The 144,179-nt window shown below is 36.5% G+C and overlaps 1 protein-coding gene and 1 pseudogene across 2 annotated transcripts; one reads left to right on the top strand and one right to left on the bottom strand.

The window, feature by feature from the left end:
• Positions 1-19,941: 19,941 nt before the first annotated feature.
• LOC131758224 (large ribosomal subunit protein bL9m pseudogene) lies at positions 19,942-21,235 on the top strand (annotated as a pseudogene).
• Positions 21,236-49,888: 28,653 nt separating this feature from the next.
• On the bottom strand, positions 49,889-88,315 carry PCDH10 (protocadherin 10). 2 transcript variants are annotated; one of them, XM_067036679.1, is made up of 5 exons: positions 85,145-88,315; positions 83,455-83,513; positions 82,782-82,888; positions 74,531-74,836; positions 49,889-50,001 (listed from the first exon to the last, which is right to left on the bottom strand). In XM_067036679.1, the coding sequence occupies exons 1-5, from the start codon at positions 87,770-87,772 to the stop codon at positions 49,982-49,984; spliced, it is 3,120 nt and encodes a 1,039-aa protein (XP_066892780.1). In that variant the 5' UTR covers positions 87,773-88,315; the 3' UTR covers positions 49,889-49,981. The 2 variants fall into 2 exon arrangements, with proteins under 2 accessions (XP_066892780.1, XP_058922341.1); XM_059066358.2 differs by lacking the exon at positions 49,889-50,001 and adding an exon at positions 68,514-68,787.
• Between the last annotated feature and the right edge of the window lie 55,864 nt (positions 88,316-144,179).

Genomic DNA, 144,179 nt, shown 5'->3' with positions numbered 1-144,179 from the left:
TTAATAAATAAGTATAACACACAACATTGTAAATCAACTATACTTGAATAAAATAAATTTTTTAAAACTTAAAAAAAATAAGTATAGTAAACCTCTTTGTATCAGGTATATTTTGGAGCACAAATGTCATAAAGGCTGAAAGGACACTGCCATTATTCCTTGCAGCAAAAGAGGATGGTCCAATTGTTTTAGAAATGTCTGATGAAGTCCTTTCTGCTGAATGGCTACCTGGATGAGGATATCATAGATATTTTATTTACTAAGAAACATATATTTTGAAAGTTGATTCTTGAGTTTGAGGAAATTTAACTAGGACATTGTAGTCTGAAAACTCAGAGTCTGCGATTGCATTTATAGGGTCAATTTCACTGGCATTGTTAGAGCCTAGGATAGTGCTGTCTAATAAAATCATGTGAGCCAAATGTGTGATTTTAAAATTTCTTAGAGTCACATTGAAAATGTAAAACAAAAATGGGTGAAACTAACGTTTTAATTAATTTTTATTGGAGTATACTTGGTTTCTAATGTTGTGTTAGTTTCTGCTGTACAGCAAAGTGAGTCAGTTATACATATACATATATCCACTCTTTTTATAGATTCTTTTCCCATATAGGCCATTACAGAGTATTGAGTAGAGTTCCCTGTGCTTATTCGTTACCTATTTTATACATAGTAGTGTGTATATGTCAATCCCAATCTTCCAATTTATCCCGCCCCCCAAAGCTATTTTTAGTAACATATTTTATTTAATACATCCAAAATATTAATATTATTCCAACATGAAATAAATATAAATCATGAGATAGTTTGCTTTCTTTTTTCTCATACAAAGTTTTCAAAACATGGTGTGTAGTTTAGGCTTAATAAACGTTCTAATTTGAGCACATTTCAGGGGCTCACTAGCTACATGTGGCTATTAGTGGCTACCATATTGGACAGTGTAGTTCTAGACAATTATATGTCTTCTTGTATTATATTCTAATAGTTACAAAACATCTATCCTCACCACTTTTCTTCTCTTTGCCATTATGGGCGGAAAATGAGAAACTCCAAATTCTCAGTTGTGTTCAATGAAAGCTAAAAGCAGACTATCAATTAGTTTCCTTTGTAACTGTCTTGAAATAATAATGCAATATCTGGAGCAACTGAATAACCTGGTGACATTAGCATCTCTTCATAGGAGGTTTTTTGGTTTTTTTTTTTTTTTTTTTTTGGTATGCGGGCCTCTCACTGTTGTGGCCTCTCCCGTTGCAGAGCACAGGCTCCGGACGCGCAGGCTCAGCGGCCACGGCTCACGGGCCTAGCTGCTCCGCGGCACGTGGGATCTTCCCGGACCGGGGCACGAACCCGTGTCCCCTGCAGCGGCAGGCGGACTCAACCATTGTGCCACCAGGGAAGCCCCATATGAGTATTTTTTTAGCATGGTTTAGAATAACTGATGAGTGATGAAATAGTTTCTAAGATGATAACAGCAAAAAGTTTCAAGACATCAAAAAATAATTTAAGAACCCATAATGTATTTGAGATTTATAAAAGGATCCAATCAACCCATACAAGTAATTATAAGATACAATGAATTTTATTTTAATACTAAAAAAAAAAGAAAATTTTAAGATTTTTTCTCTGGTCTTCAGAAGACTCCTGAGAAAATCATAACATATTAAACATGAAAACTAATTAGTCATGTTCAAAAATAGAAACAAAAACTAAAATTGAGTACGTTGCACATTACTGGTAGACTGAGGGTTAAAGACATATGGTGGACCAACTTGCCACTCTGGCTTTGTCTATCCCTCTTTTCAGCTTCCTAGAATGTGATGTAATTTCAGACAATACAGCAGTCATCTTGGCCCGGAAGCAGAGTACTCACACTCAGAAATATCACAATTGTTAGATAAAAGAATCTGGTTACTAAACCAGGAGCTACCTCCTGACTTTTTAACATGCGAGATGTCTCTGGAAGTTGCCCTCAATATGGCCTTCTTACAGAATTGTGTACCAACAGGATTATACCCGTGTTTTTAATACTATCCCACCACTCAAAGAGACTTTCGCATAGGACAATAATAAAGTCTGTCCTGAATTACACTGAAAAAAACTCTTATTTATTAAAAATATCCTTCACCCAAGCTCAATTTTCTTCTCCTTTCCTCCCTGTGCTTGTTTAATGAATCCAGACAATTCAAACACCAATCAAGGTTTTGTTCATTTTTAAGGCTACACTGATGTTGAAATGATGAGAACTGGTGAATAATAATTATCATATAGAGCACAATTCATTGTAAAAATATGGACAGATTTTTGAATAGGTGAAGTTTCTATCAGTCTGTTTACTGCCGTCTCCAAAACAGTGCTAGCTCATTCAAATAGGACTATTGTTGTTACACTATGATGTTTACCCTTTGATTTTGTTATGCTTTCTTAACTCTGGGCACTGTATTATCTATATGTGTTTCTCAGTTGACTATGAATAAAACATCAGAAACTAAGTTATATGTTCAGGTAATATAAAATTGGCTTGACATCTTTGTACATATCATCAAATCTAGCAGAAAAATACATTTTCTTCATTTCCAAGCTAGAAGGTGGTTTCTTTTGAAATGAATAGGTCAAGAAGCAAATTGTATGCATTTTAAAATATGGATATAGGAAACTACAAAGAAGAAAGAGAGCATGTAGGTCAGGTTAATGATCCTTTGCTTATCACAACCTGACCAAAATCTATAAATGTTAAAATATTTTTATGTTATTTCCTAAAGTATTTCAAGTATTTAAAAGCTTGGCACAGAAATGCTATTTTATACTACTTTTTTCTAAACACTCTGCCCTATTTTCCTTTTGGTGTTAACACATCTAAGGAAATATGTAAGCATTGGGTTTAAGACTGCAGGGGCTTATAGGAAAAGAATTATGATGACTAAGTCCAGGAAAAAAAAAAGAAAAGATTTTTTGGGTGAAATGAAAGATGAAATGAATTTTTCTTAAAGAGAAACAATAACCAGAAGCATCGTGCTTTTTTTTTTTTTAATCAAACACATTTTGTCTTAGTAACTTTTTACCACTAAATGAGATTAAAGGTGAAATTCATAAATAAGTTAGGATTTTGAATTTTCATGTTGTGATTATTCATTTCTAGTACATGAAAAATACGTGAACCAATACCATTCTTTCATCTTAAAACTAGATCTACTTCTGAACAGACTCTACACTTTGAATTAATTTATTGGAAATTAAGAGGCATAGCAACAAACACAGGAGACAACAACTGCATTCTGAGTTCTACTCTGACCTTTATCTTTCAAAACAGTAACTCTCCAAAATTTCTGAAAGGTTAACTAATCTCTTAAAAGGTCACCTGTCTTTAAACTAGCTACAGTATATAAATGCTTTTCTGCTATCCTGGAGCAATTCATCAATAACTCATTAAAATAGCACTGCTTCTTTCCTGAAGTTTTTACTTTCTTGCAAGGCTATTTCCTCTTGGCCAATATAACATTTAATGTATGTCATAATTTATGAAAATATGATTATATACGACTATTACAGTGCTGTTCAACTAATTAAAACTATTGAGTACCTAGTATTTGCCAGGCACAGATCTAGGTGCTAAGGAAAGAAGGCAAAGAGAAAGTCATAAATCAAAAGAAGCGTTTGTTATGACGTGTGTTTATGTGCCGCCAGCCGCGGCGGGTCCTCAAAGTGCAGCAACAATCGACGAGAGGGGGTAGGGAACTGGATGCACCAAGGTATGGGATCAGAAGGGCACAGACAACTGACGGTTGCAAGGCAAGTTTAATAACAAAGCGTAGCCATCTATATCCCCCTAAAGCAGGGAATTTGCTTAGTCATGCCTTATCCGCATCAGCTGGTTGATTGGCTTCTCGGCTTAGTCACGCCTTATCGGCATCAGCTGGTTGATTGGCTTCTCGGCTTAGTCACGCCTTATCGGCATCAGCTGGTTGATTGGCTTCTCGGCTTCTCCCTCAAAGGCACCAATTTCCCCTCCAGGGTTGCTTTTCCTAGCTTTAGGGAACAACCAGAGACTCCCGGTTACTGAGCAGGTCCCTGGAGCTTTTTGGCCAAAGGCCATCTCGCTTTTTACGTTCATCCCATAAAGTCCAGGACGCATACCAAGGAGAGTACAATCGGGCCCTGAGGCTTATGAGGGTCTTAATGGCGCCTTCCTCAGAGGGCAATGCTCGCCACATTTATGTATAGTAAGTATGGTTATATCAGCATGTGGTATTTAAGCCAATATGGTGGCTCATAAACCCTTTGAAAGATAATATACTTACTTTAATACTGATAAAACTGATGTAAGCATTTTCAAAACTATTTTTTTCTAACTCATTTGGGAGTCTATCCTTAATGTTAAATATCAGTTTATGCAAAATTTTGTCCTTGGAGGTACAATTGGGTATTTTAATGTGATCAAAAGGCATTAAAAGTATAATAGGTTGTATATGGTACCTATGATGGATAAAAAGGGTTCCTATCTGCAGACAAGGATAGGATTCCAAAGTAACGACACAGAATTTGCTTCTATATTCTGCAAATTGATCCAAAAGATATTTTGTTGTTGTTGATATTCTGAAGAGAAAAAGAGATAGTTTCTGTAGAATCTTTGTTTATTGTTTAAAAATGAATCTCACTAAATCCCACTAATATGTATTAGCCACTGTTTAATTAAGGCCCCAAATGTCATTCTACTCAGAAGGGCAATGATAAGCTTTATGAAGAAAGATTTTTCTTCCAAAGAAACAGCAATTAGTCCATCCTTTGGAAGAACAATTGTAGTTGATAATAAAAGTGCAAAAGCAATTTAAAACCCATCTTGCTTAACAGTATTCTGGTTTCTGGCATTTATTAAATTCATGTTTTTCAAACTGTGGATCTGACATATATTACCTAGTTATTCCTAAGCATAAAAGGTTATAAAACAGAAAATGCATCAATAAATACCAGATGTATAAATCACATGTAGTGGAGCCAAGAAGTGCTATATGAAACTTGTGTTTTGATTATGTTTATTTATGTGTCTCTGTGTAGTCATAGGCACTAGGCTGCAATGTAAATTGCATTTCTTACAAAGTTTTTGTTTCAAAAGACACTAAATTAGAACATTATGTGAAACAGTCTGAAAGTATCAATAAGAAATAATGGCTGCTTTTCATAAAAGTATTTTAATTTCACGTCTCTTACTTTTCCTGAAAATAAGCTGAAAGCTTTAGCATTCACTAAATTGGATATATAAAAGTTCATGTTGATTTCAAAAGAGAACTCAGAGTTGTGATTGAAGTTGTAGGAATAAGAGAAAAACAAAAGAAAGTTATTTAAAGTCACTTACCTGTATGGGCGTTCAAAACGTAAAAGTTTGTTCATTCCCACACACAACTTAGATACATTACTATGAGATTAACTTAAGTAAACAGTACACTCAGAATATCATCTACAATTACAGCTATGTTACCTATCTAACAAGATTGTTTTAAATGAAATTTTACATATCAAATCTATACTTTTAAAATATGATATGCCCTTGGACTTCCAATTCAGTGCGGGAAATTGAGGCAATAGTCTTTGACGGTGGTGTTTGCTATTATTGCCTTTTAACTATCTAAATGAAATCCTGTGATGTTTACTTAATTCCTTAAATTTGAATCCTCATTCTTGCTGAGTATACCCTTGTGTCTCTGTTGAAAGTCAAACGGGTTCTACTCTACTCGTATCTTAGCGCACATTTGTTGAAAAGTCAAAGTCCGTTCGTTTCTCCCGACACCTGCCACACGCTGAATTGCAGTCCAAGAGAGCAAGGATGTACTTGTGTATATAAAGTATTCAGACAGTTTAAAGGACTGTGATAAAATAAATATCTTTGTTTCCCCCATACAGGTTAAGAAAGTGAGGAGTTTTTCAGAAGTGCCCTCCCTCACCAGCAACAAACAAGAGGTAATAAATAACTAATGTGAATGTTGTGTTAATTAGCTTCTCCCTTTACAGAAAAATGAGTCACGTATGCTCTCCGATACAGATGAGGTTCCATTTTGGTTATGTTTAGCTTTATATAAATGGAAACATTCTGCATAAAGTCTAGTATTGTCAATCACAATATCTATCTATCTATATATATACTATTGTATATACAGTAGATGATATGATTTCCTGTCCAAATATCTACTTTGTTTTTCTGTTTTTTATTAATTATTTTATTTTATTTATTTATTTGTGGCTGCATTGGGTCTTTGTTGCTGCGCACGGGCTTTCTCTAGTTGTGGCGAGCGGGGGCTACTCTTCGTTGCCGTGCGCAGGCTTCTTATTGCGGTGGCTTCTCTTGTTGTGGAGCACGGGCTCTAGGCGTGCAGGCTTCAGTAGTTGTGGCACATGGGCTCAGTAGTTGTGGCACACAGACTTAGTTGCTCCACAGCATGTGGGATCTTCCCAGACCAGGGATCGAATCTGTGTCCCCTGCATTGGCACACGGATTCTTAACCACTGCACCACCAGGGAAGCCCCCAAATACTCTACTTGATGGCACATTTATTTCTCTGTTGCTATTAGTTTTGACTACTAATAGTCAACAGCCCCTCCCATCCTTTCCCACTTCTCTAAAGAAACTTTCTTGTCGTGACAAAAAATCAGTGACTGGCAGGACATGCTCCCCTCCCTTTGCGGTGACTGTAGATTATGACTAACAGAAAGGACGCAAAGCTGGCCCACTTATGTAAATAGGAGGAAACACTGCCATGTGATTTATGCTCCAGAGCCCTAACCCTGTGGATCAGGCCAAGATTATGCCTCATCTAAGACTACAACTTTGTTCAACATTTCACTGCTACATTTATTCCCTTAAAGTCGATTTTTTTTCCCAGATTCATAGTCCCTGAAAAAGTCACTTTTACCCAAATCCGTGTCTCACATTCCACTTCATGGGAACCTAACCCAAAGCAGTTGGCTGGAGGACATAATATTAATATAGTATGTTATATATATCTTCAGGATTTAGGGCTATAAACAAAGAGTTCTTTAATTTAACACAAAAAGCACTAGACATAACAGCACAAATTGCTAAATTTGACCTCAAGAAAACTAGGAAAAAAAGTGAGTTAAAGATGGGGAGAAAATATTTGCAAACCACATATCTGACAAAAGACTTGTATCTAGACATAGAAAGGACTCTCAAAACTCAACAGTAAAAACAAACAAAAAAAAGTCAATTAGAAAATGGGCAGAAGACATGAGGAGAAATTTCACTGAAGAGGATATAGGGATGCCAAAAAGTGCATGAAAAAAATATTCACTTTCATTAGGCGTTAAGAAAATGAAAATTAAAACCACCAGGATGTATCACTACACATCTATTAGAATGGCTAAAAATTTTAATATATGATAATAACGACTGCCAGCATGGATACAATGAAACTGTGTCAATCATACTTTGCTGCTTGGAATGTAAAATGATATAGACCTTCTGAAAAAGAGTTTGCCAGTTTCTTAAAAAAAAACTTAAAATACAACTACCATACAGCCCAGAAATTACACTCTTGGGAATTTTAGCCTAGGAAAAATAAAAATTTGTGTTCACATAAAAACCTGTACATGAATGTTTCTAGCCACTGTATTCACATTGTCAGAAAACAGACAACCCAGATGCTCTCCAATGGGTGAACAGCTAAACAAACTGTGGTACTTCCATACCACAGACTAGCACTCAGAAATAATCAAAAACTGAACTATCGATACATCCAACTATTGATACACCTCCAGAGAATGATTCTGGGCAAAAAAAGCCAGTCCCCAAAGGCTACATACTATATGAATCTGTTTGTATAACACTCTTGAAATGACAAAACTATAGAAATGGAGAACATTTCCTATAAACAAGTAAGAAAATATCAGTCACATCCGAAAAGGAGGTACAGACTTGAAGAAAATTAAAATCAGACAGTTTGCAAACGAAAGAGCTTTAAAAATCTCTAACTTCATGTAAGGTAAAACAAAGCATAAAGCATTTTGTTGGTATATAGCAATTATGAACAATTTGTGTCAATCACTATAATTTGGATTGATAGTAATAATAATCAAAGTATTACTATTGAGAGATATTGTATAATACCTAAAATGTTGATTACATAAAATGTTATACAATAAAGGAAGTGCATTTTTCCTGCAGTTTTAGTGAAGCAGTATCTGAACATTTATTTTCCCACTGAAGTACTTTCTAAGTAAATAGAAGATTTTCAAAATGAAATTATCTTAACACCATGCTATATGAGAAAACCTAAGATATGCTACTAAATTAGTTTCATAAAGTAGTCTGTTCATTCGGAAACTTAGATCACTGCCTAGTAAAAATATAGTTAATTCAGAAGGCACTTGTACTTATGCAAGTTACTACCACGTGTAATGAAGCTCACTGCAACAGTAATATGCTGAATGGCACCCATTAATGTCTCGTTACGTAGAAGCTTATTTTAGAAGAGCTTCTAATCTCTTTTAGGACTCAGGACTAGGACACAGAAAATGTCATTTTCAGTAGTGACCTGAAGTTGCCAAACTTAAGATAAGTCCTCATTATCAGCACAATCAATTTTTTAAAAGAAATGAACTAATTGTCAGCTTTGGGACCAAATCTTAACGGAGACAAACTATTAAATAGTTTTACATACTCAGCAGTAATCTATAAACCCTCAAATAGAAATTCATTCCTCACTACTGCCATTAATTACTCCAAAATTTTAAAAATTTACATAAAATACATTTGAAGAGTGCTATAAATCAAATATTGAATTAAATGACAGAGTTTATATTCACTTTTCAAGAGAAAAGGCACAGGTAATGAATGACCTATTATGAAAAGGCACAGGTAATGACCTACTATGAAAGACATTAGATAGTCTTTTTTTTTCCAAGTCAAGGATTGAATTGAAACATGGAATCATCTTCCATTATCTCCATCATATAATATTTCTTGAATACTCAACTTCAATACAGTAGAAGTAACAATTTCCCAGAGGTAATTTAAAAACTGGATTTATTTAGTATATTCAATATTCATTTGAAGGAAAGTTATTAGGTATCTCTGTATTAATCAGGATTCATTTGTTGCAAATAATAGAACATCATCACAAATTAATCATTATGAAAAGATTATTTACCTCACCTGGACTCTAAAATTCAAATAAATAAAATCAAATTTCTTTCTCTCTCATTTGTTTACCTTTGCTTGTCTTTGGTTCTCTTCAACTCTTGGTTTAATTTTTTTCTTCTGCAAATAGGCTGCTTCGATTTTCTGGAAGGGTGGACTTTCAGCAGCTCCAGTCTTAACACCCTTATGATATGAAATCCAAAAAGAAGAGAAAAATATTACTTACTAACAGTTCAGAAAATTCTGAGCAATGGGACACTTTTCCTACCTTTGGACCAAAAGCCTGTATCCCAGGTTTAGGTTCAATGAATGATAACCTGACCAGAACCACAGGTAGTGGGAGAGAAGTTCTCTAAAGGAGATGCGGTGGTGTTTTTTAGAAGAAAAGTTACGGAAAAACATGCTACGCAGAAAAAAACAAATGATCAAACAAACAAATAAATAACAAAGTTAACTGCTCATTATCAGCACAATCAATTCTTTTAAAAGAAATGAACTAATTGTCAGCCTTGGGACCAAATCTTAACAGAGACAAACTATTAAATACCTTTATGTACTCGGAAGTGATCTAATAAACGCTCAGATAGAAATTTGTTCCTCACTACTGCCATTAATTATTCTGCAATTTAAAAAATTTACATAAAATACATTTGAAGAGTGCTATAAATCAAATATTGAATCAAATGACAGAGTTTATATTCACTCTTCAAAAGAAACAACAATTTTGCCACTCCGTAAAATTAGTTCAGTTGTCTATATAAAGTTGCATTTGGTTAGATACGTCATTTGTATTTGTGTATTTATTTGCATATAGCAGTGGTTTTCAAGCAAAATTGTTGTCAGCATGAGCTGAGTACTTTTAATAGGAGAGGCACTCCAGATCCGGAAATCGAGAATATCAAAAGGATACCATATACTTTAGAGTATGAACATCAAAGTGTCTTCTCTAGGATTCAAGGAAACCTTTTCCAAAATTTAAATTTCACGAGAGTGTTCTGCACACAAAACACAGCATGAACAAGACTGAGAATTTCTGCTCACCTAGTGCTTATCTATACTGTTGGTTGGATACAGAGACCAAGCAGGTCAACAAAATAAATAAGATGGGTTTTGACTGTGACGTGTTACGAACAAACATTTTTAAAGAAATGATCTAGAAAGGAACTTGCGAATAGTATGTTAGAATTTTAGTGAAGTAAAGAAAGGCCTCCCAGAGGTGAATTTTTACCTAAGACTTGATTGACAAAAAGAAGTCAGTCATGGAAGGAGCCGTGGGAAGAGCAGAGGGGGGCAGCAAGGGAAAGCTGGAGGTTTTAAAAGCCAGTGTAGCTGGTGCTCTGTGAATGAGAGGAGGGTGTTAGAAAATGCAGTCAGATAGGAGGTAAACAAAGGCTATATTATATAGACCCCTGTATACTATTTAACAAACTGATTTTAATTTGGATGCAAGGAGAAACCAATGGACGTTTTAAGTGGGGCTAGAAAAAAGGAGGTTTGGAAGGTAGTGATATGGTTCTAATAAATTTCTAGAAGGCTAGTCTAGTGGCTGTAGGAGGGTTATATTTGGTGAACAACAATGGAGGTAGGAGAAAAGTTAGTAGACTACTGTAGAAGTCTAGGAGTGAATTAGGGTGGCAAAGAAGTCAACCAAAAGAATAGACTTTGAATATAGAGCTGATACACTGACGGTTGTATTGGATTTGAGATATGAAGACAAATTAATGAGGAATGACTTGCAGGTATTTAACCTGGGAAACTTGTGTGGACAATCGTTTCATTCACTGAGATGAGAAAGACTAAGATAGCCATAGGGGTTGGGTTGTTTATGCGATTTATAAAAAAGGAAATCACAGAGCTCTTCAATATATTTATAGAGAGATTTACACTAAATTCACTCATGAAAAAAAAAAAATCAGTCTAGAACTCTTCAAGGTGCTTAGACTAAAGAAATGCATAAAAAGTAGGCCCTCAACTTGAGTAATTGAGGATCCCATGCAGGAGACAGATGTTATCATCTTAGACTTTGTATGTCTGAATCCATCCCCTACCATACCCCATCCTTCTCACTCCTAGCACGCTACAGTAACCTACCTTTATTCCTCAGATGCAAACATACAAAAGTCCTTCCCACTGCTGTTGACACAGCAACAGAAGAGTAGAGAAATTAGAGATCTTCAGTCTATAGAAAAGATGATTTAATATAGTTCTCCAAGACATCCTTACTTATACGAAGGACTCTTACATGGAATGTCTCCTCTGGAACACACCACTGGGAGTTAAGAAGTTAAGACCGGAATAGTATTTCACTGGGAAATGCTGTATTCTGATTTGGAAGAATAGAACAAGTCTGTGACTAATAAACAGAAATACATATTTGAATTTATTTGAAATGGGAAGGGGTAGGGAGAAGTTATAAAGATACACATTATGGTACTGAAGGGAATGGCAATGTCTAATTGAGGAAAATAATGCCTTACTGAAGTATTCTGGAGGTTTCATCGTCAGAAAAATAAATATGCATGATTTTGTTTGCAGACTGACTATATCTTTTTATGGAGACTAAACAGGTTTTGCTTCTAGTTATAAGAGAGTAATACTATGTTACTGTTATATTTCCTCTAAATTTCAATTGTTGATGCAGTTTCGTGCTTCTAGAAAGAGATGGTAAGCACAGTAAAATCTTGCTTTTCACCTTCCATTGCTTCTGAGCCTGGAAGTAAGCATTAGAATAATTATTTAATATTTATTAGGTACTTTGACTTATATACTCTGGGAGCATATGAAGATTGAAACTATAGCTGAGTAACAAAAGGAAGTATAAGCCTGCTGAATTACTTTTTTAATCCAAGAAAATAACATAAATCTAAATTATCCTGGTAATTCCAAGCTTTATTATACAATTTTTGTGTGATCCCATTAGTATGAAAATGGCAAAAAATAGTCTGCTTGGCTGTGTATAAAAACTATCTAGACCTTAAGTGGTAGAATAGAATATTTTAGGAATATTATTGACCTTTCATGACTAATGGTTTGTGATTTATTATTTTACCTCCCTTCCATAAAAATGGCATTTAGGAGAGTGACAGACAGTTAAAAGGAATTGAGGGTCTTTTTCCTGGCCAGATTTATGATGGACTTTACTATGCTTCCAAGGAGGAAAAGGATATCTTCAAGGATGGTCATCTTAGGCATAAATTTAGCCGTTATTGATTATATTCTCCTCTAGTTGAAATAACTAATCTTTCAGCTGATGGTAAATGGAAGTAAAACGTTCTGATTATTTCACTTTGAATTTTAAAAGGCACAGAGTCAACTTTAAACTTAGCCAGCTAAAAATAAAATAATGGAAAAAGGTGTTGTCAGCTAACGAAACAAAAATAGAAATGTTTTCATTACTTCAAAAATAATGAAAATATATTTTAGTAAAGAAGAAATCAACAGTCCATTTCCCAGCATTATTTTGGAAATAGATCATAGAAAGATAATGTAAGAAGACCAGATGGGAAACACAAAAACAAAAATTAAACTTTCAAAATAATTCAGTATAAGGTACGTGGGAACCTCGGAAATAACTCTGTGCTTTATAAACATTTATTACTTACACAAAAATTTACCATTTTTCATTAGTGTTAGGTAGAAAAAAATTAAACCCCAAACCATATCCATATATATATATATATATATATATATATACATATATTTTTTTAATATTTTGGTCTTAAAGAAGTGAAACAAAATAGAAACCATTGAGTGGTTTCGTAGATCTTGTAAAGATAAATAAATCACAAAAAGCTTTCTGAATGTTATAACACATAGCATGTAACTGAATATAAATCAACTGTAGCATATTATCAACTTTTCCACAAATAACTTTTTATTATGACTATAAGAAAAATTACTGCTAATATTTTCCTCACTGGGCCTTGTGCTTTGTATTTAAAAAGAATTCAAATGAACAATTACAAAGAAAAAATAGGCCTTACTTGATGTGAGGTGTAACACTAGTTGCAATTTAGCATATTGCTTTAGAAAATAATAGAGTCAATCATATCTTTTCATGTCATATGATAAAAACTGCACACCACCTAAAATAGGGCTAATATATCATATACTCAATGTAACATTTGGTTAAATAGACCACTTACTCAAATCTCAGAGCCCAATTTAGAAAATCAGAATCTATAATTTCTTAATCAAATACTACTAAACAAAGTTATTCGTGAATTTTTCACAGCTGTGAAATATCAAATATGATCACAGCTCCACAGTCAAAAATAAACAGAATTTATGAAATTATTTTGATAATTGAGACCAACATACCAATATATTTTTCTTATGACTTCTTTCGCCAAAACAAAACAAAACAACATATGTAAAGAGGAATTACGAAATTGAGGCAGTTGACAATTAAAATAGGCCTTTGTGTTTTCAAATAATATGATGAAACTTGGAGAAATCTACGCTAAAAATGAAGACTACCAGTCATAAGATTTTGACCTATTACCATATGTTCCTGTGAATACAGTTTATGCTATTTATAAAAAAAGGAAATCACAGAGCTCTTCAATATATTTATAGAGAGATTTACCCTAAATTCACTCATGAAAAAGAAATATCAGTCTAGAACTCTGCAAGGTGCTTAGACTAAAGAAATGCATAAAAAGTAGGTCCTCAACTTGAGTAATTGAGGATCCCATGCAGGAGACAGATGTTATCATCTTAGACTTTGTATGTCTGAATCCATCCCCTACCATACCCCATCCTTCTCACTCCTAGCACGCTACAGTAACCTACCTTTATTCCTCAGATGCAAACACACAAAAGTCTTTCCCACTGGAGTTTCCCTGTACCTGGGACGCTTGACATGACCAACTAGTTCTCAATCTTAAGGTCTGCAGCATTCACTAACAGTTGCCTACTAAGCATGCCTATTTCCTATCTTTTTGCCGAATATTTTGTATAGAGGAAGAGCTCATGTTTATTTCAAGCTAAATATAACAATAACAGTCTACAGTTTCTTAAACTCCTTTACTATCAGTGCATACATATTTCCCAGTTGTTGGCGATACAATGTAAGCAAAAATGTGTTGTACGCTTTTCTGGGAAACACATTGCTTCCCCAAAAATAAACAACAGATGTAACTATTCCTCACCTCTTTCTGCTTTGTACAGAGGTAGGATGAATGGAGATGCATTGGGTGACCATGAGGCAACAAGCTTAAAGGAGAAAACTAAGAAGCTAAGGGTAACTAACTCAAGGGAGCAACAGCCTACTTCTAGAATTCTTGAATAAGAAAAAAAAACTATATTTAAACGCCATTACTGTCTGGTACAAAGCCCCAGCTAAAGTTCTGTGCTCCAACCTGAGACTTATTCTTGAAAATTCCTTCTGCAACCAGTTATGTTAGAGTGCCTAAACCTCTTTTGTTTATTTCCAAGCATGTACATTAACATGGGATTTTCTTATTTATTTATTTGTTCACTTGTTTATTGTCTGGCTCCAATTCTGGGTGGAATGCCATCTCCGTGAGGACAGGGAGTTGGTCCTTCTGTACACTTAAACCTATCGGGGAGAACACAGAGCAAGTGATTAACTGCCTGAATACAGGAGATAGAGGAGAGATTTTCAAAGTGTGTAAGGAGGAAAAGCATTCCAGGCAAGAAAAATGAATATGGGATAAGACAAGGAGACATGAAGCGGAGATGGCAAATAATTCTCCCTGAGTAGAGCACAGTATGCGGTGGGAAGTAGTATAAGATGAGGCTGAAAGGAGTATTTTCACATTGGAGGGAGTTTATACTTCTGTTATACCAGGCAGAACCTCTGATTAAATTAATAGAGCAAATAATGTGATGGTTATGTACTTTTGAAAGATAAGTTTCAGGCCTGGTATATTAGAAGGGAAAGAGATGAGTCTGGTAACCAATAAAAAAAAAATTATTGCCGTGAGTTATGCAAAAAAGTGAAGGAAATTTCAATCAGGTTAAATTGATTGGGATGGAAGGGGACAGATGTATTAAAGAGATTTGGGTCTAGAATCTGTTTTAGTCATACATTATAAGAAAAAGTTAATTTTATATAGGTATTTCAGAACAAGGAAAACTTTTGGTATAACAGTAAAATTGATTTTATTCATCTTGATTAAAGGGCCTACAGAACAGTAAGGTACCATAGGTAATAATGATTACCAGGCAATAGTTAATCCTGGATTAGGAACTAAGATAAAGTGTCAGAAGAAGATACAAAAATATAGTTATTAGTTAAAAATATGAAGGTGGATAGATACCTTTCAGACAGAGAATGTAGAGGAAGATAAAAAGAAGATCTAGGAGGGAACTTTGGGAAAACCCAATACTGAATAAAACAGGATTAAAAAACATGAGATGTAGAAGTTATAAAGACCTAAGAAAATCAGAAAAGGAAAATTCTTCAGAATACGATTAAAAGAACGCATAAGCATCTGGTGAGAAAATATTTTAAATGCCACTAAAATATCAAGTTAGAAAACAAAATCAAAGTGCATGCTGGATTTAGTAATTAAGATGTATGTATTCTTAGAGCAATCGAAAAATTTCTGTGAAGCATACTTGTTTTGCTACTGATCTGAGTATACATAAACAATTTACTGCTTTTGTCAAAAGAAGAGCAGGAGGAAAAGAGGAAGGGTCCACATTAGTTGGACATCTATCCACACTGGTAAATGTGATAGTAGAGCCAAATGCAGTGTAATTTAGGAGATCAGAAAATGTACTGTTTCTGGCACACACAGCTTCTGGAGTATATTATATCAATGCCTACAGCACAAACTTAAATCAACAGCAGAACTGAATATGACTACCTAGTGCAAAATAAATAGAAGACAACTTGTCAGTCATATAGCTCCATCAGGAACAGTCCTCCTATTCGTTACATTTTCAGTCACTTAAAAAATCAAAAATGACAGCTAATGGTCAATGTTACTGAGCTGGGGGCAGTGGCATGCCTCATTCTTAAAATATGAGAGAAAAGATCCCTCTATTTAATGAGGGCTATTTCCAATTTAGAGTAACATGGTAACAGCTGATTTTGTACCTCCACTTTCTATGCTCTTTTGTGCACAAATGATTTGGCTCTGTCATGGGCATTTCTGACTTCTCTTGACTACTACCTATTTGGCATCAGATGCAGTCTATCCCCACAACAAAATTCTCCAACATTCTGAGAGGAGCCTTCTTCTTTGTGTGTGTCTATTGAATAATTGTGTTCTTTCCAGTTTCTTTAACTTTTGCCTATAATTTAAACTGCATATAGAAAATTGCACCTGTCATAATCATAGAGTTGCTGACAAATTAAGCACACCTGAATAACCAGCACCCAGATCAAGAAATGGAATTACCCTAGTACTCCAGAATCCCTCCCGGTCCCCTTGCAGGTATTATAGAACAAAAGCTAACCATGAACCTGAACTCTAACACAGTAAATTACTTGGCCTCTTTCGTTACTCTATAAATGTCTGATGACCAATGTACTTGACACTTTTTCATATGTTTACTGATTGGTTATTTGGATTTCTTCTTCTATTAAGTGTCTGCTGAAACCTTTCGCCCGTATTTCCACTGGATTTATGTCTTTTTACTATTAGTTTGTAAGAGTTCTTTATTTATTTTGGATAAAAATCCTTTATATGGATCCATGTACTGTGAAATCATCTTCCTTCTGTAGGTTGCTTTTTCACCCTATGTACAGTGTCTTGTGAAGGCAGAAGTTATAATTTTTGACACAGCACAAATTATTATTTCCACTTATCATTCGTTATGTCTAAGAAATCCTATCCACTCCAAAGTCACAAAGATACTGCATGATATTTTCTTCTAAGTTATGCAATCTACAATTGACTTTTGTGTGTGATGTGAGGAAGAAGTGTATCCAGTTGACTCTACTTGTTTCAGTTTTTCCTTATGCAACATAAATGGATAGATTTTTAAAGCTGTGTATTATACAACTCATTATTTTTAAGTACCAGTCTTAAATCCTTGGAACTTTCTTACAATTTTAACAAGCAAAATAATGTTGCAATAAAAGACCCCTGCCATACTGAAACCTACTACAGAGAGTTAATTACAATAGAACACAGAAGATCACAAATTAAATCTGTACCCTCACTGTAAAGATCTAGGAAAGGGATACTCACACAGAAAACACTGAGCTTTGAGGGAAAGGAGGGAATAGAGACACAGAGGCTGGAAGGCAGAGTAGAGAGATTTATAAAAGAGATATATTTAGTGGAGGTTTTCAAAAGAAATCAGTCACACTATGTAATATTAAACATTCTGGTCTGTTTCCCCACCTAAAAATCTTTAGTAAATTTCTAACAATGTCCACTAAATAAAGAATATTAATTTGAAAATACATCAAGTTATTAATCAATGTGGCAGCTCTGTTTCTCTTTCAAATCCTTGTACATATTAGAAGTGATGTCACTTAAGGTGGCCTTGTAATATAAACCCCATCACGTTGTTTGCCAAGGATGTGTAGTCTGATACAATGTCTGAAAACTTAAAGAAATTTGGTGAATATGAAATGACAAATATAATATGAGGAGCAGATTTGCATAAGAGAATTTTAGCAGGCTCTCTTGTTGAACACATAATTTGGTCTACAACTCATTAGATGCCCCAGGATATTTTTATAGTAAATAATAAAAGATATCAAGTTGTACTGTTTCATGTGTATGACTGAAATAACATTGATGGTTTAAATTATTTGTAATACACAAACACATGAAAGAGAACTACATTCTCAAAAAAAAAAAGTCTCTGAACAACCTCAGTTAACTATTAAAGGAATCAACAAATTTATCATTATTAGAGGTTTCTTTTAGAATTTAAGTACGTAGATCAATTACCACTGATGCTTAACTTGCTTTGATGGGAAAATGAAGTCAGCATTTGTTACCTATAGAATTTAATAATAAACTTCATTATGCTACTCATATTTTGCTCCATTTTAGACTTGATTTCAAACTCCAAGGATGGTTTGTCTACTATGGAGCTCACAGCAAAACTCAAACCAGAGAATATGCTCAAGAAACATATATTCCCAGCTTTTAGGAAATAATAGCTAATCAGCACACTATCCCTCTCTATACAGAGGAGAGGTTCTTCTTTAGTGGCCTTATGCTAACAGGTATCTTGTAAACACAAAAAGATGTGTTTGCTTGTTGATATAGAAGTCAATAGTTTAGAGAGGTTTTTGCTTGGTAAAGTTTTTCCTATCCAGAGTAACAGTGGCTTCCTCATCATGGCCCTTTCCTGACTACGGCAGTGTAGTGTTGATAAACACTGAACATAGATAGACAAGACAATAGTTCCCTTAGAAACTTGGTCCTGCCGCATAGCTTTGAAAAGGGTCCCTAAAATCTCAATCGGAGAATCTCTCTTTTCTTAACCCTGTCCAGGATTGTGCGAGAGATTTAATAATCTGTAACAAATTCTTTTCTACTTAACATAGCTGGAGGGAATATTTTTCTTTGTAATGGTAATTTGACCAATAGTGTGTGTTGTAAGAATGAAATATAATGGAAATTGTTTAATACAGTGATTGGGAGATAATCAGTGTTCAACAAATGTTAGTGAGTATCACAGTTATTGAGAGTTCCCCAAATATGTATGAGGTATGAGAACTAAATTATTGCCTGTCATATCAGTAAACAAAGGATGTCAGAGCCATCATCCAACACGTTGCAGATGCCCTGATAGTGAGCCCTGAGGGAACTCGGGAAGGAAACAAGGAATGCCCACGTCTAGCAGTCATCAGACTACAGTCACCCCTGGTGGCGCAGCCTGAGGAAACTCAGGATGAGGAAACACAGGATCCTGGCCCCAGAGAGCTGAGGTGCACATCCAAAGAATGGTTTCAGTGAGCCCAGACTCTCGCATCTTCCCATACCTAGAAAAGTGCTAACTTCCTTAACTTGAGATATCTGGTTTTCTTTTATTAATAGTAATCTTTTGATGTTCTGACTATCTGATTCTGTTGCAAATACTCCTCTATATCCTGGCCTCCTCCTTTCCTGTTTGGAGCAGTCTCTCAGAGTTAAGATACTGTCTCCAAGGCTTGAAGTCCTAAGAATATCTGTCGACTAAAACATAACTCTCAACTTTTAGGTTGTGGGTTTTTTTTTTCTTTTTTCAGTCAACGGGTATAAACTAGGCAACTATATGAAGAACCTAGGGGCAGGACAGGAATAAAGATGCAGACCTAAAGAATGGATTTGAGGATACAGGGAGGGGGAAGGGTAAGCTGGGACAAAGTGAGAGAGTGGCATGGACATATATACACTACCAAACGTAACATAGATAGCTAGTGGGAAGCAGCCGCGTAGCACAGGGAGATCAGCTCAGTGCTTTGTGACCACCTAGAGGGGTGGGATAGGGAGGGTGGGAGGGAGACGCAAGAGGGAGGGGATATGGTGATATACGTACATGTATAGCTGATTCACTTTGTTGTAAAGCAGAAACTAACACACCATTGTAAAGCAATTATACTCCAATAAAGATGTTTTTAAAAAAAGGCAACTGTAGATGAAACACTTCTGAGCAAAGTTAAAAGGCAAGTAAATTCCTAGGAATTTTAGATTACCTCTGGCTATCTTTCACAATTTCTCCTTAAGATCTATTGCAATTTACTTTAATCTGGGGATGGTGACCTCATCCTTACCTTCCTAGCTGAAGATTCTGATGCCCTTCTGCCTCAGTTACAGTTCAGGGACTGCATCAAACTCCTGTGTACGGTCTCCATTCCCGTGTAGAAGAACATGGTGGCTGCGCATGCGCTGCCTGGGGGGGCGGGGGGGGGCGGAGCTCTGCTGCGGGCGGGCGCTAAGAAGCCGCTGCGACCAGGAAGTTCCGAGAGCCTCCAGGTGCGAGATGAAGGGGGCGTTCCCGGCTTGGAGCTTGACCTCAGCCTCTCTCACAATCGGGGCTCGGTCATCGGGTTGCTCCGGTGGAAAGTGCTGCTAGCCCAAGAGGGCCGGAAACCCGCGCCTGCACCGGCAACACCACGTCCACAAGCTGGTGGAGGACACGAAACACCAGCCCAGAGCCAACTTGCAGCTCATCCTCACGCAGCCAGGGGAGGAACTTGGGGTCCGGAGGTGACCTGGTCTCAGTGAAAAGAATCTGTGGGCGGTAACTGACTACTTCCTCAAGGACTGGCTGTATATGCATCTCCTGAAAACGAGAAGCCGTTTCAAGAGGAGGACTTGCCGAGACAAGAAGACCGGCCAGAGACGATCCATTCCAAGGCAGGTGAGGCGACGGCGAAATTTCGGAGACGATGTCACCTGGACGAGGGAATGAAGAACAGTGTCAAATGGGAGCTAAACCCTGAAATACTTGCTGGCCACTTCCTCAGAAATGTGTTGTGATCACCCCGCATGCGTTAAAGTTACCAGAAAAGCCCACCGCAGAGAGGGGCGAATACTGGTGTGAGGTGACGGTTGTGGACAAAAAGTTAATCAGCTGATCTAAGAAAGAATTGGAAAATTTCATTCAAGCCAAATTTGAGGATTATAACCTGGGAAGAGCACCTCAGAAAGTTCTGAGAACCAGCTATTCTGCCAGTTAGAAATCAAGGCACAGTTACAGAAGCTTTTTGAGACAGAGGGCTGAATATCAAATGACGTATTGACAGTTTCCACAATCCAGATCTAAGTGGCATCCTGGTGGGTCATGTGACCCTTTACAAGCTCAAGAAGGAAAGTTATCTTTTAAGGAGTTGTCTCGTTGGTGCTGGAAGAATGTTGCTCTCTTTGGTTGAGCAGGTAGGTATTCCTGACCATGGGGGAGGTTTGGTCAATTCATAACACAGATACACCACGCACAGTGGAGGGTGAAGGGAGGCCAAAGGGCAGAGAAGAAATTTTATGTTTATCATTTCCTTGTCACCACAAAGTACGAATTTTATTTCACACTGTAAATGGGCTTGGCACTGCGAGGGCACCTGTGTCTGTGGTGAACTTTGAGAGGCCCAAGACCAGAAGATATAAGTACTGATTAGCCCAGTAAGCTGCCAAGAGAATGGCCCCCACCAGCTCGCAGACTGTCTGAACCTATTCTCCCTTCAAAATAGCAAAGCAGAATCAGAGGAGCCATGGAGCAAAGGTGGACCAGCACCATGGTATCACTCCCAGCTCGGACCAAATGCGGAATTTGAGAGACCGTCGGAAGACAGCAGACTAGACTGTATATACATATTGAATTGTGCATATATGCCAGCTTCAACTTCCACAGTTATCACATCTGGCCTTGTTGGGGCAGTCCTACTCTAGAAATACCAGGCTGTAATTTTGATAAATTGAGTATTAATAGACCAAAAGAGTCTAGACCCTATTTAGCCTCTTCCTCCATTAGAATTCATTGGAGTAAATGGTAGAGCTAACTCATCTTCATCATCCAAACTGAATGTTTGTACCTCAAGAAAAAATGAAGAGGTGTGTTCTTTAAAAAAAAAAAAAAAAAAAGCTCATTTATGATCACTGGCTTTTGAACAGAGTATTGAGCATATGATATACTTGATGACTGAATGAAGGATAAAGCTTCTCTTTGGATGTACTCCAAGCTTACTTATCTAAGTATTGATTTCAAGGCAAAGAATGTTATTCAGCTCCATCTGATATAAAGAGAGTAAAATCTTCAGGCCAGGTGAAGACAATTCAGTCTTAGTCGGTTTACATCATAGTATTTTTCAAAATTATGGAACACTTGTGTGCAATAGAAACATAGAATATGAGGTTCTGAGCCGTCAGAACTGTCTTACTCACCATTGCGTCCAATGATCTTAGCTCAGGGCCTTGTACGGTGACTCGCTTAAAAATCACCAACCTTGTCATCAACATCCTAGAAACAATAAAAACTCTACCAGTTATCGTCACTTTATAGTTTGTGCATTTAACAAGGCTTGGAGAAAGGTATAAAAAACCCAAATTTACCCATGGGGCCTCTGAGGCTGAGAGATTATCCAAGGTTACAAAGTTAGAAAGTAGCAAAGCCAAACATTAAACACAGGTTTGTTTAAGAAATCTCAAGTTGTGAATAACAGAAAGCCCCTTTAGTGTGAAATATTGTTTTTAACTATGGCATTCTAGAGACGTCGCTACTACTTGCCTTTCCCAACTATCATTTTAATCAACAACACATGGGGATTGACTGATCCTTATGCTTCCCACAACTAAAGCTATTGTGTCTGTTCAAGTTTCTCCTCTGTTTTAAGGAAAAAAGACATCCCGTAGGAATTTCCTACTTGAAGCCAATTTTCTCTCTGTGATTTAAATTAAATAATTGTATTTAGAAAAAAAAAAAAAAAGACACTGTAGTAAGAAGTGGAGGAATGCCAGGAAAAAAACCACACAAATATTTAATATATTTTTATTTTAAAATATAACAAAAATAGTGAACTTTTTTGATAGCTATTACATGTATGTAAAATTTTCTCTATAGGATATGTGAATTATTCAAAGAATTCACAACATTTCATTAGGGGCAATTAAGTCACACTATGAAGACTTATCCAGATATCCCTTCTGTTCTCAAATCAATTTGTCTCTGCTTCTATAGAATTCCAGGAGAAAGATTACATTACTTCTCTGATTAATGCAGAACATCAATCTAAATTGAGTAGCTTCATTCATAAAGCCTTTCGATTTATATTTATTTATACTAAGTACACTAATTTATTAAACTTAGTATACTAAATGCTGGGCATGTTGCTAAACTCCTGGGATGAAAAAAAGTGAATTATTTATAGTTTCTGATATTGATAATACTGTTGTCAAACTAAACCCTGAAAATAGAAAAATCCTTCCCAAGTAATTTAGCGGAACTTGGATGAAGACCCCAAAATGCCTTCTATTTCAATATGCTGAAAAGTTTAGGCTTTAATCTGATGACAATATATAGCTAAGATGGGAACTGGTATTTTCAGAAAAAAAAAAAAAGGACTATTCCTATAGCAATTTAAAATTCCTCTGTGGTTGTTATATTAAATTGTTCATTTATCAATCTATTGCTTTAATATGTAGGCATTATCACATCAACAAAATAAAGTGAAATGGGGGCTTCCCTGGTGGCGCAGTGGTTGAGAGTCCGCCTGCCGATGCAGGGGACACGGGTTCGTGCCCCGGTCCGGGAGGATCCCACATGCCGCGGAGTGGCTGGGCCCGTGAGCCGTGGCCGCTAAGCCTGCGCGTCCGGAGCCTGTGCTCCGCAACGGGAGAGGCCGCAACAGTGAGAGGCCCGCGTACCGCAAAAAAAAAAAAAAAAAAAGTGAAGTGGTCCCCACCACGTTTATAAAGAGCATACAGATTAGTTACTGACAAATTATAATAAACATGATCTACTTATACATAACTTAGTTTCATTTATCTTCTCTAATCTCTACTTCAGCTTATCTCTATGAATAAGTCTTCTCGAATAAACTTTACACAGACCTCACTCCATAAGCTCTTACCTCATAAGCATATCTTAGACAATGCTTGCATCTTGTCCTCCTCATTCCTAAGCATTTTGTATATGATTCTCAGATATCTCTGCGTTCTAAGCGCCAGGAAGGCAAAAGTCATTCTGTGATTCCTTTTCAAATCACTTCTAGAAGAAGTGGAGGAGGATCACGTAAGATCCCGCATGCCACGCATGGCACAGGCAAAAAGAAAGAAAGAAAGAAGAGAGAGAGAGAGAGAGAGAGAGAGAGAGAGAGAGAGAGAGAGAGAGAGAGAGAAAGAAGGAAGGAAGGAAGGAAGAGAAAGAAAGAAAGAAAGAAAGAAAGAAAGAAAGAAAGAAAGAAAGAAAGAAAGAAAGAAAGAAAGGAAGGAAGGAAGGAAGGAAGGAAGGAAGGAAGGAAGGAAGAAAGGAAGAAAGAAAGGAAGAAAGAAAGGAAGAAAGAAAGAAAGAAGTGTAGACATCTATTTATAGAAGTCAAAGATGTCAGAGAAGAATCAGCAGTTTGTGCCATTGAGGAGTAAAGGATGAACAGGTGTTCTCCAAACAAAAAAGTGACTGAGGATCTTCCACACAAAATGAATACCAAGTACAAGGTGCAAAGGGGTTGACAGAGGGTTGTTCAAGGGGAAGTACAATTCAGGGTTCCTAGACTGAAAAATATGAGGCAGACTTGGGAACAAGGAGGGTTAAATTCATTGGTCAGAGTATGAACTGAACTTGTTTGTATTTTATCCAGTAAAACAGTGGTGTTTAAATATTCTTTAGCTGTAAAAGTATTTTAAAATATCGTTTGGCATCTTAGCTATAAAACAGATACAGGTGGATCACCAGTAGTTGAAATGGTGAGCCAAATATCCAAAATCTTGTTGTCTATCCTTCTATCACAACCCCCTCGCCCAATGCACGTGGCTCTATCCCCTAAGTTTAAGGAAATGATACCGAGATAGTGGCTTTACGTTCATGCAAATAATGCCTTCAGTAAGAAGAGGCCTTGGCTCATAATGAGTTGGAAGTGAAGCCTGAAAGCCTCTTAAAGAGCGAGCTAGAAGCCAAGGATACTCAGAGATTGAATTCTGAATGGTGCTAGCTTTAGAAAGCACCTGTAGCACCCAGGACAAGTTCTGTAGGATCCAAGGTGAGACTTTAATTTTCAGATATATTGAGTTTTAGGGTTTGTCCTTAGAACCATGAGGATTTGAGGTAAAGGTACACCTTGGTGTTTGAGTTGGGGTATACTGAGACAAAGTGAGAGACTACACATATAAATGAATCTAGATGTGGAAGGATATAGTTTTAAGTTAGGAAAGTTTGAACATGTATATATACTGAGGGAAAAACCACTGGAGAGGAAGGCAAAGAGATGATTGATGGAGCAAGATGTCCAAGGAAGCAGACAGGAAGAAACGGGGTTAAAAACATTGGTAACTAGATCAGCCTTGGAATTAAAGAATTTGTTTTCTCATCTGGATCTTTGACCAGACCAATGCATAGACCTCTCTGTTACCTGAGCCGTGGCGGTCCTTTTCTCTTGAAGCAGCATGGGTTGACATGCTATGGCTTGTAATCACAACAGTCCTGATTAATACAAACGGTGACATAAATTTTCCTTTTAAGATGAAAGGATGGGTGCCAATAACGTTGAGATTATGAGGCTCTTAGAGAAGTTATAAGGTCTTTTATGATGCCTAAACTATTTCTCTGAACTTGGAAGTAAGATCATACACTGAAAGGTGTGAGGCGGGCAGGCCTGGATTTCAGGCTTGAGGACAGTAGTTATAATTTAACATTTGAAAAGGAAAGGAATGGAAAATAGAATGTAATAAGATTGCAGAGCAATACTTAGTCAATGTGATAAATGATTTGATGAAATTTAACAAACTGTGGAAGACAATGTCAGTCAGATTTTTTAAATTTACTGAAAAACATTTCTCAGAAAAAATATCTCTTCTTAAATCTAGTTTTATGTTCAGTCATATCCCTTGTCTCTTGAATTGGGAATGTATGCATACTTAATCTGCGTGAACTACTCGAACTTGAAAATATAGTTTCATGATTTGCTATTACTGATAATTGTATACATCAAATATTAATCACATAAATCATGGTAGAAAGGTTTCTTATTAGAAAGGGGAAAAAAAATCATTCCCTCTAATGCTTACATTAATTCCCCTCTCTCCCTCAAGGTGTGTTTTCAGTTCCTTTTTAATTAAGAATAAATAATGAATATAATTTATCTGTGTCTTAAAGAGATCCTATTGGCCTCGATTACATGCAAATCAATTACTAATAATCTGTTTTTAAACAAAGAGCATTGTTTTTCACATCATTTCTGAAGGATAATAGATATACTTTTAGATCATTTGGTGAAATGTCTATAGATTATATGTGTGTGTGTGTGTGTGTGTGTGTGTGTGTGTGTGTGTATATATATATATATACATACCATGTAAAGACACATAAATATAAGTGTCTCCATATTTATATATTTGTGTTCGTATACACACACACATTCACTCAACATATTTTCTATGTAAATATAGTATGTGGATGTCTATACTCTAAACACAACTTTGTAAAAACATGTTTTTTTTAAATTTTACTTTCTGATCTCATAAATCAGGAGAGTTCAAACATGTTAATGTGTGAAATAAAAATAAATTCTATACCTGTATTCATTGTACTCCCCTATAAAAGAAAGTATACCCCTAAACAATTTTCTAGAACAGTCATATCAATAAAAAGTGTTTTGTCCATGTATGAAGAAAGAGAAATAAAAAGCCCTTAGTTTTATTTTCATTGGTGCTATTCAAAAGGTATGGTTGAAGAAACTTACTGTTCAACAGCCGCCAACTTACAAATAATTCCTTTACTTAAGATGGATGAACTTTTAAAACATGGCACTTTTTTAATAGATATAATGTCATGAATGCGTTCCCAGTTTCCCTGTATACCACATAAAGACAATTTATTCCACAAGTGGTTGAAATGGTGTATGTTGATAATAGAAAATAATTTTATGAAAGTCAATATTGTTACAAATAGAACACTCAGCTGAAGCTTCTCTATATGAATATTCAAGGCATAGTTGGACAAACTTCAAATATGGCATTCATCCATTGACATTGTCATAATTATCATCATTTTGGATTCTCTTCTACCATTAAATACTCTTAAACTGATAAACCATTTGTATTATCTTCGTATAGACTTAACAATCCATCTCCTTCTTTTCAATAGTCTTCTCTAAAAAGTCTTCCAATAGAAAAATTCAAAAATCACTGACATCATTAAGTCCATGATAAGTGGTCTGATTAATTTTCACTTCTAGAAGATAAATCATTGCTACAAGTATGGCAATGAGAACCAAGAAGTATGTTTTTCAAATGTTATTGAAAGTTACTATTTAGAGGGACTTATTTAATGCTCCAACAGTCGGTGTTTGCCCCATCACCAAAGACCTGGTGAGTGATTTGGCCAAAATTAGAACCCACATGCATGGATTTCAAAGCCCATGTCACTATTTTAATTATGATTCATCTGTCAGGCATGCAATTCTTTTAAGGTATTGCCCAAGGGTTTGCTTTTCTTAAGGTGAAGATTCAATAGGACAGTGTCTTTATTCCTAGCAGTATACAAATGAGATCTTAGAGCTCTGTTGGCAAACTTCCAGAGCAAGAAGTATATAGAATCCGGAACAAGAAGTAGCACAAGATGCCTTGTAATGATTCTTCTCACTTCTTCTATAATCCATCTAAACATATATAACATACTACAATTAAAAGTAATATGGATGTTATACTTATTGTATGTCATGTTCAATAATATAAATTTCATATGAATTAAAGCATGGAATGTGCCAGCAATCCAGTGTGGAAAGTTAAATCATTAGCTGCATATTACAAAGAAGAAAGTCATAGCACAGATTAGTTAAGTGATTTTTCAAAAAATCACACAGATTTAAAGTATTATAAAATGGATTTTACCCCAGACCATCTAATTTCATAACCTGATTTGACATGTGTATAAAATGCACTGCCTGTGGATTTCTGCTACTAGTTTGCTATACGACTTTAATTCACACTCCTCAGGGCTTAATTTTCCTCACCTGCAAAATATGTAACATGGTAAATCAACATTTCCCAAAGTACGTGCCTCAAAACTCTCCTTTTGAAATGCTAATTTTGTGGGAAAAAAGAAATTCATAGTCAATGGTTAGGAATACTAGGCTGAATGTCCACTTGAAAATGAAGATTCCTATACTTCTCCCTTTCCCCCCACACTCAATCTAAGTGAGGGTTCATGGAACGTAATTTAGTAATTCTAGATAAGGGGATCTCAAATTCTGTTTTACTTCAACCTACTCTACTGTACGCTATTCGATATTATTTTATTTATTTTCAACATTGTGACCATCCAGTCCCTATCTCACTTTACACACGCACATATATACACCCACACATACTCAGTGTAGTGTGAGATACCCTATTACAGCTTGAAGATGTAAGAAAAAGCATGCAACCTACAAGTTAAATCTTAAAGTCTTTTTATCATTTCTGATGCTCGGACCATAAGCTTTGTTTAAACCACAAGGCTTTGTGGTTTAAATGTGAGAGGAATTTATAGTTTCTCTTTAAAATTCAGTATGTAATAAATCTATTTTGTACATTTCTAATGAAACATTATTTGCTTAATTGCTTCATTTTATTTTCTCTTTTCCCCATACTATTGAAGGTAGTTAACGGCAGGGGTCCTTCAGGCAGCCCTTATCTCCCAGCTCCAATACTCCCGTAGCCTTATAATTAAGAAATAGTCAAGTACATAAGCTTTTCATAGTTTCATCATCTGTAAATAGGTTAAAAATATCATATTTTTCATGTAAGTGTTGTGATAACAAGCACAGTACTTGTCACGGATGGAACACTCAGTAAGCATTAGCTTTGACTGTAACTTCAGAACTATCTTAGTTTTGATTTTAAGGAGAGTCCTCTACGCTTATCTTGGTTTGTGCTACAGTTGGGAATTGTATAAAAATTCATGGTAGAGATGTTTTTTATCGTCTTTGTCAAGAAAAGTTTTCTTGCAACACCTGCCAGTTTAACTTAGCAGCTACTATTCCCCATCACTAGTAGCTAGAAACATTTTAGTAGACTGTGCAGAATGCTGTCGGCAGGGTGTTGTTTGTTTCTTATTTTTACCCAGAACTTCCACTGAACAGGGAGATTCATGTGAATGTACGGGATGAGTATGTCTCCACCCCCAGATCATAAAAGATTCTCCCTATAAAATGGAGGCTGTTTTGTCTGACATCATTTCCAACTATACTTCGATTCATGACCCTCTTTAGCTATGAGAACTGATTTGAGTCTCCAAATTAACTGCAAAACTTTACCAAGGTCACATCATTTTAAGTAGTAGAACTAGAATAAAATCCATTTTGGAATAATTTCAGAGACATCATGCTGTCCTTGATGCATTGTCTATCTATTTCCTACTGCGTTAAAGTTGACGGAGAGTGATACTAACCTAATGAATACATTGAGTTATTTGTTTAAAGCCTTTGATTTTTTTCAAATCCATGCTGATTATTTCAGAAAAGAAGCATTTTAGATTTTTTGAATTGCAGTGTCAGAGCTAATTAACAATTATATTTTTATCTACTACTTGTTTTATCATCGTTTCCTTTCATATATACTTTGCAAATTAATAAGTGGTTCGCTTTGCAAAGTGCAAAACTTCCTAGACTAGGCTGAGTATGTGAGTATTGTATGCATCACCTACTCAGTTCGGCTTGAATCAGTATTAGTCTCAAAGTGTATATTTTGTTAAAAAAAGTTTTATCCCCCTCTTGTTCTGATTTCAATTATACTTAATATCTGCACATTCAAAAACAGCAGAATTTTAGGGCATTTTTTATCTTCAATTTTAAGACATATTCCTTTCTACTTGACAAACCCAGATGAGGTGGATATTCCATTCTTTTGTTTTTGTTTTGTTTGCATTATAATTTTGTTTCTGTTTTGTTTGCATTATAATTTCAGGAGAGGATATGCACTTTAAGTAGGAAAAAAATCTTTATTCATGGTGGATACAAAAGGACGATTCTAAGAGTTACTTTTACTTAACTCATAGCAGTCAGGATATTAAATGTTCACAGGACATACTCTTTCAGCATGAAGTTAGGTTTTTCTTAGAATCTGTTTTTGAATAAAGACAGTGTTGGTTTCAAGATTTTAAACATTCAAAAATCCACTGTTTCTTTTATCTTCTTGCTGGTGATAAGAAAGAATGTGGGTGCTTTAAATCCTCTTGATGCGTCTGTCACTAGCACAATAAACTCTCCTCCTGTGCTGAAGAGGCCCTTGTCTGTCGCTGGGATCCCTCTGGAGGTGAAGATTGCCATGTGGGTTTTCTATCGACTTCCTAAAATGTAACCTCCTCATCTAGGCTGCTATCTCTAGCGTGACAGATTGGGTAGATGATTCCATCATCAGATCACACTGTGTTTTACCATTTGCGGCCAGGTGTCATCTTTGGAGAAGAGAGTTAAGCTTTTGTCAGAGAGTATTTCTCTTGTTTCACTTAACATCGACTCACCTTTTGGTATTGAAAGAATAAAAAATACAAACTGATAAGGCTATCCCCAGGCCGAGTTTTCACCCTACTCGAGGCAGTCGCAGAAGTTATAAAGATCCTTCAATAATCTGTCAAAAACTGACATCACTGCGTAAAGAGCTGTTCATTTCTATATCTCATTTTGGATTGATGTACGTGCGCTTTTATATCTTCGGTTTGATATAACATTTGGCCTTTCATGTTCTCAGTTTCAGCTACAGGGAATTCAAAGCTATTTCAAAGCATAATTATGCCAATCTGCATATAAAAGGCTATGTGTCCTACAGAGGGTTGGATGGAAAAGTAAACTCTCTCAAAGAAGAAAATTAGAAGTATTTCCCACAACTGAAATTCACTACAGTTAATACATTTTTTATCTGATAAGAAGGTTTTTTTTTTTTTTTTTAAGCCAATTTAAGATTAATCCAGAAAATGATGGGGACTTTTTTGTGAGGTAGGGAGGAGAAGAGGAATGGAGACCTGAAAATTGAGGAGGAAGGCAAATGAATGGTACAAGTATATTATACAAATCATTTGTGAAAATGGTCACATAGCACAAGAAAAATCAGTACTTACTTACAATCCTGTAGCAGACAATAGGATTCTCACTTATATATTGTATTAGTTATCTATTGCTGCATAACAATATACCCCCAAACATATTATTATATCATAATTGGTGTGGTTCAAAATCCTTGGTGCAGCTTACCTGCATGGCTCTGGCTATGGTCTCTCTTGAGATCCACAGTCAAACTCTTGGCAGGAGACATGGTCGGTCGCCTTTGAAGATGCAACTTGAGAGAGAGGGTCTGCTTCCAAGCTCGCTCACATGATGGTTGATAGGCCTTATTCTCTTGCCACCTGTGTCTTACCTCGGAGCTGCCTCTATGACATCTCCACAAGCAATCCAAAAGGGAATGAGAAAGGAAACAAGAAGGTCCCCAAGATGGAAACCACCGCCTTTTTATAACTAATGTCAGAAGTGACATCTCCTCACTCTACCACATTCTATTTCTTAGAAGTGGGTTATGCTATCCCACCCTCCTTCGAGGGAAGAGGGTTACTCAAGCATGTGAATACCAGGAGGTAGAAATCATTATGGACCATCCCAGAGGCTGCCTGTCCCACATAGATATACTCATATTAAGTTGCTTTGGGTACTTTTTTACACTACAAAAGACTTTTCAAAATACAAGTCCTGTAAATGTGGTTTTAAACTGAAAGTAATTGCTATTACACACATTTTGCAGTTTTATTTTGTTCCAATTATTTGCTCTCCAATTATAATCTTGCTAGTTATAGAAAGTTTCATAACTTGAAATTGATGAGTACAGTTACTTAACTCTTTAAAATAATTGTTTTTATCTTTTTTTACCATGAAAAAATTGAGATTAAAAAAAACCTCACAAACATAATTGTGTAAATTCTGGAGCTAACAAAATACTTTGCAGCGAAGTTACGTAGCCTACGGTTATCCTAGTCCCAAACAGTGAAATGTGTCTGTATGTGCCAGCTCTTAATTACCAGCTCCTTAACACTCAGGTGTCAATTGCTGGTGGCAAAGGCAATACCCAAATGGCCTAGTTTCTGTCATGCACAGTGTAATTAAATTGACCTCAAGTACTGAAGCTTGCAAGTTGCCTGATACTGTTTGGACACTAATTTCAGGCATTATTCAAAGTAGAGTAATATGGTGAATAAACCAATGTAATGAAAGAAAGGCTCTATTGGGGTTTAAAGGTGTGTATTTTCATATGTAATTATAATCTTTTACACAATTGTATAAATAATCACCATTCTAATCTATATCAAATATAACGATGCATATCACATATTTGATATTAACCTTATTGAACTAAAATTCCACTCAATCTCAAGATAAGGATAAATTTGTTACCCATCAAAGTGAAAAATAAATTACTGTAATAGTTGCATTTGGGGAAAATGGAATTACATATGATATTTTGTGATCTCATTTAGTGATTTGTAATGAGAGAAATGAATTATTTATATTTGTATTTAGATGATCAATTTCCAAATATGACCCAACATCAAACATATAAGTGATATAGCCTTAACAGCAACAAAAAATATACTAGCAAGAATCCCACAATCTCCCACGAATCTAATGAATCTTCATGACATTCTCAGTCATACTTTGCTCATGAGCCCAAAGCTCATGTTCAAGCTTCCAGTTAAAGATAGAGAGAAAGTGAATCCGTGCACTAACCTTCACTCTTCCCAAAACTTCACTAAATAAAAAGAAAAATTTTAAGTTAAAACCTACAAAAACAAATAAAAGACAAATAAACAAGTGAAGAAAACAACTGTGACAACATTTTGGAAGTTTGGAAGTAGATCAATAAATTATAATTGACTTTGTGGTTTTGAAAATATTTAATCTGTAGCTGGAAGTTTAGAGTATGAAGAAGTAATCTGATTTATCCCACAGAAAATTCCAAAGGCTCAGGAACTGAGAGAACAAATTACTTATGAAGTGGGAGTGAATATAAAAATAAAAAGAACTATAAAAAACGTCATTAAGAAGCAATTAGACTTCCAAGTTGCCCTCATGGACAGTGCACATATAGGTGATCAATTATCCCCTCTGGTTAGAAGACAGGAGAGGGCTTCCCTGGTGGCGCAGTGGTTGAGAGTCCGCCTGCCGATGCAGGGGACACGGGTTCATGCCCCAGTCTGGGAAGAGCCTACATGCCGCGGAGCTGCTGGGCCTGTGAGCCATGGCCACTGAGCCTGCGCATCCGGAGCCTGTGCTCCGCAACGGGAGAGGCCACAACACTGAGAGGCCTGCATATGGCAAAAAAAATTAAAAAGTTACCCTTTGGGCTTCCCTGGTGGCAGAGTCGTTGGGAGTCCGCCTGCCGATGCAGGGGATATGGGTTTGTGCCCTGGTCCGGGGGGCACCCCACATGCCGCGGAGCGGTTGGGCATGTGAGCCATGGCCGCTGAGCCTGCGCGTCCGGAGCCTGTGCTCTGCAACGACAGGAGAGGCCATGGCAGTGAGAGGCCCGCATACCACAAAAATAAAAAAGAAGACGGGAATTATTCTTTAAGGAGGTTAAAAGAGAGATTCCTAGATTGGAAGGCAGCAGGCACTGTTCAATGTGAGATCACATACCAAGAAAACTTTGGATCTTGCATCTTTTCTGAATTAGCTTTCAGAATGCAAATGCCCAAGCTTATACCTTCAGGAAGAAGCCCCCAAGACATTTATCTTGGTGCTTAAATGAAGAAAAAAATACACCTAACATACTGATATTGGCAATTCCTTAATTATATGGTCCAGCCAAAAAAAGATATGCCACAAGCCCTCCAAAGAAGCACAGAGCTGTCAGCATTTTCTGTGTACTGTTCTTAATTCTGAGAAGACAGCCAAGTATCACAGGACATTTGCAAAAAATCTCCACCATATTCCTGGAAACACTATTCAGGGAAAATAAAATGGAATATGAACCATCATCAACACCTTGAGATAATGAGAGAAAATATTGCATACATGAAAACGTTCAAAATAGCTTAAAAGAGAAATATTCAGAAAACAAAAGGAACTCTTTGATTTAAAATAATAATTAAATAATTAAATAACAAGCTTAATAGAATGTTGGAAGAGAAACCTGAGAAAATCTCCCAGGAAGTAGATTTTAAAAATACAGAAAATATGGAAGAAAAAGTGAAGAAAATTTGTAGGTCAGCGGAGGAGTTTCAACTTACAAATAAGGAATTGAAAGAGATGAAGAAAATAGGATAAAAAATGATGAAAGGAATAATTCAGAAAAATTTCCAAAAACTGAGTCTTCAGTTTAAAGATCAAGCTACTAAGTACCTGCAGTGTGGTTGAAAATGATGATGTCTTGATTACTATAGCTTTGTAGTATAGTCTGAAGTCAAGGAGGCTGATTCTTCCAGCTCTGTTTTTCTTTCTCAAGATTGCTTGGGCTGTTCGAGGTCTTTTGTGTTTCCATACAAATTGTGAAATTTTTTGTTCTAGTTCTGTGAAAAATGCCATTCGTAGTTTGATATGGATTGCATTGAATCTGTAGACTGCATTGGGTGGTATAGTCATTTTCACAATGTTGATTCTTCCAATTCAAGAACATGGTATATCTCTCCATCTGTTTGTATCATCTTTAATTTCTTTCATCAGTGTCTTATAGTTTCTGTATACAGGTCTTTTGTCTCCTTAGGTAGGTTTATTCCTAGGTTTTTTATTCTTTTTGTTGCAGTGGTAAATGGGAGTGTTTCCTTGATTTCTCTTTCAGAATTTTCATCATTAGTGTATAGGAATGCAAGAGATTTCTGTGAATTAATTTTGTATCTGCAACCCTACCAAATTCATTGATTAGATCTAGTAGTTTTATGGTAGCATCTTTAGGATTCTCTATGTATAGTATCATGTCATCTGCAAACAGTGACAGTTTTACTTCTTCTTTTCCGATTTGGATTCCTTTTATTTCTTTTTCTTCTCTGATTGTTGTAGCTAAAACCTCCAAAGCTATGTTGAATAATAATGGTGACAGTGGGCAACCTTGTCTTGTACCTGATCTTAGAGGAAATGGTTTCAGTTTTTCACCATTAAGAACGATGTTGGCTGTGGGTTTGTCATATATGGCCTTTATTATGTTGAGGTAAGTTCCCTCTATGCCTACTTTTTGGAGAGTTTTTATCATAAATGGATGTTGAATTTTGTCTAAAGCTCAGCTCCCAGCCCCCACCCTTCCCGGCGGGTGAGCAGACAAGCCTCTCGGGCTGGTGAGTGCTGGTCGGCTCCGATCCTCTGTGCAGGAATCTCTCCGCTTTGCCCTCCGCACCCCTGTGGCTGCACTCTCCTCCGTGGCTCCGAAGCTTCCCTCCTGCCACCCCCAGTCTCCACCAGCAAAGGGGCTTCTAGTGTGTGGAAACCTTTCCTCCCTCACAGCTCCCTCCCACTGGTGCAGGTCCCGTCCCTATTCTTTTGTCTCTGTTTTTTCTTTTTTCTTTTGCCTTACCCAGGTACGTGGGGAGTTTCTTGCCTTTTGGGAGGTCTGAGGTCTTCTGCAAGCATTCAGTAGGTGTTCTGTAGGAGTTATTCCACATGTAGATGTATTTTTGATGTATTTGTGGGGAGGAAGGTAATCTCCGCGTCTTACTCTTCCGCCATCTTGAAGGTCCCCCCCACCAACTTGGAAGTATTTTTGATACCAGTTTTTTTGTTGTTTTTTTGTTTTAATATTTATTTAGTTAGTTGCACTGGGTCTTAGCTGTGGCAGGCAGCCTCCTTAGTTGCGTCTCACCAGCTCCTTAGTTGTGGCATGCGAACTCTTAGTTGCAGCATGCATGTAGGATCTAATTCTTTAACCAGGGATCGATCCTGCACCCCTACATTGGGAGTGTGGAATTTTATCTGCTGTGCCACCAGGGAAGTCCCCTGAAAATGCTTTTGTTCTCAAGAGAACAAGAATTATTGTTAGCTGACTATACCTACGCACGATGTTCTGTGACGTTCAGTCTGTCTTTGGCAGATGGCCTCTAGGACTTCTGCCTTTAAAAAAAGAGACAACATAGCCCCTTAACTGGTCATTTGGTGCTTGAGTCCCCCTTACCAAGGATAATCTAGAGCTTTCTGGCCACTGAGTCTAACTTGGTAACCATCACTAGCTGCTTGGGGCAGGCATATAGACATTATCTGTGATTGTACACCCTTAGGAGGAACCCAGGGATGGCTCATTGTAAATTTTGTGGAAAAGGAGATCACCACCGTAGGGAGATTTAAGCATGACACCCAAATCACCTAACAAGAATTATTTGGGCAAGGTAGCTCCCTGTGCTACTGTTTCCCTTGCTGCCGTCCTGTGTATTCTCCTGACCCCCAAGGGTATCAAGGTACATACCTGTGGCAACCTGTGGCCACTGATAAAAAAACATAATAATAATGGGAAGTGGAAAGAGCATTGGGTACCAGCCCCTTCCAAAACAATGGGGGCAATGACACAACTGTTCTTCCAACAAAAAACCCCTCCTAGTCAGTGTGCCTGGTCTTACAGCTGCTGGTTATCAGTAGGCCAAAGGGCTAATCTGATCCCAGGGTTTGATTACCCAGCGAACACCTCAGACAAAATGACCTTACTGGATGGAGGTGGACCCTGACTGTGGACTTTGCCTGACACTTCCTGGAGGAGGAGATGGCGGTCTACAAGTGGGCAGCTCAGCCTCCAAACTCTTTCCTTTCAACAGCCCATGAGGTCTGCTGAAAGGGTGACCAGATGGAGACAGAAACTGAAAGTCATGTGTACTTTACATGACTATAAATCCAAAATATTACGAGAAAATTGTACAGAGAGAAAGAGAAAAAAAAAAAAAGGAAAAGGAGGAAGCCCATAGGTATATAGCAGAGGCTGATTTTGAGCAATTGACCCCTGGGTTTGGGGCCCAGAAGCCTTCTGCTTTGCCACTGTTTTACCTGCTTCCCTGTTTCAACAGAGATCTTAATTCTCAGGATTATAGGGAAAAACACCCATGACATCTCTATGGCAAAGGAAGGGGATCCTTAAATTCTATAATACAATCGTTGCCTTGGGTGAGGCTATAATACTGATGATACTGATTTGAGACTTTAGAATAAAGAAATTATAAATATGAGCAGGATAGAAAGAACCCCTCCCCCCATCACTACCACCACCAAATGAATCCAGTGGCGAGGGAAAAAAAAATAAAATAAAAGGGAAAGGAAGGAAGTAGGAAGGAAGGAAAAAGGAAGGAAGGAAGGAAGGGACAGAGGGACTTCAAGTATTAAGACTTTATATAAGACCTAATAAGTGAAGGAGTGATTATCTCCCCTGCTTCTCCATTTCACAGTGCAAATTGGCCTGGTCTTAAACCTGGCAAGAATGAATGGCGTTTCATGTTGGATCACCATAGCCTTAACGCTGTGGTTCCTTTCAGTAAGACTCCCATACTGACTGCCCAATATTTTTTTAAAATTACTGATTCAATCCAATCAGCAACCAGTACCGAATTTGCTATTATAGATCTGGCTGCTATGTTCAATGCCTATTTCAACAACCTCTAAGCCAGAGTTTGCCCTCACCTCCAGAGTAACACAATACACCTTTATCAGGCTACCCATGGGACCTCGCAGCCTTGCTATCACACACAGTCTTTGCTGCTAAGGTAAGAATTGCATGCACCCTTCTCCAGGAACACAGGTATTATATTACCTTGATGACAGCTTCTAAGGAGATTTGTTAGACACATATGTTTAGGACATACAAATTCTCACAAAGGCTCACAAAATGGAGATGGGCCATTGCCCTCTACCTAGCGGTAGGCCCTGTAACTTCTGTTCAAGTCCTGAAAATCCTTTGGTAAACTGAGGACTGCCCCATCCCGACATTGAAAGAAACAGCAATTGATCCTTCTCAGCACATACAATGTTTATACAACGCCACATCTTTTAGGTCTTTGGGAGATCTGGAGGCAACATATTACTAATTTAAAAATTTTACTTAAGCCCATTTATGCAGCTACTTGCAAATCAGCCCACCTTTATTGGGAAACCCTCAAACAAAATGGTCAAGAGTCTGTCCAACTTGAAATCCACAGTTACTCCCTTAAGTGTACTCAGGGATTCCCAGGGATTCCTTCACTGTAGAGACTGTAGCAACCTCTTCTCATGGCTCCTGGAGTCTCTGGACCGCCTGTGAAGGCCATACATTTCCTATGAATTCTCATACAGGAAGCTGCCCTCCTTGGCCTCGCGCTATATACCATTAGAGTGGTATCCGTTGGCCACGTGCTAAGCTCTTCTGAAAACAGCCTCTCACAAACCCTGGACATCTCTGCCCCCACTCCAAGCTGGCCCTTATGCCTCACGTTATGGCAGCAACCAGGAGTCTACCAGCTCTGCACAGTGACCATGGCTTCCTTTCTATAGACTGGACCCAAACTCGGACCCTCTGACATATCCACCTGCAGGATGGGATAGCCTCACTTCTCCTCAGTCCCTTGTCAGATGCCGCGGTGCTAGAGGAGGTCAACGAACTCCAAGGCCCCTTGGCAATCTGGAGAGTCCCTTGGGAGCAACTGAGTGACCATTAATGGGACTTTATACACTTTACAGACCATATTGTTACCGTTACATATGATGGAGCTCAGCGGAATGTTGCTGCTTTCCATTCCTAATCCAGGATGTCCCTGATAAATGACGGGGTCTAAGGGTCAGTGCAGGTGGCCACCTATCAGACAATTGTCTTAACACCGGAGACCCAGGCCAGTAAATGACCCCATTTACTATACAGTACATTTTTATTAACTCTTACTTAAGAGTTGCCCTCTTTTTAAAAAATTTATTTATTTTTTAATTTCTTGGCCACAACGCATAGCTTGGCGGATCTCAGTGCTCCAACCAGAGACTGAACCTGAGCCATGGCGGTGAAAGCACGGAGTCCTAACCGCTGGACCGCCAGAGAACTTCCCTTTGAGATAAAGGACTCTGGGAATCTCGTGCCTCACAGAGACCTAAACTATAAATAAAGGTAGAGGGCTTCCCTGGTGGCGCAGTGGTTGAGAATCCGCCTGCCGATACAGGGGACACGGGTTCGTGCCCCGGTCCGGGAAGATGCCACGTGCCGCGGAGCGGCTGGGCCCGTGAGCCGTGGCCGCTGAGCCTGCGCGTCCGGAGCCTGTGCTCCGCAACGGGAGAGGCCACAGCAGTGAGAGGCCCGCGTACCGCAAAAAAAAAAAAAAAGGTAGAGATGTCACCACCTGTACTAAACCCCCAGTTCAAGTCCTCATCAGAACACTCCTTATCCCCTTCAGAATTCCAATGATCATAATAGATAGCAGCCGAGGCATTCATTTCACTTCTCAAAATTGACAAGTTGGGCTCTTGAAGAAGTTATTCAATGCACCTCCGATGTCCCCACTAAACCACAGGCAGTCAGTTTAATTGGGAGACATAATGCCCCCTTCCATGAGAGCAAATGGACCCCCTGCTGTTGCCATAGGCACGGCTTAGTCTGAAGCCACAAGCACTTCCTCTACAATGCCACAAAGATTCCTCAATTTCCCTTATTGGCTATAAAACGAACACCTCCAAAGTTCATATTTTTGAAAACCACCTTACTATGTGGCCCTCCTCCTCCTCAGGTGCCTATCTCACATCCTGAAGAGGCATTTCTACTCCCTAGAAATCTCAATTCATCACCAGCATAAAAATCGATGGCAAGGCATCAAGGAGTCAATCATGTTCTAAGGGTTAAAATTAAGGCCAAGTGTTATGCGCTGCCTTGACATCTCACACAACGAGGAGTAGCCTTTCCTTGCCATTCCCATTGAATTCAAACAGGCCAATCCCATCCTCCAGTAGGAACCAAGGAGAAACCCTCCCTTTTGATACCGGAAAAGCCTGCTTCTCGTAGCCCCTGGTTTTCATTCTGTCCCTGACTAACCCCGCTGTGGCTCTGTGTTTTGCGTGGCGCCCTTGCCCCTCAAGCTGTGAGAGCATGTGACTAATAGATAGGTGTCAGTTTCACCTGTCTGTTCAGCTTCAGATGCTATCTGTTCTCCATCCTGTAACCCCAGGGTGGAAATCTCTCCTTCATCAATAGGGTGGATAGTTGATAATTAAAGCTACCCTTTTCCTACTTATTTATCTTTGAGTATTTGGTGAAATTAGTTGAAGTCAGTTGAGCTACATTGGGTGAACTTCTTGGGTGAGATGATGTGAATTTTGTCAAATCAGGTTATTCAGATGTATTCTTGGTGACGCAGCAGTGTGTTAAATGAGATTTCTCTGGGAGATGTCCCCATATTTGTGTGACTCTAGTTTTGCTTATTTGCTGCCCACATAACGTGTTGTTAAGGTGAATAGAAATGCATATATTAAAACAACATTCTAAAAATAAATCACAAAAGGACAGTCAGAACTGACTTTCGTTTCTTAGTCCAAATTTCCTGGTGTCATATACACGAGAATCATCCTTACCAATGAGCATGTGACAGGGAGAACACTGAAATTTTAAAACATAAATGAAGTTCTAGATGGCATAACTTATTTATTTTTAAGTATAGTTACTCCTAGGATTTCAAGTTAAAATAAAACACAGCGACTGGAAGCATATCCTGCCCTGGACCCAGAACTCAGAGTGAAGAGAAAGGGTCTGGATAAGAAGAGTTAGGTTTATGGTTAGGTTTCTCCATCAGTTGGTCTGTATTTGTCTCATCTTCATAGCTAGGATAAGGGCCAGAATATTTTCAAGGTTCTGTTCTGCACTAAAATTCTATTATTCTTCAGGGCCCACTTATAAACAAAACAAAACAGAAAATGGGATTGATTGCTAAGTGAGGTCACATAATAGTTTGTGAATATGGGCCAAAAACATGAAAGTGTTATGACTTTTTCAAAAATAGCTGCTAAAGGAAGATGCAAAAGGAAGATTAAGAACTAAGTTTTTTACACTTTTTATGTCTTTTATTTATTTTTATTTACATGGCTTCCTCTTCATTATGTAAGTGTCACGTATGTGTCACAAGAAAGAGCCAGAGGGTTTGGTTTAATCTGTATCTTCTTTAAATTGGTCAAGCCCATTTTTGGCATATACAGTAGCCAAAGTTACACAGGAAAAAAAAAAACTTTTAAAAATAATTATAATTTACATATTACGTATTTATAGAATGATTTCCAAATAAACATAATTAATGAAAAATTAACTTAAGAAGTATAATTTAAATAGTAATAATAATCAATTATCACACAAAGAATAAAGTAGAACACAGCAGAGAGACTTTCATGTGACATAAGGATAAAAGTCTAGAATTCTCTGGGAATCTTAATACATAAGGTAGATCAGGTCCCATTTAAATAACAAGCTTAATAAAGCTTGAATGATAAGGAGAAAGTTAGCAAGCTCCTCTACAAATAAGATTACCTTCTCCACAAACCTTTTTTGTTTGTTTGTTTTGTATTGTCTTGCTTAAAGGCAGCAAGATCCACTGAGGCAAAAAAAAAAAAAAATCTCAGTGATAACTTCTCCCTCTCCCTCATCAGTCAGCTGACCATCTAATCCGAGAGGAAGTTCAATCTATCTATTATTTGACATGTCTCTCAATTCTGTCCTTCCCCCTCCATTTTTTTTTTTTTTTTTTTTTTTTTTTTTTTTTTTTTTTTTTTTTTTTTGGTGGTACGCGGGCCTCTCACTGTTGTGGCCTCTCCCGTTGCGGAGCACGGGCTCCGGACGTGCAGGCTCAGCGGCCATGGCTCACGGGCCCAGCCGCTCCGCGGCACGTGGGATCCTCCCGGACCAGGGCACGAACCCGTGTCCCCTGCATCGGCAGGCGGATTCTCAACCACTGCGCCACCAGGGAAGCCCCCCCCTCCATTTTTACTAGTCCAATCTGAAGTTAATTGCACTCATCTGTTGTCTAGCTAGAGATTTACAACTTTTGGTCTGTCCTTATCTTACTAAATCTAAATTGGGTAATGCTTAGTAATTTGCAGCATTTATTTTTATCTTTCAATTGTTATATCTCATGTTGGATTAGACTCTTCTATTAAGAGTGTTAAAAGAAATGTTACATCTTAAACTAAAACTCTGTGCTAGTATCTAAAGGCTAATATTTTAAAATGCCTACTATGTACACCTCGTTCACTCCATGTAACTGATTTGCAGTTGAAAACTTGCTTCCCACCTCAGCAGCAATACCCTGAACTGATAGTCACAGTGCTACAGGCTTGTCGAATAGATTTCTGAAACGTTATGACAGTGTCACATGATTCCACATGATTGATTTGCTAATGGTATCGCCAATTCTTCCCTTGTTCTGGTTCCTATAATTACAAGTACATTATCTTAGGATCATCGAGACATCTTTGAACTGAGTAATATTTGCAAACAAGGGCACATGAATCCATACATCTTTGGAAACAAAGGAAGCATCTCTTCAGGCATGTCAATGAAAGAGTTTGGTATTACTATATTTTGAAATAAAATTTATGTATTTCTTCTCTTTTTTACTACTTCCTAGGGCATACTGCATCACTTTATTTCATTCTTTGTCATATTTTAACAAGAATTACTCAACAATCATTTATTTTTATTACTTTTCTCCATGTTTTAACTTACATAGGTATATGACTACACAGACTTCAGAAACCAAAACTGCTTCTCAGTCTCTTAAAACCACAGAATGAAGGAAGATGATCGGAGTCTCTTTCTTTTTCTCTCTCTCGTTTCTCACTTTCTCTCTCTAATTCATCCTTACTCAGTGCACTTTATTGTAACCACTGTGCTGTCTCTTTGTGATCTATGTAGCCCAGTAATAAATAAGGGTGGTTTTCACAAAATGTCAAAAAAAGTTGATCACTGATTGCCCAAGTGTGGAAAAGCCCAAGCCAGCTTGTTGACAATCAAATATTATTACCTTTAAACCAGGCATTTTGATATTCTAAACATTAATTAATGGAAGGGCACAGAATTTGTTTGCCTATAATACAATTCCTTCTCTTCATGTATTCACCCATATGAGTCTCTTTTGTTGTTGATTAATACCTACCCATCACACACATACACACACACGGATATCAATTTTGAGAGAAAAAATTGCCAGAAAACTTTGAAAGTTGCCATTCACTCCATTGTTAATTAGGAAACACAACTGAGAATGACAGCCACACACTTTTAGAATAAAATTCAGAATTTCAGGTTTATGCAATTCACCCTGTCAACAACCATATTCTTCCCATTGTCATGATTAAGAGAAGAGTCACTCACGCTGATAGGGAAGGGGAGGGAAGTGGGAGTTGTGCGCCAGACTGGGGGATGGCGATGTTAATTAAATGATCCTTACTCCTAAGTGGATTCCTTGCGGAGTTGCCCAATGATTATCAACTGCTCTCAAAAGTGCATAAGTTAAAAGGAAATAAGACAAAAAGTATCTTCATCTACATAATATTCTCAATAGAAATTTTCACATGGATTAATCAATTTCCTTTAAAATATAAATGTTCCCTTAGAGACATTAACTTAGTCATAGTTGAATATGAACTGCCTTATTTTAACGGATAAATTTAAATCCTATTTTTATGACAAGGACATCAAACTTCCAATTGATTAAAGAGAAAAAAGAAAAATGTTTAAACGTTTTGCACAGCCAAAGGACAGCTCTGGAGAACAGGGTCTGCCAGGCTAAGAAAGGACAACTTCAAGAAGTCTACAATCAGAACCATTAAAAAAGAAACCCAATTTCCACTGAGCAGAGAGTAAATACTGCCCAAATTCTTTTTTATAATATTTATAACGTCATATGCAAAAAATGTGATTCTGTCAGATATGCAGTTAATTCCAACCCACATTTATTTGCATGGAGATAGAATGATATTCAGAAAGCCCTTTGGGGTCAGGTCAAAAAATCAGGTAAATATGGCCTAGTGCAAACATACATATACATTTTTCTTTAGCAGGGATAGAGGGCAACTTGAGGTTTGCAAAAAAGAGTTGAGGGAGATGACTAGATCTCAGCAGCTGTGATTTTGACTTCCTGGACTCTGTACCACCAATAAATAGAGAGGCACACATGGGCTGAGCTGATGAGTGGATATCAAAATCAGGTCTCTTTTCATCTTGAGGTTTTGAAATTAGCACTGCTTAAATACAACTCTACAGCAGTCTGGAATTTTGAGAAATGAATGATTTCCATTCTCAGACTGTATTCCATACTTTAGGTAACCGAGAATAAAGTAATGGAAAACAATATTAATAATAAAATATGCCACTTAATGGTGTATTAACACTGTGCTTCGCATTTCATGTGCATCAATTCACCTAATTCTCACAAAAATTCTACAACTAAGTGTACTTTTCCATATTTTGCAAAGGTAAAGATTAAGATTCACATGCGAAGTGACTTTTCAAAAAGATCTTGCCTGTCTTTTCACAGCATTCAAACAGCTTAAATTTGAAATAGAGATCATACGGTGCAGTGCTTTTCTAACATTTAGGACAACGTTCACAGCAAGAAATACATTTCACATGGTGACCTATTTCACACATGTATCTGAAAAATGTTTTACAAAGAATTATTGGCTTTTACCATGAGTGATGAGTTTTGACACTTTTCTATGCTATTTTTTCCTATTCCATTTACTTATTTTTGATTTTATGCTGTCGTCTTAAAATATTGAATTGCTCTCATGACCCACTGTTGGGTTTTGACCACAAATGTAATCACTTAATTGTTTGCTTATTTTATTATTTAATATTCTCCTCTTATTTCTTTCATTCCCAAAGCAAACTAGAATTTCCTTGAAGGCAGATATTACCATGTTACATCCCCTCATTGGCGAAACTTAATTTATGTTTGTAATGTAATAAATTTAATTTTAGCTCTGAAAATTCATAATCTGGGTTAGATAGAAGAGTCCATGATATGATTCCCAGGAAGTATAATAATAAGGGGTAGGAGATACAGGTCTACAGGGGAACCAATAACCAATAACCAACTTGTGGTTATAGCTGTTAACATTTCATCGAGAACTATCATTCTTGTATATTTTATTCAGTTCTTTCCCACCATAGCGTTGGCATTATTAGCTGTTCAAATACCTAGTCTTCTCCTTCTTTGCTTCATAAAATGAACCTCTGTCCAGATATGTGTGGTTTGAACTCAAGAAAATAATTTATACAAACCACACGTGGGATTAAGAAGCATACATTTCTTGTATTACATTTTAGCTATTTCAGAATGTAAATTTCTATAAGATTCATTCAGATGTTTTCACATTATAGAAAAGTCTATTCCTTAATTCCTATTTTTGTCTTGGGAAATGATACCCATATGATTTTTTAATCTTTCATCAACTTTAAATATGAAATAGTGTGTTTCTAAATTTTAGATATAGTGTTTTTTCTGTTATTGCTTGAAGGTACTCATATCCTATATAAAACCTTTGTATTAATCTTTGTGGACCTTTGTATTACTACAACTTAAAAAATTAAAAAGAAATATAACATCAGGTGGAAATATATATATATAAAATATTCATTGTGGGTATCATGAGAATCATATGGAACGAAATGCCTACTTTCAAAACTATAAATATAGTGCAATCCTTTAAACCTAGCATATGTTGCTTCAAATGAGACAGTTTTGAACAGATGTCCCCTTAGACCTGATATATTAAGACTAAAATTACTAAATCAGCATTAGTTGTTTTTAAACTTAGAGCCATATTTTGCCACTGATTTTTATCCAAAGCTCCCACAGGCGTAAGTGGAAGATCCATGCATGGAAAAATGGCATAATATGTATCCTAGTTTTATTTATTTCATATGTATACAGCAGTATAAAATAATATATTACATTTACACTCATTTTACTTAGGTATCATTATAGCATTCACAGTAACAAACACTATAGTTAAGATTTAAACTCATCTTTTGTTATAATACCCTGTTTTCACTCACAGATAACTGTCTCAAAAATGTGTTTAGAGCTGAAATTCCCTGCTTATTTCAGCTCAAGGATGTATGGATGTATTGGAAGTCTGAGTTCTATCATTCAGAAATTTTTGAGTCTCATGTGAAAATTCAATATTTTTGCATCATTAATGCATTATTTTCATGCAACTCAAAAACATCTGGAGTGTAAAACGTCAAACTGAGCATGTGAAAAGGTTTCAAGAAATAAAAGCCATTTTTCTAATTTTACAAATACTTAAAAAATAGCAGTGGTTAGAAATACATGCATGCACCCTAAAGGTATTAGAATTTTAGTCATATTATTGCCTGCAATACTCTGGCGGCACCCATCTACCAGCATTCTCAAAGAATGCTATAATCTAAAACCTATGCCAAGTTTTAGAAGAAAACAAAAATACTCTACCGAAAAGTAGTTTCACAAATTACTGTCTAAGGATTTTTGTCTGACCTAGCAGAGGGCTATTCCTTGAAATGCTAACAATATATAAAATAATTTTACTACTCCATGGCATAAAAAATATGGAATTTTGTCATTTTCTGTTTTTCCTTGTTAAAAAGGAACATAAAAAGGATGTTAAGTGCAAAGCCTTTACCACTACAAAATTAGAGTTGAAAAAGATAAATAACCCAAGAAATTGCAATATGAAAAATATAAGATTTTCAGAAAAATTATCAAGTATATCAATGTTTTCAGTATTTTTGAATTCCTTGGGTATTAAACACACACACAGAAATATAAAGGGGAGAAAAAAACCACATGCAATGACAAATAACAGTGCTATTATCAGTCAGTAACGTGAGTAAGTTTTTTTATCCTGCTTACCACTTGCAACATTCTGTCTGAATAATTATATTAGAGATGAACTTTACTCCAGTAAATAACTTTTGGAAGGTAAAATGGTACAATTAAAGCACAGTTATTAAAGTTTATGTCAAAAATTGCGAGGATTTTCTTTCCACCTCTTACAGGAGATGCAGGAGGGTTTCTACATTACAAATGACCCGACAGCAAATTAAAACACTATTAAGAAATGAAACAGGAGAAAAAGTAATTACAATCTTTACATCTTCTACCATAGCACTTAATTTGCAATGTTTGATAAAGGCATTGCATTTAATATCTTCATAAAATAAAATATGCATATATCCTTAGTATTTACCAAGAAAGATGATACACTTATAATGATGCAGACATCATTATACCTGTAAAGTAATTCTGATGTGATATTTGATTTAAAATGATGTCACAAACTTATGTTCAAAAGTTAAAAATTAGAATTTTACATATGGATGGAATATTTCTAAAAATTGTCATTTGACATACCTCTGAAACATCAAGACACTGTTTCCACAGAACAATATTGACTTTTTACTACTTTAAAACTAGCCATGTGAACAAGAAGTAAATGTCATAATTATTTTCTGAAATAATTCATTGATGAAATACTGTCTAATAATTTGGATATTATTTTCCTTTGATATGTATAAAATTATGGAAGATTGGATATTAGGATGACTAGATTAATTATAAAACTTATTCAAAAATTCCTTTTCATACAAATCTCATAAATGTTTGTTTGAATAACTTCATTATTGATTGGTTGCATCTTTCCATCTCAAGTGTCCCCTCACTGGGAGATAACATTTGGGCGAGATTAATAAAATCATATCCTTACTCTGTTGTAACTTCTGACTTATTCTGGATGCAATAGATAGGTTAATAGCTAATCTTTTACTATTTTTTGTTTAAATAATTCTATTTATGCCACAGATTAGGTAAAAAAATTTTGTTGTTTTTTGTTTTTGTAGATTGATGATAAAATTTAAGAACTAAAATGCAAATTAGTATAACAGGTTACTATAATATATTAAAAAAACAAATAGACATATATATGATATGAAAAGTTGGTTCAAGGGAAATTATACACAATGATATAAAGGATTAAATAATTAAATAAAATGTCTTTAAGTTAAATGAATTAATACAGCTGTTACATAGGAAGTGAGTATAACCTTATTGTCAGTGCATGTAATAAGGCAGATGGATATGAGTTTCCCCCATAACTGTAAAATGGTGAGTGAAAAGTTTTAATTAAAGCAGAGTGATTCAACAAGAAAATAATTGTCTTGTTTAAAAAGCAATTACAAGCAACAGACTTTTTTCTAGTTAAATTATATAAAATGTTTCCTTACTAAAATAGTCTATCATTCAAAATATTAATGTAGTAATGCCAAAATTTTAAGAAAATTTTACTGCTGGATCTAGTGAGTGTGTGTGCTTTATGAGTCATATGTGACAAATTAGCTTCATTTATTTTTAAAGGGTCCCCAAAAGACTGGAACGTCACACATATTACTTTGATATATAAATTGGGATTATGACATATTAATGTCTAATCTGATAAGAAAAATGAGTGATACCAAGATATCACTCAAATATACACATCAAGAACCTAGGAATATATGTATGCATTTTAATGTTAAATCTAGGAAAATATTCCCATTTAGATGACATAAAATTAGGTGGAAAACATTTGTTACATGCTAAGTTTAGTCTGTTCTTTAATAACATAGCATGATTCAAACTATCATTGAATATAAGATCCATTAAAATTAAGGGAAATATTTCAAAATCAGTCTGCAATTTGGGTTTGGCAAACATTTAGATATAATGTTGAGGGAGTTTTTAGAGGGGAACTGTGACAGATCTGGTTTTTGCTTAGAAGATTATCACATCATCTGATTTTTCTCTTTCTTAATTGTACTTCAGCAAGCAACAAACAGTATAATAAAAGGAAAATATGTAAAAGAAAGGAAACTGCATCTTACTGAATTTAATAATTAACCTTGTTGACATAAACATAAAAAGCAAACTTCACTTTTCAAGGCTCACTCATGAAGAATTTTCTCATTAATAAAACACTGACTACATTTAAGCTATAAAATTTTCACATATAACACTAAAAGAGTAATGTACCATGTTTCTATCTCCAAATTTATGTAATTTGTTTTAAATCTAGAGATCCTTTATAGCTTATAGTTATTCTTTACCAGTTCAGATATTTATGTACCTCTATATATTCATATAGAGTTATAGATTTTATATGCATGTGTTATTAGAAGTCACGAAACTATGTAAAACTATGTAACATAAAACTTTGTGTGAACTATATGATTGAAGACTTCATTTAAAATAGTAATTTTCAATTACATATTTTACACCACAGAATGTACAGACACCCAGTGTTTTTTTTTTTTTTTTTCCTAACAACAGATACAGGTGAATTTATAGATTCTTTATAAAATCTTTAAATGATTCTAAATTCAAAGCCATAGAAATAGAATCGAAATAATGTAGATTGTTAGATATTTTGATAGTACATGTTCAGTGCTCCTCTGATAACATCGACAGCTATATCTTTGGCATTGAAAATCAGTACGAGTTCTTGACAAAATTTTTCAGCTTAGAGCTTCATTTCTTTTAAACAAGGAAAAACAGGGTTGAATAAGATATGAAAACTGGAAGGAAACTATTAATGATTATTTGTTTCTTAGTAAGTTTATCTTTGGGACCCTGAATTACCTTTTACTTTATTAGATGATGTGGACTGTATGAATCCATTTAAAAACCAACTAAGTTGTACCACATTTTAGGAAAATTATATAATATAATATATATATTTTATATTTATTTAGAAGCTTTGAAATAGTACAGTAAACACTTTGCAACACGGTGTAGAAACTACAGAATGTCTTTGATATTTTGTGGGTCTTCAGAATACAACATTGTTTGTAACCCACAGGTGAAAAGAACATAATCACAATCTCTCTTGTAAAGTTGGAATAGTTTGGGGAACACTTGATCACACAAAAATAATATAAAACAGTCAAGTTTAAAACAGTGATATTGCATTTATAATGCACAAATTGCCTTTATCTTTATGACTGGCTTCTCGTGGTGAATATAAACATCTAAAGGGCTCAGTGACATTTGGAGAGAGAAAGATATATAGTGCTGTAAACAGGCACACACTGATCGGAGAGGCAAAATCAGTTGCCTACAGTTTCTACAGTTCTGCACATTTCAACTCATTTCTCAGGCCTGCTGAGAGCAATTAGGTCCTATAATTGGCCATAATGACTCGGCTAGCAATGTAACACTCAGTTATACACAACTAACTGGACGGCCAAGACAATGAAGTTGAAAAGTTGATGCTTTTGTTGGTCGACTTTGTGCAAATCATGCTGCTTCAGGTAAGTCCTGTAGAATTGACTAGCATATCCTTTTCCGTGCTGTGAAAAAGAAAAGAAAAATACTCTAAGAGAAACAGCCTGACTGTTGGTGTTTCGAATTGCACAGTATCGTAAAAGAAGCAAATACGGTTGGAAACAAGTTGTATCCCCATACCAGACCCACGTAGTGGTAAGATATTTCTGTGTCACCTTGGCTTCTAATAGTCACATTCTGTTGTTTGGATTTCTGAAAATGACAATTTTGACATGTATACAAATCAGTTTTGCATGAGAAATGTGAGCCTTATATACCAACCCTCAATTATGCGATTAACTTTTTAAAGTTATCTACAAAACAATCCCTACTTCACTATTTATGCACAATCAGAATAGAGGAAAAATTTGTGGTCCTTACATTTCTAGAACAAGTCTTTAGAATATCTATGGTAAGTGGTTATATATTTAATTTAACAAGCTCTAAGTTACGTGTACTAAATCTACATATAATAGGAGAAAACTGTACCAGGAGAGGTTCATGTAGTTAAAAATTAAAGGATGATTCACATTTTTGAGGTTTATTTTATCTATTTTTTAGAATTATATAAAAACCAAATCTTTTTATGGCCTATAATTTTGTAAGGTAAATTTATCCCCTGAAAGGAATCAGTTTTCTGCTAAGGTGGGAATAGGCGAAGGGGAGAAAAAGATATTATTGAATGTGGTCCAGTCTTATAAAATGAATTATGAAGCAGGATGTCCAGATTCAATCATTCAGAATTTATGATTTTAGGTATTTCATTTATGATGATGAAGGATATTTCTTCCCACCTATTCACAATCTTTGTAATATTTGACCATAGCACAATGAGAACAGAAACTGCATCTCCTAGATCAGTATCTGGGACATAAGAGATGTATAATAAAAATGAGCTAAAAATCAAGATGGTTCAATTGTGATTAAAAAACACATAGATGTGCATCTCATTAAAAAATAAGAACAACACTAAAGTAGCATAACTGAATTGTTTCAAACTGGTGCAAAGTTACTTTTTTTGTTGTTTTTACAAATGTAAGAACGTGCTGATGAGTTCAATTCCTCTGCTACTGTATTTCCACTCACTTCAAGTAGATTTTCTAGTTATATATTTTCTTAATTTATTTTCCCTGATTCTCTCATTTATTTTTCCTCACAACCTCAGTTTCTGACCAGACCATCAAGCATTTATTCATTAGTTCACCTTTCAGCACAGGTACCTCAATTAAAATGGTAAAAGTCAGGTACCACCAATGACAGAAATCAAAGTGAAAATGAATATGTACATCTTCTGTGTAGTAACCAGTACTGCAAATAATCAAAACATATTTTTATAATGTCATATCATATCATGAATTATAAAATGAATTAGCTATAACAGGGGACCACCTGGTAGCTATTATAACTTACCTGGGCATAATGCTACAAAGAGTATTCTGTTACATAAGCAAATAGAAGCTTCACTCTCTTAAAAGAATCGAAACTTATTTTCCTATGCCTTTGAATTCAAATTCTCTGCTTCGTGATAAACTGGATAAATATGAATGATTTACATTTTGTTTTTATCAATCAGGATTTAAAATTCTCAAGTAAATTAAAATATTTAGCCATCACAGAAACTCGGGTTTATAAAATGCATTGGAACAAATAATTATAGTGATCAAATAACGTATTGTCTAAACTGAACAATTGTGTAGCTGAAAGGGGGCACTGTTAATAAGCACATAAGGTGTGATCTTGCACTTTTCTGGACAACCCAGAAACTATCATCATCTTACAAATAATATAATTTTTTTCAAAATAAGTTGGAGATATTACCTACAGTTTGAAGTTTTTCTTAAACAGTATAAATCAGAAACTACTGATTTTTAAGAAATATCATTCTACTAGTTCAAAATAAAAAAGAAACTCAGGAATGACCTATACTCCACCTATGAACTAACTCGTTATGTGAAAAAAATGAATACACTGCAAAGCTGCTTCTTAGTGTAAATGCAGAGATGAGTCACCTAACACATGTTTAAATGAGCAAAATATTTCTAATTAGGTTAAAAGATTACTTATAAAATAAGTTATTAGCATAGACATTATATGTTCATTTGATTTAATTAGGATACAGAAAGAAATCGTGTTATTCAAATGGTTCGCTGTTACAAGAACAAAGACGTTTAGCATACAATACACTCAATATGTGAAATATAAACACAAGCTTAAAAGGTATATTTTATTACTGCTTAGGCTTACGTGTGTGCTCCTTTTATTTAAATTGCACCTATTTCAGTAGTTCTCCGAATAATATAATCACCCTTTCGTTACATTTACCTCTTTCCATCTATCTGTTAATTCAGGAATGCAAATCTGAATAGGACAAGTGTAAGGGCTGAAGTTGAAGGTCAGAACAAATTAGATTGGAGAGGGAAGAGTTCCTTTATTTCAAAAGCGAATTTCCCGAATGTTAAGGATTGCTAGACAAACCAGAGAAAATAAAATATATTATTACTAAAGTTACAGTCATATACATTTTGTTTCAATGCTTTTAAAAGGTGAGTCTGAATACTGAAAAATCATTGTTCTTTGGGGGATGTATGGGTTAATGTTGGAAGTAGCACACAAATCTAAGAGAAAAATTGACGTTATTACATTTTATAGTCCGTACCAATGACAATTATTCCACAGTATTAACGATTATGGTCATGCATTTGTGAAGCATTTCAGGCTAGAGAGTATGGGTCAAATACATTGAACCTTCATGCTTTCTGATGTATTCTGTATATGTTTTGGAATTATCAAAGCATAGTTGGAGAATTTCTGCTTTTTCTTTTCATTTCACAAATTCATTTTTCCTTAACTGTTCACCAGTATGTATAGGGATTTGGTTACTTGATATGAATAAAATATTTTATTTTCATTCAAGTCAAAAGTAATAGAAAAAGGACTATTAGCATTCCTTTTTTAATAACTATTTCAATTCTTCCTTAATTATGTTTTTAAAAAGCTGTACTTATAAGTATTTACAAAATATATATATTTTTGTAGAATTACACATATTTACTTTAAAAATTCAAAAATAAAATAAAATTCATTAAAATTTTAAAATTCAAACAGCACAGAAAAAGCCAAATAAGAATAAAAGCACTCAGAAATACCCCCAAAATGATAACTGCTGCTGACAACTTTGTGATTATCTTTCCAGATACTGTGATTCCAGATTACTGGAATTTTCTTTAATTCATTTATTTGTTTGTTTGTTTGTTTTTACCTCTATTTATTCATTCACTGCATTTATTCTTCAAAGTGAGGCATATAAATGTTACATTTAACACATTTATCTTACTGCCTGAACTACAGATGAAAAATTACTATTAATGGAGAAGAGATTCAAATATCTACCTTTTATAATTTAGCATATATGTGTGCATATATTTAACATGTATACGTATGTATATTTTCAGCATATACATACTATTTTAATGAAAGTTCCATGATGCATATTTTTCCTTATACCGTGGAATCGTGTTATTGCCCTTGGTAATTTGTAAAGTATGATATTAAACTGTTGGACATTTAAAAATTCTGATGAATGACTTAAGAAGACTGCCTGTAAATACGTATGTTGCAAAAAGATAATTGGAAAACATCACCAGCGATATTCTATTTCTTCAACATACTATAGTTTACTAAAAAGCTGGTGAAAAATAATATTGTATAATATATTAAAATGACAATTTAATCATTTGAATATTCACATTCGTCTACTTGCGTAGCAGGAAGCATAATACTCTTTATACTTTATGACAGCGTAAATCACAGAAGCTAAAGTAATAAATAGAGCTTATGAAGTGATCTAATCTATTTCTGCCACTGATAGAAAGAACAGCCTTCAAATATCCCAGATGATCGAGACTCTCCACTACAGTGAAAAACTTCTAGAAGCTGAGATCAGTAAGCTACTCGGGAAGTCATTCAAATATTTCCTGAGCCTCTGGGTCAGGACACTTCTTTATGTATAAAGTGAACCTACGGTACAAGAGTTTAAGCCCATTACCCCTTGTGGGAGTCAGAAACACCTACTCTCTGTTCCCTGTGGGAAAGCACATCATAAACTGAAAGATCATTTAAAAGCAAGTCCCATTAGAGATCTGTCCAGCGAATAATCAGTTCTTTTAACTTTCCTCTGTCTTATTCTTGAACCATTGTTGAAGATTCTCTTCAAAAATGTCTCTAAAGAATTTTTTTTCTGTTTAACCCTAAAGTTCTGAGATGAGCATAGTTGTGTTAACTATTAAAAGCGGGTCGCTTCTTTGTCTTTGATCTTCCCACTTGAACGCGCTTATATTTGCTTTTATTTTTTTTAATGTAGTTGTATATTGTTCATATTGTAAATGTTTGCCTCCTCTCAAAAAATGACAAAAATATTTGAAATCAAATATGTATATAATTTTAAAAATTACATGCTATGGTTTATTGTGAATTATAAAGACTGAAAGCCTTCTGTTAGTATAATATGGATTGTCTTTCTAATAATAGTAGCTCAGAGCAATATAAACTTGCATTCCTATATTTATTTCATATGTTCACAGCATCCTCATGTTAAATCTCCTTTTTTCCTTTCATCAAACAACATGCCTTTTTATTCTAGTTTGACAGTTAAGAGATTATAGAATATATCTAGAAAGCAAGAGTTCATTTGGAGGAGGTGATTCCCATTTGTAAACTTGATTAGTTTTTTTAGAAAGGAAACTTTTTGAAATAAGTGACTCAAACAGGACTTCAGACCACTCACCTAAGAAATACATCGTAAAGCCAAGTGTTTATTTTTAGTTTAGTCTATATATGCACGCAATGCTTACAACACAATTTGAAATTATTAAATGCCTATTAAATTACAAGATAAATCCATGGGTATTTTAAGGGATAGGAAATCGGCAAGTGTAGTTTTGTGGATTAGAAATGTACATCAATAAATGGATCATTTCTAAGATAGGAGACATATTGAGCATAATATTCTCTTTATAGACATTCTAGCTCTAGAAATTCTGGCACCCCTAAGGTCTTGCTCAAGAACCTAGTTACCCAAACTGCTAATTTTTAGTTGCGATGGAGACTGTATGTGAACTTGAGGTCACAAAATAGAAATGAATTGGACTTCATTTGCTTACTAAGAATGGTGGGGGCAAAGACAGAATTAATTTCATATGCTGGAAGTTACCCTTGAGATCAAGCAGTGTTGTTGCACTCTGCAAAGCCCTGTATGTACCACATGTGGACATTACAGTATTTAGTATCACAAATGGAGCTTATGTTTAAACCACATTTTGTTGTTAGTTAAAAGACTTCATAGCCTTGAAAATAGGGGCTTCTATCTGTCTACAAGTAGAGTCCAAAAGGATGGCAGAATACCATTACCTTCACATAGCTTTGTTTGAGCAAGTGAGTTTCCCCAAACATCATGAATTTCTTGTAGATAGAAAATCCATAGGCTTTTAGAAATTTCTATATACTTGTATGTGTTTGTGTGTATGTAAATATGTGTGATTTAAAACTACCTTCTTATTAAGACGATAGTACATTCACCAAGAAATAGCTACTCTGTGGGTTAGTGCAACCTTGTCAACTACCATTAATATATATATTTTTAACATCTTTATTGGAGTATAATTGCTTTACAGTGTTGTGTTAGTTTCTGCTGTATAACAAAGTGAATCAGCTATATGTGTACATATATCCCCGTATCCCCTCCCTCTTGCATCTCCCTCCCACCCTCCCTATCCCACCCCTCTAGGTGGTCACAAAGCACCGAGCTGATCTCCTTGTGCTATGTATTAACAGGGTAGGTGTAATTCTAGTAACTCAATTTTGTTTGGTTTAAAAATCTTTGTCTCTAATTAATTACTTTAATTAAGAGTGCTTTAAAATCTACAACAAAAACCAGTGATAGTATATTAACTCCTTTAATTAGACAACATACTTTGATTATTATCATTATCTGAATTGATTTAAGCAAGATATCAAAAAACACATGGTAATCATCTAGACGCAAAAACTGTCAATATTCTAAACATCTGTTTTTAAATGCTAAAAAAATAAACTTTTATATTAAAATATTTGTTTAAAAAAACTTAGCATGACAGTGTACTTGCATTTTATAGATTGAATGGATGTATTCCAAACTTACCTAGAAATGTTAAAAATTATGACTTGTAAGCTTAACAAATTTTCCCTGAGGGCGAAAAAAATCATAGGACATGACCCCACCAAGAACACTTTTGCCACCATCCAGGCTCCCTCTGACAAACAAAACCCCCTTGCCTGAATGGTATCTTAAAATCAAGTCTGGAGACTGAATTCTTTTTAAATGCTCCGCCCCTACATTGGCATATATTTAGGAAATGGAACTCTCTAACACAGATTGCTCTCCATGTTTATAATATCATTGAAAAAATTTCTGGACTCCTTTACCATAATGCACTAAAATATGGAAACTGTGATTTGTTCCACAACTATTTGAAAATTGCATTCTTTACATGGCAATAAAGAAATACCCCTGAAATTTATTTTGAAGACAATCCAGTCAATTAACTCTTACTTTAATAATGACAAAAGATCTTTCATTTAACTTAGACAAATACCATGATTATGTGTCTCTAAATTCTAACAAGACATTCATATGCTTCTTTAAAGAATAAATGGTTCCTTTTTTTTCTTTGAGAATTATGGAGCTGTTAATATTCACTGACATTTAGATACTTATATTTCTAGTAGTTTTCTTCAAAACAATATTATAAGGAGATCAAATTAGTTACTTCCCTGTAAGGTTGAAATTAGCATTAATTTTCCAAGTAAAGGTTTGGAAAATTCCTGCAAGGCATTAGTTATTCCTCTAGGTATAGGGATGTTATACCTGTTTAGACTTATTTGCAACAAACAACATCACTGTATCACAATATTAAACCAACTACTAGGGACATGCACAACTTTGTCTTTTATATGAAAAGCAAGCAGAAATTCCAGCAATGAAAGATAGGGAAAACTTAAGAATAAATACATAAGATCTTCATTTAAAAAATACATAGCCATGTATCTAATGTATCAACCACTAATAGCCTACTTAAATAGTGATACTATTTCAAACTAATTCAACTAACACTTTAGATAACTAAGCCACGAAAATAAGTGGAAAATCTTCTGGGCTGGTAAATAGAGTACTAATAGCACAGTTTTTACAAGGATATTTTCCAAAAAGAGACACAATACACATGACTTAGAAACGGTGTGTACAAGTATGGCCATATATTTAATATACTTGATGATCTGACTTCCCATAGCATCATTCCGTTGCTTTTATGTCAAAGCAAATAGACTAATAACAGGAACTGCAGGCTCAGAAGGGGGTTGAAATGCTGACACCCTGAAAAGTGAAAGCTAACCACTGGTTTTCTGTAACTACAGAAACATCCCCACGCTAAACAGGTTAGGAACCCGAGACTACAGGTGCCAATAACTTCTTAAGAGGGGTTGCCAGATAAAATACAGGGTGTCCAGTTAGAGTTGAATTTCAGATAAACAGTGAATCATTAGTTAGTATACATAACCCCACATGCAACATTTGGGTGTCATGTATTTTTATTTGTTAAATCTGGCAACCCTATCCTCAAGATACCAGCTACATGATAGCACAGATGATTCTAGTCACCACTGAGGAGAATGTTATGCTGTGTTTACTAGAAAAATATTACACTATATTCTCTAATTAATTTGTAGAACTGTAGTTCATTTAATAAATTTTGTACATATTTCCATGTAAAATGATTTTTAAATTAAGATGTGAGAATTCAAACGGAGATTACAATATAAAAAATCAGTTATCTATTATCATAGATGAACACAATCTTGTCATTTAAGTTTTTTTCTGTTATGATTAAATTTTAACCTTGATTTCAATTGAAGTATTTGTTTCTGTGAAGTAGATATAGCATATTTGATAAAATGTTCTCTCTTCTTTGCATAAGAACCATAATTTTTAATTATTTTTTCTAAAATTTAAATCTAAATATACATTCTAATTTTAATTCTGTTCTAGAAACTCATTAAACTACCTCCCTCTTGGCCTTTCAATTTAATCTAGAATCAGATAATTAGAGATTTGAAAACCGGTAAGCAGAGACTCAAATCAGCTTTAAAAACATCACAAAAATGCAAAATTGTTAAAATAAGATCACTACCATGCTTGTTAAACATTAAAAATCATTTTAGTTATATTCTAATTAAATGACAAGAGTTAAGTCCTTATACAGTTATATTACATTCCAAAACTTTAAACTTTGTGTTTGATTAGGGTTTTTCCTAATTACTGCAAATATTTAACCACCTAATAACGTCAATAAAAGTCATGTTATACATTTACTATCTATGAAAAGTATCACAATAAATCTAGGAAAAGTTCAAGTTTTAAATAATTAACCTTGGTTAAGGCCAATATTTGTTTAAATAATTAACCACGTTAAATAGTATTGACGGGCTTCCCTGGTGGCGCAGTGGTTGAGGCTCCGCCTGCCGATGCAGGGGACACGGGTTTGTGCCCCGGTCGGGGAAGATCCCACGTGCCGCAGAGCGGCTGGGCCCGTGAGCCATGGCCGCTGCGCCTGCGCGTCCGGAGCCTGTGCTCCGCAACCGGAGAGGCCACAACAGTGCAAGGCCCGCGTACCGCAAGAAAAAAAAAAAAAAAAAAAAAAATAGTATTGACAATGTATATTTATATATAACATATCTATATCATTATTGAAATATGACTAAAGTAGAAACGTATCTACATGTCTCATAATAAAGTTCTCACGGAACAAAATAAAAATGTTGTATCCTTGTTGTACAAAAAAGCATCTGAGATACTCTTTAGTTGCCACAATGCCATAAAGAGAAAATCTGAAAAAAGCTTGTGCAACACTGATGATAAACAAAAATACCAAAGGCTTAAAAACAGTGACATGAAAACCCCAGAAACCCAAAGGAATGCCAGATAAATTACCTCTAGGCATAATTATCCCATATTACAACAATCTCCTTCTCATACCCATATATCTACAGTGGATCCCACTCTATGTTCATGTATAAGATTACCTCATTTTTACTTAATGTTTATGTATATGTTTGTGAATTATATGCGACAGACAACTGAAAAGAAATCAACTGTGAAATTAGCAGTTGGTGATATTGAAATATGAGGATTAAGGAGTTATTAAAGAGAAAGCAACCAATCAGAAAAAAAATAAATAGATAAAAAATAAAAGAGCTAGTAGCAGTATATGTAAGGCCAGAATAAAAGGACATGAAAATCAAGGAAGGTTGAAAGATGATGAAATCCAGGAGAGTGTATGTTAGGAGTGGAAATGGTTAGGTTTTGGGGGGTTGTTTGTTTGTTTCTTTTGCCATTCAGAGATTACTATAATTATATTCATTTATGTAAATTGGGAAGATGCCTAAATAACTAAGGAGAAAACAAAAATGCACTCGCTTCCTTGGTTTCAGGATGTTTCATTTATTGATTAATTGATGTAGTCTAATATGGCTTTATGGGTATTTACTTTGCTCCAGACAAAGTTCTGGGATTTGAGACTGTAAAATGAATACACATGGATTCTTCTCTAAAAGATCTACAGCCCAATAGGCTAACAACTGTTTTATAGGATAGTTTAACAACAGCAATTACAAATAAAATCTATAAGAAGTTACAAGAAGGTTGTATATATCTCTTTGTCTGGTAAGGCTTCCCATTAAAGGTAAAAGGAGTCGAATCTTGATGGATGAGTAGGAGATGGCCAAGCTGACGGGGTGGGAGTGGTTTTTTTTTCAATGAGAGAGCATTCCAGAGGGAGAATGGAATGTCAAAATGCAAGGGCCTGGGAAAAACAGTGTATCAAGAAGCCTACAATCACTGAATGGCATGAAACTAAAAAATGTAGGCAGGGTTTAAACAAAAAACTTTCAAAGCTAATAAAAGTGTGAACGTTATTGCAGCTGAAACAGAAAGCCTCTCAAGATTTTTAAAGAGGAGCATATTAAAGTCAAATGTCTGTGAATATACATAAATTCTCTAATTATTAGACAGTGGAAGCCAGACAGAGAAGTAGAGGGGTTTTCATTAATTTTGGTGAATTAAGAAGAAATGACTGGGTTCGGGGAATGCAAGAAAGCAAGTACGCCTGTGTCTTCTCACAGAGCCCCGTTGAAGGTCCAGGGTTTCTACTTTACACATCTGGAAATAGTATGCATTCCATCACCCTAAATCTTCCAAAAGTGACAAAGTGTTCTGCAGTCAAAGTGACTGCCTGGATGTCTTGTGGTTGATAACTCAATTCTAAGGGTAATTGTGACAGAAAAAAAGCAGTGATGTGAGCTGCTCAAGGAAGTGATTCTATCCCACGGTCTCAAGCCTCAGGTTCTGTCAGCAGCAATTAAAGCCAGGAACCCGTAGAAAAGACGGGACATTTTTTTCCACAAATTTTAACAAAGAAAAATAAGGCATACAATGATCACAAATATTAAATACACTGTATAAGATTTATATATGATTTATGTAAGAGTTTTATATGAATCTTTTTTTTTTTTTTAAATAAAATACTGCTTCAGAGTTTATTTTTTTCACAGAGAGACACACAAGTAAATCTCACCCTAGGAACATCTGGTCTGCAACTCACAGAAATGGTGAAGACACAGGGACAAATTTAATCATGGCGTTTAAAATAACGTATTTGAAGTGATTAAATGTCACATACATTTGATCAAATCTTTCCTATCCCAAAATGACTCCCGTTGTATCTCGATCTACTAGTATTTTCAGTTATCATCTTCCCTAGTGTCTACTTTTCACTTCTAAAAATTTAATGTAAAAAAGAAAGCACACTTGTTTTTTACACTGTCTCACAATTAATTGTGAGATTTGGGATGCAATCTTCTCCCAATCATCCAGTCTCAAGACCTGAGAACCATCCTTGATAACTATTTTCTTTGCCTTTCATTCTTACATTTATAATTCTAATACTATAATTTTTTTTCAAAATGTCTCTGATCTTTCCCCTGTCATTCTCCATCGGGCCCTTATTACCACAAAGATTGACAACTGCAGTAATGCTCTGCTAGTAAACCAAAAACAAAAATTAAACCCCATGTAACAAATCCTTACTGACTTCCTTCTAAATAGTCATAAAGATAAAAAGAAATAAGCACATGTAACTGGGCACTGGATCTTAGCTGTAAGGCCTCTTGTTTTCTAGGCAAAATGATGATACTTATGCAGAACTGATGGGAAGGTAGAAGACAGAAAACAGAGAATCATAACATCATGAGAATTACACCTGAGAGAGTTCAATGAATAAGGCATAAACAAAAAAGTAAAATTTGGGCAGTTTTTCAGGCGTTTCTCAAAAGGGCTTGTGACATCATTTGCTAGTTCCTTCTGACTGTGAAAGACAAAAGTACAAAAACATAAATATAAGCCTAACTGAAAGATTCGGGTTTATCAGATAATAGGGTTTTAGGGAAGAAAAAGAGGCAGGAAAATCTTTGGGCTTCTGCGTGTACAGACTGATTTATGGCAGACATAGATATCTTTGGTATATCTTATAGAAAAACCCAATTTTCCACACTAATAGACTCTTCACATTTACTTTTGTGATAATTTTAGGGCATTTGTGTCTCTCACACAGGGATATCAGAACTCTTTGGAGTAACAATATCTTGCCTAAGGCCAGAATTTACTCTAAAGGGTTAGTACAATTGTCAAAATGTAGATTAAGTCAAATTGGATATGGACATCTATTTGTATCACGTTTTACAATTTTTGACCTGAAGAAATAGTCATTATTTTTCTACAATCATCAAATATAATAATATGCTGCTTTCTATATGAAATAAAAATCAGTTGTTTCCCAAAAGAGTATTCTTTATCCATTTATTTTTACTGTTTATTGCTCATAATCAAATATCTCCACTCATTGGACATGCACAAGTTAAGTAAAATAATGAGAATACGAAATGTTTAAAGTTATAATCATGCTTCATGACTAACATCTTATAAAACAAATAAAGCTTAGTCTTTACTGGGCATTATAACTTTGGTTCTCGTCTATCCATTTCATTGGTTTCACAGATGAAAAAGAAAAATAGGGATACTGTACTTTTAAAGCATATGTATTATGTGAAAGAATATACACTGCAGATGTAAAATAGTGATATATCATGAAAAGAACATTTGGAGTCTGATTTTTCTCTGGGAGTAAAAGAAAGCATAATTAGTTCTATTTAAACCCAGAATTTAAATTTTCTCCATACTCAGGCTGATGTCATTGGTCCAATTTTAACAGAATATATGGTTGCCCTGAACACCTAATGAGTGCTCCATTGGGCCAAAGCACTCACTGCTTTAAATATGTTAAATAATTTAATCTCCACAATGAGCTTTTGAGGATCTATGCCACAGATAAGAAAAATGAGTTACAGGAAGATGAAAGACATTACAGAGGTCACACAGCTAGTAACTGGCTGGATCGGTATTTGAACCATGGCAGATTGGCTCTATAACTGCAGCGCTTAACTACATATCACTTCTCTGATGTGAGGACCAGTATAGAGACCCACTCTTGTAATTCTGTAGCAGGCTATGTGTCCAAAGGAAGTACCTGCATACTTCGAGAACAAAATCAGAAAATGATGTCTTGTGAAATTAAATGTTCCAAGCTATCGTAAAGTCAAAATGAATAAAAATTAGTGATGCTTAGGGAAATCTATCCTGCAAATAATGCCTAGAGTCTTTTTTAAATATTTACCAAGGACACCACAATCCAAGTAGGCGAGTAGGTTGTACTCCATATACCTCGTAAAGGAAGAGGAAAACTTTTCACTGGTATTGTAATATGTCCGAGGTTGGTTTCTCCATTTTTTTCAAAACTATTTCAGAGGAAGTTTGTATGAGGTATGATGAGGTATGGGATATCAATAATATCCCTCCATAAAATGAGTGAGGAATATTAATAATTGAAAATGCTTTTGCATGTTTCTAGCACAGCCCAGAGCAGATGACACTGACGTGACTTGATCTGAGTTATTTTGATCTGCGCAGGAGGTATGGTATCCTTATAGGATGAGTACGCTTGAGGCTTTGTGTGATCGCTAGTAATGAACTTGATCTCATATCCTTTACACCTTCTCAACCAGAGTTCTCATAGTGTTTCTATCTTTCCCCTGGATATCTCCAGGGGTATTTCAGTTGATTGTTATTACATCTGTATTTTAAATTAAAATATTGATCCTATTTTCACATCACTCTGTGATGAGTTCATGAGCCAGAATCATTTTCCTATATGGCTGGCCTTGAGAACATTGATATAATCTAGATCTACGGCAAACAAAACTGAAGGCCACCACGCCTACGATATAGTACGTCTTCAGTAATAAGTTTTCTTGAATGTGGGTCACACTGTTTTTGTCAGTAGCTTGGGAAGGTCTGTTTAAAACAGCTGGTTAAAAACCTTTTTACAGTTTCAAACTACCCTAGCACTACTTTACAATAAAGAATAGTATTATAAACAATAGGACTTATTGATATCTACCCCTCAGAATTAGAAAGTAGTTGAAATGTGAAAAACTTTAATAGATTTTTTAAAAGATATAGATTTACAACGAATTTCAAAACAATATAATATACTCTTTGTAAATTATGTTAAATGCTTTTATTTAAAGCAAAGGTAACATTCCCCCATATTGGATATTTTAGCACACCTTTTATAAGCATTAAGAAATCACAATTCCTATGAAGAATTCCTACAAGGCAAGCAATTTAAGTTCTCAAGGATTTCAAGGTCAATTTTAAGTCTGAGAGATGAAAATAAAATTATTCAATGTCAAGTATTTGCCTAAAAACAATTCTAAAGTAAGCCTGCATTAAAAAAAATACCTTTCCCAGTCACATTTCAATAGAGTCAATATTTTGTTGTTATAATTTGAGAAATAATTATCTTCCCACCGTTTCATAATATAATGTAAAAATATAGATTTCTCAAATCCTTAGCTTTAATTCAACTTCAAAGGAGTTAAAATTCACTCCAGTTTATCAATAAAAGGCATTTCTACATTGTCTGCTACTGAAAACCCCTTTGCCTATATAAAATTGAGTATATTTATATAATCATAAAATATTCTAAAACATTTCTAAAATTATTTACTATAATCTGAAATTCATAGAGCCTATTTCATGACCCTTAACTGATGAGAACTATCACTTTGTGACACTGGTTGTGTATTTATGAAACTGTAGTCTGTCATTTCCTCTTCTCATGCCTATAAAATAGGCACTCAGTAGTAGCTACTACTATTATTAAAGCTAGCATTAATGTTTAGCTAACACCATCCCCCCATCTGATTATTTTTCCTTTCTTAAGTGTGTGATTAATTCATGCCTCCACACTTAGCAAGCTAATGTTACATTTTAATTTACTCTCCAAAATATCAATCCAAGATATAATGATCATAGATAGCCTGTTTGCTATATCCTCCAAAATAATTAAGAAAGCACATATCACCATTAGGTTTAAGGAAAGTAGGCCACTTGACCTGAATCACTAATGATGGCTGCTGCACTTTTATTTGTAAGTCATTTCACAGTAACTGACACCAAGGATTTTGCTTAAAATTCAGCAGAGGATAATATGATACCAAAATGGAACATTCTTATTATAAGAGAAATAAGCCAACTCAAGAAAGAAAAGATTCAATATTTGATGAAGGTATTTAAAATATCTTCATATAGATATTTAAAATCTATAGTCATGTCTTTTATAAATTATTATTATATATAATATGAAGTCTTAAATCTTTAAGTTATAATGTATACTTTTAATAGACATACTCTATGGTACTATTGCATATATAAAATATACTAGACTTTTTCATACTCAGCTTTTGCACTATATATATTTTCCCAAATTTCCTTCTAAAACTAGGATTTTTAAATTTCTGTTCCTAGACATTTAATCATACATTGCAATTCAGTGTGTGAGAGGGAAAAAAATGATTTAAGAAACCAAATGTTTCCTTCCCCAAATTCCAAAATACGAAATTTAAGAAGTCATCCGTGTAGAAACAGGAAGGAAAGGAAATATATAAAAATCCAGGCTTTCTCAATTGCCTTTCCTTTTCCCCTAGTAAAACTGAGACCTATCCTTCACTCCTTTAAACCAGCCCCAGTATTAGAAAAGCATTCTGTGGGAATACATCACAGGGCTAGAAAGTGCTATTCCACCAAATTACAGTTGGCATATGCCTACGTTTGTAGTTTGTAAAGCTTTCTAGGTAATGTGCTTCCATTTCTCTTAGGAGCAAATACCAATGTCAAGGTCAGGATATTTATCTGTGTAATATTTGTTTAAACACTTAACATTTGTTTTGTCACCTCTCCCCTTTTCTTCTTAATTCACAGTCCCTCAATCCTTTAGAGTCTCTTCAGATACGTTATTATCCACAATGTTAATCCCTTTATTCAGAGTCTCCTTTAAGCACCCTAGTCTCCAATTTGCCACAATCCTCTACTCTAGGCTCAAAGAAATGTGAAATAGACACATTTCAGTTTTTCTACTCTTTTGTTATAATCTGGTATTCAAATCAACATATTTAAGTATTTGTTTCTGTAAAACACCACTAAGTTAACAGAAGATTAAGTTTCAATCAAAGAGAAGATATAATAACAAGTATCAAGCATTTCTGAAATACTAGACATGATAAGAACTCCAAAGATAGTAAGTGAAATCATATCCAAGGAGAACACATCCTAACTAAATTATCTTTTTAAGCTTACACACTGGTATGTTTTAGGTATGATATTTGCTTTCCCTATATTATCAGAGAGACTAACCAGCTATTACATTTTAGTTAAACTCAAATATATCGCACTAGTTCATTTATTCAAACTATATAAATTTTTAAAACCAGAAAAATTAATCTTTGGTTAGAGCCCGGGACAGTGGTAACACTTTGGGTGGTAGTAACTGCAAGGGGACAGAATGGTGGACTTTTGAGATACTAGTAATGTTTTGGCTACTGGACACAGGACCCAGTTAATGTGGTCACTGATTACACAGGTGTGCTCCTTTTGTGAACATTTCCTGAGTTATACGTTTGTGATTTTTGTACTTGTCTATATGCATACAGTACATTAATCAAAATTTTTAAAATAAAAAATAAAAATGCGTTGCTATCAACAAACCTTATTTTAATCATGAATCAAATTAATTGTAAATGTAAATAATAGTTACGAGAAAATTATGGAAATTTGAACAATAACCAATCAACGATAGCAAGAAAAATTTTTTAGGAGGAATATTATTCCTGTGGTTATGTTCAACTTTATCTTTAATAAACATGCTGAAATATTAATGAATTAAACAGTAGGGTTTCTGGGTTTGCTTTAAAAATATGAAAGAAGAGGAAGTGTATTAGCTTTTGGATGAAACAAATTTGTCAAGAATTGATCATTGTTTAAGCAGAGAGTTTAGTAAACTATTCTCTTTTTTGAATAAGCTTGAAATTATCCATCATTTTAAAAAGGTTTAAAAATATAACTTAGTAGAATGTATGTGCTGTACATAATATCGTTCCCTATTACCATTGTTCTTACCAAAAAGATTGAGGTAAGTCAAGAATCAATATATATTCACCAAAACAGATCTCGATTTCATGACCTCCAATGTATGATGAATAATTCTATGGGAAGTAAACCTTAAAACCCCACTACTAGTGACCACCAAGGGGATTGGTTCTGGCATCAGATTTATTAATAGTGAAAGAAAAAGGTACAATAATTTTATACTAATTTTACAGGTCAGTTTCAGGGTTTTCTATATATTTGTTTAAGAATAAAATGATAGCCACTGTCAAACTATAACATTAACTCTCATATCTATGGACCTATTACTCCCACCACCATTTTGATTAAACCTACATGTGAAGGATTTTATTTTAAACACACCATCAGGTGCACATCATCAAGACAACTTATTACATTTACTTCATCTACTGTTGCCATTTTTGACTCAGAAAATTTTATCAATATGTTGCCCTTTGAGACAAAGCCCGGTGATGTTTAATTAGGTATGAGAGAAGCTTTCTGCCCTGGCTATTTCTTTATCCAGGGTGATTCAAAATTTAACCCAGGAAATAGATGTTTGATATTGATTTTATTTATGTATTACCTCTTGGCTTAGGACGTTTTTATTTTTCCAAACACTTATTTTGACAAAAACATTTACAGATATGCTTTTTATGGAATAACGTAGTAATTATCCAATTTTCAGCTGAAACATAGTTATTGGCATAAATATGAACCTTGGAACACTTGATGACAAACTAATGTCAATCTTCCAGTTTGTGTAAAATATACAATTCAATATCCAACACAAGTAGTATTAGAATCTTGTGTAGGAGTCCAGTTAACACCAACATTAAAAGAGGGAAAAAAAGCCCTACTGATTACATTTTTACAAGCAGTAAAAATAATGTCTTCCTCATAATACAGAAATCTATTTCCTCTACAGTGTCATGGTTAATTGTGTTATATTATGCAATATGAACTCGTCCTCAAAAAGTACAACCAGGATCCCCCCAAATAAACGAACAACCAAAATTGATTGTATCACTTATCTGTTTCTCAAAAAGCACCATATTATCATGTTCACAGCTTCCGATAATGAAGTAGCCGTTAGTTAAATAAATTTACTCTTATGTTAAGCATAATCTCTGTCTGTTCTTTCTTTGGTAATTGATAGATATAATTAAAAATTAAACTAAATTAAAAACATAGTGCTTCTCTATGGGTTGCATATATGCACAACTGTATCCATACAACAGAATCATTAAAATAGAACACAGAAAATATATTTATAATCACTTGTTGAACTCAATGATTTAAAAACTATCTTTGATAATTTAGACAACACTTAAAAGTACAGGTTATAAAAAACTTATTGAAATAAATTTCACATATAATCTTTTCAATCCCTACAGTTAAAAGAAATATATCTCTAGGAAAAAGAATATGGTTAAGTGCCTAGACATAATGTATAAATATAGTGTCATATACTGTAACAATTAAAAAATCAGAAATAAAATCCTGATTTTTATCTGTAAATTTTCCAGCTTACAATTTGTTTTTATCCATGTCCTTTTGTATGCAATTATATTTGGGGGTTCAATCTTTCAAATCTTCTACACTGTCCCCACCTAAACTGATGTAGTTAATTAGAAATCACTAACCCAGTAATTAGGGAGACTTATTAGATCTAGATATAAAACTTCCAAGATTTTTATTATAATTTAGTAAACATTAAATGGACTCACATTATGCCGAGTTTAGTCCTGAATCAGTAGTATTATTTAATCTTGAACAATGAACCTTATAGTCCAAAACAGTTTCCAAGCTATATTGTCTAAATGATACTAATTCCTATTAAAAGGATTTCAGAAGACGCAGACTCACTCAAAAAAAGTCTGGCACGTTGAGTATTGAACAATGTTTAATGATATTTATAAGCAATTGAATTTGTATATTCCAGACTTATTTACAATAGCTTTATAATTTAATGCATTTAAATTTTGACCCCAAAATCTTCAGTTTGATGAGGCAGGAAAAATTCCCAAGTAGATATTCCTTTTCACTGAATAATTCTATTTATATTTTAATTGATAATCTTCCTTTGTTAGGCTCACATGATGCACAATGCTTATATGGATTTACTTCCAATGTACAAAATAAGAAAGAGGATGAAAATGATCTGTAATATAAAATGAGGTATATAAATATATTAATATGCTAAATGTTAATTCAATAAAATGCAAAGTGTGCACAAAATAAACTGCTTTATGTAGATGAAGAATCATTTACTAAGCAGTGTAAAACACTGAAAAAGATACAAATTACTTTAACCAATTGTCTTCTCTGTATGACCTTAAATGTTTTATTTAACCATGTATCCATGAACTCAAAAATGTAATTAATAACATGCAAATAAATAACTCCTACCTGGGAACTAAATAAGAAATATAAGTGACCATAACGAAGAAAATGTATATATGTATATATATTAGCTTTATAAAAATGTGAAGGATGAGAACTAAAATATGAAAGCTTCATTAGTAAATAAAACATGTAAAAGATTGTTTTACAGACCTGGTAAGAAAGGGGGGCAATTAATATTCTAAGAGAGTTAAGAAATTAAAACCAAATTTAATTCCCCCTTAGAATATGAAGTAAGTGCCTTGAATAAATCAAAAGAAGTTTAGGGGCTTCCCTGGTGGCACAGTGGTTGAGAGTCCGCCTGCCGATGCAGGGGACACGGGTTCGTGCCCCGGTCCGGGAGGATCCCACGTGCCGCGGAGCGGCTGGGCCCGTGAGCCGTGGCCGCTGAGCCTGCGCGTCCGGAGCCTGTGCTCCGCAACGGGAGGGGCCCCAACAGTGAGAGGCTCGTGTACCGCAAAAAAAAAAAAAAGTTTAAAAATCTTAAAGTACTGAAAAACACTACCATTTTTCACAAAACATCTCGGTTAGGTGTATTTGAATGAGTTCGATATCTGTCTTCCCTCATAAAACCTTGTAGGTACTATCTAGAGAGAAATACAACTAATTTAAAACATGTTTTTTTAATTGGAAGATGAGAGTTTGCCTAGAGATATCAAAAACTCTGTGTAGACGTGTGTGTAAGTTAAAGTATGATGACAGCATTAAAGAAAGTTTGGGTGCTTTAAAAACACTCATTCGTCCATTAATTCATTTTCTATCACATAATTATTTTGCATTTAAAATATGCATGGCTGGGTAATGAGTCTAAATATGCCAAGAGAGTATTGGATATTAACTAGTTTCAAAGCACCCAAAGGCACAAATTTTCAATGATATGTGATAAGTCACAGAGAAGCACTGCTGTCTGAATAAGTAAAACACAAATTGCCTACAGAAATTGCCAGATGTATAGATGTAAAATGAACAGTTCTGTTTCATATCTGCACCTCAGAAAGATTTTTATAGCTTTCATTTAAATCCTATTAGTTGAGGAAGACCATCGCTCAACAACTAAAGGAGAAGAAACAAGATAGTCTTATGATATCTCATTTATCTAGAGTATACAAAGGTTCCAGTCAGCTGCTGCACCAGTTAACTGGAGTAATCACATAAATTGTGAATAGATTACCATTTTTCAAAGAAGTGAAATATTGTAAAATTCAGTGAACATGTAATTCTAACAGTAGATATATGGAGAATATGAACTGGGGTCAGGTTTTTTCTGATCCTGAGTTGTCATTTGTTTCTTGCTCACAGAGTTGATGTGAGTAAACTATTTTGATTATGAGAGATTAATTCATAATTACAGAATAAAATAATTTAATGGAAAAATACTGGTGTGATTCAAAAACCAGAGATTTGTCACAAAGAGATAAACTAAAAAAGTAAGAAAATTAGTTAGACTCACAAATCTAGAGGTATTCTTATAAAGACCAGTGAGAGAACAAAATCTCAGAAATAGGATATTATTTTTCTAAAAAAAGTAGCACAACTTGGAGAAAAAGTGAACAGAAACAAACATTATCTATTAAAAAAGGAAAAAATACTGAAAAAGATGTCCATTCATTTAGTAACATATGGACCTAACAGACAAAAATGTTAAAAGGCCACCTATAAAAATACTTTCTGTGGAATTTAATATTTGATAAAGTGATGCTATGCTTATGACACTAGAGGAATGTACAAATTCCAGAGAAATCACTACACAGGGGTACATAAGTATGAGCATAATCTGTACCAGTAAGAAAAGTCATCTTATTTTGAATGCTGTATATACTCCTATACTATAATGACTTCAACAAATTATGAAAACTTAGAAGGCCGACTAAGATAATGAAGGAATTGGAAGAGGTGTGATTGCAACAAAACACACTCCACGATTTCAAACAAGTAAAAACTTGAAATGTTAGGTAGAAATAACATAGATGCCAAAAAGAGTGTTCCTAAAATGAGGGTTTCTGAAAAGAAGTCTGTCTAAAGTGTCAGCAGCATTTTAAATGCAATGTTCCAAAGTTCTGACATCTTTTCTCACGTTACGATATGTTATGAGTTGGGCTGAAATTTCAAAAGGGCTCAAAAGTAGGCAAGAACAAAGTTAGGTCAGGAGACAGCTGATTTTTTGACACACCTGGACTAGTCTAAACGTATGCTATGAAAGCAGAATCAATTGTAACACTTTTCAATAAATGGTTTCCTACAGTCCTATGATTGTAGAAAATTTCATGGATTTAGAATTTAAAAATCATGATGTCCATGTAGGGTTTTTTCACTTTACTCAATATAATTTATCATTGTATGACCCTTTAAACAAATGAAAGAAAGATTTCTCACATACATTTTAGATGAAATTTCATTGGCCGTTTATCTTATGATTGTCTTCAATTCTTAGGGAATGACTACGTTTTTGACAAGAAATCAAAAGGTTTCCAAATAACAAATCCTCATACCTTTAGTACTGTATTGTTTAGGCTGATTTAAACGGAAAGATATGCTTGTTTCCAGACAAAAAAATCTGAAGAGATAATGTTCAAAATGTGAAACCAAAATCATGAGCAAGAATGATTACAAAAACAATATTAAACATGTTGTTTTAACTTTTGGGCTTTTCTAAATTACATTAATGCTATAACTTTTACCAGTTATATTGTTGAACTTGAATTATTTTTATGATCTTTAGTTTTTCAGTCTATCTAGATGTTTTATGTATAACTTACTGTGTCAGTTGAAAGACTCAGTAATTTTAAAGAAATTCTTGAATCCTGTATGAAAAATATAACTATTTTTAAACTCCAGAGGATATTTTTATTTCATTTTAATAAGTGTTGAAAACAATTATTGATTTTTATTAAGACAAAGTATTTTCATATTTTTTATTACTTTAATAAAAATTAAAGTTAAAGCTAAGCTAAAATTTATTAACATTTTAAGATAAATCTAAACACTATATTTTGACTATATGACCATATCCTACATGTTTGAATTTATTTCCCCCAACTTTCAGAGTATCCCTTTAGGCCTTATCAGAGTACTAGCAATATACAACATTATGACAAAAATAAGAGGAGGCATGCTTGTAAAGAGCTCATGACTAATGAGACAAGGTTTAAGAGATATGCTGAAAATTTCTCCTGATTAAAAAAATAAGTTCCATTTCATTAAATGTATTATGTATACTCTTCATGAATCTTTTCTTATACATTAAAAAAAGAAGAAATATAATTGTATACAGGTATTTTTTAGAAACACAAAGTACATCGTTTTTAACGTGTATACATGCACTTTTGTGTAAAAGTTTTCTTACAATTTTTAAGTCTAACTTTAGCAATCAGAGGTGTAGAAATGGAAAGTTCTTGGGTGTAGAAAATGATCTCATTTGTATTATTAAGCGTATCACCATTTCCCTGTCATCATTTTATAAATGATAGCTGTAGCCTCATTAGGCTTTTTTTAGGGCTTTACAAAAATAACTAAATATACAGTTACTTTTCTTAACATCAAAATGTGCATTATGTTAATTGAAAAACAAAATGCATGTTTAGCAAAACAAAAACTGCTTCCTCAGTAATTATTTAAACATTCTGATTTTAAATAAAGGTAATTAGTGCTAATTTTTAGCTTCTTTAATTACTTAAGGGACGTGCTTTTCAATTTAGAAGATGAGAATATTTCCATTCCTGATGATAAATGATACACGTATTAACAACTACCACCATGTGAATTTGGGGGGCAAAATTGTCAGGAATGGAGGGTTTTGGTTTAGCTTATACAGTGAGATTAACCATAAAATTGACTCTGCCTATTAAATCAGAGCTAGGAAGTAATTTTAGAGATCACTGTGTGAGACTAAGATGACATTAAACACTAGAAGTTAAAAAAAAATTCAGACATGATTAAAGTTATATGAAGAACTGAGGAGAGTATAAATAAAAACAACAAAATAGCTATTTTTCTGCTTCTTTTTCACTTTATCCCAAACCCTAAGTTTTAAGCAGTATGAGCTGAGCTGGCTAAAACAGAAGACGGAAATTTTATTCAAAATTAATTAATTATAATACACATCTGGAATAATATGCAAACAAATCTTAATTTTCTTGGTAAAATAACAGATGCATTCTTTGATTTCTAGCAGCACATATATCTGATAACATATTTTATAATCCCTGAAGTCAGGGATCTCAATGAAATACTAGATTCTTAAAAAGTAGAGAAATTTGGGTTAAAATATATGTAGCATTAATATTTTTATCAACAAAAATTGTTACCATGATTCTTAAAATTAAAAAGAAAAACTAGTCAGTAGAGAAAAGACATTTGTAGATGTTTAAAATTTCAGTTCTATAATGTAAGTGAAATTTCATCAAGGTTGGTACTAAGAGTTAAAGAGGTTGAACTGATTTTTCACTATATTTGATGTAGATTTACCAGTTAATATGTGCTAACAGGAAATATTTGTATCTATTTCGAAATACAAATTTGAATTACTCTGAATCACATGCCCTTTGAACTTTTGACTTGAAATTATTGATAATGTACTTCTATAATGTATATTCTTACTTTAAGTGAAACACTAGTGAGAATATGTTGTGTAAAATTTGGAAAAGCTTGGTTTTTGATAATAAGTAAAACTTTAAATCCAGAAAGAATGAATAAAAGTTTAAATCCAGAAGTTAGTTTGAGGGGCAACGACTGAATCATAGTCCTTATTTATTAAAATTTGGTTTTAGGCTATTTTAATAAAGTTACACTAAAGAATCTCAAAGCATTTTTGTGTTTCAGAGTGGTTGTATAAAATTATCCACTTCGAGACTCTGGTCCCAATATCGAAAGAGCTGACTACAATTATCAATGTCTCAATGTTAGAAGAACCTACCATTTAAAATAAATGAATAATATCGCTGTGTTGATATACTTTCATCATGTAGTTCCTCTGATTCTGACAAGCCACGTGTATCCATGCCAACATATTACTAAATCACATAGAATGATCAAACTGATGGCTGCAGCGATTTCTGCATTTAGCCTTACGTGTTTAACGTCATTGTGGGAAAAGGATGATTAAGGGATACTGCTGGTAATCAATAAGAAAACGAGATCTCTCGGTGACTTGAACTGTGAAGAGATGTTTTTCCACCTTAATTAAGCCCTTCAAGACACATGGAAATCAAGTCAGCAGGTGAGCCAGTATTCAAAGGAAACAGGAAGATCATTTGAAAAATGTTTTCAACAACATGAAACATTATCTTTGATTGTTACCAACAACCACATATCCTAGCCCAGGAATTCGTCTTCTTGCTAAGTATATCCATTTTTCGATTGTAAAGTGCTGTCTGCATCCAAGAGTCACTTTTATCCTTGTTTCTGGAAACAACCTGAACTCTATCTTTACCAAGAAGAATGGCATGTTGCACTTTATTTCCTGAAAGGGAATACTTTGCTACAGCCTTTTACGGAATACTTACTCAAATACGGTGGTTTGTAAGGCGCTCGTGTATTAGACAGCAGTCCATCCAGCTCCTTCCTCTCCAGGGTGCTGTGAAGGGCCTTCTCTTTGCCGAAGGTGGAGAAGGACCTCTCCGCCCCAGGCTGGGCTTCTGGAGTTTCAAACACCTCAGTGTCTGGAACAGAGTCCATGCCAGGAACATGCAGATTGCTACGATAATCAGCAGCCTGGCGTCCATCAGATGGGACAAATGAAGGCATCCAGCACCGATCTGAGTGGCCCAGGGCTTTACATTCCTCGGTGCAGTTGGAGAAGAGATCCATACCTGAGAGCAGAAAACACAGAAGCTATGGAGGGAGCCTTCACCAACATGACCAGCTACTTAGAAGTGAAAAGGTACAGGGAGCATACAGAGTAATGCGTGAAGGTATCTTTACACATTTTTCTTGTTTTAACCTGACAGGGGCCAAAAATCGCTTTACATTATTTTATAAAGGGTAAGACTCTTGACCAAGAGGCCTCTGAGATAGATGTTTCTAAACTACTCAGGATATCGGGGGGGAAATGTTGGCTCTAAATTATTTAAATAACTAGAAAATAGTCAGAATGAATATTGTAAAAAAATCTCTCGTGAAGTTCATAACAGAGAAAAAATCCGAAGTGGAGAGACTTCGTTATCCATAATCTCTAATGATGTTAAGTCATCGGATAGTTTTTTTTCTTAGAGACAAAAATGGAAGAAATATGGGAAGTACTAGTGATGACATTTAGATTAGAAAATCTGGACATGAAATAAAAAGTGAAATTCAACAGGAACATGGCATACCTACTGATACATCAGTAAATAACAAGAATAAAATAAGATTTCGTGAGCGGCCAAGAGCATGCTTTCTTAGGTTCCTAGAAAATGACTTCCTCAAAGTTATTTTTCAGTGACACTCTGATAGTTCATATTACTACAAACCACTTATCATTTACCACCTTAGACAAGCCCAGAACAAACGACTGTAATTAGTGAAACCAAGGTAACAAGTGCAATGTGAGTCAGCTGCAGATGCTATTGACAAATACTTTATTACTTGTTCTATGTTGGAAAATACTTGTCCTAGACAACACAGAACTGTTTGCTTCCTAATCCTAGATAGAATACCAAGATTTCAAATGACATCTTCAAGTTTCATTGTCTCCCATAGATTGACAAGAATATTAAACACGTTATTTATGACTCAAGAAAGCTCACGCACTTTCTTAAGAAAACCTAACAATTTGGGGGCACTATAGAATACGATTTGTTATTCATTTCAATAACTAGCAGTAGGTGAAAAAATAAGTTCATAAACAAAATCGCATTTTAACGTGTTTCTAAACAGAGCAACGCATTTATTAAATATGTTTAAAAACAGGATCAATTTGAAATAACCGAAGTGTGATTAGTCCGTACGTCAGAAACCCTCAAATGCATGAAATTCTTGGTGTGGAAAAACTAGGGATTATTTTTTTGACCAACAGAGTAATATCTATGTCAAGAACACACTTGATTTTTTTTTTCTTAAGTATTATGAGTGATCTGAGCTCTTGAGCAAGTTTTAGTTTGCAAATTCCTAACGGTATTCTACTAGTACTAATTTACTTTTTTTGTGTGTATAATTTAACATCTCTCTATATAATATAAAGAAATCAATTTTTCACAATTATTAACCCTCCAAATTATCCTCAAGTATTTTGGAGTTAAGAACAGTTAATTACATATATTATGTCTTAAGAAATAACACCAAGCTTCTTATCATATATTAATCTCACTTTATAATGACTTTTTTATTTTAAATTAGACTATGTACAATGCTAAGTCTGACTTCAATTCTAACGTTCCATTGATAATTGATGCATAAGCCTGGAAGTAAATTACTGATCAGCGAACTGCTGAGGAAGGTAAACATGAGCTGAAGCCGAGATAAGGAATCAGACTAAGAACAGCATGTAAAACATGTCAATTTTTCTCTAGACACCAGGGAAGTTCAGTTATCCTATTCCTGTAAGGAGATAGGTATTAAAAAAAACAAACAAAAAAAAGGACGGGAAGGAGAATAGGTAGAAGCTATAGAACCAGAGACATCTCTTTTTGAGGCACTGTACTCTAAATGCTCCCTATTTATAGTGTGATAAGGAATAAAAGGCCTTTTTTTTTTTTTTTTTTGCGGTACGCGGGCCTCTCACTGCTGTGGCCTCTCCCGTTGCGGAGCACAGGCTCCGGACGCACAGGCCCAGCGGCCACGGCTCACGGGCCCAGCCGCTCCGCGGCACGTGGGATCTTCCCGGACCGGGGCACGAACCCGCGTCCCCTGCATCGGCAGGTGGATTCTCAGCCACTGCGCCACCAGGGAAGCCCTAAGAGGCCTTGTTGATAGGTGGAACTACCATTACTAGTAAATTATGAGCAATTATATATTTTAAAAATAAATTCATGTCATTAAATTTGAAGTTGATGAAAAAAATTTCAAATTTTAAGATAGAATTGTTTTATTGGATCCTGATAAAGATAGGTACTAATGCGAAATTTGATATTAATACAGTTTTTCATCACATAACTGATCAAACCCTTTCAAATATACCTCATGAGTCCATTAACAATCTTTCACATCTGTTTGAGCACCGTCCCCAAGTATTCTTATAATTTTGAAAATGATAATCACAGAGAAAAATGTTAATAATCTAGTCTCTGTGAACATTATCATTAAGATGTTTGCCTATGTTAGAGGGTACTTTTAGTAGAATTTGTATTTATGGGTAGTTTATATTCAATTGTGCCCATTTTCTTCTCTGGTAGTATATGTTTTTCTGCCTCTTTGACTTATTAGAGGCTAGTTAAAATTCCCTTAGATGATGAAGTAAAGGTCTCATGAATTGAGAACCTGTACAACAAAACATATCATGTGCATAACAAGAAAAGCGAGGGCTATGATAAAGTTTTCTGTTGGAAGAACACTGTTACTTGCCTGAAAGGGGAACAACACTTGTAAATAATGTTCTTAATAAATTTATGAGCTACTCCTTTTAAAGTGGGATCCCCGTAGTGGTAACACAGCTTTATATAACTACAAGGAAAGGGAATATGGCACGCATTCTGCATGTAGATGTTTCACCAGGTTTACTGAGAAAACAAGTATACTAATTTCTCATGAGGAAAATATCAGACACATTTATATGATTTTTAAAAAATCATATAAATAGTCAATCAATAAATTTCAAATAAGTTTTAGAAACATTCGCTGAAAATGTTATTTTTCATTTGTCTTAGATATATAGTTTGAGAACCAAATACATCTTGTCCATTTACTGGTCCTCACCTTAGGGAGCCATTGACTAAAATTATTTTGCCTTTTTTCATATATCACTAATCCCATTAAATATATTATTTTAATGACCAGATAAGCAGAGGCATATTTAAGTTTCGTGGTGGTAAATGACTGCACAAAGGACAGGAATGTCAGTTATTTCAGTACATGGGACATATAAAAATGCGTACCTTTCACATTGCTTTCAGAATTTTTTGACAGCTCAAATTGAAGTCCCAAGAGAAAATAAGTTTAAGTTCTTTTTTTTTTTTTTTTTTGTCTTCTTGTTCAAATGCCCTTACTTTAGAACCTGTGGGATTTGTATAGCAGACAAATACAGGCCAAGCCTGAGTTTTGAAGTTTTGGTAATTCCTAAGACACATTTCAACATACTTATTTTATTTACAATTTCTTATCCTAGTTATTTATTTTTTTCCACTTCTCAGAAATGTCTGTTCTACAAGGCATGACAGCTGAAGTGATAGACTGCCTGTTATGCAAAGATATATTCCGACAAATTTTAAAATACATCTTTTTTAACTGGCAAGTAACTTGATCCCTTACAGTCAGAGGCAGTGATATTACCACTGAGAACAAAGTGATTCCAAAAATGTATCTGCATTCAATTTGTGCTGTTTTCTGATGAATGTAATACTATAAAATTACATGTGCATTTCTCTCTCACGTACCAAGCCTTCAGAAAAAAATGTGGGTTTTTTTTCCAAATATGATAAATAATTTAAAAAATCAACACAATTTTTGGAGGAAATTTCAAGTCTTCCTTTAATTATTTAACACTGGAGAAATTAGAGATATTAACTCTAACCATAAAAATTGCTATAATTTTTAGGAAAATTTGGTTTGAGAGCAGAGATTTAACAACATAATTCACCCATGAAAAATATCAAAACATGCACGTCAAAATTTTCTCCTTACTTATCTTTCAAAATGTTTATATTTTTCTCCATTTTCTCTTAACATTTGTCTTATATTTTTTCCAATTGTAAATGTCTCCTCATTACCAAGTTGTAGCTCACATTTTCACCAGAAACCTTAAAAGAAAGTTTTTGCTTACTCAGGCAATGGTATGAATTCACTTTATTTATAAAGCCAGAAACAAATTGCCAGTATCTAAATGCTTATTGGAGTCAGGAAAGGGAAATTTGCGTTTTATGATAAACCAAGAATTCTCTTATTGACATTGTAGTAGTAGTGCAGAAGCTTAATGCATTTCATGATATACTTTTATCTACTAGTATGAAAATACCAATAATACGATTCACTTAAGTTTTTAAATTTATAGCCAAGTTTTGACCATATGTCATGTATAAGTCTCATGATAATTAGTTAAGAAATTGACACATTTAGAAGCTAAGTTCCCTTTAACTAAAAGAAAAATTTAGAAGAAGAGAAATTTGAAAAATTTCAGGTAAATATAACAAGTAACATTAACTGAATCATCTCTTACTAGGGTTTTCTTCTTCAATACATATTTTAAGAAGGCACAATTATTAAAAATAAATTCGTAATTAATCCTAGTACACACACTGTAAGTATTTAATAAATGGAAAAAAAATTCTCACAATTAAATAGATTGCCTTAGATCTACCTCCAATAATATTAAAATGTTTAAGAACATACAACTAAAAATGTTGTATCAGTATTTAAATTAGACAAAAATTCGATCTTTTAATCTAATGGTATTATAAAATTGAAAATATATTGGTTTTAAGTTCATTTTATTGTTTTTTTTATCTTTTTTTTGGCTATTTAAGCTGTGATTAATCAGTTTCTCCCCTTGTGATGGTTTATGTAAGCATTTACCACATCTCCTTGGACTTCTGCCATATCTAACCAATACATCAATAGTGCACTGAAAAAAACGGGAAGCACCTTGACAAGGCTATAGAAAGTAAGTGCCACAGAGCGGTGGTCAAGCCGAAGAATTTCACACATGGAGCCAGGTGCAGTGGAAAACTGAAAAAGCTTATGTGATTCTCTGTGCAGCTGCCTCCGTGTTTAAAGCCCTTCTATGAACAAGATTGGTGACTGCAAATGGCTTAGAAAGGAGAAAAGCAAGGGGGGGGAGGGAGGAGAAAGAACAAAAAGGAAAACTATTCATAGAAGAATAAATGGAAGGAATATCCAAATAAATAAATACAAGCTAATGTTAACAGAGAAAAAGAAAGTGGGAATAAATAAAAACTTAGGAAGTTTAAACAGGTGAAGCACTAAGCTAAACAGTGTATATAATGTAGTATGAAATGAGGTACAAACTAAAGAATTCAGAATCTATTTCTTTTCAGTGCTGTTTTTCCTTGATAGTCTACTTTTCCCCCTTTATAACCTAGCTCAGTGGGATCTGCTTATTAGCACAAAAGTTTTTCATATTCTAAACCTGGAAATATATGTGCTATGAAGAATATTCTCTAATTATTGCAAAATTGGAAGATCATCAATACCTGCTTTTAGAAGGAAATAAAGCAGATGTACTTATTTACCTGAAATAGGCTTAACTTTGGGGAAATACTGTAGCTACTTGGTGTAAAGTTTATAGTACACAACAAAGGATGGACAGAAAAAAGTCATTAAGTATATGCATCTTAATTCTCTGCATTCAGGGTTTTATACTTCACAAGGTAAACACTTCAAAATCATTTTTACAATAAAATTAGACATATTAAATCTGACTTAAATTCAGCACACGAAGGTATAATTACTTCTTAATACAAGTGTGTTATTACAATTTGGAAACAGCTATCATTGTACCCAGTATGTGGTGGCAGCTCTGTAACTGCTAATGAAGCAGACTGTTCATTCTGTAATACTTTTACATGTTTAAGAACTTAAAGATAGAAGAAAGAATTTGCAATTTTGGTAAGAAAAACTGCCTGCTTTTAAATATGTTTTCCAAACACAATTTAGCATTTTAAATTTCCTTTCAATGTTTTGACATCTCAAATAATTTAAAAGAAACATTACCAAAATAGCACCATTGAGCGCCTGTGAAATAAACGAGCTAGTGGGAAGGCGCACTGATAAGAATGTATTCCCATCCGTGTTCCAAATTTAACCCTTTTTGCAGATGTTTACTCATTTCTCTTTCTTCCGTTAGGTCATTATGACTCATTATGTCTGAGGGGTCTAAACTAATTGAAATGTTCATTGAGATTGGAGTGCTACAGAAGAAAACCCCCAAAACTAAAAAAAAACAAAGTAGGGGGCAGTGGGAAAGGAATAAAATGCACCCAAGGAAACATGCAGCAGTGGCTACTCTTTTTGCTTTTTAATATTAAACATTTTGTTTCAAAAGTTTTAAAAGGCGGACTATTAGATTAGAAACTCTGACAAAGGAATAGGAATGAGCGATTCTAAACATATACCTTTGAAAAGATAACAATAAATCATATGTCATATATAAGCCAACAATGAAAGGGACTTTGTACTCAAATATAAACTTCTGGCAAGGTCTGGTTTGTTGTCGGGTTCCCAGACACTAAATAGATGCTCTGTTCACTTAGCGTGAAGGCCCGCAAGGGGCAGGGACCTCCGGGGATTCTTGGCAGTTCTCAAGTCTCATTAGGTCTGCATATTAATGACTTGCTGCAATATAAAGAGACCCTTGAGCAGCCTTTTTTCCGCCTCCTCCTGCCTGTGTTTCCCAAGGCTCAGGCAGCCTCAGACACAGCACACAGAAGCCAAGTGAGAGGCTTGCAGCCACCACTGCTGCCAGGCGACGGTGGAGCCGATACTGCCTTTGACACACTGCCTCAGCACCCTTCAGAGGCCCAGGGAGCGTGTTAAGGAACGGCTGCTCTCGAGGATCAATGGTACCTTGAAAATGAGAACCCTATCACCCTACACTTAATCACTAACCAAAATAAAGCTCAAGTGAATGAAGGTGGACCTTGAGACAGTCCAATGATGGGCGTTTTAGAAGTTACGAAAGTTAGCTTGTCTTTGCCTTTCTTTACGTGTCGGATAAACACAAAACTCAGTTGAAAAAGCAAAAGCAAAAAAAAAAAAAAAAAAAATCAACAAGCACCTTTCATAGTTGAAATGCAAATTAGGTGGAAAGAAAACCCAAACCTTGTGAAATTGTTTTCATTATTTTAAGGTACATATTTTATTTCTTTTAAGTGTTTTCTTTAATTATTAGTAATTAGAGTTATCAGGATCCTATAAAACTTAAAAGGCAAATTTATATAGAAAAAGTAAAGTAAGATAAAGTAAAACAAAGTAAAAAGTACGTATCACATTGCAACCCCCGTCGGTGAATACCATTAAGCCCGCATACAAATAAACCTAGAGTTCAAGTTTTGAACATGGATCCATTGAAAATATGAGGAAACCTAGGATGCTTCCGAAAATACACATTATCAAACGTTAACGAGTGTCCTGAAGCCTAAGAACCCGGGATTGGAAATCCTGCTTTCAACCCATTCATGATTTCAATCACCATTTCTTCTCTCATTCAATATTCGTTGACATGTAAAATGCATTGCTCTGGAAATGGAGAAATCTGGATTCTGGTACCCAATCATCCACTTACCCTCTAGTGACCTTGTGCAGGTCAACCAATTCCATTCATCTTCAGTTACCTCACCCGTAAGCAAGTCTAATAATATCGTAATTGACTGAGGACTGGACCACGTGAGAAATCTATGGCTTTTGTATGCAATATAATTCCAGGAAAGAATTATTACATAAAAAAGAAATGTTTCATAGTCTAACATATTCCACAATGAATTTCGAACTTTCATCCTCTGAAGGAACATTAAACCTTACAATCCTCCTCGAGTATACAATTGTCGACATAGGATGGCACCATTCTTCTGTAGATGTACTAACACTAAAAATTACCTAGAACATCATCCTTTCAGGATTGATTTTTGAAAAACACTATAAAAGTCAGCATTGCCCTTTGATCACACTTACCAGCTGACTGGCCGCGGTTGGTGGCATCGTGATCACTATCTCCCTGTTCACTGTCTCCATGGCCACTGTCCTTAGAGCTTACTATGTCGGCTTCCTGGAATGCAGAACTAGAAGTACAAAAACGTGCATATTAGAATAAAAAAGGGGAAGAAACACAGAAAACATTCTTCTGCCACCACATGGTCACTGATGGTGCTGCAGATTCCTAGAGCTCTCAGGTGGCTTTATTTCTGCTTAAAGCTAGTTTTCATAACCTTAAGCCTAACGCTCTAAAAGTAAACATTAGCAGTTAGTTGGAGCCCTTAGGGCATGTAAAGTTTAGCCATTATTCTGTGATTGTAACTAAGCATATGTTTATATCATTTTCATAGACGAGATATATGTATGTATATACCTGGAACAGCTAGGAAGATGATCAGAAGCAATGCAGGGGTGTAAACTGACAAAATATTCAAGTATACTTAGTGGTTGTATGTAAATGAAACACACCAATATTTTTAAAGTTTATTGTCTAGGAAACCTAACGTAATCAGGATTTATGTCCTGCCTTAATTGGAAATACTTTATCATTTTCTATTTTGATATGGAATAATATACCTAATTCCTACTTTTAGTAGGTAGTAATTTGTCCATACACCAAACCAGGAAAAAAAAAATAAAAAGGAGTCCATACCTGTTAACTCGGCGAGGTCTGTCAACTAGATAGCTGAGCTCTGCTCGCTGGTGTTTAGTCTAGAAAAAAAATAAATAAATCAAGAGCATTTGAATGCTAAGGGTTTCACTAACAGTCTGCTTTTGAAGTTAGGAACGAATTCTAGCTTAAGTAATTGTGTACATTTTTAGGAATTTCTAAGCTGTCCTAAAACCTCAGACTAGTGATTGCTGGGTAAAGGCAAGAGGATATGCAGAGACACTTCAACCTAAATTTTCAGTAAAGATAAAAAAAAAAAATGCAGAGATAAAAGGCCAATTTTAAGTGTGTGTGTGTGTGTGTGTGTGTGTGTGTGTGTGTGTGTGTGTTTTAAGGAGAGAATGCAAATGACCTCATAGCTGGGGCTCATAAACTATTGTCTCCAATAGGGTCAACCTAGTTATATATGCTGCAGTCTTTCTTTTTCAGTGGCCTAAAAAAGTGTTTAGGTGCATACTGGTTGACACAAGAAAAACAGCACGCTCAATAAGCAAAAAGTTTGGATATTTTATGGAATTATTTTGTTGTTTATTTTCAAAATGTGCTTAAGATACAAATGAGCTGTACAAATATTCATGAAAGTCAGTTAATAATATCTAAGACTCAAAATAAATGAAATAACCTGCCAAGAAAGGAGTTCATAATCCTCCCTTCCCTCCTGGCCCCAATTCTTCTCCCGCTCCAAACACCCCCTGCATTCTCCTCCCCGCCTCCAGCACCCACACGCCTCTTCCGGTCCAAACTTTCTTTTACAGAAATCAACTCCGTTCTCCCCCTCTCTCCTTCCCTCCCTCCTTTCAACTTGCTACTTCTCCATCGTATAAAAAGAAATCTGAATTGACAAGCCAAATTTTTGGATGAAGAAAGCCAACAGCAGTGATTTATCCAAAACGGTGGCAAGAAGGTAATTATTAGCTAAAAGATATACTCAAGACAACAATTGTTTAAGCCTTTCGTTAGTTTACGCTTACAGGGGTTTGTGCCAAAGCAACTTCATTCAAATTCACACTGTGTGGGCGTTCGGCTTCAAGAGTGTCTGTAAACGCTGTCCAGAGCAGAACTGAAGGCTTTTTTGCAACCCGAGTTCAAAGGACAAGGATCTGATAACTCATTCACTAAAACATGCATTCGAGTTTAGACAACTGTGCAAAGTTAAACAATCTATAGCTTACTTTTACACGCGACTGAAAGCATCGATAAACAAAGCAAAACAATGAACTTTATTAACGCCTGGGACAAATGCAAAGAGAAAAAAAAAAAACCACCTTTGCCAGCGCCAGAAGGTCCCTCCACAGCATTTCCCTCTCCCCCCCGCGCACTTTCCCCTTTACCCCCAGATTTCTAAGAAGGGAAAAGACTGAGGGGGAGGTTTTAGGATTTTAAAGGAAAGTTGCCAGAGGGAAGAGGGAAGGTCCAAGGTGGCAAAGCACCAAAGGAGGGGAATGAAAATAAACGTGGAGGGGTGGAGCGCAGAAAATTAGGGACAACACGAAGTTTAAGTTACACACGAAAGGGTGGGAGAGGTGTCTCCCCATTCCTGCCTCCACAAAGATACAAGTGAGCTAATATCCTAAAAATAAATACACAGTGCACCAGAGATACAAGGGCCGGGCTAGAGGAGGCTTTCGGATGGAGGAGATGAGAGATGGTGGTCCTGGCGCTTCAGCCTTACCTCGTTGGACAAAATGCTTCCGTTGGAGATGATGTCGGGCTGCTGGTCTGTGTAGCCGGTGACGATGGCCCCGCAGGGGTTGTGCTCAGTGTCCGTACTCCGCGAAGGGCTGCAGGGTTTAAGGAACATCAGGTCGGTCTTGGCGGACTCGGGGGTCAGGCAGACCTGGTAGCAGTAATTCTGGTTGTGGTGATGGGAGCCAAAGCTCCCGGACTCCTCCACCGGCACTTGGGCCGGGTTACTGGGTACATTGGAGCTTTGCACCAGCATGATGTCCGACTTGCTGAGTTTCTTCTTGCGCGCCCGGGCTTGGCGGCCGCAGCAGGTCGAGCCGCCACCGCTGCTGCAGCAGCAGCAGAGGCAGCAGTCGCTGGCCAGACACGTGTAGATGTTGAGCTTCTTCTCTTTTTGGCAACGCACGGCAAGCACGATCATGGCCAGCAGGAAGATGAAGGACACCGAGCCCAGGGCGATGATGAGGATGAGGGTGAGGTCCAGCGAGGTCTCCCCGCCGCCGGAGCGGCTGGGGCGCTGGTGCTCGCCTGACCCCCCGCCCCCGCCCCCGCCCTGGGGCTCGACAGCACCATCCACCAGCTGCACCACCAGGGTGGCGGTGGAGGACAGGGGAGGTTGCCCGTGGTCGCGCACCTCGATCACCAGCTCGTAAGGCCGCTGGGGGTCGCGCTTGGCCGGCACCCGGCGCGCCGTGCGGAGCTCCCCGGTGCGCCAATCCATGCGGAAGAGGTTCATTTCGTTACCCCGCACAATGCTGTAGGTGAGCCGGGCGTTCTCGCCGTCGTCCGCGTCCACCGCGGCTACGCGGGTCAGCAGGTAACCCGGCTCCGCCGAGCGGGGCAGCACCTCGCGCGCCGGAGTCCCGTTGCGCCCCGGCAGGGGCGCCACTATGGCAGGGGCGTTGTCGTTCTGATCCACGATGCGGATGTTGACAGTGGCGTTGCCGGCCAGCGCCTGGGGGCTGCCGGCGTCCCGGGCTTCCACCTGGAAGCTGAAGTCCTTGAGCTGCTCGTAGTCGAAGGAGCGCAGGGCGTACAAGTAGCCGTTCTCGGAGTTGATGGATACGTACGTGAAGACGCTCATGCCCTGGATCTGGCACTCGAGGATAGAGTAGGCTAGCTGGGCGTTGGCGCCCTCGTCACGGTCGGTGGCGCTCACCGCGTAGATGTAGGCGCCCGGCACATTGTTTTCGGTCACATACACGTCGTAGACCGGCTGGCTGAATCGCGGTGCGTTGTCGTTCACATCGGACACTTGCACCTGGATCGACTTACTGGTGGAGAGCGCGGGCTCGCCCCGGTCCCGAGCCACCACGGTCAGGGTGTAGGAGTCCCCCGCCTCTCGGTCCAGAGGGGCCTCGGTCACGATGGTATAGTAGTTTTTGAAGGAAGACTTGAGGCGGAACGGCACATCCCCCAGCAGCTCGCACTGCACCTGCCCATTCTCCTCTGAGTCGCGGTCGGTCACGCTGAACAAGGCCACCACCGTGCCGGGCGCCGCGCCCTCGCTCACCGCCTCCTTCACGGTGCTGAAGCTGATCTCCGGCGCGTTGTCGTTCGCATCCAGCACTCTCACTATCACCTTGCAGTGCGCGGGCACGGCGTTGGGGCCCAGGTCCTTGGCTTGCACGTACACTTGGTACACCGGGCTCTCTTCGTAGTCCAGCTCGCCGCTCACCTCCAGTCGGCCAGTGCGAGGAGAGAGTCCGAAGAGCTCCCGCGCCCGGGGCGAAATGTGGCTGCTGAAGGAGTACACGACCTCGCCATTCTGGCCCTCATCTGGGTCTGTGGCGTTAAGCTGGATCACGAGCGTGCCCGGCGGCGAGTTCTCTGGGAGGGACACAGTGTAGACGGGTTGGTCGAAGGCGGGCACGTTGTCGTTGGAGTCCAGCACTCGGATGGTGAGTAGGGCCGTGCCGGTGCGCTGCTGCTGGGGGAGCAGGCCCCCTCCCGCGCCGCCTCCTCCTCCTCCTTCTCCTCCACCCCCTCCTCCTCCCCCGTCCACCGCGGTCAGCACGTAGCGGTGCACCGCCTGCTGCTCTCGGTCCAGCGGCTTCTCCAGCACCAGCTCGGCGAATCGGTTGCCATCCCCCTGGGTTTGCACGTCCAGGGAGAAGTAGCTGTTGGGGGTGATCTCGTAGTCGCGCAAGGAGTTGGTGCCCACGTCTGGGTCGAATGCGCTCTCCAAGGGGAAGCGGGTGCCCGGCGTGGCGCTCTCAGAGATCTCCACGGTCAGGTCCGGCTCCGGGAAGGAGGGGGGGTTGTCATTGATGTCCAACACCTCGATCTCCACCCGGAACAGCTCCAGGGGGTTTTCCAGGAAGACCTCCAGGTGCAGGACGCAGGAGGGGCTCTGCCTGCAGATTTGCTCGCGGTCAATCTTCTCATTCACGTACAACACCCCGGTCTCCAGGTTGAGGTCCAAGTAAGGGGTCCGAGAGTTGGGCGCCGTTTGAAACCCGCGAGCCGAAAGTTTTGTAATGTCCAAGCCCAGATCTTCAGCGATGTTCCCCACGAAAGTGCCATGTCCCTGCTCCTCCTGCACGGTGTAGTGAAGCTGGGAAAAGACTCCTTCCACCATCCAGAGCAAGGCGAAGAATAATAGCACAATCATCTCCAAAGGGAAAGGAAGCAGCTTCCCGCAGCCAGTCAGCCACCCAATCACCTCCCCAGCTACCACGGAAAAAAAAAAAAAAAAAGAAATCTCAAATAAAAAATACAAATAAAAGTGCGCTGTGTGTGTGTGTGTGTGGGGGGGGTGTCTTGTGGCTTTCTGTCCTTAAAAATCTAATTCCTTTTGCTTCATTTTAGGGTTTCCCCCAGTTCAGCCTAATGTTGCAATCTTAGCGCCGGAAGGGTGACAGGCGTCCCCTTTCCTCATCTGTAATCTTCCCACTGACCAATTAATAAAATAATACAATAGTCAGCCTCCTTTATTCCGACAGTCTTGGCGCAACGCGGTGCTGGCAAAGCCCAAGGAGGAAATTTCGATATTTCAAGACTGTCCTCGGTTTGTCTTCTTGCTGATGGGAGGAGAAGGAGGAGGAGGAAAAGGAGGAGAAGGAGAAGGAAGAGGAGATGCTGTTGGCACCGCTGAACATGCCTCTTAATGTCAACGGCCGGCCAATGCAAAAGAGCTTAAAAACGGCGAGAGAATTTTGTGCCGAAAAAGCATAGAACGGTTCTGCAGCATAAAACTTTCATTCTTTTCATTTCTCCGGATGGATGTTCCTCTTGGCATTTTTTCCTCTTTCGCTCTATTTGTTGTATTTTTTGGCTTTCATAGTCTTTCTCTCTGTCCTCGTCTCCACCGTCGTTTGCCTCTCTGTAAGTGTGATGGGCCGTTTCTTTTTTGCTGTTTCCTTCCCAAGCCTCTTCTTCCCTCTATCCTGTCTCTCTTCTTTCCAGTCCTTCCCTCCTCCTGCCTCAGCCCCCGAGCCTGTGATCTCGGCTGGCAGTTTCTGAGCTCCGAGCGCTCCGCTTCTCTGTTTTTGCGCAGCGCCCTCATTCTGCCAACCAATCGCTGAGGAGCACCACCCACCGAGCCCCCGCTAATTGGCCAACCCGACCGTCAAGCAGGCGCGTCACGCAAGCAACCGGGCCGGGCGGGATGCAACCCGCGCCCGGGCTGCCGGGGTGAGTGCGAGTGTGAGCGCGACCACAGCCCGGCAGGTCCCGAGGCGCTAGCTGGGACTCTGCCACGGAAAGTTCCCAGTCCCCGGCCGCAGGTAATGGCGAGGGAATAGAGAGGTTCCCCTGTTTGCATCAGAAAATGCGAAAACATAATAGCAGCAGCGGTATCCTCTCCCAGGAGCGGGGTTTCCAATGACGCTAACATTCTTTTTCCTTTAAGGTATTTTCCTTGCTACTGATCGTGGAAATAAGTCACCGAGAACAGGAAAAAAGTTGCAGAGGGGGCCACTCATTGGCAGGGGTTACCTAATCAAGGGACTCTGGTGGAGATTGGCAGGACTACTTTTAAAAAACAGATACGATAAGGCCTGTGTCAAACTAAGTGTGAGGGTCTGAAGGGGCCGTGTAGGAAGGGGTGAAGCTTAGGTGGGTCCTGAAAAGCCGCGGGATTCAAGCCCAGGGTTGAGGGCTTGGCGGCTCCTACAGACGTGCGGCCGCGTTAGACTTACCTCTTCCCTTCCTAAACGTGCACCCACAATATTCTTACCAAATAGATGAATGCGCTTGGGGACCCGGTTTGAGCTGTGCACGCTTTGATCAATCAATGAGGAGTTTCATCCGAGCTCCGCTTTGGAGCCCGCCCGCCTAACGCCGGCCTCGCGGGCCTCTGGCTTTTCGCCGCAAGGCGCCGCGGAAATCCCTGCGCGTTCCCCCCGGCCAAGTGCGACGCCGCGGTGGCGCGCACAGGGTTTTTTCTGCTTATTCTGACAATTGGAGAGCTCCCCCGCTCCGCCCTCTGCTAGACCGGAGCACCGATTCTTGCCCAGCTTGGGGCCAGACCGCTGGATGAGGGCAGCTGGGCGGCGGCTAACGCGGGCGCGGGCGGAAGGCGGGGGTGGGTGCATGCGCTGGGTCGCTGCCCACGCGGGGCCAGAGTGTGTGCCGTTGCGGGTATCTGCGAACGCGCTTGCACATTCAGGTGCTCGCATCCATCCTTCCTGGTCCAGCGCTCTGTGTAAGCCCCAACGGAGCACCCTCCATGCCTCCTCCCGGGTCCCGAAGGGTGCGCTTGACGAGCTCCGAGGGCTCACTCCCGAGGCGCGGGGGCAAAGCGGCGCGTAAACGCACCCAGTTCCTGTGAAGTTGAAATAGAGCGCGAACTCTTCAATGCGAGAGAGTGGATTGAATGTTAATTCTCCAAGAAAAGATTTAAAAAAAAATCCACAAAACATAATTGTGTATTAATTAGTGGGCTGTAAGGGGTTGTTTATTCAAACGCAGGCAGCCCTTGTTCAGTTTCCTTCTTATGCCACAGGATGGGAAGGTCCCTTGGGGCTTCCTGGTAATGAATGACCTGAGAGCAACGCCGCCACAACCTGCGGGGAAAGGAGAGTCGTTTCCCCGACCCCGAGGTACGTTGCCTTCCCATCTGGCGGGGAATTAAGGAGGGTGAGTGGCCATGGGCGTGATTATAGACTGAGGCATGCCCCCGTGAGTCCCGCGAGTGCGTGTCTGCTGCCCTAGCCCACCGTCCCCCTTGGCTCTTTCACGGAGATGGGTCCTGCCTTTGAGCGGTTAGAAGGAAAGGATGCCAGCAAAAATGGCTAATCCTTTTCCAGCTGCAGTAAATTGACGGTGGCCAAAGCCAAGCGAAAACCGCTGCAGCTGAAATGATTTTAGCATCACGTCTGCGGCTGTGAATGGAGCGTCAGTTTATAAAAGGACCTGTGGATCAATGAAAAGGAGATTATGGTGTATCTGAATATTAATAACGGCATTGCATCTGTACTTTCTGCCCCTCCCCCTCCCTGTTTTGTCTTTAGATCTGAAGGATTGAAATGACATGTTTTGAGGTCTTCAAGCTGACTCACCAGAATCCTGGAGCATTTTTAAAATGACGGTAATTTTCTAATATTTCATTTGTACATACGGAAATACTTGTGCGTGTGCCCGTGTGCGCGCGTGTTTGCGTGTGAGAGACATGCGGCTGAATGACAATGCAGATCCGGAAATTGTTTGCGGGAGACGCTTTGTGCTCTCAAGATGAAGATGAAGTTTGAGTCGACTTTGGACGTTCGCTGAGAGCCAGAGAGCTTCCCGAGGTGGAGATGAGAACGTGGAGAGATGGCCAGATTTGCCTGTAAATAATCACTACATCCACTGTTAACACTTGAGATGCATTTTTTTTTTTTTTTTTTTGGTAGCAGTTGTGTTTGAAAGGGGAACTCTCGCCGCAAACGTGGGTTACAGGCGTCTCCTAGCGGCGAAAGCAGCACAGGGCAAGCCGGAGAATTTCGCTTTGGAGCTCTCATTCGACAGGGCTGGCCTGTTGGGGGCTCTTCAGGATTTCTTGGGTCGCAGAGGCCTGCATTCGCGCCGGCGACGCCGGCTGGGGTCCTCTAGAGGTCTCGCCTCTGACTTCTAGTCTCCGAGGCGCCGTGGTATCGGCGGGGTGACGACGGGGTCTTCCGCCTGGGAGAGCAGACGCGAGCCTGGCCGTCCGCCTCCGTCTGGGTAGCTCCGGGCCAAGGGCAATTGCAAGACCATTTTGTCCCGGGCCAAGATTCAGACGTTGGCATCAGCACCCTTACTGCCTTACGTGCCTCCTTACTCTGGAACCTTAAACAGCACCCCACCCCCACCCCGTCACCCACGAAACAAAACCACACTTTAAATCTGCCTTTTAAAAATGCTTTTGAAATGAAACCCGTGTACTTTTTTCCTTGCTGTTGTCAATCCAGCAGATTTCCCCCCGCCCTCCTTCTTTTTCACTCGGCGGACCCCGGAATTTAGTGAGGCCGTGATTACATAGATAACAGCTTCGGCGGGGGGGTGGGGGGTGGACGACCTCTTTGAAGTGCGGAATACAGTGCAATGCAGCGTCCTTCGACCCCCTCCCCCCCCAATTATTGAAACCGGCCGGGAGAACCAATTCCTAAGGTAACCCTCCCCCCAGCCCCACGCCCCCCAGGAGCGCCAACCTTCTGGGCCCAGACAGATCGTATCCTAAAGCAGATGGGGAAAGTAGTTATTATTATTTGGAGGGGGGTTATCAAAATCAATTTTCATAAAAATTCCTGGTAGGTGTGTGAGTGATTATGCACCCTCGTCTATCTCATTGTCCTCTAAGGGCAGCCGAATGGGGAACGGGGCGCCAAGGATCTCACCGTCGCGTTTTATGTACATAGTTACAAACTTTGAAAGCAGCTAACCGGGCTGCTTTCTTCCCTACCCTTTTCTGTAAAAGACGGGAGGGAAACACGTTTGTTAACCAGCGTTTGGATGAATGAGTGTTTGCAGTGATTTAATTTGACTTGAAAGCAATTTGTTTCTAAATCCTCTTATTATTGCAGTGTGCCCAGAGCTTTGAGAGAAAATTTTTTTTTTTTTTAAGAAATGGAAGAAAAAAATTTAAATTGTCAATACGGAGTCTTTCAAATGCCAGGCCCCTGCCAGGGTTGAGCTGAGTGGTTCCTGGCACTTGTCATTCCCAGCAAGCACAGTGCAGAGAGCAAATGCAAAGTACCTGGAGTGTATTGCATTCTCGAATGGGTAACCATGAAATCAGTTTATTTGTAGTAATGTAACCTAACTTAAGAGGTGGGAAGGCAAGGCTTTGGAGCCAATGCCACATGGGTCGTTCTTGTGCATCTACAGTAGAGTGAGTGTTGACTAGAGTTTCTGGAAAAGATTTATAGCATATACATGCTATTGTAAGCATTCAGGTAACTCTTTTGTTACTGTGTTCTAATCCTTTGAACCCAACAGAACAGACCAACCCACATTTCGCGGGCTGAGAATACTAGCTTTTAAGTGTTACTTGATATTTGAAGTAGAACCGTTCTTCTCCATTTTGTTTAACCTTGTTAATATTGGTGGGGCTTCACATTTCAGTGTCTTTTCGGTTATCAGACAGGGCCAGCATTTGGTTAAACTCTAAACAGTGAATTAAAAGCACTGATGAGCGGAAGCAGCCCTTTAATGCAAAATGACAAATTGCACTTAAGCAATACATGAACAAGAAAATGATTTATGGATTTTTACAATGGTCTGAGCAAATGAAAGCAACATGAATTATACATCCTAAATGCTCACGATATCATTTTCTAATAATACTGTTTCAGTTCAGATGCTCTATACTCTTATCCTTTCTATAAGAGATATTGATCAGTAAGAAGTCCAGGAGTATTTTTAAATTAGGCAATGGTGTTTGATACTGGTTGCAAATACATATATGTTTGCTGAGTATGGGGTGGGTGATCAACTTTGACTCAGTAACATTCTTGTTGGCTCCCTCACGTATTGTGTCTTTTAGTGACAAATAGGTAGTCCTTTGGAAACTTATGTTTTGTTCCACACCTTCTTTCAAAATGTGAATAAAGAGATCTGATACGGAATGACAATCTTTATTACATCATGACTTCTTTCTCTGAAAATCAAAATGCATTACTTCATCTTATCCTTTTCTTAAAAATTGCTTTGGATAGTGAAATATCTGATTTCTCCAAAATGTCTCTTATCCTCTTCATATTGGTTTATCCTGTCTTTTTTTTTAGAACATTGTGTAATTCCTTAGTGTGTTAAAGACACACCTGAGTGAGTAAAAATGTCACGTGCCTTAGTTTTTTTGGCATTAGTAGACAAAATAGATCTATGGCTGTCTTAAATTACAGAAAAATACTCAATCAGATAAAATTTTGTGTGGTGCCTGTCTGAAAAAAAAAATTTAGTTACTTCTGTGTTATGATGAGTGACTACTCCCAGCATTTGTATTTAATCATTTGTGGCTTATATAACGAAATAGTTTGGGTGTGTGCAGAATTTTAAGTGAAGACATTGTCCTTACTGTATTACATACTCAACCAGAGGAAACTTCTAATTACCCAGAGGCCTCTAGAGTCACGTTATTAGGCTTAATCTTAATGATCCAGGTTTATTAAAAAAAAAAAAGAAAAAATTGAATCCCAGCCTCTGCTTTTGACAGCATTAATAATTACTCTTACTGAAGATTACTGAAATCAATGATGTGATTAGGATTGTAAATAAGAACTACAAGACATCACATTTAAAAAGCCAGCTGCTTTGCTAACAGGAATGATGTATGGGTTTTACTGATGGGGCCCAGAGGTAGAAATGAAGCTTTAAACATTAAGGTCGATATAGAACAATTTCAAAAATTAATTGCAAGCCCTGATTAAGTTTATATGAGTAAGAGAAAAGATGAGTTTGCTTCTTATTTGACAGTGATACAGTCAACATAATACTAGTGTTTGCCTGGAAAGTATAAATTGTTTTCTTAAGGGGAAGCCCCTTGATTTTATGAATACAGAATGAGACTACTCAAATTGTGATTAGGGTTACAAGTCATAGCATTATTTTCTGAAGGGTTTGAAAAACGTTATTGGAGACAGGCACCACGGAAAGAATATGAAACGTAGAGTGAGAATTACATTAGTAATTAGAATTACAATAGTAAACAGAACAAATAGTAAAGCAGATACTTCGGTTAAAAAAGGTATCTCTCTCAGTTTGGCTAGTTACTATAACTCTATAAGAAACTTGATCTCTGTGATGTCTTATTTAAATAGACTTGGCAATGCTATACTGTAAAATGCTTTGTTTGATTGCAGTTTCTTGGGGTTTTTTTAGGTGGAAGTGACTCATGGTTTTTAAACAGCTAGTATATGCCAAGCATTCTTCGATAAGTTGTGGTATTTTCCCCCATGTCTACAGGTACTATCATCCCAACGTTATAGGTAGGATACTAGGATGTTTAGAATTTAAATATCTCACCAAATTAATACAAAATTCAGATCCAGGCCTTTTGATGCTCAGGTTGAGTCTCGTTTTACACCATGATGTTTTCCTAGTCTATCTGATTGAATTTACTTAGGAGGTAAAACAAAAAATGAATTAATTTAGAGATTAAAGGTAGAGTTCATCCAGCTTTTGAACTAACAGAAGTGCTGATTTTATGCTAGTCAAAATGGCTGGTACCTTACTGAGTTGAGCCATGAAGGAATTCATAAATATATTTGAGGAGGGTTTTTTTTTTTTTCTTTTGAGGTTTTATTAGGAAACCAAAACTTGAATACATTTTCTTACAAGTGAAAGAGATTACAAACCACCCATCTCTTTCTCATGCTGAAGTGCCTGGCGTGGGAATCATAGGGATTTTAATGACTGAAAATGGAAATTGATAAAACAAACATGTCCAAAAGGAAGGCACCTCTGCTTTATCCATTCCTGAAACACACCATGTTGATCAATGGCCCAAGAAGTATTGGCTTGTTCATTTAGTTTATTAGAGATTGTTAACAGCTAGGAAAAACTAAGAAGTGTACCCATTTTACACAAAGCAAATATTAATGTTTTTTAAATATATTTCTGAACTGGTCTTTAAAAGGGAAACAGTGTTTTGTTAAGCAAAATTTTAACCATCATTTTATACTAATTGCTTCAATGTTGCTCTGAAAAAATTGTTTTAATTTGAAATTGTTGAAAATCAAATTTATGTGACAATCTTGTATCAGCAGGAAATAAAAGAAAATGACTTAAAAACATTTTTAAATATGGAAAGAATAACCAAAGGAAGATGATTATGGAATCTTATTTACTTACTGTACATAAAATATGTATTATTGTTTTGGTAATAAGTACTGATTATGGAATCTTATTTACTTACTGTACATAAAATGTGTATTCTTCTTTTGGTAATAAGTACTGACAGAAGAAAAATTTCATTTCTTCTAGAAGTGTGCCCAATTATTCAGAATATGTGTAATGTAGGCCCTGTAAGGTAGGTTCTATATCTGACTCATTTCTGAAGGCACCCAACTGTGGCAGGTGATGATACATTAAATTATGAAGAATTAAACCAAATTGGGCTCAAATCCCTGCTTCTCCAAATATTTGAACTTGGCCAAATTACTTAACTCCTTTGAAACACTGTCAAAGTGTGTTAAACACTCTAAACGTCTGTTAGAACATGATGATATATTTACCTTGTTGAGTCATTGTGAGGCTTAAACTGAAATGATACATGTAAAATTCTCAGCCCATAGTAGACTTTCAATAAATATTAACTATTATCATAGCAAGATTTTTTTTGAATGAGATAGTCCTTAACTAAGGTATTTATTGAGAATAATTCGTATTGATTTTCCTGGTGGTTTTATTTTCTTCATGAAACACACACTAAAGTATTTACTTTGAGGACAACTTTACATTGTCCTAATTTTGCAGGAGATTATAATTTTTAAAGGGAATGCAAATAATGAAGAAGACCAATGAACTAAATTTTAATTAAGCATCAAAACATAAAAATCAACGAGCTTTTCTTCATAATCATGTTGCTTTAACACTTTTATTTTCTTCTAGGTAGGTTTAAATTTTCTGTAAGTTTTAATTTATGTGATAAAACTTATGTGTAGATTTATAAAATCATTTTGATGAAAACATGGTGTTTCATTGTAAAATACCATTTTAAAAATTTCTATATTTATCAAAGTTTTAGGATTAAAGGACTCTGATTTGACATATTCATGATTTTTCCTCCAATTCCTTGACTTACAGTCTGAATTCCTACTACTGTGTCCATGCTGATGAGTACTAAAATTCTCAAAATTAAAAACGAATTGGTGAAAATCACTTAAAGTAGAATGAATTTATTAGAATGACCAGTTCTGAGCCTCAAGCCTCAAATGTATTTGACTTTCTCTTCAGCATTCTCCTCATTGCTGTATTTCTGTCTAGCGTTGCCGTTAGTAGTAATCTCCTTGGTAGCTTCTCATACTTTTAGAAACAAAAACATGTATTGGTGCTTGTGTGATAGCAGCACAGCTGTAGAGATACTGAAAGAATGGAAAACAAGGTAAATCATGGATATATTTCTCCAGAATTCATCCTCAATTTGATAAATAAAGAATATGCATAAAAATGTTTTAATAACTTCATTAAACAGCATGGAAAATACATTTAAACATATAATGACTATGGATGCTGAGTGCCTGAGGAGTAAAGAAAAGACTAGAAGAAAAACGTTTCATTAAGCAAAGACTTCCAGAAAATGGCAGTTTGTGTTAACGATTTTAAGGGCAATCGTACTACGGATTAGCAGAAAGAAATATCTGAAGCAGGTTAAAGGAACTTGCACAGTAAGGAAGTGGAAAATAGTGATAGCAAAAAGCTTTTCTATGGAGATCATAAGAACAGCAAATTAAGCTTTTCAATTACAGGCCAATATCCTGACTTCGGACCTGGTTACTTAAATCTATGATGCCAGGCGGCTTCAATTTTGTTTCATTGGATTTATTGCTCCTCATTCTCACCTGCAAGAACTTGGTCAGATTTAAGGTCAGCAGAGATGGGTGAGATCCTCATTTAGCATTCACACCTGAGTAATACTTTTGGTACGGATTGGGCTAACGGCCAATGCTCAGCCTTAGAATTATGATAAAACCTAATATCATTGCTTGTTCATTAGCATATATATTTGAGAATCTTGGCTGCTGCTTCTAATTTAATGGTGAAGTGACGATAGCTGCTTTTCTCAAAATATTTTTAGAATCTTGTCTGATTAGACTACCTAACCAAGTATCTAATAGAACAAGAACATATTTTCATTTTGCTGGGCAGAATAAGGGAGAGAAGTATTGCTTCAGCCCAAGGAACCTAACAAACATTCAGGTGAACTGTCACACTTTTGATAGATTTGTTGGCTGCATAATCAATGCTTAATAAAGACGTGCTGACTAAATGAATGAATGCTTGACTTTTTAACTTTCCACTATTATTCATCTTAAAAATATGTCTGAGGTATTATACTCAATTCCAAAGGCTGTACTTTTAATAATCTGTATTTGAGAAAGGTCTTTTAAGTTGGTTATTTCAAAGAAACCTTACTTAAAATGGAAAATCCACTGTACATTACGTGTGTTCAGAACACTTGATCTCTCACTTACAACTCATGAAATGCATTCCTTCTCTCTCTGAACTGCTACTATTCAAAAGTGATGTACCATATTCGAATGTTCTTTGTTTTCTAGTTTTCATCTTATTTCATATATACGATGTTGACTATATAACTATGACCAGAGTAAGTACAATGGCCAGTATTCTGAACTCTTTTATTCCTTTTATAAGGTCAGAATGACAATCTAAGAAGGAGTCTTCTGCGATTAGAATGTTAGATGTTAAAAGTAAATGTGGCTGATATGGGAGGGCATGTGCTACCTTAGGTAGAATCAGGAGATATAATTTAGAAGTGTTTCAGGGTTAAGTTAAAAAGAAAGGTTGATTGACTTGATAGATTCAAAGCAATGTTCTGAATTTTCAGCCAGAGGGGACACTGTCTTTTTTTTAAAAAAAAATTATTTATTTATTTATTTATTTTTGGCTGTGTTGGGTCTTCGTTGCTGCGTGCTGGCTTTCTCTAGTTGTGGCGAGTGGAGGCTATTCTTAGTTGCAGTGCTCGGGCTTCTCATTGCGGTGGCTTCTCTTATTTCAGAGCTCGGGCTCTAGGTGCATGGGCTTCAGTAGTTGTGGCGCACAGGCTTAGTTGCTCCGCGGAATGTGGGATATTCCAGGACCAGGGCTCGAACCCGTGTCTCCTGCATTGGCAGGCGGATTCTCAACCACTGTGCCACCAGGGAAAGCCGGGGACACCATCTTGCTTCTAGTTTCTCTGTTCTTCAGTTTCCTGAAGTGAAGGAATGTCAGTTCCAAAAAAGGACTCTTGATCACCATAGTATACATATATTTTTCTTTTCTTATTCTCCAGCTTCCTTTTTCATAACTAACAGACCTGTATTGTTTGTGGTTTAGATATTATGGAGTTTAGAAATAATTCTGTAATTAGGCTAGTAATTATTTTATACATGCAGGATTAAGAGTAATCTGAGAGGTTTTTCACAGGCTAATAAAACGGGGATTAGTTGACCAGAAGGAAAGGGTTTAAGTATAAATATAAGGTACACACACAGGTTCACACACGAAAGAAAAAAAAGAGCACAGTAGTTAAAACCATGTTTTTCCTATAAGAAAATATATTAACATATCAGTGAAACAGGATAGATCAAAGTTGAAGGATACTATATGTTTGCTTGATTTACAGTGGAAAAGTTCCATGTCTGTTGTGAAAGGAAAGGTTAAAGTTTTTCATCTTACACAATATGGATTTGAGCATTAACTCAAAATATAAAACCATGGCATAACTAGATCTGTAATAGTATTTGGCAGCCTAAATAAAGAGGTAAACTGAGGCAAGCTTGAATTACCAGGAATTGAGTTCATTTGGGAATAGCAAAGGATTACAACTGGAAAACACAAACTGCATTAACCTACAGGGATGCCTGTTGAGGGTCTGAAGCGGGACGCATTTACAAGCAAGGAGCGCAAAGAGTGGGAGTCTAGCCAGAGTCCCAGCTGTAAATTCATTGGCTTGAGGATGGAGGGGGATTGATGGCGGCTGTTCATTGGCCAGGAGATGTTTCCGTATTATGCAAATCAGGTATTTATGGGAAATCAGTCTCTCAGTACTTACATTCTATTTTCCTGAGGGCACGTTGGTGAGACTATCCTTTTCAGAACTTCCTTTTCCATTTAAGATACTTTCACATGTCGAATATTTACACCCATCCAGATAGGTTTCTTAAAAGAGCTTAACGCTGTGTTGTTCAGGTCTACTCCAGAAAGCAGAAAAAAAAAAAAAAAAAATTCCCTAACAAATATCTGAGGAACTGCAGAGATGGGAAGCTCGTCAAGTGGAGAGTAGGAGGGACCTACTCCTGGGTAGGATCCATCAACTGAAACTGCTGATGGTGGCAACAGATGGAAGGTCTAGAAGGGGAAATCCAGGCTTGAAAGTTTTGGACATCTATGTTACTGCAAGGTGAGTCCCTTTTTTTTTTTTTTTTTTTTTTTTGCGGTATGCGGGCCTCTCACCGTTGTGGCCTCTCCCGCTGCGGAGCGCAGGCTCCGGACGCGCAGGCCCAGCCGCTCCGCGGCACGTGGCATCCTCCCGGACCGGGGCACGAACCCGCGTCCCCTGCATCGGCAGGCGGACTCTAAACCACTGCGCCACCAGGGAAGCCCAAGGTGAGTCCCTTTTGACACTGGTGTGGGAAGAGGGGGAATTAGGATTGTTAGCCTTTCTGTATATTCTTCACTAGCAGGATAAAAAAAATAATCCTAATTTTCGGTATTGAGGTTCTAGAAACTCTAGGAAGAGGCTTCTTTCAGTTGTTGAGTCCTTAAATAGTGAGACCAGTTTTTCAGATTCCAAGTGGAGAGTCCTTTTGGAATGCTGACATGTTCCTAACATGCATAGATAGTTTTGACAATCTCTTCTGATTGGGAAAAAAAAACTAAGTTACTGGTTGTTTCTTTCTTTTTTTTTTTTTTTTTTTTTTTTTGTGGTACGCGGGCCTCTCACCGTTGTGGCCTCTCCCGTTGTGGAGCACAGGATCCGGACGCGCAGGCTCAGCGGCCACGGCTCACGGGCCCAGCCGCTCCGCGGCACGTGGGATCCTCCCGGACCGGGGCACGAACCCGCGTCCCCTGCATCGGCAGGCGGACTCTCAACCACTGCGCCACCAGAGAAGCCCTTATGGTTGTTTCTTACTGAAGTTCACATTAAGATTTTTCTAAAAGTTTTTTGTTTCTAATTTATGTTTTAGTATATTGTTCCTTATTCGATCACTGTATTTCTTCTAGAATTAAAATATTTTAAGATTATGTTTATCTCAGAAAGGTAGAAAGTGAGTAGATATCAACCTAGAACATATGATTTATTTTTAAAATCTATTATTCGTTATCCTGATTCTTTTTTAAAAGCACATCTGAAATGAGCTCTGTTGAGATGAGAAAATTTATTTACAATTCTAAAATGAATGCCCCTTTAAAAACCTGCTCCTCTTCTTCCTCCTTCAAGTGAATAGTTTGGGTTTAGCCGGCAGTCTCATAACTTATGTACTGTTTTTATGTTTAAAATGAAGACATGCATGGGAACATGAGATCTGATGCGTAGATCAGAGACTGTAACAAGAACTCCTCTATTTATTTCTGTGCTCTTAAATTTTGCCCACATATGAAGATGAGCTTTAGATGTAAAGGCGGAAATGTTATTGCTGTTAGAGTTTTATTTCAACTTTAATAATTATGAATAAAATGGGTGAAGGGGAAAATAAAGGCTATGGCATTTAAGGACATCATTTTAATATGGTGCTGCTGTATTAAATTGCTGATGGTTACACAGTCCCTGTAGAATTTTTATTGTGTTCAGAAACATCTGTGCGTTTCCTCTATCTGAGAAGAATGTGTTATATTTAAGTGAATTATAGGTGGCAGTATACACAGTTAAATTCCATGTTTCATTGCAAGGATATAGAAGATATTTCAACTGGTTAACAATTTTATATTTAAGCTTTTTGTCATTTTAGCCCCATTTTAAACGCCTCCTTCCTTTTTGTTGTTAATATAAGAACATCAGATAAACTCCTTTACATAAGACAGGGCTCTTGTGAAGTATTTTAAGTAACAGGTTTATTCTGAAACATTGTTAAGAAGTTTGTTTCTTTTTACTGTTATTAAACAAAGATACCTTAGAAAGAGTAGTCACTGACCAGTTGATTTAATATTAAAATCAGAATTTTAAAGCTGAAAGGATTTTTAGAATTATATCTCAAACCAAAGACAGAGAAATTTTTATTCTGTCTCTTTACATTTTCTGTTTTAAAAGTTACAGGCAAATACGATTTGACCGCTACGTGGTAAAAATGCAATACCTTCTTGATTTAATGTCCTGAGGTGTGATAGCTATCTCTGAGAATGTTAAGTACAAAATTGCTATTCTTATGCCTGCTATCTACTCTAAATGCATTATATTCATGAGAACAATAATACAATTATGAAGGAGGTAGCAAAACAATAAACGTTAAATTGATGATCGATAGCCAGACGGTGGCATCTCATGGAGAATAAGAAAGGCATTACAGCGGTACACTGAAACCATTCCTTCCAGAGGCTTTCACAAGGTGCATCCGGGGTTTCCAGAAGGTTACCCACAGGCAAGTGGGGGAGGGGCGGAGGTTGGGCAGGGACAGTGGAAGTGAGATCCCAAGAGGCGAGCAAGTTTTCCTGTTTTGTTTTACTTATTGAACTTTGTGAAATACCACACCCCTTTCCCTTTTAAGCTAAAGTCCTTTTATCTAATCCAAATTCTTCAGGTATAGAGGAGAAAATTGAGAGCTGAGTAGATTCAGACACTTACGCAGAGACAAGTCCGTAATTATCAGTGTAGGGCTGACATTATACACTACTACCATGGATAAGTAAGCAGTTCTAACTTAACTTTCTTTTTTTTTTTTTTTTGCGGTACGCGGGCCTCTCACTGTTGTGGCCTCTCCGGTTGCGGAGCACAGGCTCCGGACGCGCAGGCTCAGCGGCCACGGCTCACGGGCCCAGCCGCTCCGCGGCACGTGGGATCTTCCCGGACCGGGGCACGAACCCACGTCCCCTGCATTGGCAGGCGGACTCTCAACCACTGCGCCACCAGGGAAGCCCCTAACTTTCCATTTATGTTTTCTCCCGTATTTCTTATTTGTTTGTTGTCTTTGTCCTCTTTGCCATCATAATTTGTTTATTCATCTTAATGCGCTCAATTACTTTGCAATTATTGGCCCATATGTAGCTTATAATTTTCAAATAGATGTGCTGGCTTGCAGATGCACACATTACCGCTGGCCAGTTGCTTTAGGATCATTTGGTTCTCTCAAGCTGATATATAAGCATGATTAATTCCTATATGAAATAAGCAGAAAAAGAAATTCAGATAGAAACTATTTCTTCAGATTTTTTTCCTGCCTTTTCCAAGGTCAGTAAAATAAAATCTCTAAGCTTGAATGTTTTTAAAGTGCTTTCCAAGGAAATTTATTTATTTTTTAAAATTTATTTTTTTATGGCTGTGTTGGGTCTTCGTTTCTGTGCAAGGGCTTTCTCTGGTTGTGGCACGCGGGGTCCACTCATCATCACGGTGCGCAGGCCTCTCACTATCGCGGCCTCTCTTGTTGCTGAGCACAGGCCCCAGACATGCAGGCTCAGTAATTGTGGCTCACGGGCCCAGTTGCTCCGCGGCATGTGGGATCCTCCCAGACCAGGGCTCGAACCCGTGTCCCCTGCATTGGCAGGCAGATTCTCAACCACTGCGCCACCAGGGAAGCCGGGAAGCCCCCTGAAATTTATTGTTTTTTGATGAGGTATAAGTTCTCCAGCATTTGGAAGTCTGAACGCTCTTAGGCATTTGGAGTTTAAAACAGGAATAAACCTTTAAAACCCAAGGAGACTTTGGCTAAATGTATTGAGCTAAGTTCATCTTTAATATAAAGTGAAGCCATGAAAATCTGCTAAAACAGGAGACTAACCCAAGGTCTCCTTTTTGGGTTGGAGAAATGCAGTGGGCCCCAGGTTTTATCCTCCCTATTTTTGAATAATTTCCTCTCCCGGGTAGCTTCTGAGTGAAATAGCAAGTTAAGTATGAGTATCCTTTAACCTGAAACAAATATGCTTAGAGCTAAAACCTAATCCCACTGGATATGTCTCCCTAAAATGTTTTTAAGAATATATTGGTTGAGATCTCAATCCTTCCCACTATCGATGCTTAGGTTTAATAAAAAATAAACATCTTCAAGATGTGAGTATTGCAATATAAGTACAGCTGACTTATTTTGCATATTTGGCTAGGGCCTAAGAGAAAAAAAATGATCATTTCTTTAGATTGTACTTGCATAGACCTGTATTATAATCTAGATTTTAGACCTTTTTACTTTTATGGACTCACATTTATTAACTATAGGGCCCTCCAGAAGCTAATGACGTGTAATGCGCCATGTAACTTGAATTTGAAATGGCAAGAACTTTTGGTTGACTGATTAATTCATTTATTCATTCAAGAAATACATATGGAGCACCTACCCATGTACCTTAGTACTTAGTGCTTGGAGTACATTATGAATAAAATAGACATATGTTCTCAACTTCGTGTGTGTGTGTGTGTGTGTGTGTGTGTGTGTGTGTGTGTATAATAAATAAATAAATAGACTAGTATCTTAGAAGGTGAAAAGTTCCATGGAGAATAGGAAAACTAGAACGGTTTAACAGGATCTCTTAATTTAAAATTAAGGACTTTTGTCCCCTCAAATCTGTGAGAGTAATAGAACTCCGACATGAAGTAGAGTGGGTTATTAGCAAGTGCCCATGTTTTTTTTGACATGAGAAGAGAAAACAAACACAACTTTACATGTTCTTTTTTAAGGTTTCCTTTAGGAGTTGCTTTAAAGTAGATTTCTCATTAGCTGCTAAACTGAATGTTTTCCCACTAGGCAATTTGCCCCTAACATTGAATTAGTGGGAGAACCATTAAAACAACTCTGTCATTTAATGACAAGAAGGTTTTTAGAGTAAAGGTATGTCTACGTGGGATGTCGAGTTGGTTTCAGCTTTTTTGATAGTTGCTTCCCCCCCCACCCCACCAGAAACATAAGGCAGTATTTAAGCAGATGTGTTGGTGGGAGTAAAACTTGGTTTTAGGATATTAAGTCCCCAGCAGGAGACTTTAGAAGAATTTCTTGGTTGCCTCAACAAAACCCCTATCTTCCATGGGGAATAGTTAAACAATTATAACAATAAAGAAATTAAAGCAAAGAGATATCTAGTGGCTGTTATTTGAGCAAGTATGTTTCACGGGGAAACCGATGATAAACAACTTTGTCAAATTTGACTGCTTTAAGAACCTACCTCATTGACCTTTGCAAAAATAGGACTTGCATTCAAGTTGTAATGAAACTGCTTAAACATGCAAAATGTCGGTATGATGGACTCTTCTAGAATGTGCTATCTGCTAATAGTATAGGTGTGCTGCCTGTACACACTTTATAGGGTTTCTCTCAACTCATTCAGTTATATAGTTAGACGAAGAGTGGTCTTACAACAAGTAATGTCCTTTGTCCTTGCAAAACCTGCAAGTGCAAAATGCTCACTCTTGTAGTGCTGTGGATGATTTTCTCCTGCTAAAATTTCGTTGTTTGATTTTTACCAGTATGCCTATCTGCCAAGCTTATTTATTTGCTTACTAACTTCACACATTTATTTACTCACTTATTAAGAAAAATATGAAACAAACTCCTTTACGTTTGGGACATTGTGCTAAGTACTTATAGAGATCTGGATAAAAATGTTTTCACGTGAAAGGTGGGACTGTGGTATTGCTAGTCACAGTATGCAACTTAGGAACCACTAGTTCTTTCTAGGTTATAGCTGTATATAGATTAGGAAAGGAGAGGTGGATGATAGTGAAGACATAGATAGTAGTGTCACTAGGTTTGGAAGCAGAGAAACAGAAACTGGATTAATTCAATTAGGAGCTACACATGTGACAGTCATAATGATGACAAAGAGAAAATGTTACATGCTGTTGCTTTTATTCCTCTTAATAAGGCAGAAGCATTTTAATACATTTCAGAATTATTTTAACACAGTGGTCCTTTATGTGAAGTTAAAAACAAATTATGTTATTGATAATAATTGTTCACATTTATATATTCAAGTAGTTTGTAAAGTTTTTAAAGTTCTTTTGTAAAGAAAATTACTTTGAACGGATGATTTTATTTTTAGACATGGATGGATAAATTATACCATTACAGATTTTATTCAATCTATTTATTTAATTGTTCCATGTGTATTTTATCTTACTGGTTTGCTGCAAGCCTGTTTTCTTTCTGTAAAGAATTTCTTATACTTTATAGAGTTGCAATGCAATTAATTATCTAATTCTTCTAAACATTCAAAGAATGATGTGTAAATCATTCTTCCACCTGTATGCAATGAGTTCTACTTTTGTACGACATATATAGAATTATTATTATTATTATTTTTTGCGGTACGCGGGCCTCTCACTGTCGTGGCCTCTCCCGTTGCGGAGCACAGGCTCCGGACGCGCAGGCTCACCGGCCATGGCTCACGGGCCCAGCCGCTCCGCAGCACGTGGGATCTTCCCGGACCGGGGCACGAACCCGTGTCCCCTGCATCGGCAGGCGGGCTCTCAACCACTGCACCACCAGGGAAGCCGTATAGAATTATTTTATACATACTTAGCTGTGGATGTCTAATTTCTAACTAAATTTCATCCCATAGAGTTGGAATGTTTTAGCTTCTTCACTTTTATATCGTAGCTTCTATAGAATGATTGTGAAATTTCATATAATACCTTTCTGGGAGAAATGAAAGTAATTAAGAAGCACAAAGGTACCTATTTAATTAGCCTACTTGTATCCTCAGAGGAATCTTTAGTTGTGAAAAGTCTGAGGGAGCTTGCCCTTAGGTAATTGACTCAGAGCATTTTCCACTTTTTACATTGCTCCTCACTTATTTGGTTTAGTTCTGTTCTCCAAAATGACTCACTAAAAAATTCCAGACTATATATTTTCTCCTAAGTAATATTTTATTGAAGACTATAAATCTGTGGTCAAATCTAGGATCAGTATCAATTCTGTTTTGTTACCAGCAAGGCATTGAATGTATTTTTATGATAAGAAAGTATTCAAATATGAAAATATATCTCGTTGATCTTTAAGAGTAAGGAATTTAATATGCTGGCCTCTACTGAATAGTTCAAATGCAGTTTGAGAGCTGCTTAATATTATTTTCGTGTTGATATTGCTAAACCACAGGTAGGGAGAGCTTGGCTCACAAATAGATCCTTCCTTCCCTAGATGACTGTAGTATTTACTAGGATGAACTTTATCTGTTTCAGCTTAATATTTCTTTGAAAGGGCAGCCCTAATTTAGAAGCAGGTGAATAAAAGGCATCATGCTTTTAATTACTTTTAGAAAGGAACTTAATTCTTTTCCCTTTGAATACTCTAAATTAGATTAAACTTTTGGGGGAGAGACAAAGCAGAGCCGAGTTGCCAGTGGAGAAGTGTTTTGAAGCCAAATGTAAGTTACCAATCCTTTTAAGGAATAAAGGAAACCGAGAAAAACAGCAGCTGCCATTTCAGCTCAATAATTCCGGCACCTCCTAGTGAAATCATTTTGAGATTGCTGAGTAGAAACAGTTTAAAGGTCTATTGTAAAAGAAACAAGAATTTTATTCATTAATTAGACTTGTCAGAGACTGCTTTGAGTTTTGTAGAAATGAATAACCTTTTATTCCCTGGTTATAGTTAAATCCTTAAACTCATTTGATTTCCTGTGCCCCATTGCATTTCACTTTAAGGTTTCACCTTTACAAATGCATTATACTAGGCCAGTTCCGGAAAGGTTTTCATTTCCCCTTCACTTTAGTAAAAACCAGAGTAACTTTGTAAAATTAACACACAACTGGGGGTATATAAATTGCAGAGTTGAAGTCTCTTGATAATGCATAAGTGATAGAGTGAGGGAACGTTTTGTTTATGTGTTTCCTACCGCAACCTCAGATAGATAGTGAAGACTTCTATTTTTTGTCTTAATAGTGATTGTTTTATGTTGTAAAATATTGGACTTTTACGGAGATTATTTTCAGTTTTGCTACTTTACAGTTGTGATTGTTTCAAAGGCAGAATTTATGCCAGCATTTGGAATTTTGCTGTCTAGCATCTATCATAAATTAATTCACACTTGATTCATTTAGAATTTCTGAAAATGTGAGTCTAACATTGAACTTTTTTGACACAGTGGAAAAAGGCACGCTAAACAAATAAATAGCATAAAAAATTAGATAGGAAAAGAATACACACTTAGAGATCAAGCAGTTTTCAAAGTTTTAAAAATAGTTGAAAATGTTCAAAGCATTATTTTTCAATCACTTTGATATGGCAGTTTCAGCTCACTTATTAATTATGGCATTTATCTTCCTAAGAAATAGTTATCTGTTTTATTTTTCTTAATTTTTTAATGTTTTTTGCAGTACGTGGGCCTCTCACTGCTGTGGCCTCTCCGGTTGCGGAGCACAGGCTCTGGACGCACAGGCTCAGCGGCCATGGCTCACGGGCCCAGCCGCTCCGCGGCATGTGGGATCTTCCCGGACCGGGGCACGAACCCGTGTCCCCTGCATCGGCAGGCGGGCTCTCAACCACTGAGCCACCAGGGAAACCCAGTTGTCTGTTTTAGATAATATATTTCAAGTTACCACAGTTTCTTAAAAATAACTATTTTTTAATTTAATATTTTCAGTGTAATAAATTAGCATACATCTTAACCAAATAGTACAATGTGCCAAAAATTGAGTGTCTCTGTTCCTTCTCTCCCCGCCCAAGATACCCAATCATCAGGGGCAAGTATCTGAACTTTGGAAGCTTTTTCTTTTGGTATTTGTACTTATATATCTAAATGGCTTATTGACATTTCTATTTCTTGATTTCTTGGTTTTACACTATATGTATCCATTAATGTCCCAGAGTAGAAGCTTTTTTAACAATCTGCTCATACCTATAAAAACACATATCCTCTACCTCCATTATTTCATTAGAGTTTTATCATAACTTTTGGTTAAACCATTATTCAGTTGTTACATTATTATGAGTATGTAAGTTCGTTTCTATCTGAGCTAAATGCTGTATACTATGAATATAATTGCTTTCTTATGCAACTCTTTTTATCTGGAGTTAATCACTGGTTTTATTATGTGTTTAATTTGTACAACCCTATCACGCCAAATTCTCCAAAAGTGCTATAACATTCTCTTAGTACGAACACATTGAAATCTAGGTGTTTTTTTTTTTTAAACTATCAGCTTCTTATTCCATTCTGCAATGGCTATCAATCGAGAACTTCCTTTCATCATCATCCATTGTCCCCAAATCCCCTTTGCTTTTCTCTTTGATTTCTATTTATTGATTTTGTTCACTCTTTTTCTCTGAGAGGGATATTTTATCCGCGATGCTCATCCGTTTAGTTTATTTTTAAACATTTTCTTTTTTTAAAAAGATTTTTATTTATGTATTTTTATTTTTGGCTGCATCAGGTCTTTAGTTGTGGCACGTGGGCTCTTTGTTGCCGCATGGGCTTCTCTCTAGTTGTGGACTGTGAACTGCGGGTTTTCTCTTCTCTTGTTGAGGTGCACAGCCTCCATAGTTGTGGCGTGCGGTCTTAGTTGCCCCATGGCATGTGGGATCTTAATTCCCTAACCAGGGATGGAACCTGTGTTCCCTGCATTGTAAGGCGGATTCTTTACCACTGGACCACCAGGGAAGTCTCCATCCATTCAGTTTTAAATGCCGAACTAAAATGTTGATTAAATGCTCAGAATAAAAGGGTTGCTAGAATGCTCAGTGTGCAAAGGTCAGCATGAGAATGGAGTACTTCCCTCACATTAAGAAGAGTCATTTAATCGGGGATTCTTAAATATCAATGTCTAGAGACCATCTATCCTGGGCTAATTTTCATAGAGAAGAGTCCCTTCTAATCTCTTGCAGACAAATGGGCTGGGGAATTCACCTTTGACTATGCAGACTTTGGATTAGGCAGATCTTGGCGTGGTTAATTGAGATATAAAATATAAGAAGGAAGTTTGGAGGAGACAAATGTTGAATTTGGTTTTGAATACATTAACCTTGAGGCTCTTTTGAAATATTAAATAGCAACCTGTAATAAAGGACTGAAGCTCATCACAGAGGGCTGGTCTAAATATACAGATTCGACGGGATTAGCTTATCTACACAGAACAGCAATATTCCCATATCACAGGTGCTTAAATAAGAAATTTATTTCACTCCTGTGGAAGAGCATGGTGGAAGGCACCTTAAGCAGAAATGAGCACTAAAACGTCTTTGAGGAGATCTCTACTCTGCCATCCCAGGGTGTGGTCTTCCTCCCACAGGATCCAAAATTTCTGCTGTAGATGTTTTATCACAGTGGTGTCTCCAGTAGCAAAATGGAGGAAGAGAGGAAGATAGCACAGCTCCTCCATTGGAAAGAGACTTAGTCAACCTCTGACCCATTCTGTTTACATCTCTTTCACCACGATTTCGTCATATCTCATCAAGCTCCCAGGAGGCCCTGCAAATGTGGTCTTTTATTCTGTGTGGTTATGTGGCAGGCTGAAAATTGGCTTTCTATATTTAAATAAAAATAAGGGAACGGTGGCTGGAGTATGCATCTCACAGTCCTAAATTAAGTCACTGGCATATAGATTGCATTTGGAAATATGGATATGTGTGAATCACAGCATGTATATTAAAAACCTATTTTTCAGTCAGATTTTTGTGGATTGAGCACTGAATGATAGGTGAGGCGCTGAAGGGAAACAGAGACAAAGCCTTCAAGAAGCTTGGATGAAAGGTGAGAGCGATAGGACAGTAGGCCCAAAGTTTAGGTTTTGTGGGATAGGACGGTAAAGTGAATTCAGAAAGAGGTGAGTCGGGACTTCTCTGGTGGCGCAGTGGTTAAGAATCCGCCTGCCCATGCAGGGGACACGGGTTCCTGGTCCGGGAAGATCCCACGTGCCGCGGTGCCACGAAGCCTGTGCGCCACAACTACTGAGCCTGCGCTCTAGAGCCCGCGAGCCACAACTACTGAGCCTGTGTGCCACAACCACTGAGCCCATGTGCCTAGAGCTGTGCTCCTCAACAAGAAAAGCCACCGCAGTGAGAAGCCTGCGCACCGCAACAGAGAGGGGCCCCTGCTTGCCGTAACGAAGACCCAAGAAGGCAGCCAAAAAAAAAAAAAGAAAAGAAAGAGGTGAGTCAAAAATGAAGGATGTGATAAGACTGATGACCAATTAATATTTGTTACGTGATGCTGTCGACGCTGAATTGAATGCTTTTCTATGCTCTAACCATTTGCTGTAGGCATTATTACCATCTTCATTTTTTAGGTGAATAAACTTAGGCCAGAAATATTAAATAACTTAAATTGAGACACAGAGTTGCTAAATACCAGAGCGGAGATTAAAACCACCTGACTGTTTTAATCTTTAGAACCATGTTATTATACTAGAGGGTCAAATAAGTGTAAACTAGACTAGAGAAGCCCCTTTATTTCATGGAGTTAAGCCTCTGCTGGGACCAGTTGCTTGGTGTTCCTGAAATGAGTCTAAGGCAAGTTAATTGAATTTAATTTTATAGCATCACTACAATTATCTAATGTGTTCATCTCCTCATACGATGGTCTTACCTCAAGAACAGTCCATTATTTGTGGCTCATTGTGAGGAGAGGGTATATATGTGTGTAATTATGTGGGCCCTGCATATATGACAGTATTGAGCTTTTAAAATTACTTTTATTTACCCTTTACTGTGACATTTTCAAGTTGATAATAGTGTTCTTATTATACACATGAGAGAACTGAGGTTAAAATGTACTATGAATTGTCCAAGGCTTGTAAATGGTTGAGTCAGAATTGGAACCAAGGCCAATGCCGCAGCCCGAAATCTAAAGAACTCACTCTACAGTGTTGTCTGCAGAATGCATATATTTGTTTCCTAGGGCTGCTGTTAACAAATTACCACAGACTTGGCGGCTTAAAACAACAACAATTTGTTCTCTCACAGTTGCGGAGACCAGAAGTCCAAAATCAGGGTGTTGTTTCCTTCTAACGGCTTCTGGCCTTTTCCAGCTTCTGCAGGCTCACAGTTTTCCTTGACTTTTGCCAGCATAACTCGAGTTACCAACTACTTCTTTGCATGGCCTTCTTCCCTGTGTTTCTGTGTCTGTCCTCCTTTGTTTTGTCTCTCTCTCTTTTTTGTGTGTGTGTGAACATTTTTGGTCCCCAGCTCCATATTAATGTTTAGATTTAGAAACTTGGAGTTTGATCTTCTTTTTTTTTTTTAACATCTTTTTTGGAGTATAATTGCTTTACAATGGCGTGTTAGTTTCTGCTGTATAACAAAGTGAATCAGCTATACGTATACATATATCCCAATATCCCCTCCCTCTTGCGTCTCCCTCCCTCCCTCCCTCCCTATCCCACCCCTGTAGGTGGTTACAAAACACCAAGCTGATCTCCCTGTGCTATGCGGCTGCTTCCCACAAGCTATCTGTTTTACATTTGGTAGTGTATCTATGTCCATGCCACTCTATCACTTCGTCCCAGCTTACCCTTCCCCCTCCCTGTGTCCTCAAGTCCATTCTCTATGTCTGCATCTTTTTTTTTGGTCTCTTATAAAGGCTCTTCTCATTGGACTTAGGACCCACCCTAATCCAGAATGATCTCATCTCAACATCCTTATCTTAATTATATTTACAAAACCCTTTATTCCAAATATCGCATTATGAGGTTCTGGGTGGACATATCTTTTGGGGTACCACTATTTAACCAATTACAGTGGTCAAGGATGAATTTTTTTTTTTTTTTTTTTTGTGGTACGCGGGCCTCTCACTGTTGTGGCCTCTCCCCTTGCGGAGCACAGGCTCCGGACGCACAGGCCCAGCGGCCATGGCTCACGGGCCCAGCCGCTCCGCGGCACGTGGGATCCTCCCGGACCGGGGCACGAACCCGTGTCCCCTGCACCGGCAGGTGGACTCTCAACCACTGCGCCACCAGGGAAGCCCAAGGATGAATTTTTAAAGCCTTTTAAGATTATGAAATATAAGAAAAGTACAGAAAAATACACAATATACAATGTAATTAATAATTATTAAGTGATCAGCTGAGTAGCCACCACCTGCATGGAGACAAAGAACATGCCCAGCACTCTGAAAATGCACTGTCATTTCTGAGTCATCTCCTTATCCCTCCCTCTTCACTAGGATTATCTGGACTTTCTGGGAATCACTTCCTCACTTTTCTTTAGAATTGTACTCATGTAGTAAAATAATACAGTTGTACATATTTTTGAATTTTATATAAATGAAACAATTATATATCTTATGTTATGCTTCCTTTAATGAATATTATACTTTTAAGAATCATATATATCACTGACGACGGTTGTAGTTAGTTCATTTTCTTTACACGTTGGTTATTCATTTTACTTTTGTTGCATATATACATATATATATTTTGACTATCACAAATGCTATTGTTATGAACTTTTTGTATATTCTAGTATGACTGCAGTTTTATGTGACATATATGCTTGTTAGATGATGACAGTTTTTCAAGGCAGTTGGAGCAGTCTGTGTGAGTTCCCATTGCTCTCACATGTTTCATAGCTCATGGTGTCAGCTGACATTTTAGTTATCTGATGATTTCATAGGTGTGCAGTCATATCCGTGATAGTTTTCACTTAAGTATCCTTAATTACCAGTGATATTGAAAATAGTTTCACAGTTTTATTGGATTTATATTTCTTTAAAAACAGTCTCAGATTCCAAACTTTTGTACTAGATCCAAACCAGTGAGGGGAGCTACATGTCTAAGGTTATGAGATAGGCAAAGGAAGTGTTGAAAAAAAGTGGGACTATAGATCTTTTGGCCGAAGATGTATTTTTCATCACAAAGAGATAAAAATACAGTAATGAGCTGATAAATGTTGAAGAAAATGCAATGTCTAGATGAATCCATACCTTCAGATGACTGTGCTGACAGTTGTGAGATTTTCTAACTCCCATTGACCTCCTAGCTAAGGCTATGAACAAGTTATTGTTTAATTCTTAGCAATGATAATATTATCCATAGAGTACTGAATTTTAATGAAAATTTAATTATTCAAAATAAGATTGAATCTATCAGACTTGTATTAACCTACACATTCTCCTACCTATGGTCATTTTTTAGTATTATTTCTCATTTTGAAGATTTTTAGTAGTTCCTAGCTTTGCAATCCTAGTATACATATACTTCTTTAAAATAATTTTTGTGCTTTATAATTATAATCACATCTCTTTCAGAAGAAGACAAATAGAAAAGGTGGCCAGTATGTGTCAGCCTCTCAGATGAATTATATTCTGTCATGCTGCTCTTGCCCAAATATATGTCTTCCTAGTAGATACAGATTGAAATCTGAGTAAATCTGTATTATCATTCTACTGGGTGTTGGGGGGGTTTCTCTTAAAATCATGCTTCTCAGTTTGCCTTGAGTCTCTTTGGCTCCATCTCCTGCTGTTGTAATCATTAGAAGTCCATAGAGAGTGGAATTTCTCAAAATATAGACAGTTTTATTCAGAACATGAGCCCTGCAGGCATTTCTTTTCATTTTTACTTAGCTTGGGGTATACAGATACACCTTTGACTTTCATATGCTTGTTACAAAGCCTGATCACAGTGTATGTTTCCTTCTGCTTTTGAGATACAGATGGCAAAACTCCTTCGTCTGCCAGGAAACTTTACTTGCTTCTAAATTCTGACTGTCCCATTATATGACTTTGGTATATTAAGATTTTAATAGTGCAGATAAAGGTCAAGGCTTTTTTGTTGTTGAAATATTAAATCACTCTTTGGCTTTCTTACATCCGACAGTTATTTTCTACTTCATCTTTAAAAGCGGAAGTTCATGAGCCTTTCATCCAGTGGAGTGGTTAGACTCTGGTGGTTCATGCTTAAACTCATTGAAACCTGCCAACCATATAAAAACAGTTGCCAGTATGGGAGAAGTCTTCCTTGTGTTGTGATAGAAAGGGTTTCACTGTTGAGACATGACCCTAAAAAATGTATTCCTCCATTAAAAAAATATGTCACTGCTTGTCCCAGGTGGCTTTCTACAGGAAAGAGGAACAAAGTGGATTATTTGATAACATCTTAGATCTTAATTTATTGTTCAAACTCTATATGTATGTGCTCACAAACATATATTTTGTATGTGTGTGTATATATGCATGTATATGCACACACATACAAACACACATACATATATATCCAATGTTAGAAACAGTTTCAATTTAGTGCCAATATTAAATTGGATAGGAACTTTCTTTGGACTTGTTTTTCGACAAACTAGGAAAGCAAGCAAATCTTTTTCTTTTTTCTTTTTAAAATCGATGTGTGTTTTTCAGGCCATAATTGAGATGCAGGCCTCTGGATTTAAAAAAATATTCAAAGTGAGCTGATGTTTTGTTAGTGAACGTCTCTTAGCACAAGGATGGTTTTTCTCCACCACCTGGATTCTTTTGTTGGTGGGATTGTTATCCATCTAATCAGCTGTACCTGCGAACATGGGGTCCTAGTTACAAACACTGAAGTCCTGTTGAGTTTGCCTCTTTGATGTTTCCCAGTCATTTCTTCTCCTTCTGTTCAAACTGGTCTCCTCAATTCCTAACATCCAGATTTTTCCAAGTTTCTATCTGGTCCTTTCACTTTCCAGTTTCTCTCTCCTCCAGTTCATTCTAAATGTTACTTCCAGTATCATTTTTCAAAAATATAGTTCTTATCCCATTATTTTTTTCTGCTGGAAAACCTTCCATTGATTCCTGTTGTTTTTGAGTTAAGTTTCAAATTTCTTAGAAACTACACAGTTCCATTCAATAGCCACTAGCCATATGTGGCTATTTCCATTTAAGTGTAAAATTAATTAAATGCCACACGTTGGTGGTGACTACTGAATAGGATGTCAGTAATCTAGAATATTTACATCATCACAGAAAGTTCTATTAGACAACTCTCCCTTAGAGTGTTATACTAACCCTTCCATAGCCATGCTCCAGCTTTTCCAGGGTCATTTTCTTCTACACGGTGTCAACGTACCTCTGTGATACAGTCATGTCCAAGTACTCTCTGTTGAAAGTATCAATCATTCAATCACAGACTTTCATTGAGCACCTTTGGTATACTAGGCACTCACTAGTCTATTGGAAGCACTGACATGAATTAAAGTAAGACAAAACTGCTCTCATGGAGTTAATGTTGGTGGGGAGATTATAAACACCGAGAATATTAAAAATGTAAAATATTTGGTGCCCGGGGATGCTAGAAAGAAAAATGAAAAATGGTAATGTGAAGAGAACAGTAGGTGAGTGGTTACGTGGGGTGTTCAGAAAAGGCCTTTTTAATGAGGGGATATTTCAACAGAGCCCCGAATGAAGTGAGGAGATGAACCACGTAGCTCCCTGGAGAATAAGCCTTTCATCCTACTCTCTTCAAGCTTTTGCCCCTCTTACATTTGTGGGAATATCATTTAAAAAGGTCACAGTGTCATTAAGCAGTGGCCTCTTATCTTGCACTGAAGATTTTTGGTCTCAAGCCAGAATGTAATCAGCATCATAGACTGTTAGAGATTGAGGCAACCATAGACATCATGTAATCTAGTTCCTAACTTTAAAAAGGAGGTAGCTGAGATTTAGACAGGTTAATTGATTTGTTTCAAGTGACAAAGTGAAATAATGGTAAAATGGCAATTAGAACCTTGGTCTCCTGGTTCCTGCAGGAGACCTGTAGGTCCTGTTTAGGACTGAGTTTCTGAGTAATGAAATCTGAATAAGGAGGACCTTTGGAACCCTTTAAAATTTTTTTAAAAAGTATATAAATACACACACACACACACACACACACACACACACACACACACACTTCATTTTGGTGTTCTTCAGAAGTGTGTTGATGTTTCAAGTGAACCCAACCATTTGTTTTTCTCTTTACACTGCAGAGTCTACCTGATTTCTAGCTGTAAAGACATTTAAAATTTTGGTTTCCCAATACTGTAAAATATTTTTTAGCATTATAAACATGATACACGTGTATATGTGAATGTACAGGGTGGGTTATATATGTACATCTCTTTGTCATTAATTCCCTATGCTGCTTTTGTGTTCACACCATGTGTTCACAGAACCCCTAAATTTCCTTGTGCATAGTCCTAAATAGCATAAAGTCATGGATTTTAACTGAACTATGGCTTTATTCTCCCAATGAAATCCTGAGGAATTGCTCTAAGAATTCACATAGAAGGTAGCCTAGTGATACATTTTCTAGAACATCTTTAAGGGATTAGAAGTCTTAAACCCATCTTTGGTAGGTAAGGGCTAAGACTTCACTCCCTTATGGAATGCAGGTCCATGGCACATTCTTCAAGGTTAATAGCTTAGTAGTGTAATTTTATTATACTTACTATATATTGTTACTGTATAGTAAATGCATAAGATGCATCTTTATTTCATAACTTTGAAAACAGTGAATTTGAACACCGAAACTCCAGCTATTGTGAGTATTAAATTATATGATTTGCTCTATAATTTTTGGATAATAAATTATTTTCTTGTTATATCAATAAAGCTTTCTTTTACAGATATCCTTTCAATATATCAGGTAATTGTTTCTTTTTAGTATGGTCATAATTAATTATCTTAAGTGAATATAATAATTCTTTAAAAAATATGCAAAGCAATCTTCCAAAGCCTTTAAAATGCATTCTGTGGTTCCAAATTCTGGTTGGTTCCCTTTTGGATGTGAATTGTGCCTGGCCTGGTGAGTTTAGTCTTTATGCCTTAATTGTAATATGTCCTAAAGTAAATTGAATATGTATAGGCTATTTATTACAGCTGAAGATATAGCATAATAAATCACTCTTTCAGTGTACTTTTTGGGAAAGTATACATACGTGAATGAATACATACTGTCAGTTTAAAATGGTCTTCCACTAAAGATAGCGTGTGTCTATAATGGAAAATATTCTGCAGCAGTTTGCGCACAGGTGAAACGTGTTTGGAGTGTCCTAAATTTTGTTTCATTAATCCTTTCTGCCATTCTCAGACTAATGACACTCTTCGCAGGCCCGAGTACGCTTTTAAACTCCAAAAGAAAAATGTGGCTAAATAGGGTATTGAAATACATACAGTTGAACCAACAGGAAAATGCTCATTTTTCTAAGCGTAGGGTTACTAACAGAATGCCAAAATTAAAGGTCAGTTTTGGAATGAACTCTCACTTGGTGAAGTTTATAAACCAGCATATATTATATGAGGACAGAAAAATCAATTGTGTATCAAAGTCATGCCTTTAAAGAAGTATGTTCTATTTTCTTTTTGTAATTAAAAAACTGAACGTTTTTGAGCCCTACCCTATGGTTTTTCAGATTTTTTTTCTAAATTCTCCCTACATGAAATGAAGGAATAATGAAACAAAAATGTTTTTGAAAGGAGACTAAAATGGAGAGATTATGTGAAAATATAGGAAAATGAAGGAGTCCAAATAGGCAATCTAAATATATTGAATAGAAGAGAAAATGGTACAAAATAGCACTTGTGTTCTTTGGATCAAAGTCTTTATTCTTTGTGGTTGGTGGAATCCTTTGGGTTATTAAGTTCCCTTGAACAAATTCTAAAATCAAATTAAGTCAAAATATGTGCAATTATGAATCATCTCAGAGTACGTTTTCAGTGTACTTATTTTCCTTAAATGTCAAAGAAATTATACAAGCTGAGTGATTCTCAAAGCACCACATAAAGTTGAGGTATTTCTTTTCTTACAGAATATATGTTTTTCACTTTAGTGATATATTTTATTATAAAATTTGACAGAAGCAACCAAGGAGAGAGAAGAGAGAAACCCCCAGAGACTGTTGCTTTTCTTAGGTGACAAATAAAAAAGCAGCATCACTTTTAGTAATTTTCTTTCTTTGCTGTATTTACTCTGTATATGATCTGGCTGAGACCAGACAAAGAATGAAAAATACACTTCATTTGTTTCAACTAAAAGAAAGATTTGAAATGTATTTACAGGCTATGTCCAGGGTAATTTTCCTTTTACTTTTAACTAGTAAATTTTCTGAGATTCAAAATCAACATCCAATCCATATGTCATAAAGTTCCGAATGGTGAAGGAGGCGCACTGTTACCCTTGTAGACAGTGAGTGATGAATGTGAGGATAAGGAAAGGGAGGATTCATAGGAAGATTCCAGAAATAAGCTTGTGGGCCGTGGCTCTGGGTGATGCAAATTAGAAGGAAAGGCAGATGTTTTACTCCTGCGATCATCAGGCACCTTGCCCTGTCTACTGATATGCTTGTAGCCCTGAGATTTATGAAAAAAGGCAGGAGAAAGCAAGGCTCTCCTGATACAATCCATTTCATTGCCATCAAAGAGCAAGTGTTACCAAGTGGTAGTGCCTTCATCAAGTTGCTGTCTTAACAGTGACAAACCACAGGTTTTATTTCTCCAAGGAGAAACTTGGGTAGTTAATATAATGCATACAGACATAAAAGATCATAGTAATGGTATTAGTGTCCTAGTGAATACACAAGACGGTGCTTCAGTAATGCTCAAATTAAGATATTTGATAAATAGAAGAAAGAATTCCAGGTAGCATGACCTTTGCATATACTTTCAATGAAGGAAATCGTTTAAATATTTTAAATATTAGGTCATCTAGCACCTTGGGTCTCTTTGAGGTTACCAACAGACGTGATTCTTTTGTTGTTGTTCTTTTCTGTTCAACCTAGGTGACATTGCTATGAAAAGTCATGAAGAATCTTTTCCTTTCAGCTTTAGCAAAGCTGTCATATCTGCATCATTGGTAGAAACCTTTAAAAGGTTTTGAGATGATAATAACTGTATCTTAAAGCATCTCGTCATGTTAATTCATTTCAAATACCAGTTATCATTTTCATTTGCTTGAGAAAGATGAGAGTAGGAAGCTTTGTGGTAGTTTTTGTGTGAGGAGGAAAAAGATCGCACGCACCCATGTATGTCTTGGTACTCGTTTCAGAAAATAACAGTGTGTTTTTGTTATAGCACATGGTAAAAATATGATAGAAACTATAAACAAATTAATTACAATAGTTATTGCCCTCAAAGATAGTCCTGGGTACATTATTAAGTAGCTGTGATCATTGAGGCAGTGATGCAAGGCATTGTTGTTGGCTTTTTTCCCTTTTTTTTTTAGAGAGTTGTTTGCCTTTACTTGGTTTCCATTTCTTGAAATTCACCCATGAAATGGGAAGAATTTTCCTGCTTTCAGAATTTTGAAATCTATGTATGCAGCTCTAAACAATCTATATGGTTTGGTTTTGCCTATTTAGGAACTTTACATGGCAGAATTTTGCGGTATGAATTATTTTGTATGGTGTCACTGTCACTAAATAACATGCTTATAAAATTTGTTCAGGTTGTTGCATGTAGGTTTAGCTTTTACCTTTTATTACTGCATAATAATCCCGCTATATGCATTGTGTTACAGTGTATTAATCCATTTGACTTTGGGCCTTTGGGTTGTTTTTATGTTTACAGGCCATTTGGATATTTCTTGCTGTGAAGTGTCTATTCAGGTATTTTGCCCAGCTTTTTCTCCTTCATTGTGGTGTCTGTGTTTTCTTATTGATATTTTGGAGTTTATTTTGTATTCCGAGTATAAATCCTTTGTCAGTTTCACATGTTGCAAACCCTTTTTCTATTCAGTGATGTTCATTTACTTTCTTCATGTTGTCTTTGATGACCATTTTAAAGTACATGAGCTTTTTGTGAGTTTTTGTTGGTTTGTTGTGGTTTGTTTTGGTTTTGCTTTATGGTTAGTGCTTTTGTGTTTTATTTAAAAAATTTCCCAGGATTATAAAGAGACTCTCCTAGGTTACTATGTTATCCTCTTAAAGCTTTGCAGGGTTTTTGTTGTTGTTTTGTTTTGTATTAACATGTAAGTCTATAATCCACCTGGTGTTATTTTTTTGCCTAGTGTGATGGGTATGGTCCAATTTTGTTTATTCCATGTAGATATCTAATTATCCCATTTCTTGAAAAGTCTGATATTTCTCTACAATATTTTCCCCACAAATCTACAATGCCTCTTTTTCATAAGTAAAATATCCATATCTGCATGGATCTATTTTTGTTTCCTTGGTCCTTGTCTGTCTCTTTACCAGAACCAAACTGTCTAATTATTGTGGCTTTATAATACACCTTAATATCTGATAGAGAAACTACTCAGTATTATGATTATTTTAAAATATCTTGCCTTCTTTGACTTTCACATAAATATTTTAATTATTTGGGTCCACACACACACTACACACACCAAAAACTATTAACGTTTCAATTTAGGACTGCATTAAATCAGTCTATACTTTTGGGAGAGAATTGACATTTCTACCATATTCTTTTTTCTAGTCCATGAAAATACTGTATATCTGGATTTATTTGCTTATTTCATGTGTCTTAATAAAAATTTTAAAATCTTGCACGTGGTTTTTAGATTTATTACTAGGAATTTGACAATACCTTATTTTCTTTTAATATTAATGACATACAAAATTATTTTCTTACTCATTCACAATTCTAAAATTTTGCTGATTCACATAACTAAACTATAAATTATTGGGCATTTTCTTTAAATACAGTCATGTCATCTTTCTTAAAATTTGTGTACATTTTATTAGTTCTTACCTTACTACACTGAGGGCAGATTCTAGTACAGAGTTCATTAGAAGTTATATTGGGCATCCTTTTCTTATTTCCAGTATCAAAGGGAAAAAACTTTCAAAATTAAATATTGTATCTATGGAAAAGTGCTTTAGATATTCTTCTAGATTTAAGGAATTATTTCTTAAAATTTTCTCACATTTTTATAATGAATTAATACTGAGCATTAAGTGATTTGCCTGTCTGTATTGAAATGTTTATGTGATTTTTTTTTTCTCCTTTAGTGTCTTAAAATGGCAAAATACAAAGATGGATTTGCAACATTTCTTTCTTGGTATAAATACAGCTAGTTAGGTATATTATCCTTTTTATATAATTCATCTGTTGATACCTTTACAAACTTGCTACGTATTTTCTCACGTGTGTTCATAGGTGAAATGAGTCTATAAATTTTCTTTTTGATTTTGTCCTTGCCAGTTTTTGATACTAAAGGTGCGTATTCTCTTTTTTAATTCTTTAGACAAAATTATCTAAATGTGAATTGTATTTTACTTGAGATTTTAATAAAAATCTCTAGTAAAGATATCCAAGCCTGAGGTTTTCTTTCTGGAAGATTTTTATTGTGATACCATTATTTGATTAATTGATTGCTTGAATCATAATATAAATGAATGTATTCATGGTCATAGGAAATTTAGGTATTATATTTTTGGAGTCAGTTTCAAGTAGGACTTTTCTAAGAATTTGTCCATTTCTTTTAAAATTTCAAATAAATTTGAATTTCTTATTTGTAGTAACTTATTTTTGATGCCTACAGTAAGTCATCTATCTCATTTTAAGAGAAAATTCCCTCAATAAATCTCACCACACCAGAAAACTCCTTCAATTTATGTGTCATTTGCTAGAATTTCTTCTTCCTAACCTCAAGCCGATCACTGTTTAAGATAATGAAATACTATGATTGGTTTGCACTAAGGGAGACTTTGTTCCTTTCCTGTGACTTTGCCATGGAAATGTGAACACCTAAAGAACTATGTCAGCAATAAAGAATGGAGGTTATGACTGGAGTTAACTAGCAACTAGTATTGTCTAATATAGAAAAACAGACAGAGACATATGGAGAGAGGAAAAAATAAAAAACACACAGAGAGGAGTGGAAGTATTATTTTTTACTTAATCTGATTTGAGTTAGAATTCTGATTCGTGTAACTGGAGAATTTTCCATGTAACTCATGTAACTGAAGTAACTTCTGTGAAAAATAATGGGTCTTTATTTCTTATTTTGGTTATAATTTATCTATGTAATGTGGATTGAGACCTGATGGATGATTTTCATTTTCAAACGCATTTGGGACATTCTAGAATCAGAGGAAATGAGCGTGTGATATTTTGAGGAAAGATGTCTTATCTTTCTCTGAGCTTTTTTGAAAGTGCTGTGGTACTAGGATGAGACACTTGTTTCTTTATATTTAATGTTGCATTCTAGGGAATGCTAGCAGCTGTAACAAAGAGGCCAAATATTCAGTGGTTAAAATAACACAGTAATTTATGTCTCTAAGTCTGCAGTTACTGGAAGGTAAAAAAGACTGTGGTCTCAGGAGTCCAGATTGGAAGGAGCACTCCTCACTTTTGTTTACATTCCATTGAAATAATTTAGCTATGTGGCTGGATCTTACTGCAAGGGAGGCTGGTGCATGCAGTGTAGTTGGTAATACATGTACATAGTACTATTGTTATTGCAGAGAAGAGGAGAATTTATTTTTGGTAAACAATGAAGTCTCTGCTACGTTGTCAGTCATTGTTTAATGTCCATGTATATATCAGGGAAAAAAAAAGAAAGGTAGTAAATCCTTAGAACAAAATGTTATATATAACATTTATAAACGTTTCTATGGCCCTAGAGGTTTATGAGAAGATATATTTAATAAGAAAGACAGTGTATCGCAATTAAAATTAAAACAAAAAAACCTCTCACCAGTTTCATGCCTTAGTAAAAATCGTGTCATTTTGCATTGTGTAAAAGATTTTCTGTTTCCAATTTGCTTTCAAATCTAGCATGTACTCTTGGCTTTGGTGCCAGTAGCAGCCATTTCATCACTGAGTGGTCACTATTCATGTGGTGACTAATACTGAGGAAACTGTTATTCAAACAAAAAATCCTTTGCAAATGCTGAGTCAGTTAACTGAGAGGTTTTTTAGTTGTTATTGTTTAGCTATTTGTTTATTGTTATTTGTTTATTGTTTATTTTTTCTCATACTGGTTTTCAAGGATGTATCAGTGTATTCTAATGTGGTGAGAATAATTTGGCAGAGTATAGATAAAATAGAAACCATTAAAAAGACATTAGGAAATTGAAGCTATCTTTTGAAGGAAACATTGATTATTGAATGTGTTGACTGCCTTTTGTGAATTACATCTAAAGAAAATACCCCCTAAATCACTTTGTAGACTTTGTATCAGGGGAGAAATGCTCTGTCAAAATGACAAGAACAGTGGAGCCTCATGAAAATATTAAAAACAAACAAACAATGAGAAACTATGTCATGAAACTCTCTTTTCCTTGTTATCACAGTGTTATGCACTGACTTTAATGTTTTCCTCTTTTAGATTATCCATCACCAAAGTAGGCTCAACTTTTGGGGAACATCAAAACGTGAGGGTTTCATTCTGTTGTTTTCACTTGAAATAACCAAATATGATTCTTAGAAGTATTTGTTTTAACAAAATATTATAGGATTATTATCATTATTATTTGCCTAAATGTGCCCTCTGTTTCTTAGAACTGATTGTGAGTAAAAATAGTTCATCTTTCTCTCTTAGTTTTCTTATAATTTCCTCATTAATCCAAGGATGGCATTATTTCTAAGAGTACGGACTTTACTCTTCATACTTACCAAGTTTTACAGCAAGATAACACAATTTCTAACATATCAGTAGTAAGTAAAACTAGGCTAAATTCTTTAATTGCATTTACTTTTATATAAAATATTTTATACAACAACTTAAGAGCATGTCTACAAAACAACAATAAAATTAACTGAGATTGTATATTTTCTCTGCTAGTTTTTGTTTGATCTTGGCAAGTTTTGTTCTTTATCATTGTGTTGTTAAATCCCCATAGATAACCATATTTGTTCCACATCAACTCAATTTTCAGTTTGCATCCTTAATATCTAGGTTGTGTATGACTTATTAAAATAATCCTTGAGTTAGTAAGCCATATAACAGATGTGGTCAGTATTTAGGATAATGATTTTCATATTTAGGATAAATATTGCTAAAATCATTATCCTAAAGGCTGGTCATATTTAGTAATAAATTATTTTTAAGACTTGACTAAATATCTATAGTAATGTTGCATTGGTATCAAATATTCAAACATTTGCTATGTCCTCAGATGGGATTTCCTAACATAAACTTTTGGAAGGGTGTTTTTGACTTTAATTTATCCCAGAAAATATTCATTTTGGACACTAAAAACTGAATGTTCCATTTTTGCTATTGAATCTTTATAAGACACTCAGCCTAAAATGTATGCATAAAGTACTAATTAACCTGCAAAAGTTTAGCTTGTGTGAGGTTTTTTTTTCTTATTATTAGCAAAACTCATATTGGTGATGCTACTTTTAATAAAAGGAATATTTGCTTACCACCTGATTACTTTCCTTTCTTAAAAAAAATAATATATTATTTATACTACCCCTCAGTTGCATTTTAAACCTATAGCAACCACTTCCATACCCATCTTCACTGTTAATGCATTGGCATCCTTTACCAATACCAACTCTGCAGTTGTGGTTAATGACCATGTTGATTATTCATATTTCCCATTTTGTCATAATAGTTACTTTAGAAATATAAAGCCTATAACTTAGTGCATATTAGGATTCAAAATGGATTTTCACAGTTTTTAGTCTCAAACATTTTCATATGACTGAAACCTTTTGAGATGAACAACAAAAAGCCTTTGTTTCGGGGGTCTTATCTAATGGTATTTACCATGTTAGAAATTAAAATAAATATATTCAAAACCTTTTAAAGTTTATTTAATTGCATGTTACCATATATCAGATGTTATTATGGAAAATAATTTTAAAACAAAAAAGTGAGGGGAGTGGCATTGCTTTACATTCTGCAAAACTTTAATGTCTGGCTTAATAGAAGATCACTGGATTCTCATCTCTGTTTCTGCATTTAATCTGTTGTGATCTCATCTGTCTTGTAGCCCCTGGAAACTTCCACTGAATTCCTGTGAGAGGAAAAGAGTGAAAAAGGCAAATAATGCCTTATTATTATTAGAAAAATACTTTAGACATTGTAGACCCCCTGAAAAATTATTGGAATCACTAGGAGTCCTTTAGCCACACTTGGAGAACCACTGGTATTGAAGAATATTATTCTGCACATTCAGTGTATTTTATGGTTATCTCTCTACTCCACATCTCTTAAAATCAGTTGCTTGTAAATTTTTATATTCCAGTCCTACACTAATGGTTTGCTGATGGTATCTAGGTCAAAGTATGCTATGAAAGCTATCTCTAACTTTGTATGCGTTATTATTCCCACTGCTAAGGAAGCTATTGCTCATCTTTCAAGTTTCTCAAATGTCACCTTCTCTGTGACACATTAATCATGCCTTTTGTCTTTCTTGTTATGAACTTCACATATACTTTTATTATTTTACAACCAGGCCTGTAAGCCAAGATGTGCATGAAATACCACTTAATTTCCTTTAGAACTTATTTCACTATCACCCTTTAACTTTATAACGTTGCAGGAAATCCTATCTTCTTTGTGGTAGGTTCTCCTTTGCAACCTCGTGTCCCTCCAGAGTCTGGGAGGCCTGCTTGGTGCCCGGAGAATGCAAATGAATTTCTGGTTGCTGTGATGGTCCCTGCTGATATTCCCAGTACCCACAGTTAACAGTGGTGGTCTACATCTTCGTCACTTTTTAGCTGCTCACATATACCATAGTTGGAGTCACAAAATATCTGCTGAAGCTGGTGCCCAGTGACATGGGTCACTTGTTCTTGCATCCCTCTTAGCCTTCTCTCTTGGAAGCCTTGGGTCACTGTCTCATCACTGTGTCCATAGTTCTGGGCCCCCACCAACCTGAGAAAACACTGTAATTTAAGGGGAACCCCAACGTGCCTCTTGCTTTTCTAAGACCCTTTTTGATTTACCATCAACACTATGATGCTCACTGGGTCTAGGATTTACACAACAAAGATTAAAGGGTGTAGTTTTGTCTTAGAGTAAAAATGCCTGGTCATGTCAGACATTTATGAAAGATAGTAAAAGCTAAACTTGAGAGTGTGTAGTAAGTTGTAGAAGGCTTGGGGGAAGTGAACTGTATTTGCCTTGGCTTACAATACTTGCAAATAATGGGTTTGAAAAGAAAATGTGTTGAAAATTTGACCATATTAGATCAATTTTGGCAGATGTATTTATAAGAGGGAAAAGAGACTGGGGAATCTTTTACTATGAAATGTTTCTGTTCAAATGAGATCATAGTCTTTTAGGTGGGGGGACTAAAAGCTCTGTGTCATGGCCGATTTGTAATGGTGATCAGCTCAAGTAAATGTTGACTATTATGTGAACTATATTTGGCCAGTGGGAATGAAAATTGAAAAAGGCTATAAATAGTTAAATCCAAATGATTTCTCTGTATAAATGAAGTATACAATTAAAAGAAAAGAAACACACATAATCACCCTTAAAAAAAAAAAAAAAGGAATTTTGGCAGGCTCATTCCTTTCCTTCCTCTACATACCTATTCTGAGTACGTGAAGCATGGACCTTTCTACTTTCTTGAAGGGGAGTCAGGAAAAAAAGGTGAAAATCTGGCATAGGGAAGAGACAATGCGGCTTAATCTACCAATAAAGTACCTACCCATATATGTATTAAACATGCTTACTTTATTTATTAGGGTTTGTCTTTCCACCTCACTCCCCAACACACACACATATGCACACACAACTCATGATGGTGATGTGAACGCCTCTGTGAACACTATGTCATAGCTTTTAGTGTCAAGCATAATGACCAGCATATAGTTGAATCTCTGTAAATGTTTAAGGCAATCTAAAAATGTATAATTAAAGGAAATTGAAGATGATTCAAAGAAATGGGATACTATCCCATGCTCTTATACTGGAAGAATTAATACTGTTAAAATGGCCATACTACCCAGAGCAATGTACAGATTTAATGTGCTCCCTATCAAATTACCCGTGACATTTTTCACAGAACTAGATCAAATAATCCTAAAATTTATATGGAACCATAAAAAACACAGAATTGCCAAAGCAATCTCGAGGAAAAAAAGCAAAGCTGGAGGCATAACCCTCCCAGACTTCATACAATATTACAAAGCTACAGTAATCAAAAGAGCATGGCATTGGCACAAAAACAGACATATGGATCAATGGAACAGAACAGAGAGCCCGGAAATAAACCCACAAACCTATGGTCAATTAATCTTTGACAAAGAAGGCATGAATACACAATGGAGAAAAGACAGTCATTTCAGCAAATGGTGTTGGGAAAGCTGGACAGCCTCATGTAAATCAGTAAAGTTAGAACACACTGTCATGTCATACACAAAAGTAAACTCAAAATGTCTTAAAGACTTAAATATAAGACATGACCCCATAAAACCCCTAGAAGAGAGTATTAGCAAAACATTCTCAGACATAAATCATACCAGTGTTTTCTTAGGTCAGTCTCCCAAGGCAATAGAAATAAGAGCAAGGGGTGGAAAGCACATCCCGGAAAGGTATAAAGACTATCTCCCAGTTGGACAGCGGATGCCTGAGACTCGTTTCATTGCTTTCAAAGTTCCTTTAAAAACGAGTTTTGAAAAGAATCTTGCTCCAGAAGAATGTTTTTCCCCCTTGGATCTTTTTAAACAAAATCCAAGAACAGAATGAAGAACTTGGGCTGATTATTGACTTAACATATACTCGCTGCTATTATAAGCCAGAGGACTTACCAGAAACTATTCCTTATTTAAGAATTTGTACAATTGGGCATCAGGTGCCAGATGATGACACTATTTTTAAATTCCAATGTGCTGTTAATGGGTTTTTGAAAGAAAATAAAGATAATGACAAACTTATTAGTGTCTACTGTACCCATGGTTTAAACAGGACTAGCTACCTCATCTGCAGCCGTGTGGAAGACAGTCTCTTGGTGCTCCAGCCAGGCATCAGGGCTGTGCCACTGAGGTGGGAGAGACAACTTCAGGACACTGGTCCACAAGAGACCTCCCAGCTCCACGTAATATCAAACGGCAAAAATCTCCCAGAGATCTCTATCTCAACACCAACACCCAGCTTCACTCAACGACCAGCAAGCAACAGTGCTGGACACCCTATGCCAAACAACTAGCAAGACAGGAACACATCCCCATCCATAGCAGAGAGGCTGCCTAAAATCATAATAAGGCCACAGACACCCCAAAACACACCACCAGACGTGGACCTGCCCACCAGAAAGACAAGATCCAGCCTCATCCACCAGAACACAGGCACAAGTCCCCTGCACCAGGAAGCCTACACAATCCACTGAACCAACCTTAGCCACTGGGGACAGACACCAAAAACAATGAGAACTACAAACCTGCAGCCTGCGAAAAGGAGACCCCAAACACAGTAAGATAAGAAAAATGAAAAGACAGAAAAACACACAGCAGATGAAGGAGCAAGGTAAAAACCCACCAGACCTAACAAATGAAGAGGAAATGGGCAGTCTACCTGAAAAATAATTCAGAGTAATGATAGTAAAGATGATCCAAAATCTTGGAAATAGAATAAACAAATAGAATAAACAAGAAACATTTAACAAGGACTTAGAAGAACTAAAGAGGAAACAAACAATGATGAACACAATAAATGAAATTAAAAATACTCTAGAAGGGAGCAATAGCAGAATAACTGAGGCAGAAGAACAGATAAGTGACCTGGAAGATAAAATAGTGGAAATAGCTACTGCAGAGCAGAATAAAGAAGAAAGAATGAGAAGAACTGAGGACAGTCTCACAGACCTCTGCAACAACATTAAAGGCACCAACATTCGAATTCTAAGGGTCCAAGAAGAAGAAGAGAAAAAGAAAGGGACTGAGAAAATATTTGAAGAAATTATAGTTGAAAACTTCCCTATTACGGGAAAGAAAAGAGTCAGTCAAGTCCAGGAAGTGCAGAGAATTTCATACAGGATGAATCCGAGGAAAAACACGCCAAGAGACATATTAATCAAACTATCAAAAATTAAATACAAAGAAAACATATTAAAAGCAGCAAGGGAAAAACAACAAATAACACACAAGGGAATCCCCATAAGGTTAACAGCTGATCTTTCAGCAGAAACGCTGCAGCCAGAGGGAGTGGCAGGACATATTTAAAGTGATGAAGGAGAAAAACCTACAACCAAGATTACTCTACCCAGCAAGGATCTCATTCAGATTTGATGGAGAAATTAAAACCTTTACAGACAAAAGCTAAGAGAATTCAGCACCACCAAACCAGCTTTACAACAAATGCTAAAGGAACTTCTCTAGGCAAGAAACACAAGAGAAGGAAAAGACCTGCAATAACAAACCCAAAACAATTAAGAAAATGGAAATAGGAGCATACATATCGATAATTACCTTAAATGTAAATGGATTAAATGCTCCCACCAAAAGATACAGATTGGCTGAATGGATACAAAACAAGACCTGTATATATGCTGTCTACAGGAGGCCCACTTCAGACCTAGGGACACAGACTGAAAGTGAGATGATGGAAAAAGATGTTCCATGCAAATGGAAATCAGAAGAAAGCTGGAGTAGCAATTCTTATATCAGACAAAATAGACTTTAAAATAAAGATTATTAAAAGAGACAAAGAAGGACACTACATAATGATCAAGGGATCGATCCAAGAAGAAGGTATAACAATTGTAAATATTTATGCACCCAACATAGGAGCACCTCAATACATAAGGCAAATACTAACACCCATAAAAGGGGAAATCGACAGTAACACAATCATAGTGGGGGACTTTAACACCCCACTTTCACCAATGGACAGATCATCCAAAATAAAAATAAATAAGGAAACACAAGCTTTAAATGATACATTAAACAAGATGGACTTAATTGATACTTATAGGACATTCCATCCAAAAACAACAGAATGCACATTTTTCTCAAGTGCTCATGGAACATTCTCCAGGATAGATCATATCTTGACTCACAAATCTAGCCTTGGTAAATTTAAGAAAATTGAAATCATATCAAGTATCTTTTCTGACCACAAAGCGATGAGACTAGATATCAATTACTGGACAAGATCTGTAAAAACTACAAACACATGGAAGCTAAACAATACACTACTTAATAATGAAGTGACCACTGAAGAAATCAAAGAGGAAATTTAAAAATACCTAGAAACAACTGACAATGGAGACACGACGACCCAAAACGTATTGGATGCAGCAAAAGCAGTTCTAAGGGGAAGTTTATAGCAATACAATCGTACCTTAAGAAACAGGAAACATCTCAAAGAAACAACCTAAACTTGCGCCTAAAGCACTTAGAGAAAGAAGAACAAAAAACCCCCAAAGTTAGCAGAAGGAAAGAAATCATAAAGATCAGATGAGAAATAAATGAAAAAGAAATGCAGGAAATGATAGCAAAGATCAATAAAACTAAAAGCTGGTTCTTTGAGAAGATAAACAAAATTGATAAACCATTCACCAGACTTATCAAGAAAAAAGGGAGAAGACTCAAATCAATAGAATTAGAAATGAAAAAGGAGAAGTAACAACTGACACTTCAGAAATACAAAGGATCATGAGAAACAAGTACCAGCACCTATATGGCAATAAAATGGACAACCTGGAAGAAATGGACAAATTCTTAAAAAAGCACAACCTTCTGAGACTGAACCAGGAAGAAATAGAAAATATAGACAGACCAATCACAATCACTGAAATTGAGAATGTGATTAAAAATCTTCCAACAAACAAAAGCCCAAGAGCAGATGGCTTCAAAGGCGAATTCTATCAAACATTTGGAGAAGGGCTAACACCTATCCTTCTCAGAATCTTCCAAAATATCGCAGAGGGAGGAACACTCCCAAACTCATTCTATGAGGCCACCATCACCCTGATACCAAAAACAGACAAAGATGTCACAAAGAAAGAAAACTACAGGCCAATATCACTGATGAACATAGATGCAAAAATCCTCAACAAAATATTAGCAAACAGAATCCAACAGCACATTAAAAGGATCATACACCATGATCAAGTGGGATTTATTCCAGGAATGTAAGGATTCTTCAATATACGCAAATCAATCAACGTGATACACCATATCAAAAAACTGAAGGAGAAAAACCATATGATCATCTCAATAGATGGAGAGAAAGCTTTTGACAAAATTTAACACCCATTTATGATAAAAAACCTGCATAAAGTAGGCATAGAGGGAACTTTCCTCAACATAATAAAGGCCATATATGACAAACCCACAGCCAACATCGTCCTCAGTGGTAAAAAACTGAAACCATTCTCACTAAGATCAGGAAAAGACAAGGTTGCCCACTCTCACCACTCTTATTCAACATAGTTTTGGAAGTTCTAGACACAGCAATCAGAGAAGAAAAAGAAATAAAAGGAATCCAAATAGGAAAAGAAGAAGTAAAGCTGTCACTGTTTGCAGATGACATGATACTATACATAGAGAATCCTAGAGATGCTAGCAGAAAACTACTAGAGCTAATCAATGAATTTGGTAAAGTAGCAGGATACAAAATTAATGCACAGAAATCTCTGACATTCTTGTACACTAGTGATGAAAAATCTGAAAGTGAAATTAAGAAAACTCTCCCATTTACCATCGCAACAAAAAGAGTAAAATATCTAGGAATAAACTTAGATAAGGAGACAAAAGATCTGTATGCAGCAAATTATAAAACACTGATGAAAGAAATTAAAAATGATACAAACAGATTGAGAGATATACCATGTTTTTGGATTGGAAGAATCAACATTGTGAAAATGACTGTACTACCCAAAGCAATCTACACATTCAATGCAATCCTTATCACAATACCACTGGCATTTTTCACAGAACTGGAACAAAAAATTTCACAATTTGTATGGAAACATGAAAGACCCCAAATAGCCAAAGCAATCTTGAGAAAGAAAAATGGAGCTGGAGGAATTAGGCTCCCTGACTTCAGACTATACTACAGAGCTACAGTAATCAAGACAGTATGGTACTGGCACAAAAACAGAAATATAGATCAATACAACAGGATAGAAAGTGCAGAGATAAACCCACACACATATGGTCACCTTATCTTTGAGAAAGGAGGCAAGAATATACAGTGGGGAAAAGACAGCCTCTTCAACAAGTGGTGCTGGGAAAACTGGACAGGTACATGTAAAAGTATGAAATTAGAACACTCCCTAACACCATACAGAAAAATAAACTCAAAATGGATTAAAGACCTAAATGTAAGGCCAGACACTATAAAACTCTTAGAGGAAAAGATAGGCAGAACACTCTATGACATAAATCGCAGCAAGATCCTTTTGACCTACCTCTTAGAGAAATGGAAATAAAAACAAAAATAAACAAATGGGACCTAATGAAACTTAAAAGATTTTGCCCAGCAAAGAAAACCATAAACGAGACCAACAGACAACCCTCAGAATGGGGGAAAATATTTGCAGATGAAGCAAATGACAAAGGATTAATCTTCAAAATTTACAAGCAGCTTATGCAGTTCAATAACAAAAAAACAACCCTATCCAAAAATGGGCAGAAGTCCTAAATAGACATTTCTCCAAAGAAGATATACAGATTGCTAACAAACACATGAAAGAATGCTCAACATCATGAATCATTAGAGAAATGCAAATCAAAACTACATTGAGATATCATCTCACACCAGTCAGAATGACCATCATCAAAAAATCTAGAAACAATAAATGCTGGAGAGGGTGTGGAGAAAAGGGAACACTCTTGCACTGTTGGTGGGAATGTAAATTGATACAGCCACTATGGAGAACAGTATGGAGGTTCCTTAAAAAACTAAAAATAGAACTACCATAGTACCCAGCAATCCCACTACTGGGCATATACCCTGAGAAAACCATAATTCAAAAAGAGTCATGTACCACAATGTTCATTGCAGCTCTGTTTACAATAGCCAGGACATGGAAGCAATCTAAGTGTCCATCAACAGATGAATGGATAAAGAAGATGTGGCACATATATACAATGGACTATTACTCAGCCAAAAAAAGAAATGAAATTGAGTTATTTGTAGTGAGGTGGATGAAACTAGAGTCTGTGATACAGAGTGAAGGAAGTCAGAAAGAGAAAAACAAATACTGTCTGCTAACACATATATATGGACTCTAAGAAAAAATAAAAAGGTCATGAAGAATTTAGGGGTAAGATGGGAATAAAGACACAGATCTACTAGAGCATGGACTTGAGTGTATGGGGAGGGGGAAGGCTAAGCTGTAACAAAGTAAGAGAGTAGCATGGACGTATATACACTACCAAACGCAAAATAGATAGCTAGTGGGAAGTAGCCACATAGCATAGGGAGATCAGCTAGGTGGTTTTTGACCACCTAGAGGGGTGGGATGGGGAGGGTGGGAGGGAGGGAGATGCAAGAGGGAAGAGATATGGGAACATATGTATATTTATAACTGAGTCACTTTGTTATAAAGCAGAAAATAACACACCATTGTAAAGCAATTATACTCCAATAAAGATGTTAAAAAAAAAAAGAAATAAAAGCAAAAATAAACAAATGGGACCTAATGAAACTTATTCACTTTTGCACAGCAAAGGAAACCATAAAACAAAAGGACAACCTATGGAATGGCGAAAATACAGTAAGACCCCTACATACAAACCGTCAAGTTGTGAACTTTCAAAGATGTGAACGTGCATTTGCATGTCCAGTCATGTAAATTATTTCATGTGTCTGGCATAGATTGTCACCTGCATGCATCCTATTGTGCTACTAGTGCTACCATGTCATCTATGATGAAAAAAAAGAGCTATCACCGAGACATCACTGGATCATTTTTCCAAGAGGATAGATAGAATTGAATCCAGCAAGGAACCAGAACCTGTGCCATCAGCGTCAGTTGTGAGTGAAATTGCAGCTTGCCCTCCATCTCCTATTGCTGATGATCCTTCAATTCTACCTTCTCCCATCTCCTCTCCCTCCTCCAATCAGTAACTCTTCTTGCCTGTTCACTCGATGCCAGCCCCTGTATGCCAGCTATTGTACTGTACTACTGTACTTTTCAAGGTACTGTACTGTAAGATTAAAAATGTTTTCTTTATTTTTTGTGTTTTTTATGTATTATTTGTGTGAAAAGTATTATAAACCTATTACAGTACAGTACTATATAGTTGATTGTGTTAGTTGGGTACCTAGGCTAACTTTGTTGGGCTTATGAACATATTGGACTTAAAAACTCACTCTCAGAATGGAACTGCTTCGTATGTAGGGGACTTACTATATTTGCAAATGTTGAGACCAACTTTCTGTATTTGCAAAAGGGCTTAATTTCCAAAATATACAAACAGCTCATACAACTCAATAACAAAAAGGCAAACAACCCAATCAAAAAATGGGCGGAAAACCTAAATAGACATTTCTTCAAAGAAGACATACAGATGGCCAACAGGCACATGAAAAGATGCTCAACATTGCTAATTATTAGTTAAATGCAAATGAAAACTACAATGAGGCATCACCTCACACTGGTCAGAAGGGCTATCATTAAAAACTCTACAAATAACAAATGCTGGAGAGGGTGTGGAGAAAAGGAAACCAACCCTCCTACACTGTTGGTGGGAATGTAAATTGTTACAATCACTATGGAGAACAGTATGGGCGTTCCTTATAAAAACTATAAATAGAGCTGCCATATGATACTGCAGTCCCACCCCTGGGCATATATCTAGAGGAAGCCATAATTAAAAAAAATACATGTGCCCCAACGTTCGTTACAGCACTATTTACAACCGCCAAGATGTTTAAGCAACATAAATGTCCATCAACAGAGGAATGGATAAAGAAGATGTGGTACATATATGCAATGGAAAATTACTCAGCCATAAAAAAATAATGCCATTTGCAGCAACATGGATAGACCTAGTGATTATCATACTAAGTGAAGTGAGCCAAAGACAAATATAATATGATATAATTTATGTGTGGAATCTAAAATATGATACAAATGAATTTATTTACAAAACAGACTCTCAGACATAGAAAACAAATTTATGGTTACCAAAGGGGGGAGGGGGTGGGGGAGGGGGAAATGAGGAGTTTGGGATTAGCAGACACAAACTACTATGTATAAAATAGATAAATAACCAGGTTCTAGTGTATAGCACAGGGAACTATATTCAATATTCTGTAATAAACCATAATGGAAAATTATATGAAAATATACATATATACATGCATAACTTATCACTTCGCTGTATACCAGAAACTAACACAGCATTGTAAATCAACTGTACTTCAGGAAAAAAAATTAAAAATATATATATAATTAAGGTCTTTAATTACCAATATATTTTAATCCTCTTTGAAAATGAATCTAATCTATGCCTTCTTGTTCATCATTTGAATTGAAGAATTTAAGGCATAAGACCACAGATAAAATAACTGATAATGTTCTTCAAGGATTTCAATATAGTCAAAGTTCTTATTGTACTAAGAACATTTACTGAATATTAATGCCATGCAAAGCTCTATGCTGAAGTAGTGAAAGGAGATATAAAATAAATAGACAATATGTCTTCTGACTCAGAACTGTTTATAAACTAAAATTTTCTTTCCAGTACTGGAAAATTATAGCCATCTAATACACTGACATATGCAAACTATCCCTTTGTCTACAGGAATTTTTGTGAACACTAAATGAAATGATATTTTAAAGTAGCTAGTACAGGATGTCGTAGGTTTTAGGTGCCGCTCAGTAAATGGCAGCTATTTACGTTGCTTTTTTATTTCTCTCTGACTATAGACCTTGTGGATCTGTAGCACAGCTATCATGCAGCTATGAGAATTACCACTTTGCTCTGCTGCCAATAAATTCTTTTTGCACCAAGAGGGAATCTAGAATTTTCTTGCTTAATTAATGTGCGTAATAAAATAACTATTATAGTAGCAGAAAATGGAGGCCCCAAATGATTCTTTAATGTCTTAGGAATGTACTTCACAGGAGGCAATGGGGGAGAAATCTGAATATCCCAGTAGTTTTAAGATTTTTTCTGACTTCTTTCTTTTTCTGTGTTTTATATTGTCTGCTGTGTCCCCATAAACTCAAAGTATGTGTTGACACATCCTGCTCAGCTTCTTGAAGTATATTAATACATGCAACATAAGATCTCTTCCTGCATAAAAAATAGTCTTCATTATATAATGAAAGGAGAATTGCACTGAGTTTTTGATAAACATTTTAGAAAGAATGATTCAAAGCAAATTTACAATTTACTATAAAACTTCAGTAAACATCTGATGCATTTGCAGACTGGTAATGTGTTTGGATAATTTTGTCAACACAAAAATCTAATAATGTAAAATCTTTAACGTAAAAGCCTTCCTTGTGTTGGTGCTTAAGAACGTGGGGTCTAACATCTCTTTTTATTTTTTTATTTTTATTTTTATTTTTAAAGAAGATGTTGGGGGTAGGAGTTTTATTTATTTATTTTTGCTGTGTTGGGTCTTCGTTTCTGTGTGAGGGCTTTCTCCAGTTGTGGCAAGTGGGGGCCACTCTTCATCGCAGTGCGCGGGCCTCTCACTGTCGCGGCCTCTCTTGTTGCGAAGCACAGGCTCCAGACGCACAGGCTCAGTAGTTGCGGCTCACGGCCCCAGTCTCTCCGTGGCATGTGGGATCCTCCCGGACCAGGGCTCGAACCCGTGTCCCCCACATTAGCAGGCAGATTCCCAACCACTGCGCCACCAGGAAAGCCCTAACATCTCTTTTTAAATTTGGGCTCTACACTCGTCAGTGTGAGCAAATTCTTATATTTTCTGATCCCCAGTTTTCACATCTGAAAAAAAATGGGTTAGAAATGGGAACTTATCATAAGTTGATTGTGATTAATAAGTGAATAATTCATGTAAGATGACAAAAGAGTGCCTAGCACATTGTAAGTGTTCATTAAGTATTAACTATAATAATAAATTAACATCTAACATCTGTCCTCAGAATATATCCATATACATTGCATGAAATATTATTCAAGTTTTAAGAACTACTTTCATCTCTCATCCAGAAATATGCTGAATGATTATTATCCATTTGGAAGATAGATTAGTTCATGGAAATATTCCTTTCTTATTTTCTAGTCCTAGATTTCAGAAATTGAAGTTTGAATTTAGAAAAGAAGTTAATATTCTTAATTATAAATACCATCTCTATAATTTGATTTTACCATACAGATTTAGTTGACATCCTGATTAACAATTCTTTTCATTTGACATTAAATCAGAACAAATCCCCATCACATTTGTCTGATGGTTACATTAAATAAGTGGTAAAAGTCTCCTTTCTCAGAATTTGGTGTAAATATGCTTTTCACTCTTAGATGGCTACAGGAAGCAGGTAAGCTTTTCCTTTATTCTCTCTACTCAGTTCCAAGATTTGTACAGTGATAAGTATCAATGAAATTCTGATATGTATCTCACCTTTACACTCACTGTTAACTTGCCTTAGTTCAGTTAAATGTGTGTGCAGGTCAGCATTGACGAGTAATTTAGAAAGTTCTCATATTTGACAGGAAAGCTTCTGTGATCATGGATTTTCTACTCTATTAATATTGTCAACTGGACTGTTTTCTGACATTCTAAAATAAATGGGAGCTGTATATTTGATTATTCAAAAGGCAATCACTGGACTACTCTGAATGAAAAATATTTCATTGGCTAGTGGGATTTTCAAGACATAAGTGTTATAGTCAGAAAATTTAGTGAGATAATCATTTAAAATTCTCATTATTTAATGGAATTGGAGCGGCCTTTGGATATACTTAAATTTAGCTGCTGTGTTACACTTTCTTCAGGTAAATGAAAACAGAAATAATATTTTTAAATTCTCAAGTCTTGAAGATAGCTGCCTTTGTGTTTCCATTTTAAATTAGCGAATATTTTCTCAAAAGGTTGTAATATAATGTGAAGGCACCATGGGTGACAACCTCTCTCCCTCTCTCTTTCATGAAGAGGGGAATCTCTTGAGGGAATCTTTTAATTAAGCAAATATAAAGCAGAGACTTCTTCTGAAATGAAAGATTCTATCAAAGTAGTTCCAGAAAGTTAAACCCATTTGCAAGAAAATGGAAGCAGCTTTCTGTTAATTTACTCAGCATAGCCTAGTGGTTAATAGCACGATCCTTAGAGTTAGATGGCTAGCGTTTATAATCTTGTCTCTACCACCTGTGACCCTGATCAAGTTACTTTACTTCTGGGGCTTCACTTTCCTCAACTGTAAAATGGCACTGAAAATGATACCACCTCTTCAGGTTGTTATGAGGGACAACTGAATGTGTTTTTATTTTTTATTTGTAAGATACTAGGAATTGTGCCTGGTAGGCACAGTAGACACTGTAAAAGAGGTAAATGTATTCATTGCTAAGATGGGCCAAGCACCGAGTTTAGAGAAACAAGAAAGACAGCCATGCTCCTGTTCTTCTGGAGATTCCTGCTTGGAGGTGGTAGGGAGTTGATATAACTGAATAGACTGGGAGCGAGAGGGAGTAGGAGTGGGGAAAGGGAGGGGGGGGCACAGAGAGAGAAAGGGACAAAGAGAGAAGGAGACTATAAATAAATAATGATAAATTATGCAAAGTTCTATGAAGAAAAACAAAACAGGGTGCTGAATTACAGACTAAGTAGGGTGTATGTCAGCTATAGAAAAAGAGTTTCATTAGAAGACCCCAAAATAAAGACTCAAAAATGCACTCTTCTTACTGTGCTATAGAGAAAAGATCATGGAGTGGCAAGAGTGAAAGCAGGAAGACAAGTTAAGGAGCTGGTCTGGTCAAGAGATGATCGGAACTTTCTTCTGTAAATTATGTTTGCTTAAGATAAATGCTTATTTCCTAGTGACTGGCTGAGATCACAACATACCTGAATAAATCGGGCTTTCCTCTGGAGTATTCTGTGTTACAATTCAAGCAGTTTTTCATAGGAGTTATGATCCAAATATGGTTGAAGAGGTGCCTCCATCTGTCTCCTTCTGGAGAAGAGTATAAAAGATCAGAACCAGAGCTGAGTCATTGACTTCACAGGTATGTTAATATTTCATACAGAATGACCACCTTTGGGAATATGTAGGTGATGAATTGCTGTGTTCTGATGGACTATCTTTCGGAGAACCTATGACCAAAACATTCTCATGTGGACCGGAGGGGTGGTTCTCTTAAAAGGAAATCATATGTGCACAATCAATACTTTTTAAGAAAAAAAAAAAACAACCAATCTTGAGACCAAAAATGAGAACGAGGAAGATAACACAAGTGACACAAGTAAAGCTAACACTTTACTTGTCGTGGGGGTCTTAGACCACACAGTTTGACCTCTGGAGTGGCAGGAGACTGTGGTCAGCCACGGGAGCAATCAGCCATGTCTATGCAACTCAACCCCCAATAAAAATTCTGGACTTCCAGACCGGGGTGAGCTTCGCTGTTTGGCAGTACTCCATGGGTGTTGTCAGACACTGTTGTGAAAAAAAGGCACTGTGTGAATGACTTCTCTGGGAGAGGACAACTGAAACTTGGCCTTGGTGACTCCTGGGCCCTGTTAGTATCAATATGTGTACTTTTGCTGTAATAAACTGTAACTGTGAGTATAATGCTATTTATGAGTTCTGTGAGTCCTTTTAGTAAATTATTAAGCCTAAGGGTGGTCTTGGGGACCCCGAAACATAAAGTTGGTGTGGGAAGTGAAGGAGATCTTGAGGACTTTGCGTGGCCATTCACAAATATCTTCATACCCTGTGTCATTCTAAAAGTTTCATGCATACCTCTCCTTCAGAACTCTTTGTTAGCAATCTTCAGACCTTTCCTTTCCAGCTGTATGGACAGCAGCTAACCTCAGCTCTTGCCCATGAGTGTGAATGTAAAAAAAAAAACAAAACCAAAAAACTTGTGAACTTACTGTAAATGGATACAATACTATCCTCGTTTTAGTGTGTCCCCTCGAGCCCAGCTTTTTCTGTATCTGCACACACAGGATACTCCCATAAAAACTATAGGGATGAAGTGAAATGATGGCTTCCGTAGCTATTTACTGGGTAACCCCACTCTGTGATGCTGTCCTATTCTCATGAAGTGGAAACAGACTTCTATACTCCAAACCATGGGATGTCGCATTTAGACTGCTTCCTGATTAGCCAGAGCTCGTAGTCCAAATCCTGTTCCTTGGTGTGTGTGTTGCCATTTAACCACAGAAGGCTGGAGAGCAGGAGTGCAAGATAGCCCTGGCCAAGATATGTCCTGTGGACTGACTCCTTCACCTGCCATTTGCAAATAGTGTCCTCTCCTGCCAACACAACTGGGATGGATTTTGAAAACTGTGATACCGTGAAGTTTTTTATTTTTAAGTGGTTTAGTAAAAAACTAGAATTTTTAAAGTGCCTTTTAATTCCCTGCTATCTATGAACTTTAAAAAACAAACCAAACTTCTTTTCAAAGGTTCCTTTCTTCTATGAAGGGTGGACAACCAGATATACTGCCTGAAGTTCTACCCTCTGCAGGATTTCCCTTACCACTAAGTCCTCAGTAATACAATAATCCTGTGGCTGTCACCTTCCCACAATCATTTCACCTCCTACTAACTGGTCATAGGGAATTTCCCCCCGAGGCCATAGTTGTGGGCTTAGGAAGAGTTGGTGATCATCAGGAATAGCCATCATGAGATTCTGAGCTACCGGCTCATACAATGAATTGCCTGTTTTTGATGAACTTGGGCTCAGTTTCATACTTTCTATTTCCATTTAATGGTGGAGTAGATATACCCCAGTTCATGATGGGCAATTCATGCTGCATAGTTACTCGGTGTTCTTTAATTAGACATTCAGTCTTTGCCAAGAGCCCAGAAGACTACCAGGAGTTGCTTCTCAAGTACAGAATAGTTTTTGACAGAAGAGGACATAGCTTTGCTCTAAAACTAATGCGCCTTCCATGTGATTCTCCTGTTGACACGTAACCAGATGGTCTACACACCTTACTCATTTGTCATGTATGCGTCCAATATTATTGGACCTCTACAACCTGATCACTTTTATGTAATAATCTCTAGTTATTTTCTAAGACCTATCAGGCTTTTCCATTTTCAAACAGGTAAAGTAACGATGGATAAGATAGGAATTGCCAGCCCTGCAATTTTCAGATCTTTAATAGTAGTAAAAATAAATCTTCACAGTTCCCTTACAGATGTGGTGTTGTTTTTTTATTTTTTTATTTGCATATACGGGGGAGTTCTAAGAGCTCCCTCTAAGCTTTCATTACCCTAATAGTGGGAAACATTATGAGGATTATAACTATGCATTCAGGAACTGAAAAAATAACTATAGGATGGTTTGTGGGCCCACAGGAGCCATTGAGAGACATAGGCCAAGACCTCCCACTTTGACAATTGGGCCTCAGATGTATTTCGTGTTATGGAATTTAGTATTAGTTCAGAGCCTATATTTAACAAGCCTTTGGAAATTCGGCTATTTCTCTTTCTCCCATTATAAGTCACCCAAATAAATGGCTATAAATTGTTACAGCCACTATGGAGAACAGTATGAAGGAAATGCATATATGTGTGCATTTTTATTGGGTATAAAACATACGTTTACTAAGTTACATGGATTAGTAAATGCTACCAAACCATTTTTCAGAGTGGTTGTTACTAATTTATACTTTCCCCAGCTGTGATGAGAATTTCAGTCACTCTGTATCTTTACCAGTACTTGTTATTGTGTGGGTTTTTTTTTTTTTTAATGTAATTTTACCTTCAGTCTTTCTGTGTCCTTAGATTTACATAGATTTACATAGATTTTCTGTGTCCTTAGATTACATAGATTTTCTGTGTCCTAGATTTACATAATGTCTCTTGAAAGTGGCAGATATATGGGATTTTTTTTCTTATTCCAGGTTGAAAATAATATTTAATTAGATATTTATTCCCTTTATATAAAATATAAAAAGTGATATAGTTAGGAATATATTTGTCACCTTACTCTATGTTTTTATTTATTCTACTTATGTGTTCCTTTTCAATTTCTTTCTTGCTTTCTCTTGGATTAATTGCATTTTAAAATTATTTTGTTTTCCCTGTATTGCCTTTTCAATGCTACATCCTTTTTTTAACACTAGTTTTGGAAAACTTTGGGCCATTATCCCTTCAAATTTGACTTCTGCCTCATTCTCTCTCTGCTTTCCCTATTATGATTTCATTAAAAATGATCCATGAAAAAAGTGGCTAGTTGAGCCTGCAACTAAAAAATCACATAACTGATTGTTTCTGAGTTAATATATTTTAGAAGAGGGCAGAATTGGTTTATGAATAGTTACATTATCATAAAGAAATGAATTTTAAGGGTCAAGAATTAATAAAGTTATTACCTTTTACTACTTCATCAAGTGAAAATGACATTTAAAAAGTTGTGATTGAACTTTAATTGTAAGTGCCAGCTATGAAGAAAATAGTGATACAACATAATGAGTCCAGCTTCATGCCAATACCATAATTTGCTCTAAGGCACTGACACTTTTATCATTGCTTTATGCCTTTGGTGCAAATGCCAACAAAATGACAATGGTAAATAGCACCTTAGTATTATTATGAAAAGATTTTCCACCTTTGTAAACTACGCTTTAAGAAATGGTGCAGTGGTTAAGAATCCCCCTGCCAATGCAGGAGAAAAGGGTTCGAGCCCTGGTCTGGGAAGATCCTACATGCCATGGAACAGCTAAGCCCATGCGCCACAACTACTGAGCCCACGTGCCACAACTACTGAAGCCTGTGCTTCTAGTGCCCATGATCCGCAACAAGAGAAGCCACCGTAATGAGAAATCCCCACCCCGCCATGAAGAGTAGCCCCTGCTTGCTGCAACCAGAGAAAGTCTGCGTGCAGCAACGAAGACCCAACGCAGCCAAAAATAAATAAATTAAATAAATTAATTAAAAGAAATATTGCCTTGAACTAATCAGGGATTACTAACTTGGGACAAGTTTGGGTGAACTTAAAGATAAACGAGCCGTTACAAAAACTCCATTCTCTTTGAATGTAGCTAGCCAGGTATTTCAATTAATCGGGAATATTCTTTGGGATTTCTTCCTTGGTGGACACTGAAGTTAAATCCTCAGTGCTATATAATCTGTAATTCGTTCTGGGTGATTGTATCACTGGAACTTCCAGGTCTCTAATTTTTCTTCCCAAAGTTAAATTTATTATTTTATTCTCTATTGAGTTTTATTTTCAAAACAAAATTTTTTTATTTTTCGAAATTGTTTGTTCTTTTAAAAGTGATTCTGTTTTTCAGTGTGTCATTCTTTAAATAAGGTATCCATTTCTTACCCTCTAATCACTTAAATCATACTTATTGTAAAGTCTCCATTTTCAAAATTATTTATAGTTACGGAATTTCTAAATAACCCAGTGGCTCTGTTGAATGACACTCTCTTGTAGTGATTCATTTTCTTAAGTAAATATTGATGTTTTCTCTATGCTTTTCATTTGGGTGTTTTATATCTGGTAGTCCTTTTGTCATTGGATGGTGAGAACTTCAGTAAAAAGTTATTTTTTGCCAGAGTCCTTGGTCTCTCACCTTTCCCAGACCCATTTTATATCACTTTCAAAGACTGATATTTCAGCTTCAAAAATGTATTTAAAATGAAGACTTTATACTTTTGTGTGGGTCAAGGCCTGCATCACTTTCTCTCAGATATTTTTTAAATACCTACTTGCCTAAGTAAAAGTCAAGAAAGGGCATTAAAGTATTCCACACCTTTTTTTTTTTTTTTTTTTTAATAAGGAGAACTTTACTTTTAGGCTTTGTGTAAATCTCTCAGATTCAGTTTGCAGTCTCATGCCTGTTCAGGTTAGAACCTCTCATCTTTATGAGCACTTAAAACACCATTCAGTATTTTCTAAGGC

This window comes from Kogia breviceps, chromosome 6 (assembly GCF_026419965.1).
Source record: "Kogia breviceps isolate mKogBre1 chromosome 6, mKogBre1 haplotype 1, whole genome shotgun sequence".
Taxonomy (NCBI): domain Eukaryota; kingdom Metazoa; phylum Chordata; class Mammalia; order Artiodactyla; family Physeteridae; genus Kogia; species Kogia breviceps.
Note: the sequence above shows the minus strand (reverse complement) of the source record. Positions and strands in the feature narration are given on the sequence as shown.

What these genes read in the sequence shown, in the direction of transcription:
- PCDH10 (XM_059066358.2), bottom strand. Translation starts at nt 87,772, where the DNA reads ATGATTGTGCTATTATTCTTCGCCTTGCTCTGGATGGTGGAAGGAGTC. An exon ending in GAAGCATTTTGTCCAACGAG is followed by an intron (nt 83,514 to 85,144) that starts GTAAGGCTGAAG and finishes TTTTTTTTCTAG; the next exon opens with ACTAAACACCAGCGAGCAGA. An exon ending in CAACCGCGGCCAGTCAGCTG is followed by an intron (nt 74,837 to 82,781) that starts GTAAGTGTGATC and finishes TTCTGCTCTCAG; the next exon opens with GTATGGATCTCTTCTCCAAC.